The sequence below is a fragment of the Harpia harpyja genome, chromosome Z, assembly GCF_026419915.1.
Source record: "Harpia harpyja isolate bHarHar1 chromosome Z, bHarHar1 primary haplotype, whole genome shotgun sequence".
Lineage (NCBI taxonomy): Eukaryota > Metazoa > Chordata > Aves > Accipitriformes > Accipitridae > Harpia > Harpia harpyja.
Genome location: NC_068969.1, coordinates 22,644,731 through 22,788,909, shown reverse-complemented (window position 1 = coordinate 22,788,909; position 144,179 = coordinate 22,644,731). Strand labels below are relative to the sequence as shown.

At 43.4% G+C, this 144,179-nt stretch overlaps 5 long non-coding RNA genes across 6 annotated transcripts; all 5 read left to right on the top strand.

Moving 5' to 3' along the window:
* Nucleotides 1–70,010: 70,010 nt before the first annotated feature.
* LOC128137557 (uncharacterized) lies at nt 70,011–84,749 on the top strand. The gene is made up of 8 exons (XR_008233728.1): nt 70,011–73,135; nt 73,784–73,899; nt 74,518–74,598; nt 75,012–75,096; nt 77,697–77,858; nt 79,548–79,859; nt 80,129–80,405; nt 82,539–84,749. It is a non-coding gene; the product is annotated as an uncharacterized LOC128137557 (long non-coding RNA).
* A 4,733-nt stretch (nt 84,750–89,482) lies between these two features.
* Nucleotides 89,483–91,821, top strand: LOC128137850 (uncharacterized). Its single transcript, XR_008233882.1, has 2 exons — nt 89,483–90,070; nt 90,848–91,821. It is a non-coding gene; the product is annotated as an uncharacterized LOC128137850 (long non-coding RNA).
* A 1,150-nt stretch (nt 91,822–92,971) lies between these two features.
* Nucleotides 92,972–97,455, top strand: LOC128137839 (uncharacterized). Its single transcript, XR_008233871.1, has 2 exons — nt 92,972–93,198; nt 97,085–97,455. It is a non-coding gene; the product is annotated as an uncharacterized LOC128137839 (long non-coding RNA).
* Nucleotides 97,456–116,861: 19,406 nt separating this feature from the next.
* LOC128137246 (uncharacterized) lies at nt 116,862–126,040 on the top strand. Its single transcript, XR_008233636.1, has 3 exons — nt 116,862–120,014; nt 124,070–124,146; nt 125,468–126,040. It is a non-coding gene; the product is annotated as an uncharacterized LOC128137246 (long non-coding RNA).
* A 1-nt stretch (nt 126,041) lies between these two features.
* Nucleotides 126,042–136,634, top strand: LOC128137245 (uncharacterized). Of its 2 annotated transcripts, XR_008233634.1 has the most exons (5): nt 126,042–126,097; nt 128,496–128,640; nt 129,171–129,542; nt 131,306–131,750; nt 132,236–136,634. It is a non-coding gene; the product is annotated as an uncharacterized LOC128137245 (long non-coding RNA). The 2 variants fall into 2 exon arrangements; XR_008233635.1 differs by lacking the exon at nt 129,171–129,542 and having other exon boundaries at nt 131,566–131,750; nt 132,290–136,634.
* The last annotated feature ends 7,545 nt before the right edge of the window (nt 136,635–144,179 follow it).

Genomic DNA, 144,179 nt, shown 5'->3' with positions numbered 1-144,179 from the left:
GGCAGAGACCGTACTGGAAACTGGATGAATTAATTGCTAACGTTAAAAAAGGGAATTATACAACCACACTAATGAAACTCATGGTTCAGGCCCCAAGCTGATTGCTTGAGAAGGTCAACAAGAAATGCCTTACCCAGATACTTCATTGCTCAACTGGCTGGCTGGCCCTACGCTAAGGTGTGTGAATGTGTTTGAGTCATTCAGCTATGGAGATTAGACCAGAACAATTGCGTCTGGAGTTGTTAAGTGAGTGGTAGATACAATATATTGTTTGGTGGGTCTCTGCCATCCCTCTTGCTTTTGCTTTCGGCATGGTTTAAAAGCCCTGCGTCCCAGTGTGCCGGTTACCCACTGGCTGATGCACAGCAGCTGCCTCGAACCACGCAGAACTGAGGCTCCTGGGCTGGACACTGTCAAAACTTCATCAAGGCACACTGCAATGGCCATAATTATTGCTGGTAGTTGGGCAGGTTCTGTCCAGATACCCAGCAATGGGCGTAAAACAAAGCCACTTTTGTCATTGGTGTGCTAAGTTGATGGGTTATGAAGGCAGAAAGCAAGCCTAGCAATGTACTGTCACCTTCTTGGAGATTTAGAGTTTATCTGAGTGTTTCCCATCTGCCTTGGGAGTGATCTGCTTTTCTTAAATTTTCATATGTTAGAAGAATTTGGGGACTTTTTTTAAAAGGAAAAAATGAACAGCTAAGCATTTAGACATTGAGAGAAAGCGTGAATCTTTTAAGGAGCTCTAGTAAGTTGCATATAGTAAGTAGTCCCACATAGTTTTATATGTATTTTAGTGCTTCAAAATGGTTAATTTCCCAAAGATGAGGAAAATTGCAAGCAAAATTGACCAAGACAAAAAAAGTAGAGGTAAACATGTGAATGAAATTTGGAAGTCTCTTACAGAGTTTTATTAGATGATTAAAAGGATTGTGATTCCACAGTCTGGAAACATGACAGCTTTTGCTAAAAGTCTTCTCTAGCTCAGAGCATGAAAAAGGCAATTATTAGATTTAAAAATAATAAGGCAAAAAAAGGGTACATAGGAATTTATGTACATTCAACATTTCCATGTATGGAAAAGAAGGGAAGCAAAATAAACCAGTTTTGGCTCCTCTGTTAAGGAACTCTCCAGGAGCTGTTGAGTTTTTTGGCTGGGTATGATGATTTTGAACAAGTTTACTAAAGCTAACAAACTTTCCGAAAACTCTAACGCCTGTAAATATTGTCGAGCGTTCAGAAGGGCAGGCGGGTGGCCCAGCCTGTGACTGCCACTTGCCCTTCTGTGAATCCTTTCAAAGTTGATATGAATTTGGCTAATGAAGAAGAATAACTGAATAAATTTCACTGTGATACATGATTTCTATTGCGTTTAGCTGTGCTGTGCATAGAGCTTTTTTTATTATTATCTAAGCCTTTCACTCAGCGTGATGTTTTGGTAATATGGGTATTGTTATATTCAAGTAGTTCCACCACGTGGTCTGCCCTTCGGCTGTTTGAATTCCCAATATCTTGATCATGTTTTCTACATCTTTTTCCTACTTTCTGGCTGCCTCGTAAATGCTCAAATACAGCGAGCTGCTCCCAACGCTTCCAGAGCAGATCTGATGCCCTTTGATACCAGGTCTCTAAACAGGAGCTAACGTCAATACTCATGGAGATCTACATCTCAGGTGCCATGAATTCAGCTGAAATATTTAGAAGTGAGGAAAGAGAAGGAAAAAACCCTCTTCCCTGTCCTTAGCCTGGCTGTTTATCTTTGGATGCCCAGCGTGCCTCTGTGCACTGTTTTAGTTTTGGGGGGGGGGGGGGGTTGCGGGATATTTGGAGGCAGAAGTTCTGCCATTTTGCAGAGAGAGGTCTTTGAATGTCTTTGTACTTAACTAACTGCTCCTGCATGCTAAATTGGTTATCAGCTGTCCAAACCATTGCTCAGGGAGGAGAGTGCTTCAATACGCATCTCTGCACAGGCTCTGCCTGCAGAGATGGGTGGCAAAGGCAGGCAGACCTGTGGGCTTTCATGTGTGAGCTGATGCACGGACAGCCGTCGTTTGGAGTGGGCTAATGGAGCCACCTCTAATTATAGCCTTACCATAGCTGCTTTTCAGTGCATCCTCTGTTTCAACCTTGAAACAAACTGGATCAGGCCATTGGGAAAGCAGCGATCTCGTGCTGCGCAGACGGTGTTTCCAGGGATGCTCACAGGTTTGGAGGAGGGAACCCGATGGTACCAGGAGTCTTCTCTGCAGCAGCTTCCCGGTTTCTTTTTCTTCTCAGCAAGGAAGAAAACCAAGATATGTAACATCCGTGTTAGGCTGCCAGGAAACAGAGCAGATCTGTCATCTCCCAACTCATCTGTGTTTCTCAGCATGGCATGTGTGTTCCTCTGTAGGTCAAACAACAAATTACTTTATCACTAAGGTGTTTGATGGGAGCAATGCCCCCCTGCAAACCTTGCCTACCAAGAAAAATTATTTCAATATATCTCCCTCTCTGTGAGAGAAGGCCTCTCAAATATTTTTCATTTAAAATTCTTAAAATATGTCTTTGCAGCAGAGAAAGTCCAGTTATTGATTCCGATATCCTTGTTCCCTGCTGACAGTGAGCGGCAGAGACACTGGAAGACGCTGAGCTGAAGCAGTGGTTAAGGACAGACTGCAAATACTGATCCTCTCCCAAGAAAAAGTAATGTGAGTCTGTGCAGCTTTGGAAAATGGTACAGGCTTTTCTCTGTTGCAGAGGCATGTGGCAGGAGCCGGGCTGTGCTGTTGGGAGTGAGAGGGATTCTGCTTCCTTGTGGCTGAGGATGAATATATTGAAGTTTCTGAATGTGCACGTCAAGTTTTTAGCTGTGTGTGAAGAACTGGGAATGCTTCTGACTGTGCAAGCAGACGGGTGTGGGATCAGCGTGTCTCAGTGGCGTGCATCCCTTTGAGATGCGGGTGCCGATGCTCCTGGTCCCTCAGCGTTTCCAGTTCCACAAAAGCACTGAGTCTTGCCGCGAATATACAGCACCGCTCAGGCCGCCTGCTCCTTGCTATTGACCGTAATTCGGTGTGTTGCGTGCAACATGTGCCCGGTAGGGAGAGGAGCGGGTAAAGCAGAGGCTGTTTGAAAATGGTTCTTTGGGGTGTGGGGTCAGCCTGGGCATCCCAGCTGGCTGGTAATGGTGGGGCAGGTCATTTACCAGCTTGGAGCTTAATTAGAGCAGTGGTGTGATGGGGGCTGGCATGCTGTGTGGTTGCTTTACTGTTTAGGCTTTCTGTCTCTTAGGTCTTATCCCAGTCTTTAGGAAATACATGCTTTCTTAGGCTGTTGGCAGCCTGTGTTCGAGGGTCTTTGAGAGCTAGAGCGTCAGCTTACTACAGCTGATGATAAGAATATTTTTATTAATAATTATAACATCATTTCTGTAGGTTACCTTCCAGTATTCCTTTCAGCAGTATTCCAGAGTAATAAGATGCACCAGTGTTATTCCTGCCCCAGGACAGTCTGTTCTGCTCCGGACCAAAATGCACGTGCCCTGACATGACGCAGCAGCATTGCAGAATTTGCCTGCAGCGGGGAAATGGTTGTTGTTGGCTACCACTGGCCACCTGGCTGGTAGGATGGGTGAATTGGTGAGCAGATGAGTTTGAGTCTTGGAAATTTCTTGGGGAATAGGGAAGATTGATAGGGAGGGCCTCAGACTTTATTTCTGTGTACCCCTAAAACGGATTGTGGGGTGCTGCAGCGAGGCTGGCCGGGACGTGGTGGTTGCCCGGCCAGTGTGTGCCCACCTGTAAAACAACCTGTGTGTTTTTTCCCATGGGGAGTGAAAGTTGTTCCCCTCCAGCTTGCTCTGGTCAAAGTCTCTACTGGTTTCATTTGTTTTGTTGTTATCTAAATAATGTTGCCTCTGCATGTTTAAAAAACCAAGCAAAGCAAAAGTCCTGGGCAACCCTCCCCCCTGAAAGCAGGGCAGGCTGCAATGGCAACCAGAGCTGAAAGACAGCTTGCCCCAGGCACTGCCGTCCCTGCAGGGAGGGGAGGGTGGTCTGGAATGGAAAACATTAAAGTTTAATCTGCTAAAAGGGAACCCAGTCTTGCTTAATTTGCAAACAGCCAGAGAAATGTAAAAGCAAGTAACAGTACCCTAGCAAGCCTATTGCTGCTTAATTTTTTTTTTTTCCCTAGATGCCCGATTATTTTCCCAAGTAGCACAGGGCTGTGGGCTTTTCATGTCCCATTTCAGGTGGTGGGTGCGCACACGAGCACTGGCTGCTTCCAAGTGAACTTCCCATCAGGATCCCATTTTATAGAGATGCTGCCAGTACTTCAGCACTCGAGATACTGCCCGTGTGTGTAACATCCGAGCCATCTGCAGCAGATTAACTTCCTCAGGCTTCTCTAAATCTCTCCTTCCTGTGATCTCCCAGCATCATTTACAAAACCCCAATTTATGCCCTCCAGGTTGACCTTTAAGCCTTTCTTACCTTAGTTGAACTTACAGCATATGAATCTGTTTACAAGGCTTTGCTTTCAACATAGCAGGGTATTATAGACTGAATTTTCACCATATGGCACTTCCTTCACAGCTACATCTTCCAGAAATTGCTTACAGGTGCAGGGATCTCAGTCTGAGGCTTTTTCCGACATCATTGTGACCCCAGTGAATATTTTTATTGACTATTTTTCTTTTTTCTCTGCAGTTATCAGCTGTTGTGCTGACTTCTACTTTTTTCCCTAGCTGTACATCCACAGTCTTGCCTTACTACTACAGAAAAAAAATCAAATGGGTACAAAAACGGCTCGGGTCAGAAATATTCCATTGTATGACCTTTGCAAATCCTCTTTACTCATGGGTTTTATGTGATAATTTAATGCTTTAGCGAGAAATGGTCTCAAAGTAGACATATTAAATAGCACTTGTTTTTGACCTGTGGCATCCTCAAGTCAAGAGTTTCCCAGATTTTCTTGCACAAATAACAATTTCTGGTTATTCATCGGGTTTGCAGCCCATACGTTTCTATTCATTTGAGTCTATTAGGGAAGCAGCCGAAGTATTCTCAAGCATGAGATTTAGCCTTTGCTTTCCTTTTTTGAATACAGATCATCTGTGGTCAACAGGAGCGGGCGTCCAGCCCGTCAGATGAGTGGCTGGTCGGTGCAGCAAGCGGCAGCCTCCGCCGTCATTGAGGCGGTGGGGTGGGATTCTCCCCCCCGTTACTCAATATCTCGGTGTCTGTATCCCCTTTCTTCTCTAGAGATCTGCTTCCACATGAATTGGAACACCAAGTTAGACTGTTTTGCGATACTAAGAGTTGTACCTTGCCCCATATATATCCTTACTCCCCAGCCCAGGGAGTGAGAATATTCTCCCTGGGTCCTTAACGAGGATGAAGATGTGCGTGAGGGCGATGATAGACTGCTCAATGGAAATGAGCACAGGGCAATGGAAATTACGATACCCAAGGCAGGATAAGGGCCTGGAGAGCTTAATATGACATTATCAGGCAGCCCAGGCAGTCCCAGCTGTGGATTATCGAGAGTTGTCCCATGAATTTTAAGTGTAATTCCAGTGATTTTTAATGAATCCACATCTGTGGGAGGTGCTGCCCTGTAACTGGAGAGTTGTCATGGGTAATACTTTCCTTTTAAAAAGGGAGTAGTGGCAGCTTCAGGTCAGCGCTCTGCAAAGTGTTAGAGAGGCAGAAGGAGGGAGTTGTCGTGGTCACAGAGGCAAATGGACAGTGAAAGAACCTATAATTACTACTGCATTGCACTCTAATTTGGTTGGGTTTTTTTTTTTTTTTGCATAAAAGATTTTTTTTTTTGACAATGATAATGCTTGGATGTGATCTGTCTGACGCACAGGAAATTATTATTTGGAGTTGATACAATGGCAATTACTATTAAAACTGTAAAGGAGAGGAGGAGCTGGCTAAAGGGGAGACTCTGCATTATATATGCGAGAGAGTTACTGGCGTGCATGGCAGTGGTGGGGTTAGGGTAAGCTTGCAAAAGTAAAATTGGCAATACTAAGGAGGTCTAGATGTGATAGGGGGAGAACTAGCTGACAATATTGATTAGGGTAGTAGAAGGGAGAGGAAAATGGGTAGCATAAAATGCAGAATAATGCATTTATAGCAACACTTTGCTATCACCTGGGGACTTTTCATCTAGAAATGATGGGGAGGGAAAAAGATCTGACTTACAGTGGATGTTTGTAGTACAAGTGAGGTATGTGGCCCACCTGTGAAAAGACTGTGTGATTTATTTGTTAGGATGAATTAGGTAAGGCATCTTTAGTAAAGACTCAACAAGGTTACGGCTGCTGTGCAAGGCCTTGGTGTGACCTCGTTTGGAATATTTTGTGCAGTTCCAGGAACTGTGTTCCAAAAGATGAAGTTCTTGGGATCAGGTGCAGAAAAGGGATTCTGGGATGGTAAGAAGAGTGTACGATCTTTCTTATAAAAGCGTATTACAGGAGCTTGTCTTGTTCAGCCTGATAATGTGCAGGTTGAGGGGGGATAGGCTGACTCTCTGTAAGTGCATTTGGGAGCAAGAGTCAAGGAGGAAGAATAATGTCTTACATTAAAAGACAGTATGGGTTCACTATGAAATGAGCTATAAATTGAAAATTAATGTTTGGATGGAAAATTAGCCGGTAATAAGGTGATTGCTAGCCATTCAAGGAGTAAAGTTTTTCAAACTAGTAGTAGGGAAGAGGGAGCATAGCACATGTCCTGAACATTTGAGAGCATGAGCTTTGTCAGCATCTCGTCTTCATATTCGTGGGATCTGTGTCTGGTTGTCTCTCTGCCAGTTCCTGATCGTTTTTCATCTTCTGTTCCCACTGGATTTATTCTTGCAGTCCTTTCTCTGCTCCTTTCCTTTCTGCAAAGCATAGTATTAATGCTATCATATTCTTGAGTCAGAGCTTTGGAAACCAAGCATTTCAGTAGATATGGAATTAAAGCAGAATTAATTTATTTTGCCCTAAATGTTATATTAACATTTCATTTATTTGTGTATTATAGCAAATGGACTCAAACTACAGATGTATGTGTCTTCTGGAAGACCATTTTGATACAGTTTATTGAAATAAACTGGAAACATTACAGAGATGCCTCTCTTAACTTGTGGCCTGAAATTAAAATGAAATTATCAGTGTATTGGCTAATTAAGAGAAGACACTTGTAATTTAAGTTTTAGTATTCAATGTAACTGTAAGTCACAGGGTAATGATGATAGTTAAAACAATATTGTGAGAAACTGACGTTTTCATTCTGGTGATGAACTTGTGAAACGAATCAACCAATTTAAAGTTTAACGATGTCGTCAGTGTGGCTGAGCATGCATGCTTTCCACTGGCAGTGTAGCGCTGTCCGAATGTAAAGCTGCTTTAAACAGGAGTTAATGTGGACTTTTATTCAGCAATTCAGTTGAAGGGGGCTATTATTTGATATCACTTCAACCTGAAATGAGTGCCAGTTCAGCTAGCAGGGAGTGAATTAAATTTGATTGCAATAAAGCGCATAAAAAGCCTGTGTAGAACCAAAAGTTAAATGCCCTTTTACTGGGGTGAGAACTGTTAGTTTTGCAGAAAGAATTGTAAAATCCTGCAGAAAGTTGGGAGGGGGGGGAAGCTTTCTTTACAGCCCGCGTTACGCGGCACCGTGCCGCGGCAGCCTGTCCTTGTGCAGACAGGTGCCGATGGGGTGGAGGGTTTTTCTGGACCAGTAGCTGCGGTTTTGCCCCCGCCAGTCCCTGTGGGTGCCCCTCGGGGTGACCAGCCCCATCAGCATCGGACCAAGCTCAGCACCAGCCCCACGGGACCACTGGGCTTTGCCTACCCCGGCACGCGTATGTCTGCCCAGAAAGGGCTGCGCAGGGTGCCCCGCGCGCGAGGACCGGTTGGTTTGCGTGAGAGGCTGCCGTGCTCTCACGGAAGATAAAAATTGAAGTATCGATGGGTGGGGAAGAGAGGTGGCTTTTCGTTCGGTTGGGTTTTTGGTGGGGCAGCAGCATCGCTGTGGAGACAGACCCTTCTGCCCACATGTGCAATACGGATCTGCTGTCTGACTTCGTGCCACGTCTGGTTGGGGACTTTGTTGGGTGACGCTGCCGGAGGATGGGCCGAAAAGTGGGAGCAATGCTCGCCCTTCTCGCAGGGGAGGTGTGCTGGTTCTGACTGCGGTACAGTTAATTTTCTTCACAGTAGCTGGTATGGGGCTATATTTTGGATTTGTGCTGAAACAGGGTTGATAATTCAGAGGTGTTTTAGCTATTGCTGAGCAGTGCTTACCCAGAGCCAAAGTCTTTTCTGCTCCTCACCCCACCCCACCAGCGAGGAGGCTGGGGGGGCACAAGGAGTTGGGAGGGGACACAGCCGGGACAGCTGATCCCAACTGATGCCAGGGATAGTCCAGACCATAGGACATCATGCTCAGCAGATAAAGCTGGGGGAAGAAGAAGGAAGGGGGGACATTCAGAGCGATGGTGTTTGTCTTCCCAAGTCACTGTTACTTAGCATGCTGGAGCCCTGCTGTCCTGGAGATGGCTGAACACCTGCCTGCCCATGGGAAGTGGGGAATGAATTCCTGGGTTTGCTTTCCTTGTGTGCACGGCTTTTGCTTTCCCTATTAAACTGTCTTTATCTCAACCCATGGGTTTTCTACTTTCACCCTTCCAATTCTCTCCCCCATCCTGCCCCTGGGGTGAGTGATTGAGCGGCTGCGTGGTGCTGAGTTGCTGGCTGGTGTTAAACCACGACAGGAGGTTACAGTACAGCTTTGAACATCTGATGTTCTCAGAGCAGCACACCACGAACCACACTTTCCATGGGCAGTGCTGTCGTTGAAGATGCGTCTCCAAGCTGCAGGAGATTTCCTTTCTGGAAGTGGCCCATATGTACTTGCTCCACACCCACTGGACATGTGACTTTAGCACTTACAGACCAGGCAGTGGGTACCCAGGGGTGATCGTGGAGATGCTCCCATCGCCCGCGGCTCCCTCAGCGGGGCGGGTGGCAGCTGAAGCTCTCCTCGGTGCTCTTGTCGGAGACCCTCCCCGTGCGTTCAGCAGTGCTCATGGAGCTGGCTCCATCATGTCCTCTGTCGTCTTCCCTGGTTTAAAGCTTTTAACCCAAGCCCAGCCATTATCAAGCCTTTTACTTAGAGCATAGTCTTCATCACGCTTGAAACAAAGTCAGGGACTAATGACAGGATCGACAACCCACAGGATGGCTTCAGAGCCCTGATGAGCTTTGTCCTCTCCACAATCTGACTCAACATGGAAAATGGCAAAGAGAGGCCAGAAGTATCCCTGTGTCAGGGTAATCCCATGGCCTGTGAGCCTGTGTCCATGCTAAATTCCTTCTGCTTTGGTCTGTCTCATTGGGAGAGGTTTTATTTGAGCAGTAGCACTGTGATTTTTCTGGTCAAAGTAAACCAAGAAACATGGTTTCAATGGAGAACGCTCTCAGTCCATTGCTGGAGCTGTCATTTTTAAAAGAATGAAATTACTGAATTAAGTCAAATAACTAAAAGGAAAACAAGGAAATTACGGTTTGTTTATGACTCGTGAGCATAAGAAGAGGCTACATTTGTTGACCAAATTATTCATGATGAATTATTTGCTGAGCCCTAGTTAGTAAAAGATTTACAATAACTTCTTTCTTTTTCTGTATTACTCTATTCACCCAGATAGCTGTTTCCTCTGTGGATATTATATTAAAATCTTTATGTACAGTAAACACCATTTCTTATTGCAGGCATCTGTCTTGAAAGCAGAAGTTAAAAAAAAAAAATTAAAAAGGAAAGGAAAATGCACCATGAAGATCAATTTCTTTTATATTTATTGAGTTAAAACTTGCAGACTTGAATTGAAACGGGGTCTCATTTATCATCAGACTTGGTTGCATCTTTAAATAACCCCCTCTTTATCAAAATATGTTCACAACATAATTTATGGAAGTAGCAATTTAGCAGATTGAACTATATTTTTCTGAATTGAATCACTGTTCTCTCTGATTTAATATTTAATAACTAAAGCATATCTGCTAGTGAACTAGATAGAAATGACAACTCTTCTATGTGGGCTGATTAGGGGAAGAAAATCCTGCAGGCAAGTAATATCTTAGTTTTCAAAGGATGCTTTTAAGCTATTCAATTCTTTTTCCTCTTTGAAATTCTTATAATAGTTTGAACAACCTTGAATTAACAAATGTAAATTAGTGTTTTAAATCACACTTCTTAAATACTTACCTAGATGACTTCACAGAAGTGAGTTCTGACTTCTTACAAATGGATATTTCTAGAGAAGATCCACAACTTAATGATCTTTTTAGCATTGCAATAAATGCATAAAATATTTTGTTTGAAATAAAATACTTGTGCAGAAGTAAGGCCCAGGTTTGGCTTGTTATTTAAAGATGTGTGTGTCTAAATATATTTGTACCACCATTGGCTTGAATCAGACTTAAGAATTATCTTATTAAAGAAAAAAAAGAGGAAAAGTCTCTCCGATGAAGCTCACAAACTACTTTTTTTTTTTTTTTGAGAGAGAGAGAGAGAAAATACATTCCTTATCTGTTACAGATTTGATGGGTTAAGGGACTTTGATACGATTCCTGGGCTGGATAGCTACATACACAAAAGTTAAAACAAGACATGATTGCTGCCTGAAACAAACCAAAGTGAATCTCGTCAGAGGTTTCATTGAGTTTGAATAAGTTGATATTCAGTATTCATCGTTTTGACGTGTGGCCGTACTGTCGGGCTCCAGCAGGACTGCCGCTGCACGAGAAGCCCTTGGCCTCCGGGGTGATGCTGTACAAATACCGAAGAGACATGGAAGGAACGAACCAGGAGAAGGATTTTCTTGCGCTATTTCTGGCTGGTTGAACATTCATAGCCCCAGCTATAAAAGCACGGCTTGATATTTATGGCTGCCATTACGGCATTGTGCCTTGGAAAGAATATTCTGGTTTTGTGGTAGTGCAAGTCTGATGGGATAAACCTTTGGCTGAGATGTTACCCTGTCTCCTCAGCTACTTGGTGCTCATCGTGCTTCAGCGGGGGGGGATGTGGCTGTGGCCAGGGGCTCCCTGTCCTTTGCAGGCACATCGATCTGCTTTTCACCATCGGTGCCGTAAAAGTAAATAGGAAAGTCTAACGTGGCTTTAATCTTCCTCCAGCTCAGGTTTTCGCAGGGTCACCGCAGGCGTGCTGGTGCCGGCGGTTCCTCCTGCCCTGCTGGTTTCTGCCGCAGGAGATCTGGTCTGGGAGAAGGGAATTGCAGCTGCGCTTAAAGCTTTTGGGATGGTTTGGACATGTGTTACCTGCCTGCTTTCTGCCAGCTTGGGCCCAATTCAAACTGCAAGATTAAATTTGCTTATATATAATTATATAGCCTTTTAAAATGTAGGAAGAGTGACAGCACAGGAAGAGTCATAGCAGTGTTAAAAGCCAAAGGGCTCTTTGCTCTTTCTATTAACCTGACAAAAAAAAACCCCAACAAATTTTGATTTGCTTAACATGCAGTTACCACCTGCCCAACACTCATGCCTTCCCGGCTGGGTGTATTCTGGTAACAATTAAACAGCTTTCATCTTTCCTTTTATTGTTATTGGCAGCTTGGAGGTTTGGCATAAATATTTGGATGCAATCAGAATAAAGCAATATTGAATTGTTGTAGTGGGAAACCAAAATCCTTCACTTAAGGAGAAAGCTCTCCCTTCAAAAGCAGCTCCTCTTGCCCACCTCCGCCAGCCTTGACATGAGGTATCAATTGCAGTCTGCTGGGGAATGAGGAATAGCTTTTAAGTTTTGTTGGGGATTCCCCCCCCCCCCCAATTGTGCTTATTCTGTCTTCCTCCAGCACTTAATTGATTTCTGCATCCTTGCAGCATCTTCTTCCAGGCCTGAAGGGCACCAGGCTGGCATCTTCCTCCTCTTCCATGGCTTAGATCGAGTCCTAATAGAACTTAAGTGGTTCAGCTTAAACAGTGGCAGCGCTGTGTCTTGAAAGATGTGAAGAATAATTAACTGGCAATTTATAACACGTTAATTAAATGTAGTGATCGTTTCACACTGTTGCAATCTGTAATACTGCACGCGTGCCTCGGTAAGCAGAGATTTATGGTCACTGTGGAAAGGGTCCCAGACCCTTTATTGAATGCCAAGGATCGCTGGGATTTGACTCACTTCTGAGAGCGACTGCAAGCTTTGGGCTGGGGAGAAATGGGAGGAATGATGGGTGCGTGCATGGGGGGAGCCTGGCCTGCTCCTGCTGGTTTTAATTTTTAGTCTTTTCAATGGGTTTAGCCCAAGGGGCAGGTGCTGAGCTCGCAGGCCTTGGGACGGGTCTGTGCGGTCCCCGCTCGCTCCCCGGCATCCCACCCCAGTGCTGCTGAGGAGGGGGAACGGGCCAGCCTGGGTCCCGGGGGGGTTCCAGGTGGTGCGGCTGTCCTTCATCGCCGGCTTTCGGGCAGAGGCATCTGGCGTGCCGGTTGGCGTCTGCGAGTCTGGGGGCCCGTGAGTCCTCCGTGCCCAGCACGGCGTGTCCTCCTGCAGTCAGAAAGGAAGAGTTCGTGCTGCTGGCATCCAAGGAGCTGCACCGGTCTAAAATTAGTATAAATAAAGCAAGGACAACTAAGGAGCAGACACATATATGGAAGACGGGACTGCATAAACATGGCGGTCTCCCATGTCTGCAGACCCCTGGTGCGGCTCTGGCAGCTGACGGCATTACGCAGCCTATTTTTGCATCTTCAGGCATGTGCGCTCTCTCTTAAAAAACCTGATAAAATAAAAAATAGCTCTTCCCAAGAATCCTGGGACAGGTGAAAAATATAATCCCCAGACCAAATGGCCAACAAAGATGTCTGTTGAAGGAAAGCTTAAAATAACACTGTTGCTGGGCAGAAATGAAACTGTAGAGTTGGGAAGTGTAACAAGACTTGTAATATGTAATTAAAATCAAATTTATCAAGACTAGCACTCATTACATGGGGTTTGGGTTTTTTTTCCCAACTCCCGGAACTATGAAGTTCTTTGAGAACTTCAGTGATCAATAACCCATTACAATAGTGACACAAACTCTGAACCTAATTACCAGCAACAGTGCAGCAGAGCTTACCTAATGAGTTATAAGAATTATTGGAATGGGCAAAAGTGTGTGGGGTTAATGTCCTCTTTTTTATATATTTTTCTCTATATACCTTGATCTCTTGAGTGCCAACAGAATTCAGGCTAAAAAGAAGGATAATTAAACTTGTCTTTTATCAAATCTCGAACTGCAAGCACAGCGTCTATTTTTCACTGCTTGGATAAAATTCTGATTTTTCTAGAATGTAAGAAGCCACCTTGTTTTACTAGCACAGCTCCTAAACCTTGCTGCATTTCATTCTTAATGAAGCATACAGATGTACAATATTTTTTTTTTCTTCTCCTTAAAATGGTTCCGTGTGTAGGTACTTTTTTTTTTCTTTTTTCCCCTTGTATTAAAGTGAATCTGTGCTGCTGGAATCTGAAAATGCCAGAATTAAAACTTGCTTATATCCTGTTCTGCAGAAATCATGAAACCTGTTGCCTGTTGTGGGCTTTGGATCAGGTTTAACATCCTTCCAAATAAAGTGTTGGAAGTAAGAACAGCCCTGTCCTCCGGACCCTTAGAGTGAATGATCTGCCCTCCTGTGAAGTCTCAGACAGACACATATGTTAGTAGGACAGAAGGATGCTCTAACATTAATGCACCTGGGAGCTCACATTCTGGTAACTTTGTTGTTTCATGAACATTAGATGTTTTTATTTCTTTTTAGAAATATTTTGCTTATGGATGTGTTGTCTGTCTTAGACTTCTTCAGTATCTTTAAGTCATATATTTTTGGGGGGAGGAAAGCGAATGCAAGTTTGGGCTTACTGTGACTTAGTGGTCAAAACCCAGATACAATAAATATCGGGCTATTGGCAGCTTATTTGTAATCTCCTGGCTGACGCATACTGGAGTCTTCTGCCCTAATTAAGGTTTTCCCTGTACTAGTCAGCTCAGTAGCTAGTTGGTTATCTGTGGACAAAGAATGGAAAATCAGTGTTCGGGCTGAAGCAGATTTACTCTTTTTACTAACAATTTTCACCGGGGCTGAATGGCCTGCTGGAAAAGAGGGGAGCATGAGCTCTCCCAGACGAGCATCTCCCATTGCGGCTGTCGGAGCCAGAGCAGGCACTCTGAGGGACCTCGCAGCTTCGTCTGTTCTCGCCTGCCAATGCAGGAAACATCGACCCTTTCTTTCGTCTTTTACCTGTATATTAAATACCCATACATATAAATACATTTCTTCCTGAGGGGCACCCAATCTTGATTCCAAAATGCATAGTGATGGTGGACTTGCTGCTTCTCAGCTTGGTGTTATCTGTTCTCATTAAGTTCATTTGGACGTTCTCTCTGAATTTTTTGGCATCCAGTCATTTATTTCTCTCGCACCTTTCAGTGTGAGATTGAAGAACCCTCCAGTGCTACTTTTTCCTGAACATAATCAAGGTGATATACTGTAATCAAGCCACCTCTCAGTTGTCTTCTTGCTAAACCGCGTTGAACTTTTTCCAGTTTCTCTCTGCCAGCCCTCCAACACTTTTTGGTGTTTTTGGTTGTTCTTCTGGTCTTTCTTAAATGAGGAAGAGGAATGAATGAAGTGGCGTTGGTGTCCCTAACGCTACCTACGTGTCCCCATCCCTGCTGCCGGCGGTGCCTGTCCCCGAGGGACCCGCCAGTGCCCGGCTCCAGCACACAGCTGGTGGCCTCACCACAGAGATGTGCTGCCCTGGGTGATGGCTTGGCTTGGAGACAGGGACACCTCGACAGGTCGTGCACGGGAGTATATTTATATATACGTAATGATGTTTAGAGATGTGTCAGTAAATTGTCTAGGCACCTACTATACGTGACTGAGTCCATTACAATGAACATACAGCTAACTTCCCCAGAATGCTAAACCAGGCAGACTACTTGAATTCAGCCCTTTATACCAGGCAGTTGCGAGCTTTCTATTTGTAAAAAGGCAAAAAATTTCCCCCAATTTTAGCTATCAAAGCTGAATTTGGCTTCTAAGGTTCATTTAATCACTACAATGGCTTAGTTAGAGAGAATGCTGCGGAAGGGTAATTTGTCTTTATTTGTCAGCTCCCCAGGGCTGAGTTCTTTTGAAGGGCAAAAGTGAATAGGAGGTAAGAATAAATTGTAAGCTGTCTAATTTTTGACCTGTGATTTCTTTCAGACTTTATGTTTAGGGAGTTTTCGAACAGTGGCGTCAGGAGACCATCAGCGAAACCTGTAAGGTGTTGCCAGCCTGTGATTTGGCTGAGCCTGTAAAATGCCATAGCAGTTTACACGTTTTAACCACGGAAAATGTGTCCAGGATTTAAAGGGGACAGGAACGAGTGGAGTTCTCTACAGATCTTCATAGTTACGGTGGGGCAAATTAATTTAAGCAGTATAAATTGGTTCGATGAAACTATGTTTTTGCTCTGTTTCAGTGTGGCAGCAGCGGCACGAGCGTCATCCAACACCCACCAAAGTCAATAGAAGGACTCCTATTGATTTCAAAGGGGCTTGAATCTTATTTAATGAAAACTTCACTAAAGACAGCTTGCGCATGTCCTGACTAATGTTGTAAGGGAAACTGCTTCCTGCTGTGCATTGAAAAATGGGTCACTTCTGTGATTAATGCTGATTCCTAGGAAAGCTATCCTTGTGCTAGGTCATCTGTACATGTGGACAGAGTACTTCATCTCAAAGGGTCGCAAAATCCTCTGCCAATTACAGGAGTGAATTGACATGTAAAACCCCAGTAATAAAATTATATGATTGCAAAAATAAAATGACATTTGGGAATGGACTTGTTAGCATTCTAACAATAACTTTGCTCACTTGTATTGTGCTCCAGGTTTGGTTTTGTGGTTGTGTTGTCCTGCTCTTGTGCCTCTTTCCAGGTTCTGGTCTAAGCACTTAACTCAGAACCTTTTTCCTATTTGGCTCTTAAATTGAAACTATCTGAATCTGAAGTTTTAAAAGCGTGTTTTCTAGTCCCACTGTAGACAAAGCTAAAACCTTGATAGGCCAATGGTAGGCATCTTCCAAGAACGGTCATTCTCCATAGGGTTCAGTTTTGGCTGCCAGAGAGAGATAACTAATGAACATTGGCAGTTTAGCTAGAAACTGGTATTGTGGGGATGAAAATCAGGTAGGTTTTACCATTCTTGTTGGCTGATGAAATCATGCTTGTTCACAGGACATAGTGTCAGCATGATTTAGCCACCATCAAAGCTGCTGGACTTAATGTCACACTTGGATTTAGCAATGAGATGGTTAATGCACTTCAGCTATCTCACCCTAAAATTTTCTACCTTTATTCATAGTGAAGCCAGACAATTCTGAATTTCTCATATGAAGTCAAATGCCACTTGTATCCCGTCTCCTGCAGGAAATCAGAAGTCATCTTAGAGAATTAGCTAGACTCACGTATAAAGCATATAAATTGATGTCAGAGCTCTCAGTGTTTTGGGTAGCTTATGTCTGACACTGTTTCATTATAAAACAAGTCCAACAATAAATTTTGGGTTCCCCATGAAGTGTATCTAGATATATGTGTGGGAAAAGTGTATCTTAAATTTTACCTTTATTATGACTTGACAAAATGCAGTGAACTAATGCTTACAAGTGAAATTATTTTAAATACAAACTCCTAAACTTAGGCTTATTTTTTGATAAATATCATTGATGACATATACCATATCTTTGATTGTCCTTAACAGAAATTGTTAAAGATGCATAAGCAAAAATTGTTTTTCCAAAACAGTAGGAGAAACTTGGCTGTAGTAACAATGCTTTGCATTAGACTGTTAGGCTTTGATTAGAGGCAGTGCCTTGCAGTTAGGGTCCACACGTTTTGCTCTATCATATAATGACATTTATTTTACATTACCTCACTGCTCTTTGAACAGTTCAGCTTGGTTAATGGGACTTAAGAGGTAAAAGTCATCTTGAATCTGCTTCCTTGAGAAGAATATTCAGAATGTAAATCTGACTTTTTAGCTATTTATAATTGCTGTGGATTCCTTAGTTCCCTCTTTCATTTTTCTCTTTACGTTTGCTACTCTCCTGCCCATGTTAATTTTTTACCAAAGTATCTTGATTTACCAGGGATATAGCTAAACAAGCTGAGCTTGTGTATATGGTGACAAGAGGATACAAGCAGAAAAGGGCAGGTAGTGTGCAGCAGCATTTGTTTCTAGCACATGATCAACAACAAATTTATGGCGGATGCCTGGTTTTATATCGCCCATTAAAGCGGTATTCATCCATGGTGGTGAGCAGACAGCACACACAAATTTCCAGTTTAACGAGGTTCAACTTCATTCACTTTTATGTGAATTCTCTGTTCTTTCTGCTCCAGCCTGGAGGTGTCGGAGAGCTGCTGCAGCCGCCACCGCGTGCGACAGCAGCAGTGAACTAGTAGGGATGAGACTTGAAAACTGAGATAGGTTGAAAGCCCTTTGGGAAGCTGGGACAGTAATTAAAGCTGGCAGCAATTAAGTGTGTCCTAGCTCAGGCAAGAGGAAGATCTGCTGCAATCAGCAGAGGCTCTTGGCTCTCCCACCTGGTGGGTAATGCAGGATGGGACCCGGAGGGAGCCAGTGTTCATGCCTAGATGCAAGACATGTAACTGTCCTTCTCCCTTCTTCTGGCAGAGAAAGAGGCTGGAGCAGAGCTGGGCACAGCTCGAGGCGCCCAGCAGTCGTACCTTTCAGTTGACTTTGTCTTGGGTATTTTCAGTTTTCATCCCTAAGTTTGGATAACGAATGAAGAAGCCTGACGGAGCAGGAGGCACCAGCAAAACCCCATGGCAGGGCTGCCCGTAGCAGCCTTCACACCGCGCTTCAGGCTTCTCCGCCTGCAAATACTCAGCAGGGTTTTCTGCTCTGTACTTGGGCACTGCCATGAAAATAGAGACCTGAAGAGATGCAGGGATGTTCTGTAAAAGGAAGAACAGCTGGTAGGGTCTACACGTATAGGCATAAAGTGAGCTGTTCTCTGCTTTTACCAGTCTCCTAGCTTTAAGCAGACTATAATAAATTAGCTGAAACACAGTCAAAAAATAATGCCAATCGGCTGTCTTTTTATTAACGTTTTCTTTCTCTCCTTCCTGCTCTTTACCATAAAGTTCAGGAGTTTTAAGTGAGGGTAAAAGGCTGCAGACACCGAGGCAGCCCTGTGAATGGCCCTGGAGAGGATCAGCAGCAGGAGGGGCTGGGGCTCGCGCTGTCCCCAAACACCTCAGCCCTTGTCAGCCACCGCTATTAAACGGTTCCAGAAATAAAGATCTTTGTTCCAAAACCCATTTTAGGTTGCTAAGTGACAGCAGCATGCCTGCCTTTTGCATTACTTACTAAGCCCAGCTTCTAAAAGCAAGGAAATGAATAGTTAAAGGCATGATAAAATTCAGAGTGCCAGGTATTAAATACATTATTCTTCCTTGGGGGAAAGAAATGGACATTTTGGCTCGCATAAAGGCCAGACCTCCATCTCGGGGCAGGGAGCGCGGAGGGCGGCTGGCGAGGAAGGGGTCGTTAAGCCCTTCAAAGCTGCTTGTGTTGACCGTGCCCCTTCCAGCGAGGGGATGCTCTGGAGGAGAGAGCTGGGAGATCAGGCTTTCATCACACTGTGCACTTGTCTTTCCTTCTGAAAACATGCAGCCTGTGGTGGAAGTTGCTCAAAAACATTTCTCAGTGGCCTGCTGCTGTTTTTCACTTTTGCTTCCCTCCCAGAAAACCAGGTATCATTATAAATGATGGTATTTCTGCTTCTACTTCTCCCTCTAAAGTGCCTGTTGAACATCAAAATCTAGGTATGTTTCATTTTCTTTCTCTAATATGATTTTCTTTAGAGATGGAAAGATAGAAATGAACACTTAAAAAAACCCCCAATAATAATAAAAAAAACAAAATCCAAAGGCAGCTTTCAAATTAGGCCTTGTTTAAAACTATGTGCCATCATTCCTGTGGTCCCTAGCAGGGAGAAGAGGAATTCAGGGCTGAATTATTTTGCCTTTGAGAACATCCTGGTGGTAGCATGGTCCTTAGGTCTGGAGAGAGAGTATCAAGTGGGTGATGCCTCAGTTCTTGCCTTGAATTTGGTACAGTGATTTAATTATCTTAGAGTGTAGGGGGAAATAAACTGTGCCAGATAAGCATCTAGAGCCGCACACTGCCTCCCCGGAGGAAGGCACTAGAGTTGAGAGGGACTAAAATAGGATTTCTTAATAAAAGCTCATTAACAGTGCCTGCGTCGCTGGTCCCAGCGTTAACTATGACAAATATGTATATTTCATGATCACAGGAAAGTGCTATTCAAATATAAATAATTCCTTCTGTACAGCATACTTGGAAAAAAAAAATTGTCAGATATTTTCAGTCAACAGCAGTTGGCTTTGCAAAACTCCTCATCAGCTGTGATAAGCTATTAGGGGAATGTTTATGGACGCATCGAAAATAAACTCCAAAAAGCATCCGTCATCTTTATTGCCCCTTTACAAAGTGAAAGGGTTTATTTTGTTGCTGGAAGAGTTTAAAAAGGACTGAAACTGGGGAAGGTGGATAGAATTGACAGGGTTTAGTGTTTTTCAGATATGACATCAGGGTTTGGTACAAGAAATGAGAGAGAATTCATGTTCCTGTAGCACTGAAAATGCTCTGCAAAGTCTCCAAAACACAGAAGTCTCTGAATCACAGGAATAATCAGGTGCTTTATGTTACTTTGGTTTAATATAGGCCTTAACACCCCATCCCTCCCCCAAAAGATAAATTTTAGTACCCCTAAGGTCACTGCGCCTCAAAACCGTTTGCAAAGGGAAGGGGCTTTCTCGTTTCAGTAGCAATTGGGATGTTCTGGGTTGGTTTTCAGCAGTTTACAGAGTTTGTGTCTGAAGGCAGAGCTGCTCAGCGGAGTGGGAGGGCTGCGAGAGACCCCTGCCTGACACCGCAGCGTCACGCCGCCTGAAACGTTCGTAGCTGCTGCCAACGTCAAGGTGTGCCCAGATGGGTTTGAATTTGATCGCTTTGTTTATTATAACTGGTTCTCTTAAAAAACCTGCATTTTATAAAAATACTGGCGGTCTGTTCTCTGCAAGCTCCAGAGCATAGGAACAGAAAAGGTAACGAAAACACCAATATATTCTGCGAAGGTGCTTGGGCTGTGCTGTTATGCGTTGTACTGCTTTAAAAATTCATGCTCCACGGACAGTAGGAAGTTGCTTAAAATCTGTAAAAGCTACAAAAATTGAAATGAAACTTTTAAATAACAGTCATATTGTAGGTATGCGCTGCAATCCATTGTGCCTTACCTGATGTGGTAATTACTGCCGTTACAGAACATTTTAATTACAACAGTGAGTCAAACTTCTGCATCTCATGAAAGCTCCTGACTACAAAAACTATATTATATATGCACAGATACAGTTTTTCTACTAATATTTTCCTTCCTTTGTATTTAGCTGTTAACAGAGACCGATTGCTGCTGTCACATCTCCTACTTGTTTAAAAGTTTCAGGATTTTTCCAGCATTGTGTGGAAAGCAAACATTTTCTTTATAGAGTTATTAGATTGTCAATGGACCATCGTTTTATAAACTTGCTTTTAAAATCTAGCTGGGCAGAGAAACTATTTGATATAGTGATTCTGCAAGCTGAGAGAGAGAAGACTGCAAATTCCAGTTTGAGTCATTTAGCAGATTTACAAACATTTTCTCAGGGTGAGATTAGAAATAATGTAAGTCTTTAAAGGAGAACTTGGAGAACATGGCTGTAAACAGCTTTTCAAAGCTGGTGAGTGTTAGCCTGAAACGGTGGATTTTTAAATGAAATTATACACCCCTCTCTGTTCTTCAGTTGCTTCTAAAAACAACAATGTAGAAGATAAATCAAAATTAATTTTGCACACCGTGGGAAATTCTTAATGGGAAGCTCATGTAAAGCTTTGTGTATTCAAGATTCACTCTTTCAGGTTTTCTTTTTTTTTGCTGCACATTTTGCTGAGAAATTAAGTGCTAATAGCCATTTTCAATAACTGTCCTTTTGGTTTCATCCTGGGCTACTGATAATTTTTGCTGCAAGAATCTTGCTCTTGCTCACAGCCTCAGCTTCCCTCTGCCTCACACACCCAGAGCTACCTTTAAAAACCCATCACCACCCTAAAATCGCATCTAAATGTGATTTCACAGCCCGGTCTTAACTCCGCAGCAAAATCGCAGGTGGACGTGGAAAGAAGCCACTGGATGAGGCACGACCTGAAGCAGTTCACGGAACATCGGCTTCAGCCTGGGGTGTCCCGAAGCCCAAGGTCCGACGGTAGCGAGCGTCTGCGGGACTGCAAGGGGAGAAGAGCAGGGATAAGGTGAACTGTTAGCATAGCCTGCACGGAGATGGTACAATATTTATACTGAATATTTATAAACTGGTATTCATGAGCCCGTGCTTGTTCTAAGAATGCTAGCGTATACCCACAGGTATTTCCCTTTGATGTTTCTCTAGTCTTCAAGATCAAAATCAACCTTGTGGCTAAAAACATTCTTTGCAAAAAGTACTTGGCCATCTGTGAAAAACAGTTGGATTTCTCTAATCTGCGTTGTGAGTGCTCAGCCACCCACAAACCAGGCATCCTGTGTGACCACCTTTCCCTACTAAAAACACTGCCCAAGAAGGATGGGATGGATACCTGGTTTGCATTTTAAAAAGCCTTTTTTTTTTTTTTTTGCACGAAAACCAAGGAGCTGTTGCTCCATGTGCCTCATCGGTGTGCGGATGTTTGGGTAGGTCTGTAGCAAAGATAAGGGAGCTCGTACAAGAGTGTGGTGCCATCAGCTCTGTGTACGACCTGCGTGTGTTTTAGGAGCCCTCGGCGGAAAATGAGGCCATGAATGATGATGATTGTAGTGTGCGTGCCTGGGCAGGGGATCCTGCATGGAAGAGTTCAGAGGACACCACTTTCAGGAAGCAGGTGATGAAAGGAGAGGGAGATGATAGTGTGTATGGGGGAAGGAATAAAGCCTAAATGTTATGCCCTCACATACAGCCAGGACAATAATTCCAGCAGATTGCAGAAAAACAGGGACACTTCTGGCCATTGCACATTATTATTTATTTATGACTTGCTACTTTATTGATGTGAAAAACAGTTTTGGAGAGCAGCTGATACAGGTTTTGCAATTTAATTTTTAGCTGCATGAGGTTGGTGTGTGATGAGAATCTCACCTGATGGGCTGTAAAAGACACCTTTATTATTCTTTTCTTTGTTAGCTCTCTGGAAGGTTCAAATTGTGCTTGGGAAAATGAAGAACAAAAATATGCACAATGACTAGATTAACTACCTGGCAATTACGCTATAGGTCTTTTCAGGGTCACTAAGGCAAAATTAGTTCCTTAAAACATACCTCACACCCAGAAATTTCTTTACTAAGAAATTAATGAAATGGTTGACAAAAAGGAATTGTTAAATCCATCCTCTTATTAAATCCATCACACTACCATGAAATAAAGATTTATAGTCATGGCAGTTTATGTGAACCAGATCCCATGCTTTCATGGCTTTACTAGGGAAAGCGTTGTGTTCAAAACCCGTAGCAGAAGGGGACGTAGAGTGGGCCTTTTTTTTCTGAAACTTGGGTGCAGCACATGAGTGTTTGTTTGAAAACAGACCATTTCCCTTTAAGTGTTTATTGTCTGCTTTAATGGAAAAGCAGCAAATAATTCTTTTGGTTTGGGTTTTACATTTCTGTTCTTTGTACCAGTACAAAGTAAAGATTTGGGGGTCTTTTAAATGAGAACTGACTGTTTATTGCAATCTGTTTCTCATTTGTTCTTTGTATTCTTGCAGTTGTTCTCAGAAGTAGGAAAGATTTGGGGCATGAGAATGAGGCATGGATACTGGATGAGTTCATGATATGTCTAGAGCACTGACTTTTCCTTTCTGCCTCCTCATGTGGAGCAGCGGACCCTGATTCTTCCCTTTCTGAAAGCAAACCTGGTTGTGGTCCTGCCTGCACTGGCACAAACCAGCACAGAGCCGGGGCGTTCCCCTGTCCCGCTGTACAGCACTTGACTCCTGTAGCATCCCTCCAACCCACTCCAGCATTCCCCCTGAGGTCAGGAATTGGGTACCAAAGCGCTGGGCACTGCCGGGTGCACGAGGGGCAATGAAGTCTCACTTGAATTCCTAATTTTGGCTGGAAGTTTCCAAGCTGCGTAAGGAGTTTGTCCAATTCTGAGCATCCGCATAGCCTAGGTGCCTTTGGCAATCACATTTGTAAAAATTAAGGAGGATGTCTCTGGAGCATAGGAAAAAACTGAGAGTAAATGGCTCTATATTTTAGAGGCTGTACTATTTTGTAATCTTTTCCCGGAGTGAAAATCTCACTTAAAGGTTCATGGGAACAACTTTTTCTTAAGCAGAAGTTCTTATTTTAGGTTTTGCTGGTGGTATTAAAAATATGTCTAGGAACGATAAGGCTTTGTAGTTGTATAGTAGCTATTAACCAGAAAAATCTTGATTTGAATGTTTATCGTTTGTAGATACAGAAATTGTACCGCCTGCTGCTGAAAAAAATGAAGCATCAATGAATATTATGGGAACTGCTCTATGTCAGCTTCTAGTAGGGGAAGGCTTTTCAGCAGTTGCTTACTAAGCAATCGGAGTACTGAGAATACCATCAAGTCACTTAAGATCCCTGGGAGACAGGACCTCGGTTTTGCACCTTGATAGAAATATGTCCAAAAATATGTTAAAAAACAGAGAAAACAAATCTTACTGCCAATTTTCTATGAACAGGACACTTGCCAAGCTCACGTACGCACTGCTGCTGTTGTGGTTTTGGGCTTTTTTTTGTAAGCAGTTACTTTTATCTCACTCGTCTTCAACTGTCCCATTTAAATAACTTTTGCACAGATTTCCGCAACTTTGCAGCGTCCACGGAGGATGTGCCTGTTGTGCCAAACAGGAATTGCCAGGATGGTGACTCTGTCTGCGCTCCCTTCGTGTCACCGGTTGCTCTTGGAGCTTCTGGTTTTTTTCTGCATCGGCGCTGGCCCGAAAAACGCTTGGGGGTTGTCAGGTGAACTGGTCCTTAGAGCGCTTTAATGCATTTTCAAAGTAATACACTGCTAATTAACGTGTAAACTTCTTGCCACCATTAATAAGATAAATCGGTGTTTTCTTGATTCTTGTGCACAGTTTATGGTAATTTTAAGCCCTACAGAAAGTGGCTGTTTCCCTGAACAAATGTGGATAATTAGTTGTAGATAGTTATTATGCAAATTTAGTAATCTGCACCTTTGAATGGAAGTGGATGAGCAGGTTGAGCCCAAATTTTGGATGCAAATAGAAAAGCTGTTACGGTGTGACCTGCCCAGGTTGCCCATGCTTAAGATCAGCTGCAGAAATTAATTTAGGAAATCAACCCCAGAAATCAGCCCAACCTTTTCTCCACCTCCAGGTGTGAGTGCGGCTGGGGTTGAGTGGCTCGCGAGTGAGCCCGGCCGTTTCCAACAGGCACTTCCCCACTTGCAGTTATAAATGAGCAAACCACGCTTCGGGGGGGGAGACAATAACTGCGTGGTGCTGACAGTATTAGGGTTAACGTTCTGTGTAATTATGGAGACGAGCTCTCTAACTAGCTGTACGGCACAGCTCTCGCAGCTGCAGGCTTTGCCGCAGAGCTCAACGCCTACCTTTTAATTTAAGAGCACGGATGGGGCAATAAACGGATCAAACCCGCCACGGGGCTGCGACAGCAACTTGCAGGGCGCGCTTGTTCCGGGCGGCTTGGCTAATTAGCAACTTCAGCCGAGGGGCTGAGAGATCATAGGGGCTCTCGTGCTGTGCCGCCCTGATTTTGGGGGTCTGTCTCAGGTTTGTCAGAGTCTCCTTGTGCTCAAAGACCAATTCTTTCAGCAGAGCACCGAGAGTGGCGTGGCCGGCCTGGAATAAAAGTTTGCGGCTCGCACAGAGGCTGTGTCTGAAATAATTGTGTTGTGTTTCCAAGTGTGTCCTTTGGCATCGCTGCTTGCTCTTACTGCCTGGGAAGGGCTGGTGGGAAAGTCCTGTTGTGGCATTTTTTTGACCAAAACCTCACTTCAGTGAAATTGAAAGGTTTGGGCAAGTATTAATGTTTTAAGGCTTTTTTAGAAAAGTCCTGACTATCTAGATAAAATACTCAATTTTGATGCTTTTGCTACCACATCTTGTCATTTAGGTTTGTTTTGAAAAGTTTTTTTTAAAACAGATATGTAAATACTTTCAACAGGATGAAATGGAAAGGAATGTTTTGAGTTATGAGCTGGAAACATTCAAACAACCCCCAAGTTTGTTTATTTTTCTTTCTTTTTTTTTTTTTTTTTTTTTTTCTCCCCAGAGTTCAGCGCAGGACACCTCATGTTTATCTGCTCCATTTTGAAACTAAACTTCCCGTCAAATGTAAAACCCAGTTCCTGAACATCGTTCTGGTGCTATCAGAAATTGCAGCTGCCCCTGTGAAGCGGTTGAGGGGTGGCTCGCGGCGCAGACAGAGACCCTGCCCTGCTTCGGGGAGCCCAGCTGGGCTGGAAGCAAGCGGTGACGTTGGCCAGGCTGGGGGGTCCCTCCAGGAGGAGAGCTCTATGCCAATGCCGTTCCATGTAAGTATGTTCTTATAGACTAATTTCTTTTGTATCAGTCGGAATTTTGTTCATCTGGGCTGTCTCAGCTTCATCATTGCTCTAAGTAATCAAGAGCAGACTATTAATTGAGTAACAGATAGCAACACACTTTAGATATATTTTTCCCTATGAGAGACTTCAGCTCTACTCCTGTTGCCACACAGTTTGTGATTTACAGCGACTCACGTTTTCTCTTCCCACGTCTCGGCTTCTGCCGCTCAGAACTCCTCTCCGAGCGCGCCGGGCAATTGCCAATCGGCACCAAAACCCACGTTGCTCGTGCGGTCGTGGCCGTCGAGTGTGTAATGGCACACTCACTCCGCTGCCAGGCCCGCTCGAAGGAGGGCTCATGCGCGCAGGGAAATCCTGGATAGCCCCCAAAAACCGGAGGTCTGGCTACCGCGTCCCGAGGAGGGACGAAGCGCTGGGTCCAGCTCAGTCTGTGGTTGACCGAAGTCACCCCGTGTCCCTCGTCGCTCCCCGCCGGGCTGCGCGGAGATGCCAGCAGCCCTGCCGCTTGGCCGGGGACCTGGTGCCGGGCTCCAAGACGAGCCGGGGTTAGGATCCGCACACGCGTGCTCTTCGGTCGGGGAAACTCGTACACAGGGAAGGTTTGTCGCGTTGTCCACGAAGAATAAATACAGCAAGTGGAAATGTTTTGATGTTAAGGGAAAACAGGCTTTGTCCTTGACAGCCTGGTTCAGGCTTGGCTTCCCTGCGGCGCAGCACAGGGAGATGGAGAGCGCGGATAAAGGCAGCCCGGGATCCGCTCAGTTTTCCTGGCAAACCCCAGGGACATCCCGGGGCGCGGGCCAGCCCCTGGATCGCTCCCACCTCCGCCTGGGGCTTGGGGGAGAGCGGCTCCTCCGCTCGTGCCCTGCTCCCCCCCGATGCGGATCGGGGTCCCCGCCGGCACCGACTTCATGAATACTGAATAAAAATGCCTTATGATTTTTTCCCTTTCGTTTTGAGAGAAATCAGATGGGCGTGGGGTACAAATGAGGGCATAGGCTCTTGTTTCTCTGAAGGAGGACAGAGCAAGTTATATTTACATTATGCGACGCGTGCCCCGACTGTCAATATTTTGAAGCTACTACACAGACGTGCTGAAATTCTCCACCTGAACTTTGTAAAACTATATTATCACTCAATCTTTTGATTATCGTTGGGGAAAAAAAAAACACATTTCCATAACAATAGCACTTAATGACCAGAGATGGTGAAAATTCAAGGTCTAATTTTATACATGGAAATAAAGATACGACTTCTCTGCTGAAATATTTGAAACTTGTTTTAAGAAAAGATGTTGGTGGAGAACAGATGGCTGCCTCCTGACATACATATTCATGACTGCATTTATTTCATTATGTCTTCCCCTAGGAAACTCAGCGCTTCAGCTTCTATAAGTTTGCCTGGCCATCAAATTGAGCAGTCAGAAGCCCTCTGTCAAAGCTCTGTTGCTGTAGAAATTGGAGAAAGTATGTGAAAGGCTTTAGCACTTTTGTCTTGACTTTTATCGCCAAAACACCTGTTGTTTCGGGATCAAAAGCAGAGGTTTTTATCAGGTGTAATGTAGGTTGTCTTTGGGTGGATAAAGTGACATGTTCACTTTAACTAAATTACTTTAACCTTAATTTTGTGACATCCTTGGGCAATGCTGCTTAATAACTTCTAGAGGGCTGAGACCTACGGGCTCAGCGTGTGACAGGAGCTCCCACTGCAACCCAGAGCTGCCAAAACCTCTCTTGGGGAAATAAGTTGTGTGATTCTCTGCTTGATATATTAATTGCCCAGGATAAATTTTACAAAGCAGCAATCGCTTAAATCACAAAGGGAAATAAAATGTACAGATAGAACTACAAATACAATTTGAAGTGTCTTTTCACATAGGAGAATGTTGTTAAGCACTAATGAAACCTCAAAATGTTTCGAGGACTGTTTTTAATCTACTTTTAAGGCTTCCATGTGAAATTTTGGATTTTTAAAAGTTTTACCCAAAGAGAAGGTTCCCCCCCCCCCATTTTTTCCCTTTCCCAGTAACATCTGATTTCATATGAGGATACACACTGCTTTCCCTAAACACCGGCTGCGTTTGGCTTTTTCGCCACAACACAAGACGTGCAGCCCTCAACGTGTCTCTAACGGACATCAGTAGCGCTCCGTGGTAGCTCTGTGGTGTTGCAAGCTGCCGCGAGCTTCTTCCGCCCCAACGGGCAGAGCATCCTCTGGAAAGGCTGATCCACCTTCTTGAGGGTGAAGAGGACGAGGTCTGGCAGGCAGCAATGCCTCCTCGGGAGGTTTAGGCTCCGGTCGTTGATCCGCTGATGGGAGACGGTCTGCGGGTGTCAGAGCTCCGGGTTGGTCCAGGGATGGGGAGACTCTTGGTCTGAGCGAGAGGACGTGAGCGACTGATTGATAGCAGGGCTGGTGTCCCTTGGACTTTCTTAGCCTTGCATTCAAGACCTACCTCTTTTTTTTTTAAGGCAAGTTTAGCAGCTGGTCCTTTGATTTGCAAAATGAGGCTTAGTTCTAAAGAATAGGCCAAGACAGAGGGGATTCTGTATGTTTGGGACTTGAAATTGCTTTTATCTTCCTCTTTTTGTAACTTCATTCCTTTCTTTCAGGCCAGAAGTATTTTTGTGCGCTCTTCAAAAGCGGGGCTGCTGCTGTTACTTGGGCTCCGAAGAGACAGAAAGCTGCGTGCCTTAAATGTGCCATTTAAATTCAGGTCTTTTGCAAAGCTTAGAGGGAGAAAAGTGTTTAAAAAGTTTCCTACTTGGACATAATCGATCATGAACAGGGTAAAATACGGAATGTTCTTTTGGGGACCTTTGAAGCTGAATGAAATTACAGCGGGTATAATGCAACAGTTTAAGCTGTCAACTGAATATGGACAAAGTTTGACCGTGACAATAAAGAGTCTCCAACATCCTATTTTACTAGTTTTCTAGAAGTAAAAAAAATATGGTTAATATTCTCCCATTTGGTTTGTGTGATAAAGAGTACAGTTTAATTAAATAAAATGAGCACAACTGCAATTTTTTTGTATTATGGAAATGTCAGTCTAGTGTACACTTCCCGAAGGGTACTGAAAGGATCATTTAATATTAAAATGATTGTGGCCTTGTAACTTAAAAGGCACTAATATATTTAATCAAAGGAGGTAACTGGTAATAGAGAAATAAATCATTCATGCGTATAAATAGCAGGGCTCCAGTGAGTGTGTAAAGCCAACAGGGAAAATATTTAGGACTAAGTTGTTTCCTCTGGCCCATTTTTGTCCATGTCAGTGGAGCTAAAAGACCTGATCTGTTTTGTCAGAGGCCAAATTTGGCCTTTATATATATACAGTATATCAGGATGTACTGTCAAATATCTATATGCCTAGCCTCATGCATAATTTGTGCATGTATTATCCACACAGATTACGTATTAAGTGTTTCCTGATCTGAGAAGTTCACCGCCTCTCTAAATGTCAGAATTCAGGTTGCCTGAACAGCCTTAATTTTACCCTTTCATCTTACTCATGGAATGAGAAATAATGAAGAAGAAAAAGTCATATATGGTTGTGCAATTACAACGTCTTTGCTGAGACTGAGTGGAAGAAGTTATTTTATTTTTGGTATTTCTTAATTTATGACGTTACCTGACTGCTGTAAAAATAATGTGCTTTTAGCAGTGCCTTTTGTGTTTGGGGCTTATTTGTTGGGGTTGGCTTTGTTTTTGTTTTGTTTTTTTAAAGGTGCGGAAAAACCCAGTTTAGCATATGCAATAGCAGGAATATGCTTGCTTTCTACCCTGGGTGTTTTGTACTGTGAGCAGGGGCAGGTACTGCTGCCATGGTGCTGCTGCTGCTGCATCCCAGCGAGCCCTAACGATGGCACCGCTCTGGATTCCTGCAAGCGCCAGGGTGGGACTCGGCAAAACCAATCTCCTTTGAACTAACTTCTAATCATTTCAGAAATACGTATTTCTGTTGGTTCTTTTTAACTGTTGTTTTATGGTTTTAATATAACTATACAACAAGATTTCTCCCAGCAGTCTGTCGCGAACAACTGGGGCTTGTGCTGTGCTTCCAGTTATTCCCAGGCAACTGAAGTTCACATGGAGTGTGCTTTATATGCACTTAAATACCTGAAACGCTCCAACCCTATAAACCTCTCGACAAAGCACCCACCACAAACTTGTTTTTTCATCTGTAATTTGCACAATCTCTTGGGGCACAGAATCACCGGTGCATCTCAGCTGGGTTATGGCTGGAAAAAAACCCTCTCCTGGGGTCAGGAGTTTCCCCAGGCTCCGTGGCCAGGAGAAGGGCTCGCTTCCTCCGGCCGAGGGAGGGAAGAACCAATTTCTTGGCAATATGCCTCAGGGGGCCACAGTCCCTGGGACCTTCCCTTTCTGCTGACATGCCTTCTCTGTGACAGCAAGTACCTGTTTTTTCTTAATACTTGTATTTATAAACTATCTGTAGCAATTCATCACATAAAATGAGGCAGTGGGGCGATGCTCCCCATAGAAGGAAGCAGAGACAAGGAAAACTAATTTGACAAAAAGTGGTGATGCCACATCTGCCTTGGATTTTTTTGTTGATTATCCAGAGGGTCAGTTTGCTAATTGGTTGAGCACAGATAGTCAACCCTCTTGTAGGTTTCTTAGAAACTGCCTGTTCTAGGTTATCTTTCCTCCTTGAATGAAGTTATTAAGTTAATTCAAAGATTTTCAAAGTGATTTAATGAAAAATTAATTTCTGAAAAAAAAAAAATGGCAGGTCATAAATATAAGATACTTTCCATCTGTTCGTGGTGCATGACTCAGTGCTACTTGCATACACCTGGATAAAAGATGAATAACCTGAAAATCATGCCAGAAGAGCTTTTTGCTGGTTGAGATCAAGCAGGCAGGCCAAGGTCGTTTAGGATTCCCATATAATATCAACTTGTTAGAAATGACATTTTAGTAGTATAACTATACCCCTGGGAGTGTTAATATGAAGGAGTAAGACTGAGGAAAAAGCTCCAGTGGCCTGAAATACGTACTCATCAAATGCATTGGAAATTAAAGACTGATGTTCTGTTGGCGCTGCCTCGGGGAATCTGGATTTAATGTGCTCAGGGTGCACGTCGGGGCTCCCCTGGCCGTGCACCCACCGGGACCATTGCCGTAGCCCCGATGTGCCGGCATCAGCATTTATCTGCTAGAAAAGGCACTTTCATCGTTCAGTGTATTTCTTTTTTTGCCCAATAATTAATTGAGTTTGGTTCCACACAGGGATGTTTCTGGGGTTCTAGTGTTTATTCTGAGGACAGGTTTGATGAGGACGGTCGGGTGGTATGAGAAACCCGGCGTCCTCCAGCTGCTCGAAGAGATGCTGAAGTGCTGTAGAAAAGCAAAAAAACTGGCTCGCAGAGAAGCAGCACTTTCTGCTGGTACTTAGCAAGGTGTAGTTCTGCATTTCATTTCTTTAGAAAGCAGAAGGCAAATATATGAGGGTATTATTAGAAAAAGATTTTGGAAAAATGCCACTAAGGCATTTTAGGAAAAAAGTGAAGAATCAAGTAACTACCGATGCTGTGGAGTGCAGCTTTATTTTACTGCCTTGTGTGACACACAAGTAATATCCAGTAAGAGGCTATAAAAACCTTGCCTTTGGCTGAAAAGAGGTTTTTAAGTAATAATTTTGCAAGGAGTTTACCACCAATTTCAGTGGGTGTCAAAAAAAAACCCCAAAAAGCCATCAGCTTTAAAATTCATTACTTCATATATTTTAGTTTTCCTTTATTTCCTCAGGTTGTTAGGGAATCAGTGCTGGTTTGTATCTTGCATTATATTTTGCAATCTCTGTATATCATTTCAGGTTACAATTACAACTATCATCATGTCAACTTTCAGCCACATTTAGTTTTGCATCCTCCGACTTAGCAGTGTCCGGGATGATTGCAGGGCAAGCATCATCCTTGTCTGCCCAGCTTTCAGAGCAAGAGGCCACTAACCTGGAAAACGTCCTTAAAAAAAAACAATCCCAACCCCATATGAATTGAGGCAGGTAAGTGCTTCTGAGAGGCAGTAAGTTCCATGTAAGTGTTGTGTTGAAAAGCTTTCCTGGCACTCTCTTACGGGGAGGAAAATCTTTTTGTTTGTCCCTCAGCTGGGAAGGGAAATTACCTTGAGAAATGTGGATTTTAGCGGTTGTACGTAACAATAATAATAACAACAGTGATGGTGATGGGAATAATAATAATGATGGTGATGGGAATTGTGGGGAAAATAATTAGAAAGGCATGCAGTGCATTGGTACACAATACAGGGGTACGTGGCAGGCTGTGGGTGCCATGGAAAGAGCTGGGTTTCAGCTTCCTCTTCTCTGCTAAAGTTCTGCAATATCTCTGTGGGGTTTTTAATCCACCATGCCACTCCTTTGGAGGGAAGGTACAATTCTGTATTCTCTTATTTTTAAATGAATGGTAGTTGGTTGAATGAGAAAGCAACTTCATAGGTAGAAATTAAGGAATTCCCTAAAAGAGCCACAGGAAGTTGTTTCCTGCATATCCATCCCATTTCTTACAGTAGCATTCCCAAATTTGGGGATGGTGTTAAAATCTCAAGGCTGTGGACGGCACTACAACCTGGTCTCAGCGATCAGCCCATTTTCTGGGCTCTCCTGTACGTGAAGCATGTATACTTGCTGCGCAGCAAACAAAACCAATGCAAACCTGTCTCACAAACCCTTTGCTAGACATTATCTCTGTATTTGAAGATGAGTGTGTAGCAGGTCCTGTGCTCTAAAGTGTGGGAAAATGTTATTCTTGCTGGCATACTGTGTGTGGGAGAGTGGGGGGAAAAAAACAGCAGAAAAGCTGAAATGATATTTCAAGCTAACAAATCTTTAAAACGGCATCTATGATTAAACAGATGTGTTTTAAATAATTTAAATTCAGTGCATCCCTTAACATAGAAATGGTAAAAATCTGAAAGTACCATAAGTTTTCCAAAAGTCTGGAAGAAAGATGCTTTAAGGTGACTTTGGTTTGGTATAACAAGAGAAGTGGTGCTGGCTGCTTCCATCGAGGGTTGGTCTGAAAAGCAATTATTGGTGTGTGTTGGCAGTCACCAGGAAAAAGTTATGCTATGTAAATTTTTAAGAGTTTTTAATTTAGTTCATTGGTTTGCCACTCCCGTTCCTCTCTCTAGAGACATAAAGGAAAACTGCGTGGAGGGAAGTAACCTTTTCAGTGTGGTGGAATTTAATTGAAAGAGGTTTTGTACATCTCTGTTAATTTTCTAGACGCCATAGTGTTATGTTAACATTTCTTTTAAGGGAAAAGATGATCAAAATCCTGTTAGCCCTGGAATGCAACACCCTGGGCACGTCTGCAGTGATCTTCATGTCTTTGTGGGCTCAGGAGGAGATTTAGATGTCACATGGATGCTTTGTCTCTGGTCCTCATGACCGCAACAAAAAATAAGTGTGCACTGTCACGGTTGAAAACTAAGTGAAAGTACATTTAATGTCATGTTTTGAAGAGCTCAATGAGCAAAAGCGTTCATTGCTAAATGTTGTTTCTGCTTTCTCTGCAAGAAATACAGCCATTTATCGGGGTCACCTGGTTTAACCCCTAAGTGTTAACAGTGTAACATGTAATTGCTTAAACTATCCCTTCTTATAGCATCAGCCTTTGAAGTCGGTGTCGAGTGCAGGGAGTTTAAATGCCTGATGTAAGCTGTACGACCAAGGTCAAGAAATAAGTACTGATCTCTTGCAGCACACAGACTCTTTCTGATTTTCCTGTTTAGCACCTCCAAATATGCAATTCCCACGGCTCTTTAGGCAGTAGGCCTGGTTTACTGGGATTTCACCAGTTTCTTGGTCCTTGGACTGGGACGGCTCTGCCCAGCACAGGCAGTGCCATCGGTTACAGCACGCAGCGTTGCAGGCTGTGATTTTTCCGTCGTGTGAGGGAACGGCCTTTACAGACTTCCCATGTCTCATCCCAGGAAATTAGTAAATGAAATCATCTGATCAGTAAAGGGTCGGTAAGGAAAGCTTTTAAAGAGACACTATTATAGTAAGTGTTTCTCTATGGAAAATGAGAAAGGGCAAGTGCTTTGCTATCTGCTTTATTACCAGTGTCGTTTCAGCTCTGTCACAGTAAAAATAAAAGTAGGCTTTCGGCATTGCATCCTCATTTACAGGGCAATAAAATTTCAGGGAAAAGTAGCAATGCTTCACGAAAGTACAAACAAAGCAAATACCTTTGTTAGGATATGCCCAGCAATGGGAGATTATTTGAAAGGTGGTAAGGAGAAGTGCAGGATGGTTACTTTCCAACTGGTGAAACAAAAATCAATAGACATGAAATGAGTTAATATAGGTGGAAGGTTTTAAATCAAGGCACTGCAGAGGTTTTCAGTGCAGAATTTTCTGAAGAAACTTTTCATCTAACGCTGATGATGTTTTCTCTCTTTATGTTAATTTAGCTTTTCTTAACATCAGTGTTTAACTGTACCTGTGTTTTTTCATTAGGCAGCTAGTGGAGACTTTTTATGGAGCACTCTCAAACACTTTTTAGATCAGGTTGTGGTCGTCATTGCTGCTGTAGCTTCACACAGGGTGGAAACGCAGAGGGTGTGCGCTTTGTGGATAGGGTCACCTGGGAAGGACCGTGCAGGCAAGAGCGGCCGCTCGGCCAAGGCATTGTTCAGGCAGGGATAAAACACGCAAACTCTGCTTAGAAGGAGGTGAACTGCATGTTTCCCATGTGCTGGGGCTTGCAAACTGCAAGTCCTGTTTGATAACCCGGACGCAGCAGGGCTAGATTTCGCAGCAGAAGAATTCAGGCCCTAGAAATGGTGTCTTACCCCACGGAGCGATGCATGGCTGAGCTGAGGGGGCTCTTTGGAGCAGGTGGCACGTGGGGACCATGGTATGGATGTTCCCCACCGGGTATAGTTTACTATTTCTGTCTGGGGATCTTACTGGCTGCAGCAGGTGGGATTTTGCAAGTCCTTTGGGATCCCAGGTAATTTCCCTTTTTTTTTTTTTTTTTTTAATCAATACAATAGAAAAAAATGGAGTAAATAAAAAAAATCTGTAATGTTACATAACAATGTAGTATGGATTTGCTTTGCAGTAGCATAGATGAGGTCAAAAACCTGCATAAAATCATGGAAATATACACAAATATAGATTTTAGTATGTCAACAATGCAGTATTCATAAGACACATGATCCTAAATTGTAAGCGCTCGCAGAACCCATCAGCCAGCTTCCCACAAAGCCTCAGCATTTTATCATGCGTTTTCATGATGCTTCTGCCATTGAACAGAAGGAGTTTGGTTAAAGCAGTATTAGCCGTTTCTTTCTGTGTCAGTCAGGCAAGGGTTTTCCACAGGTTTAATGCAAACTTCTTATCAATAATAAAATCAAGCAAGTAATGTTTACATATCATAGGCTGTATTTTGCTCAGTATTACTTTGATCCTTAGATTAAAACCTCTTCTCAAAAATCACAACAAAGGTGTTTAAAGGAGAAACAGAAAGAGGGTCTCATGCCCTAATTCTTTGGGGCTTGACCCTCTTCCTGTTTCTCCCACGGGTTATTTCTGTAACGCTTAGAGATGTGGGAGCGAGTCGGGGTGTTTTGGTGAGAGACTGAGCGTTTCCTTGCTGAAAATTGCCTGGGCTATCACAGGTCGGTGACACAATTTTGCATACCTAGCTTTGAAATCAGTTTTCTATTCGTTAAAGCTGCACAAGAGGATAAATGTCATGCAAGATGCCACCACGCTAACAAAATGTGCTCTCTTGACAGATTATGTATTTTTTGGAAGGCAAAAAATATCTGATGGCAGAATTGCCTCTCCATCACCATCCACCATAACCAGATCTTGCCGGGTGACTGCAGGTCATCAGACGTGTGTGGCATCTCTGGTGTCCTGTGGCTTCGCGAAGTCCTGCATGTCCCATGGTGTCATCAGGCGGTCGTTGATGACAGCCTAAGTCAGTTTTAGCTGTAATTTGGCTGTTGAGGTAGGCTGTACCTCCAAGCCCTGTCGGACCATGCCGAGTGCCATGCGTGGCACTGGGGCACCTCTGATGCTGCGGGTACCGCCGGGCCAGGCTGGAGCTGACGGAGGCTGGGACAGGAGCCCGCACGGGCTGGCTATGGGAATGCGCTTCCTTAGCCAGATAAACCCCCAGATGCAGTCATCCACGTAATTCATTTTGTGTTCCCAGCAAGATTAGACCACGGTGGGGTGTTTTGTATTAGAGCTGTTCTTCCAACGCATACTCATATTCATCTGGGGAGCGTTTGCAAATGATTGAACATTTTAATCTTTTTCTTGCATTTTCTCACGTGTATTCCAGTAATGTGCATATGGTAACAGCAAGTGGACTATGACCCAAAAGGGATTTATGGGTTGTGGAACAATACATCCCCGCTGTAATTTCTTTCTCGTCTTCATCTTCTCCTGCTGTATCCTCATCTAACTTCATACTGGGTATTCTGAAACATCATTTATAGCAGAACCGTTCCTAGACACTCCCTCCCCTGGCCTGAGCCCAGCCACATGCTTCAGCAGGAGCATCACAAGAGGCACTGCTATTAATACAAACGTAAATCCTTCTCCGTGGGTAGTCAGCATATATCTGTGCAGTTTGTGGGCATACTATGTGTAATGCTATTTTCTCTGTGTGTGTGTAAATGCAAAGGAAATGGTGCCTTAGCACGGAATGGACCAATACAATGTTCCCTTCCCAGCCACACTTTAAATTGTGTTTTCCCAGTTGGGTAGCGTTATACTAAGCAATGAAGCAGTTGTGGCATAGCTGCTCGGGAGAAATCCCTACCGGTAACAGGTGACTCTCTTTGGGAGGTTGGTAGAACATTTGAATTTAATTTGAGTTTCTCTTACAGTGTCCACAGAGCCGAGTGGCCAAACGGCCCCGACCATCGCGATAAACCTTGTGTTCCTCGAAGCTGCTCTCTGCGGTCTCATCCCAGGGCGCGGGCTGCGGTGCCGCCAGAAACGCTCATCCGGAGGGGTGCTGCTTCAGACAAAAGGCTCATTCTTGTAAAGGCTGAGTTTGTGTTGTGGTATGGAATCTTCCCTGGATTGTTCCTCGTTGGGCAGGGAATCACCAGCTGCACAGACCTGAGCGTAGCTGTGACGGCACGGCTCAGCGTTCCTTCTGGCACCGCAGGGCTCGGCTTCGCTTGTGGCAGGGTTGGACCACGCTGGCCATTGCGTGAGAGGCAGTCATCTGCCATGTTTTGTGAGTCATTCGCTTTCCACTCTAAATCAATTTTCTCAACAGTTTTTCTTTCCCGGTGGTAATAATTTTACTTCCGTATCGTTTTCTGCTGCAGATATCAGTCCTAAGCCACTTCATGCAGGTGTGTGTCTCTAGAAACTGCATTTAACCATTGCAGTCTGGCTATGTCTCCCTCCAGCCGGTGTCAGAACCCACCTTTGGATTCCTCTGCTGAACACAGCACAGCTTCAGGACAAGAGCCTGCCTAGATCTAATTTTGTACAGTTCCTAGTTTCTTGTTCTCCTTCTAGTGTCTTGTTCCCCAAAGACTGCAAAGGCAAATTGCCTGTTCGCAAAGGCTGAGACTGCTGCCTCTCAAGTGGCTTTGTTTTATTTTGGTTTTTTGAGGCAGTCAGCAAGAACAGCTGGTTCTGCACTTAATTCAGTGGATAAAAGGATCTACTTCATAAACCTGTGAATATTACCCACTTGCTTAGTCTTTACAGCATCAGCGTGCACACTGTAAGCTGTGAATGCAATCGGTACGTGTGGTCCATCCTTGGGGCCTTTCCTTGAAGATTGGGCTGATGACCTGCTAACACTTGCTGTAGGAATATGGTTGGATTTGTGCTTGTTTTTAACTTCGTTTGCGGAGGCAATGATAATAACTTGTGGCTCCCTTCCTACAAAATGACACATTGCAAAAAGGATAGACAGTAACTTGCTTTAAAATTCAAAACAGCAGTCTTTCCCCAGTCCAACAAAATGATTAACTATCTCGGCTTACATTGAATAATTGCAGGCTTTCCTTCACGCTCCCATCTTTGTATTGTTCTACTGAACATCAGCTGATACATCTTTACTATCATGACACTTTTTCTTGATGCACAATTAGAATTATAACACCTTTTACGTTATCCTCTGAAAAGCGTTCAATATAATTAAAAAGCCAGACTTCCTTTGAAATAACAAAATTCTAGCTCTTCATCGTGGCAAGTAATAGTGTTACAGAATGAATTGTTTTTCAGGAAAATTATGCTGGCAGGTTGGGCTGTACATCAGGCTGTAGAAATAGGACACATTCCTTATTTGTTGTCAGTTTTCCTTTTGTGCCTCATGCAGATTTGTCTTGCGTTTCCAGCACTGGAGAGGGAAACCTTGATTTAGGAAACTGTGTTTCAATAAAATGACAACACTTCATGATCTGTTGCTGTAAGGCTGTCACCTTTCTCCTTGAGTTGCTCTGCTGCCTTTGATATGATTTCAGGCAGAGAAATGGATTAATTATTGGTAAGGGTGACAAACGCAGCCCATGGGATCCTGCACCGTCCCCATGGAGGCAGCTGGCTCCTGCTGGGATGCAGGGCTGAGCTGGCAGTAAGTGAAATGAGCCGGGTCCCAAAGCCCAGCGTTACTCCTAACCAGTCAGAGTTGAAAGATTTTGTCGTAGTCCTGTAAAATGTGATGTTATACAGGTGTTTCAGCTTCTGCTTAAAGGTTAAATCAAGTTTCTGTTCCTTGCAGTAGTTGAAGGGGGGAAAGAAGGTGGCTCAGAATCCCAAAGACAGATAAAGACAATATAACTAATTCAAAAAGAATAAAAACGTCTTGTGGTGATTAAAGCAATCTTAGAATTTGTGAGGGCTGGGAGGAAAGCAACCTTGTGCCTGGTTTTTGGCTGCCTAGGGTTGGCAGTTGGTGCTGGAGCATGCCTTGAGTACCTTTTTACAGCTTCTGTCTCTATGTCCAAGTCTTAGTGAAATGAGTTTGGGGTTCAGTTTTAAGTCCTGAAAGTTCATCATTAATAAGGCAGCATTTATTAGGTGGTTCCCCACTAATTGGGATTTTCGTGTTTCTACCCTATTTTTATAGCACTTAAAAATCTTTCTTTATTCTTCAACCTGGAATGCGTTATCACCATTAATGTAAAATACCAATGAGAATGTGTAGCATGCTTCTCCTGGTGACGCGTATGACATTTCTTACAAGGTACAGACTCAGAAAATGTGAAAACCTCCGTACAAGGAAACACACGAAACTTTCCTCGAGGTCGCGGTGAAGAGCACGCTCCTCGTGCAGAGCTGCCGCACGCCCTGAACAGCGCAGGGGGGGTTACCTCTGCTCGCCGTGGGCTTTGGATGCAGACAGATAGCTTGTACAATGAGCTTAAAGCTGTTGACCTTCAGGGCACGGCGGAAGGCTGGTATAGACACTTTGCTGTTGTTCTGTGAGAGAGCATTATAAGCGTTGGGAGAAGTGGGAGGATAGATGTTAATATTTTTTGTTCTTCCCTGGAGCGCTGCTGTTCGGGTTTCGAGGGGCGGCGTGCGCCGTGCTGAAGGTGGGTATCGCTATATTTAGAGTTTGTCCCTGGTATCCATTGAGGATGATCAGGTGTCCTTGTATCCATCTTATCTGGGAATCAAAAGAAATTAAAAGAGAATTGAGGCACCATTCAGCCACTGGAACTTTTTTTTTTTTTTTTTCCTTTTCATACAAGGAACCAAATCCTATCTTACTGTTCTGGCATAATGCATATAAATACATTGCAGTGTATCTCTGCTCAGAAATCTGGCCTGGTATCTTTTGTCTGATACAGATATTTACGTTTTCTCTTTATTTTCAGTTATGTGATAAAGGAGAAGCCAACCTTCGTGTATGCCTTCCAACATGCTTTTCATTCATGCTATTTGTTAGAGTTGAAAGGGGAAACTTTTGGGTGGAGTTGATGAAATATATTTTGCTGCAGTATTAGCTGGCTGATAATTTAACTTTTCTTATTACGTTATGCTGCTAAGCAACATTTTAACGGATTGTAAGTTTCCTTTTTTGTATGGGTGCCTGGAGAGCATGTACAGTCTTTATAATATGCTTTAAATCTAAATAAAAAGTTAAGTATATAGCACTCTAAGTCTTCATAGCACTTTAATAGATTTATTTAATCATCCTTTATGAGCTAGGCTAGCAGTTACTGCCTCCCTGTTACCAAAGGGGGAAATGATATATCAGGAGACGGAGTGACTTGCTTTGGTCAGGAGAAATGTCACCGAAGCAGGAGAGCTCCCACTCAATGGTGTTCTCGGGTGGGAGAATCTCCGGAGCTTTAATCGCTCCGGTTTTGCGTTAGTCCTCACCACTGGTTCCGTGCAAGCGTTGGTCCCTGCTGCCGACCCGGGGGTCAGGCTGTAAGTGCTTAACGTACCGTCATGCAGGGGCTGGCTTTGCGGTAGGTAAAAACTGCAGTCGCAGATCTGCACTGATTTTCTTCATCGCGGGGTCTGACTCATGCTTTGCAAGTTCTGTCAGAATAAATTAACTGCTAATTTATCATCTAGTCAAGTGAGTCCCGAATAGGTTTGGAAATCCAGTTCACGTCATGCGTATTTCCTATCTGATTCATACTAAATACTTAGGGGTCCTGCGTACCAGTGACCGCGGTCACCTGGGCAGGATTGTTTAATAACCTCATGCAAAACAAAATGGAAACAGATACTTAATGAATCAAAGTGCACTCAGATTAAATGATCAGAAATTCCTAGTTAATCACCAGAAAGGAAACTAATTAAATTACCATTCAGCTTTTATGGGGGCTTTGGGATGGTAAGCTAAAATAAGTCCCTTCAATCACTTTTTTCATTAGATTGCACAGGCATATTCAAGGTTAGTGAAGATAAATGCAATGTTTTTTGCTTGCTCTTGAAATTATAGTATTTAAATAGCATTTTATGCTTTATCACCTAATACTAAACCTGAGGTATACTGGTAAGAAGCAGCCATGGCAGAGAAAGCTTAACAGACAGGCACACAGAAGAAAGGTGAAAATTGTGGAATATATGAATCAAGAATTAAAAAACTTTCATTTAATTATTATTTAAATTTCTAATTGGATTTTGCCTTAAGGAATAAGGTAGATAAGTGATACTGGAAAGTGAGATGCTAATTCCCTTGTTGGCTTCAGTCCTTTGGAAGCACAGCGAATGGCTGTGCTTTGGGCACCACGTGCGATTAAATGTGGTGTGTGGATGTCCCACTGCTCCGAAGGCCATCGAACACTTTCGATAGCCAAAGGGGAAAAAAATTGTGATTGCGTATTTTGTCTAAAGTATAGGACATTAGTAGCAAAAGAGCAAATTCTTTTTTTGGCAGCTCTGTGTCCTTAGGAGATGCCAGCGTGGCTTTGTGGTGACAGAGCTTCAGCAGGTAGGTCAGGTCCTCATGCGCGGGAATTGCCTCCGCTCCCCGCCGAGGCTGTCAGCATTCAGGTTCTCATCCAGCAGGTACTGCCTGTCTTTGACTTTTTTCTTTTTTTTGCTTTTTTTTTTTTTTATCCCTGTCAGTTATTTTAGTATTGAAGGAAATGTTTTGTCAGGGGTTCTAAATTTAATATATTGGGTGTCAGTGGCAGCAGCTCCTGCTGAGCCATGGGAAGGCAGAGGAGATGCTCCATCTTTCCTACCTCCTGTCCCCGGGGTGGGGAGCGGTGCTGGCCACCTGCTCAGCACCCCTCGGCCCCGATGGGCCTCTCGGCTGGTTCGATGCTGTAGTTCTGTTGCCAGTGCAGAGGCATTTTCCCTTACTTCGAGCAGTAGCTACTCATCAGTGTGACATTTTTGAGAGGTAGCACTGCTATTTCAGGGATGGGAAACAAAGAGGCTGTAACCCCAGGAGGTGCTCGCAAAATGGAAGGGAAATCTCGCAGTGCTTCACAGCCAGAAGTAAATACAATTCTGAAATACATAACAACGCCTACAGAGAAGAAAGAGTAATAAATCTTAGTTTAAGCATGGGTCTAAATATTTAGGTGTTCCTTTTTTTTTTTTTTTTTTTTAATTTAAAGAAAAAGGCAAACCTTTACAGGCTCACAAAGGTAACAGAAGATCCCAGTGATATCCTTTCAGTTCACTGAAAGGGAGGATTTTCAGAAGAAAGTGAAATCAGTGAAATCCTTTCACTTTCTTAGCTTTTTAACATCCATACCCAAGGTTTCTGACACCCAGAACTTTCTCGAAAAGCTAAGAAAAGAAAACACAGCTGCAGGATTTCAAAGCAGGTCACTATCAAGTCAAAGTAATCCAGCTATAAAATCTGGGGTCTTTTCATTCACTCTGAGGTTTTCCCACAAATGAAGATACTGGAGAGACATAAGGTCATATAGATAGCTCGTTAAACTGATGCAGCTTTACTTACAAGAATAGTAAGTAGCCTTTTGTGCTGAATGATCAACTGTAACAATATTTGCTAGCTAAAGTCCACAGAGCCTTGAAGTGTTGCTGATTTTGTTTTCTAGTGATATTGGTAATTATGTTTACTTTGTCAATTGGGATCATATCATCATTGAAATAATTAGTACATTTCCAGATACTTTGATGTATCTAAAAATTTTCTCTATAAGCCTGAGAATACAAACATAGAAGACAAGAAAGGAGCATAATTACATTATTTTTCAATTTAAATATTTTTAGATCAGTGTCAACATTGGGAGAGGGGTGGCACATGGTTTTGAAGTAGAGCCGAATATGCCTCGCTGAGTTACAGAGGAAAATACTGTCTCATTTTCTTCAAATAGTGGGAAAAGCCCTGGAGGGAAACTCTGGAGTTGGGACTGTCAACTGGAGCCTTCCTCACCTCCAAGAACTCTTTTCCAGCTTTCACCTTCTCAGAAGTACAGGTGCATAAGAATTGCCCCAGATGTTCAGCCAGGTGCTGGTTCTGCCTTCTTGAACACCCGCTATTCCTGGGGAGGTTCTTGTCGTGCAGGGAGGATGCCCAGGAGCTACATCTTGGCTCCCCGTTGCCTCTGGAGGTGATTTCTCTTTTTGTCTGCCTGGGAGGGATTTTGGAGGGTTTTTTCTAGATGGTTCTTTGCTTTGTTACCAGAGCAAAGTAATTACCAAACTCTGCCCGTGGAGTTTGGGTGAGCCCATTGTTTTGGTGACCAAGAACTGAAGATAGTCTGGGGGGATGAGGGATTATCCGTGATAATCCATTAAACAAACTTCCCACCCACTTCTTGCAGTGGGGAGAAACTCTTTTTGGATGCACTTTCAAATATCTGATTATAAAATAGGATTTGTGTAGCATGGTTTCCACAATCGCTTGCTTTAATGATGTGGTTTACATTTCCATAGTTTTCAATCATCTTCAACGGTAAGGAGCAGGGAGCAATTAGCAATTAGTTAGCTCAGCAGTTTCCGAGAGAAGGGCATTCTGCCCCCCCGGGGGGATGCTGTACTCTTTCTTCAAGGAAACAGGCAGATTCTGCTTTGAAACTTCCCAAGGACCGCGTGGCGCTTGGGATTTACGGAGCGGACGCCATCCTGGTAGCTGCAGACCATATGGTCCCGCAGCCGCTCCAGATGCTCACCCCCCCGGTCCCTCCGGGGAGCTTTGTGGCCAACAACTGTCCCCGCTGACCGGCAGCGCTGATGGAGATGGTCGAAACCTCACCTGGGGCAGGAGACACAGCCGTGAAGTTGTGTTAACCCCTTCATAGGCTGCTTGGGGCACGGGGGTCCGCAGCGGCTCTGCTGATCCCGAGCTGTCTTCCATCTCCGGCTGCAGGCTGGGTGCCTGTCCGGTTGACAGCTCTATAAATCTGCCTTGCTGAAGGGCACCGACATGTAGGGTTTCCTTCATGAGCTAAATAAGTGGATTCCTGCATCCCTTTGGATACTGAGATTATACCAAGGGGCCAATGTGCGTGAGCAGAATAAAACCTCATCAGAACGTAGGAAATGAGGAGAGGTATTCCAGCTGATGATCCCTCCGTGGTTGTGCCGGCAGTGGGCTTGTCTGAGGACCCGGAATCTCATTAGTTACTTGTGGCTCATTGAAGCAAAATTTTGCTTCATGATCTAATTTCTCACATGGTTGGTGTTTGCCCTGTATTGCTGATATCTGGCTTCGCTTAAGTTTAGTGGAAAACCATAGCAATAGACATTAAAGCATCCATGATGAGTAGAAGGGCTTTTTCCTAGTTTGATATGTTCTTCATTTCGTAGTAGCAGTAGTTCATTATGGCAGTTCACAGAGGCCTAAAAATGATGATTTCTGTATTACTGGTATTGTGGTGGTGCCAAAACCATAATCACGGTCCAAGAATACGCTGTTAAAATTGTGAAACAAAAATGTGTTGATACGGGTTTAAAAAAATAACTTGGATCTTAGTCTGATGGAGTTTCTGTAGTGGAAAAGAAGAAACAACTAATACCCAGGAACAAATCCAAAGGGGTGAAAGTAACAGATCTACATCCCAGCAGGCCCTAAAACAGACTTCTTCAAATTAACCTTCTAATCTGCATTGCAGCTTTCATATTTAATATTAGCCGGGGCCAAGGGGGCATAGCAGCCTCAACTTCTAATCCAAAATAATCTCTTTCATGTTCAGTGTGATCTTACTCCCAGTTACTGACTTCAGAGCCAGGTCTGCGATGAATTAATTGCAGGATGGCTAAATGTCTGGTGATTTTTGTAGTTGCCTTCCACCATAACTCGAGGCTATGGCTTGTGTTTTAGGCTTTTGATCATGTACTGATTATTTTGTCATTATTTTGTGAATCTTCCAGTATCCTACTGGAAGGCCCAATTAGACTAATTAAGATATGCAGAAGGAAAAGCATGCAGGTACCAGAAGCATCCAAAGAACTGATACTGTCAACTAGTGATGATCACAGTGCCGCTGTTAAGAATCACAGTTCATTATTTTCCTTTCAAGGCACCAAATCAGGTTTTGGGAGAAAAATAATACTGCAAAACTGCAGTATTAGAAGGTCTGTAGATGCATTTTGCGAAGTCATAGTGCCATATTAAGTTATGTTATTGTTAATTATACAGATGTAGGTGAGAACATTTGTACACTCCATGCAAATATTTCTGAAGGCAACTTAGCCTCATTGTGGTTTTGTAACATAAATATTACCGTGTATGCTGCTCTACAGGATGAAAGAAAACTCAGTCCAGTGAAGCTCTCAGGCTGGTATAAAGGTTAAACTAAAGCTTGACGTTGCATGTTCAAGAGAAGTGGTATGGTGAGGAGCCAAGAGGAGACGTGTCTGCCCCTGGAACACGAGGAAATATCATCCCGAACCTTCTCTGGGTGAGGTGGAAATGTGTGTACTGGGAGGGGAATCTCACCTACCTGTATGTAACCTGTGTTGCGTTGGCACTGTGGAAACAAACCTAGAGGTGGTCAGTGCCCAAAAAGCTGCAGCCTGAATAGGCAAGGAAGACCTTTTAGAGAGGGAAAAGAGAGATTAAGACTTTGATCCTCCAGCAGTTTTCAGAGGTGCTTTATGCAGTGCTGAATCCATTAGGTCTGTTCCCAGACTGCAAGGGGAAGTACAAGGGAAAGACTTTGCTGGGCCAGGCTAATCTGTGAGTTGTACCAAGATCACAGAGACCCCAAATATGGATGTAAATGTTCAGAGATCTCGTGCAGTGCCTTAATGAAGCCTTCAAACCTGGCTGGCACTTGACGTGGCAATCGGCCTGAAGGTAACTGATAGAGGTGATTGTGTGGGAACTTCGTCTGTAAAGGACGTGGCAGAAAAGAGAATAGCTTGGCTAAATATTGTGAGATGGATTTCAATCTATGTGAATGACTTTATATTAATGCGATACAGGTATTAGGAAATTATATTCAGAATTATAGGAGCAGTCCTCACCAGTACATTCATATCTTTATGTCTTTAGTGACTTCAGAGTAATTCCCAGACAGGTGTTACACAGAGAGTCTTCTGAAGTTTTTGGCAAGCTAACAATTACAAAAATAAAGGAAATGTAGGTTTGGGGAGCTGTCAAAAGAATGATGATTTTCCCTGATGGCACTTGTCAGTTTACTTCATGTTATTGCAAGGAGGCAAAATTGAGGCAGACCGTCACTGGCGACTTCTTATGTCGACCAAGGACTTTGTCGTTTTTTGTCCTTTGCGACTGTGAAAGCAAGGGTTGAGCTCTGAACACAAAGGCCCTATTGCTTCTTCCTCCTGCTGCTCAGCAAGTGAAGTTTTGAGCAAAAGCAAAACAACAGATAAAAGACTGGGAGAAGGTGTGTAAGGTGTGTAAAAATGATTCCTGGGGAACTCTCCTACTTGCTGCCCTCAGAAAGATCAGTGAGATCATTGATAAAGGGGAGCAAAGCAGGGCTTTTGTGTTAAGTGACTCTAAAAGAAATTTTGGGTGGGCAATGGGAAGAGAAGCTGAACAAGGGGCATCCAAATAGGAGCATTCTGAGAAATATTTCACATGGCTGGTCAATAGTGGGTGAGCAAGGCGGGCTGGGGAGAGGGGCTGACCGTGGGCAAGCAGTGGTGGCTGGCAGAGCCCTGCCAAGAGGTTTTGAAGAAAGGCTGAGGACAACTTTAGGTGATGTACTGGAAAGCTGTGGCAGAGTGAATGTGTGTGTTGTGCTGTTACCTGCTCTCCTGAGCCCGGTCAGCTCTTCTGCCTGCATATCTGATTGTGCCAAGTGCTGCCCGTGCGATAGAAAAATTACAGGGCTGCTGTGCTGAATTATTTTTCTGTAATGTGACCACGGTTTTAACAACAGGAACTCCTAATGGCATTTGTGCTGTAACAGCCACTGAAATTTCATCCCCTGTGCTCCGTAGATCTCCAAAGAAATCCACAGATACCAGCAGTGGACACATGGGTGGGCTGATCATATAGACCTTGTCACTTTGGGTTTTGGTAATCAAAAAAAAAATGGCTTTCAAGGATTTTTCTGTCCAAAATATTTCCTCCACCCCTGCCCCCAAGTAAAATTTTCTTCCAGGTCTGTTATTTCCTTCCATCTTTGCAAGGATACCAAAAGGAGAATTAAAACAAAACAAAGTCAGAAATTCAAACATTCCCTAAATAAATTGCAATAGCAAGACATTTTGAAGAAATAAAAACGTTCGTCTTTAAAACCTGGAGACTGGAAGTTATCTAGGAACACACATTTTGAACAGAAATGCCTTGGGTTTTTTTCCCCCCACCTGCTCTCAGAGGAGCTGGGGAGAGAGAGGATGCTCTGGGCAGTTAAGGGTTGCAGGATGCTGTTTGGAAACGCAGGGTTTTCCCTTGGGTTGCTGCTGCCAGTGCCTTCAGTGCTGGCACAATAAGGACAGTAGAGAATCCTAAATGGTTGTGTGCTTGAAGTGCCTCGTTTTATTTTATTTCCCATTCAGAAAAGATATTTGCAGGGGAGTAAAACTGTTTAGGAGTCAAATTCTCCTTGACAGAAGCCAGCTGAAATCTTTCTGTTTGTTTAACTCGGAGGAATGGAAGCAACGAGGCTCCCTTACATCCCATGCGTACTACTACTGTCGCTTCTACAATGGGGAAAAAAAAAAAAAATTGGCACACACTGAAATTTCAGTTGAATTGCCAAAATACTCTTTCAGCAGATCACTTCTATGTGAAGGATACCTGGAAATTATTCTTCTGGCAATTGATCTGCCATCAGACCCGATTGAGATGAAGAAGGAGATGCCCAAGAAGGAGTTTGAATGGTTGTTATATATTACAGAAACACATAAGTATGAAGTGTGCTGTATGACCCTTTCAGAGGGTCTTTTATAAGGAGATCCTGGTTTGAGTGACCTGTTGAATAGTTCACTAATAGGCGCAGTCCTGAGGTGGCTTAAAGTAGAGTTGCCGCAGTGATGTCAATATATATCACTGGAGAGTTCGTTCGCCCATGCGAGCCAGCATCGTCTGCGCTGGAATTGGTGTGTGACAGGGTCTGTAAATCACGAGCGAGCCCAAGGACACGAGTAAATGCCGTTAGACCAAGTTCATGGTAATTCTAATTTCCATTCAAAAGGCTCGCCTAGAAGAAAGCTTTATATTTCAAATAATTGGGCACTTGAATCCAGTTCCTAAAACACATACGCTTCTTACTTTATTATCTGAGGCATAGTTTAAAGCAAATTTTTACCTTTTCTAACATTAAGGCAAGTTTGAAAAAAGGCTTTCCTTTGCATATACAATGTTAAATTGTCCACAGACCTGGTGCAATGTGACTGATTTGTGTTTGGCTTTTTTTTAAAAAAAGACATTTTACTTAGGTTTGGGTTCTGACTGACGGCACTTTTAGCAGGAAATTTTTTTTGTTTCACTGTAAATTTTCCTATAACACCGAAAACTTCTTTTTAAGAAAGGTTTTGAATGTGCCATCAGTGTCTAAAATGCACTTAAAATACAACTTCCTTGTCTGACTCGTGGTGCTCAGAAGTGTCACCTCCCAGCTGCTCTGGCTGCTCTGTGGTTGTGTCTGCACGGCTTCCCTCGCTTCGTCTCTGCTCCTTTGCCAAAATCCTGGTGGACTCTCTGGACTACGTCCCTGTGCCGTGGGTAACAGCACACAGCTTTAGGGAGGAAGGGGGGAACTCCCTGCCACGACTGAGGGTAAGACGGCTTCGCCGCGGTACCCCTGTCTCTGCAGGGGGAGAACTAATTCCTTCATGGTTTAATGGTATTTAAGTGACTCAAATGGTTTCAGTAAACGAAAACATTAGAGATGATGTTGGAGAAAATGCAATAAAGCATAATGGAGTTAACAGTTTTGTAAATGTCACCTTGTTATTAACAACACAGGTAAAGGTAGTTTTACAAGGGATTACATTATCATCTGGCCTGTGCAATGCTGCATGGGCTGCGCACTGTGTTTAGAAACACTAATTTTAATTTCATGTACTCTTACATTACTGTGCAGTACTGCACGTGAGCCGGTGTAGTGCAAGCCACAGTTTCCTGGCTGTGGTCTGTAGAGAGCTTACTGGTGTGCCTGGCAAGACTGGTGCCTGCTCCAGCTGCTGCATTGCATCGAGGGGCAGTTAAAAGCACATTGCACGTCCTTGTATCCTGCCGTGTGCTGTGAAGCATTGCCGTAGTTAACGCGGGGAGGTGATGTGATCGCTCCCTGGAGAGGAGGCTGGGCAGCATTTAAACAGGCGCGGGGAAGGACGGCTGTGGGTTCCCGTGCCATTAACTGTTCTGTCTGCGGCGTTTGACCGTGAATCTATTGGTATGTCGGAGTCTCGAGCACAACTATCGTAAGGACAAGTAAATCTCAAACTGTTTAATCGCTTATTGAGAAACTTGTGCGCAACACAGCGCTGGCTTGCGAGGAAGCGGTGTCGGGAGCTGGCTGGGTCCGTGTGGTTCGAACCGCCTGGTCTCTGCTGGCACTGAGCTGAGCCTTTAAGGAGGTGTAGCCCTCGGTGGAGAACAGCTCTCTGATAACTTTGCTGGGCTTTTTAATCTCGGAGCCCTGCCAAAGCATATTCCTAAAGTGGGAGGTGTCGCAGTAGCTGTGTCTTGAGGAGGTGAAGGTTGCAAGTGGTCGCACCGTACCCTGAGCAAAGCGTTTACTTCACTCTGCTGCACCAGAAGGACATTCAAGGGCTGAAAAGACCCGGCCCTGGTTTCACCCTCGCTCCTCTGAAGATGCTAGCGGTGCTGGGGAGGTATTGACCTGCCTTTGAGAGACCATGGTTGTGCAAAAAACATCTGTAAATGCTCTTTTCCTTGCTCTGAGTGAAGCCCTCTTTTCAGCTTTGCCTAGCAGAAGAGGCACACTTGAAATATCACAAGTCGTTAAATTAATTAGCTAACGTCTAAAAAGTGCTTTGAAGAGGAAAAGCATTAAATAAATAGGAAGTAGTGTTAACATTATTTTTAATAAATGTAAGAGCACATTCCATAATGAAAGCTCGTGTGATGAAGTACGTTTCACTGTGTATTATTTTCCCATGCCCCTTAACAACAGAAGAATTAAGAGTCTTTCTCATTATTTCAAAATTAGTCTTTAGGCACTGTAGAGAGCTCAGACTTTTATTTCCGTCAAAAATAGGTTAAAAATTGTATTCAAGCATTTTTATATTTTATACTTCGGGAAGATGAAGGAGGGCAACATGACAATAATCTCTACCATATACCCTCCCCTCAAATACATAATGGGGCTGGAGAAGCATTTCTAAAGAACCACTCTGGTTCTGTATTGAAATTCTGTCAAACTCCCTTGGAATAAGGTACAAAGATGGATAAAGAAATCTGGATCACAGTGATAAGCTCCTGAAGTGAAGGCCAGGCACAATAGAGTAAAAAGCAGAAATGTTATGTAAGTACATTATTTTAATTGAGAAGCAAAATGTCCTTACATTTCTTGGGAGCAGATTGTGTCACGGACTGTAAGGGAATACAAAAAGTGAGGGCTCGCCATCATCTCCTTGTATAGACTGTCTTGCCTCATTGAAGTCAATAGGATTTTTTTGGTTATTTAAATTAGACTTTGGATTTCACTCCTCAATTTTCAGCATTTTGATCTAAGTGAGGGCTGCCGTTTCTTCATTGGCCATCTTTGACTCAAGAGATGGTTGCGAGATGCACTTGTTAGCTTCTGCTTGGCACATTTTTGGAAGAGAAGTTGCAGACAGTAGATAGCTCAGTCTTTGGAGAGATCCGCTTGAATTGGAGATCTTCCAAAAAGCTGTTTTGCCGGTGCTAAGTGGCCTCTGTCAGCCCTGGCTTGGCTTCTCCTCCTCGGTGCAAGTTGGTCGCAGCAGTGTCCGCATCGGTGCAGCGCTGGAGCGGAGCATCTCCCTTCCAGCGCTCCCAGTGTCACCGTGTCCTGTGCCTCGCAGCACAGAGAAAAGTCCCTTGCTGGGTTAAAGAAGTTTTTCAGAGCAGCATCTTTCCTGAAGCCCGACAGGCCCAGGAAGGCCACTGGGGCTTTCTCAGCGTGCTCGTGTCCCTCGCTGGAAGGAGGAGCCGCTCTTCTTGCCCAAAGCACGGAAGAAATCACAGCCTGGGCTGAGTCATTCTAAAAATCTCTCATGTATTTAGCGTTTTTGTGGCAAGAAACCACTTTATATAGCACTTGCAAGTGATTTTTTTTTGTTCAGTGAAATACGTTACAAGAAGATCCACAGTGTATGTATGTGTGTAAATAAGGCAACAAGTGAGAAGAGGGTTTCTGTTTAATTTTTGATTGCTGGAATAATTTTCCCACAGCAGCTATCAAGAAAACCTGTGCTTTCTTGCTTAATATTTTCTGAAAAATATTAGTTTTAATTTTTTTCTGGTTGTTTTTTTCCCTCTCATGTCTTATTTTCCTCTTTATTCCATTTACTATAAAATGTCAAAAAAATTATCTACTTTTCAAATAATGACTTAATTTTGAAGAAATATTTTTCCCTCCAAAATTTTATCTTTTAGGAGAGATATGTCGACAACTTTGTGGGAGAATGAGGAGGACAGGGGAGTTCTCGTAACCTCTTCTGTAAGCGTAGGCATGGTTTGGTGTCAGTCTCTTTGTGGACCCAACTGGCACATCATGTATTTCATCATGCCGATCGTTCTTCTTGTAGCCGTCTTTATTCTTGCCCTCTAGGATTGTTTCTGAATGTCTCTCTTTACAGAAAGAGCGATCGCATACCAAACCGCTGTGAGGATAAAGACGACTGCTTGGGGAGGTGGAGGGCTGGGGTCCTCCATCCCCCCTGCCCCGGCAAGCCCCTGCTCTGCCGACACGCAGCGGCCACTCAACTCCGTTATTGCCAAATATACTTCTGCGAGATGAGACATACCAGCAGCTTCATGATTCATTTGCCATCCTTTGTGAGCACTCGCTCGAATAACCTTGCATGGGACTTCCCAGAGAGCCGGAGGTCAGTCGGAGGTCATCCTTCCAAAAGCCAGGCACCTCAAGAATCAGCGTATATATATGTATATATGGCCTGAAGAGTTAAATCAGTGTCTTAAACTATTGCACGCAGCACCAAAGATTACAGTTGTTTCAAATAACGCTGTATTATGCCCCATAAATTCAGTAAGGTGACCCAAGAGTGTTCATTAGAATTTATTTTAGCTGCACTTATTGTCACTTAACAGACTAAACAAGAACTGATGGCTCTTCAAGCAGTAATAGTGAATTATAGTTATGGCGAACACAAATGCCTCATTACATCTAGTCAAGGTCTATTTCCCTTTTACAGCGATAACTGTAGGAAAGCATTGTTTTTAATTTATGAATAAGGATGCACAGGAATCTTTGCTTTCCTATTTACATAAACACGGTAGACAATTAATCTTCTGTAAAGTAACCAGAGTGGTGTTTAAAACGTACAGACTCCTTCCAAAATGCATTCCAAAATGCCTACGGGGTATCCTTATCGTAGGGTGTTTTAATGATAATCTGTTACATAGATGAGTACAAACAGCAGGAAAATAGACAATTTATTTCTTTTTTCTTAAGTCTAATTTTATGCTATATGATCCTTTCAGTGAAAACTGATGCGTGGATTTTTATTTGCTAAAGTATTGGGGTGAAAGTTATGTCAGAGTAATAGGAATAGCTAAGGTAGCAAAATATGATGAATTTTTATTGCAGTATTACTTGTCTGATTTCCTCTATGTGAAATGTTCTTATGATTTTCAAAAAAATCTTTTATACTAATGTTGCGGTATAAATAATGGAGTGATGGAGAAAAACTGAACTTGTGTAAGTGTCAAGATTAGTCCTGCTTGATAAGCATCTTTTGGGTTTAATAGTTTACTGTGTTCTTGATATATTACCTACCTATATTCTGCTTGACAGCTGTATAACCTACACAGATTTATTTTTTTTTTTTTATGCATTATAGACAAAACAGAGGGAGGTGCAGCCTGTATGGGGAGAGAGGGCAAATGCAGGTAGCCCAGCGAAGGCTGAATATGCAAGGCCCTTTTTTTGTTTCATTCTTCTCAAAAAGGCTAATTGTGTTCACAGATATTTAATTAATTTTAACAAGTGGACAAGCATGCAGGTCACCATAGAAAAGGAACAAATTAGCAAATATTCTGAGATCAGTAATTGTTCTATAGATTTTTGCAGAAATGGGCAACTTTGGCCAAAAATCTTATTTCTGAAGCTGTTGCATGAGCCAGGAAGAAAATGAATGTGGTTTTCAGGGCTCATAGCAAGGTTTCTGTGTTCCTAAGGAGGCAGGGAGAAGATATTTGCCTGTATGTTGAATGCGTTTCACCTTGATATCCTTGACCAATAACAGGGACAAACTCTTAAGATGTTAAAACAAAAGTGTTTGCACATACTGACTGTGTTTCAAGAAGAAACTAATTTTTGAAATAATTTCTTTTTTTTTTTTTTCTGCTTTCCCCTAAAGGTTTGTATTTTTCAGATCAGACCTTTAGCTTGATCCTGTCCCCATTTCAACCAATTTTATTGTTGCTGCAAGAGATAAATTTTAGATACTGCCCACATGAAATATCTGATACTATTTTTTGATTCCTTGGACATGGCACAGTTGTTCTTTGCCCTCTCTAGGACTTTTAAGATCAGTAACTCAATGTATCTTTCAGGGCATAGCTATTTTTTGAGATGAATTGACTTCCAGACATTACACTGAACTGATCTTTTCACATGGAGACTCTTGCCTGTATGTCATCTGGCAGAAAGTAATAAAATGTGGAGTTCATAATAAATAAAATGCAAAAAGTGTAGGCAAAACGTAAAAGTAAATTATATATACACTATATTCAGCGGGGCTTGGTGACTTGCTGCCAGTTGGTGGATTTGGTCCTTTTCTCGTAAAAGATTTTGATGCTAAAAAGTTAGGAGTTCTTGTCACCTCTTTGGGTAATCAGAGAAAAATTGACTTTTGGAGTTTTGTGGTTCCAATTTTAAAATGTAGTTTTACAACTTGACGTTTTGTTTGCGTAAAGCAATGAAATCAGTGAAAAGTAGCCTGTGGATTGCATTTGGAAATCCAAATGAAAGGAGTCATTCATAATCTTTTATCTCAAGAGTTCTTCAAATTATTGTTATTTTAGAACCCAGTTCTTTTTCAGAATTTTACAAATTTGCTGTCTTTATTCTGGACAGTGATCTCATCATTTAGGTTGGTGCCATTGACGTTCTTCTTATTTCTTTTGGTAACTGAAAAGTTTAAAAAAGTTCCTGTTTCCAGAGGAGTAGTGTCCTAAAAAGGCATTTACAACTTGTCCAACCGCTTTCTGGTGATATTCCCGACGTTCACCTGCGTACTTGGGAAAAACCTTCATCGCTGCCCTGGCCCTGTTCTAGCTCAGTCGGTGCCAAATTATCTGTGCACGCCACGGCTGAGCAGTTTTTAAAGTTTTAGTATGGTTTGTGAAAAAAACCAGTGAAACTGAGTTACCAAAATGTGCTATCAATTAAGGAAAGCAATCAATAGTGGGGAAAAAAAAAAGAAGAGAGAAAATACATGGAAATGCTTTAATTTACTTGTTCTTCGTGCCAGTTACATTAGTGTTATGTGCAGTCACGCAAGGTATGAAATTAACGTGCAAATGTCACTTTGTCCTGAAAATAATGCCCTGGAAGCGAAATGTTTCCTGACAAGAAAATATTCAGTGCATCAGCATTTAAGTTTTTCAGGGAAGATTCACAAAATACTTTTTTGAATACCAAAAAAACCCCCAAACTTTTGGTACTTTTTTTTTAAGTCAGACTGAGTTGCTATCTTTGTATCCTGGAATTAAATTAATGCAAATGATTATTTTGCTTTTCTTAATAACTGCAAATAATTCCAATTAATTCAGACTATCATAATTCACCCTGCTTCACGCAGAAGCCTTCTGACGCTGCAGGATGCATTACACGCCAGAGCTTTCAGCCTGGTATTAATTGATTCTTTGCAGTGGACCTTAAAAATCCATTAAGGAAGAAGTTAGAAAATGTGAATTAATTCTAAATCCTTTGTTGGTATGTGCAGCTGAAGAAAGCCTTTTCAAAACCATTAATCATAACTCAAAATAGACTGCTAACTTTAGAATAAACTTTACAGTAAATTGGAGGACAAATCCAAGTAAGGTATTTAAATCCACTGTCCTAATGTGCACTAAGAGTTTTCTCAAGTGTTTTACTGAATGTGTTTTCAATATTTTTCAATTTATTTTGTTCTGATAAGAATAGGTTGACATGCAGCCGTCTGTGCCAAAAATGAAGAAGATGATTATTGAATAGATAAGATGTGTCACCAGTTTGGAGGCATCTGAAAAGCAAAACCAATAAAGCTTGCCGTCTCCTCCCAGGTAACACCATTAATCAGGCAAAACTTCATTTGGAACAGAAATCCCCCCCCCTTCTTCTGAAATCCTCACCCTTTATTAAAATTAATTTGTATTGAATAGTTCATACACCCACTGCTCCCAACAACATCTCAATTTTAGAATTGAAGTTACAAAAACTTTAAATTTAGACTGAAACACAATAGGAATGATGCCTGAAGACCTAGGTGGTATTAAATAGGCACAGAGAAACCTTGACTGAAAGAATAGCTGCAGATTTATTCAAATTGAGCTCTACTTACATACTTTGTGTTTACTAAACTATGTAAAGCAATCTGTCGCTGGTTTCTGTGTGTGCGCAGGAGGAGCCCGCAGCCCGATCTGCCTTTTCTGGTGCGTCCCCGAGAAGCGTCTCCGAAGGGTCGGTGGCTTCGGGGGCAATCCCGAGTCCGTGGCAAGGCTCGCTGGCTCCAGTGGCCCCAGGTTTTCATGCAGGGTGTTGGGTTCCTCCTGGCCTGCTGCCGCAGTCTTCCAAAACCCCCGTCTGCTGTCAGTTTGTCCTTAAACCACGTGTGTTATTACAGTCTCGTGCGAGCAAGGCGTAAGGGAGCTGTGCCGAAATGTCACAGTTCCCGTGTGGTGACACTCTTGTGTTTGAGCTTCGTTGCGTCCCCACTGTTCGTTGCTGTGTCATTTAACGGCTGATGGTTTGACACTGCTTGAAACATAGAGCTTTGGTAAAAAAAAAAAAAAAAAAAAAGAAAAATTTGGCAATTTTTCCTTCCTCTCCTAATGGAGTACCCTGCTTAGGCTGGGCTTGGCTTTGTTGTTGCAGTTATTATTCAAGGTTTACGTCAAGGACGTTTTGGTAAAAGGGAGATCCAGCACTGGTGGCAGAGTTTGCATCATTTCTGAAATGGAGTGGTTCAATTTGGTTAATTGGTTAAATTTTTCTTTCCCCTACTTCGATAGTTTGATCAGCCCTGGAGAACAGGACTGTTGGCATAACAACTAGGAAGAACTGTGGATCACCATGGTACACAGGAATATTTTTCCTGAAATTGTAAATTCTTTTCCAGTGAGGAAAATCAGGAACTGCATTTTCTAAAACTTGAAGGTGAACTTGAAAAAACACTGAAAATATTTTCATTGTTCCCCAAAGGTCCCATATACAGTAGTAAATTGCTAACGTAATTGAAATGAAACTGGTGAGCTGTGTAATAAAGATTAATCCTTCCCCACTCCGAGAACACGCAGTACCTGAGACAACTGCTCTCATTTGAGATGTGTAACATTGAAGCACCACAGTTAATTTCCAGGTGGTTACTAAATTCATTAGTGCTTTATGTCAGTTTGAGAATAAATTTGCATGTTGATTATATATATTTAAGTGTGGAGCAGTCATACAGCATGGGCTAGGCTGGGTGGGGAGCCGCTGAGCCTGTCACTTATTGTGATATGTTCTTATATAAATTTATAGAAAGTTTGAATAACATCTTAATGCATGTTTTGAAGGAGTTATTAAGCTACGCAATTTGTGAGTTAAGAAAAGTTACTTTGAAGAATTTTTCAGGAAACGTGGTTTTGGAAAGAGGAGAATCGATTTCCCATCTCGTCACGCTGACACTCGTTCCCGTCTCATTATCCTGGTGCAGCGCCCTGCGTCTGATGGACTGTCCTGGCCGCGCTGGTGGGCAAGGCAGTGGAGAACGGGACCAAAGGCACTGCGACGCTGGGGCAGTTGGTCCCATACACTGATGCAAATAGGGCAGCTCAGAAATGCAAGGGGCAAAAATGCAGCGTTCGTCTCGTACTGGCACACCTCTGTAGCTTCTGACCCTGCAGGCATCCCCAAATATGTGTCTTTACTCAACTAATCACAGGAAGGCGTCAGATGAACGCACGTGCACACCCATTTACCGAGGTGTATCTTGTATTGCCAGTCAAAACTTGTGTGTGTTTGGCCAGAAGGACTGGTACTGATCAGACTGAGGTAAGGGACTTGTTTTAATACTTTGGGTCAAGCTTGCTTAGACTGTAATAGGTGTTGTGGACCTTATCCAAGAGCTGCTATTGATTGCAGTGGTTGTTAGATCAGGACATACACTGAATGCAGATTATCGTGACCAGCAGAGCCCCTGAAGTTTTATGTACTACGATAGATAGGAGTCCACAGTTTTAATCCCCTAACAGAGTGTTCCATGGTGATCATTAATTAAAATTTTTTAGATATGTTTTATATATGTGTAATTTGAAACGTCATTCTGTGAACTGTCTCAAAAACTAGATTTTCTATCAGTGATTTTTTTTCTTTTTTAAAAGTTCTTGCTTTGGAAAACATGCAACAAGTTTTAAAGGACACCATATAGCACCAGTTATAACATAGCATCCATAGTAGCTATATAGTAAAAATGATAGGACTGTTAAGCCAGACTTTATTATTTCTGCAGAGATTTGCTTTCCTTAATTTGCATAGAACTGTCTTTGGTTAAAAATTGCCAGTCACAAAAGTACCTCGGTGATATTTTTTTGTAGCAGTCATCGTTTCTTCTAATGAGAATATATCTTATGCAAAGGTATCTTTTTATTTATTCTAAGTGTAGTCTTTATTTTATTGATTGCTTGTATCTTAGTGTATTCAATTAGAAAACTGTATATCCTGCTGTGTTATAACTGTTGGTAATTTAGCTGCTATACTACATTTCTGTTAGTGCAGGTCTAGCTGGGGAATGAAGATGTGTGGATTCTTCCATCTGGAACAATTTTTGTGCAGCTGGAATAAGTTCTGCACTAGAGAAACTTAAGTTTCAAATCTTAGATGTCTTGTAACCAAAGGACAACATTGCTATGCATTGGGCAGAGCTGAGTAGAGAAATTTTTTACAGTGTTTGGGTGTGCTTTAACCTCTTCCTAGCAACTGTTGTCAACTGCATTCATTTATAACAACAATTAAATGAACAAAAATGAATAAATATAAGGGATACTCTATGACAAGTCAATCAGAACTAAGCAGAACACCCTGAAATTCAGGTCTTACCCTGCTCGTTTCACAGACCACTGTTCTTCTCTAACTTTTCTAATTCTAGTAAATAGATGAGAAATTAAATAGTTATATCAAAGGTCACCTTTTATTCACAGTTATCTTTTAGCCTCTAAACTAACTGCCTGAAGTCAAAAGTCATCTGCACTGCTTGTCTTTGGCTATGACAGTATGCACATCAAATAGTGAGAAATTACACTGGCTTTTTTTAGCCACATCAAAAAAAAAAATCTTAGGCACTTTCCATGTGACTGATGTTGCATTACCGCTGACGTATGCCAAGGTAAAGTCCAAATATATTGCTGAGTGACAAGAATAGACCCAAAAAAGCCTCCATCTGTCCTTCCTGTAGATCTGTGAGCGCGGTGGAAGCTTGCAGCCACTTCTAGGCAGGGCAATCCTTGATGCAGCGGGGCCAGGAAAGCAATGGCTGCAACGCCATTGAAATTCTTGAGGGAAGTGAGCGAGGAGATGATTTGTAGAGCATAATTAATTTGACAAATGCCACCTTTCTCTCTTTTTTTTGTGCATTGTCTTTGAATAAATGGGCGGTTTCTCCTAGGTGTTTGACATTTGCAACTTCTGCTTTGCAGAAGGTTCTCCGGGAGCGGGAGCTGTAGATGCACGCACTGTACCAGCCACACAGGCCAGCTGCAGGGACCAGCCCTGAGTCCGTGTCACTCTTTAGAGCATTTATTTTGCTGGTAATATTAGTGGTTTTTATTTAGCATTTGACCGGGCAAAGGCCAAATGGCAGTAACTGTTTCGGTTGGGTCAGGTCCCTGTGTCCTACTGTGCGGTGGCATTTGGTCCCGTTCATCTCAAGGAAGGGCGGAATATCTCCGTTTAAGAGGATTGCTCATTTTACCGAGGCAGGGGAGCGTGTGCTGGGGGCATTCCCTTCCCACCCACGGGTCTACCTCCCTGTGCACTGTTTCGTGTCCTGCCAGCGAGGAGAGCTGCTGCACAAATCCAGCGCAGAGGGTGGTTATACAAGAGCTGCATTGCAGCACGCTGCACCAGCTCAGCCGGGAGCATCTGCCAGCAGCACCTCGTGTAACAGCACTCCAGGCTCTCACCAGTTTGTTTCCATCACCTGGAACAGGAGCTCTCAGAAAAGGTGCTGCCCCGTATAACCATTTGCAACAGGTTGTTAACACCAGTGGGGGGTTTTGGGTTGGTTTTTTTTTTTTGTTGTTTTTTTTTTAAACTTGGCTATAAATACTCTGATGAATTTTTAATGCAAATGCAGAATTCTGATTTAAAGCAGCAGCGACTGGATTTGTTCTCAAAGTTTTGTGAATTCTCTGATGGGTTTCTTAGCACATCCACCACTAATGATTTTTTAAATTCTTTTTACAGTGCATGTGGTCTGTTTTTCTGGTCGGTAATGGGTATTGACTACTTCCTTCACTTTTTTGTTTATTAGCTTCCAGTCATAAAATTTGTACAGACAGTTGCTTATGGTGTGACCTTTACAAGTGCATCCCAGTAGTCTGCCCATTGTCCTAGAAAACCGTCTCCTGTGAAGCTCTATAGTTGTTATTTAAACTGAGCTTTTTATAGACTTGCAATGTAATCTGCATTTCCCAATACTGAATGCATTTAGAAAATGCCCTGTGCTGAGAGCAAATTGCCTTTGTTTTTGAAGCTCAGGGACCTGCTTTCTCATGCCTTGCAAAGCCAAGCAAGTTGCTGTGGTCCATATTCTCAGCAGAGCTCAGCAGATCAGGCTTTTGCTTGGATTCCTGGTCGGGAGCTGGATGTAACCAGCTGGTGAGTCTGTTTACAAGTTTGAATATATTTCTCCCATAAGCCTTCTAACCCCGATCGATCTTCGCTAAAGGAACTGGCAAACGGCATGAGCAGCATCTCCCCGAGCACTGCGGAGCTCCAGCAGGCAGGTAAGCCCCCAGCACACAGCTGGGGGACTTACAGCTGGCCAGATGTTCACAGAGGGAGGAGAGGTGTCACCGGCTGGTGTTGAAAACACACACAGGGTGAGCCTTACCAACAAGCTCGGTGCCAGTAACAACCTCCGCAGTAACTGGCTTACGAGATTCTCTCCTGACTCATAAAACCAGTGAGCATCTTGTTCAGGGAACCCAGAGCTCTGGCATTTGATAGTTTTTTCCTTAAAAGGTATTTTTTTAAAGGCTAAAACTGAAGTTTATGGGGTTATCATGCTTGACGATTAAAAAAAAAAAAGCTGTACTTTTTTTAGTGCAATTGTTCCCACTAAAATCTAAAATTTGTTATAGAAGAGGAAAAAAAATGTGGAATTGAGCAAAGCAGCTTGATTATTGATATTCTGAGACATGCCAGTTTAAAGCCTTTTCAAACTGATTTTTTTTGGTAATTCTCCAAGTGCAGTCATACCAGCGTTTCTTAAATGTCCAAAAATACAGAACAGGGGCACGAAGTACAAAATAAATCTATGGCAGGTTTTAATCTCTCAATTCCACCTTCCTTTTGAGAAGTATGGGAAATGCAAATGAAAATGTTTAGAATGATATTGGCAAAGTATAAATAATCACAAGATACACAGAGATCTAAAAGAAATAATTTGCATGATTTTCTGTCAACTTTTGAAGGTTATTGTGACAAATTGGAAGTGTTCTTTGGACACTTGCATTGATTGGTAGGAGATTTTGTTCTGTAATGCAGATGGCACTATGAATATACGATCTTATTTCATATTGCTGCTCTGACAGCTGAAGTAAAGTGGTGAAGTCAGAAAAAATGCAATGAATACTTTCAGGGCCAAATTTGCACTTAGTTGAGTTTGGATCATTGCTTTGATGGTTTCATTATCCCGCGCACTGGGTGAGAGGTTCATCGTTTCTCTGCTTTTCCACCAATCATTAAACAATTAAGAGATGAAAATAGAATTCAGTGTTAAATGATGGTAAACTGGGGACACCAGCAAAGGAAGATTGCTGGTTTTTAGGCATAGCATGGATTGTTGATACTACATTTGTTGAGCTGCATTTTTACTGACTTGGATATCTCTCTCCAAGTTAGACACGTGAACCAGAATACCCCATATTTGAATATGTGGTTAGCAGCAAATGTGCCCCCTGCCCATACACCTCCCGGTTTTAGAATGAGAAACTTCTACAGTTTGGTCTGCTAAGTATTTCTGAACCTAAATTACTTCCCCCGACCCCCCATGGCCCCTCAGCAGAAGTGCCTTTTGTTTTTCCTCAGTGCTCTTTCTGTGCCTTAAGAGAAGATAATGGGTTCCTCTGCCCACGGTGAAGATATTCTGCTGGAGGCATATTACAGACCTTCTGAGCAGAGCTTTCTTCTCCCGTTACTGCTTCCACGGTTACAAAGCTTTGCTCTGAATTAGTTAAACCTCTGAGTCAGAGGAATAATGAGTGGTTCTCAAAAGCATTAAAAGCCAGAGAGTACCCAGGGCGACTTGCGTGAAGCAATATGCTTTGCACTAAAGCGCTGGATTTGTCTTTTTCCAAGATGGTCTATCACTTCAGACGCTGTTGTCTTCAAAATGGAAGGGGTTTTGCTCAGAAGTGCTCACACCTCATAAGTCTGTAATTGCTTCCTGCATTAAAGCAGTGCTTCAGCAGTCCGACTGTTTTAGTCCAACCACTTTTCACACGTGGTTGTCTTGAAAATGCAATAGAGCTTCAGCTATTTGACTCCATCTGACTTGCAATCCTTGTCTTATCATCTAAGGGGACGCCAGCTGAGATTATTGCGTTCGCGTTCTCTGGCTAACACTGGACTCGTTTCAAAATCCCTCTGTGATATTTTATAGCTCATAGGCAAAAGGCAGTGCTTGCTGGAAGGGTGACATCTTTTCATTTGCTCTTAGAAGGAAGTCAAGTGAGTAATTTGCACAAAATCCCCCAAACGACAGTGTGAGTATTTATGCCACTCTTCATCAACTGGAAATTAAGGATGGCTTAACTTTTATGTTTAATGTATAACAAGGTATTGATCTAGTGGCAAGAGTTGCTTCCTGTGCACTGTCCCCCAAACTTTTTATTTCTTTAGAGACAACAGTCAGGTACAAAATATTTCACATATGGTAAAAAAGCAAAATTGTCTCCAGGAAGATAATGGGCCTCTCTCTTCCTTCAGGTTAAGGACATAGAGATATAACAAAAAAGAGTGCAGTAAAATTGACTTGGATTTTTTTGTGTGGTTTCTGAAAAAGTTAGCACAGATCTTTCTTATATGATCTTAAAAATAGGATTATTTATATATATATTTTTTTTTAAAAACAGAAAAAGATGAGCTGCCTTGCCTCTGAAGGCTCTGTCAGTATAGATCCCTAAAGCTGCTAGCCAATGATTGCTGAAGACTTACAGTTAACTTCAGCTATTTATAACTGAGAAATTGTAACCAGACCCTTGCTAAATAAACCCTGGACTTTAGGATTGGGATATTTTGTGGGCTGGCAGAAGGTTTTTCTTTGGGGTGTACAAAGCCCGTCACGGCAGCTCTCCTTAGGGCAGGATGAGCTGGAGATGGTCTGGAGGGGATAACACCATGTCCCTCCTCTCCTTTGCTTCTGCAAAGTGGGTCTGACGTGACGCTGGAGTTGGCTGGGCACCACCAAAATAGCACAATAACTCCAGAAGCCATTCTTGCTTTTCTGAGGCTGAATTTCAGGTTTTCCTTGAATGCAGCGTGTGTCTGCATTGCCTACTGCCATGGGCTGTGTCTTAATAATACTGAAAAAATTTGGAAATATGTGAGTGGTTCTTTATTTCTTTGCTTTTAATAAAAAGTCTGCAGCGCTGCTTGGGAAGGTCAAGTCTGTTTGACACTACCAGGGTGCTGGTATTCTTGGAACAACCATCTGTTCAGAACACAGTGAAAAATTGGTTTGTGACTGCCCAAAGTCATTTCAGCTCATGAACAAAATTTAAGGGGGAAAAAAAAAAAAAGTAGTAATACAGCAGCATTGTACCACTAACAACAAAGAAACTACCATTTGGAAAAATTAGCGTTTATATCCATGACTTGATGAGTGATGGTTTGTTAGTGATCTGATTTAGGTATTGTTGACCAAAAGGAGGACGTGGAAGTTGAACCCCTGGGACTGTCACTGTGTGACCAAAAAGATCTTGGTCAACAGATCAGCTGTAATGAGTTGCAGAAGGGCACAGGGGACGGAGGTCAGGGACTCGCCGTGATGAACCACACAGACTGACAGAGCTTGAAATAAGAAAATAAATAACCTGTGTACTCCACTCCTATCTGAGGCAGAAACTGGTTTGTAGATTATTTTCCCTTTCTCTCTGCTACATTAATACATTTTATGAAATTGTGAACTTTGCCAGACTGAGAGTCTTTTTCATTTCTTTGTTCCTTTCTTTTTTCTCCGGGCAACTTCGGTATTTCCTCTTCTCTCCACTTCTCTATCTTATTCTTCTTTATGGTTTTTACCAGCTGCTGCATTTTCTTCTGTTTCTGCTCTTCTTCCCTTAAGGCATGATCCAAAAATATGATCCAGTGACTTCTGTGGTTTTTTGTATTTTGCTGGTTGGCCCCAAAATGTGCCATGTTTTGATCAAGTTTTACAAGCCAAATACTCGCAAAGCAGCTTTCTTCTGTTTCTTCTTTGCTAATCTGAGATTGTGTTGCTGCTTAAATTAGTGAAAATACTTTTCCCTTGAATATGGTGTTGGATTAATGCGTGTGTTTTCCAGGAATGCTGTGGCTTATCTGGTGCTGCATTGCTCGTCGTTGAGATACTCAACGCTCCTTTTTGGGACCGTACCTCATGACACAGTGAGTAGAAAACCCCAGATAAAATATCAGAGCCTTTGTATAATGATCTGGCTCAGAAGGGCTAAATATTGCTCCTGCTGCTGTATATAGGGCGGCTGGGCTGGACTCAGCGGTACCGGTGCTTGGTGCCGAAGGCTCCGGGGCTGTGTGCGACAGCCTCCTGCTCACTGCACCCATGGGATGTCTGAGCTGGGTGATGTGCGGTAGCAAATCCCTGATATTTCCATACGGAGGGCTGGACTGTGGCTGAGCGAAGCGCTTGCAGACTGGGAAATTCTTACTGGCTCACATGAAATGGGAGTCCGTTGCAATAACGTGAAAATAAGCAGCTTTGGTAAGATACTGTACATGGCAGGCTGCTGAAAATGATTAAAATTACAAAAAAGCTTTCTGGTGTGGAAAGTTTCATTAAAAGTTACATCTCTGAGTTCAGTCTCAATTTAATAAGAGATAATGTCTCCAGCTTCTTAAAATTTAATTTGATAGTTTATGAAGGAAATAATTAAAACATATTGTGGCATCAGTCACTTTTTTTTTTATAGAAAGCCTGTATAAAAAAGTATCATTCATACCACAGCGAGAGTTTATATTGGCCTGCAAATTGCATTTGTCCTTATTGACACAACATCCACTAATTCAAAGTAAATGGGAAGGAAATGATTGAAAATTTTTTTTTAATAAAGCGTAATCTTGACCTTGAGGCTATGTAAAGTGAAAGTTGGTGGAAAGTTTGGAAAAGTTGCAGCTTTGTGGAGAAAAACGATATTTCTAATACTTAATAGTAAACTGGTGCTACCTGTCTCTGGGAGATAAAGGGATAAACCAAGGGTTTCTGGGTCCTTTACTCATACCAAATAGTGTATTAGTGCACTGACAGTTCCACTGTGCGATGTGGAGAATAATACCAAATAATACCACTCTGCCCATGGTTTCTGTGCCATGGTCGCTAATTAATGTCTTCTCTTAGTCACTGCTCACTTGAAGGCAGGTGAGCAAAATATAACCCGCTAGCTGTTCTTCAGTGATCTCAGCCCTGAATCCTGGAGGATGAAGAGCTTAACACTGGGGACCTCTTGGCAGACTCCCATTACCTCCATTCACTGACTTTCCTAGCACAGTTTTGCTTTGGGGATAAGCAGGAGAGGAAATGCATCCTCTTGTCACTTACTTTCCTGGGAATCCAAAGCTGGAGCACCTTTTATTTGACATAAAACTTAGTGTGGCTTTTCCCAGGTCTCTTTTCTCCTATTGTGACCAGAAAATGTTCAAGAGGGCTTCATCTTCAGGCCATAACAATAGGTTTCAGAGAGTGTTTTGAAGATTGGATTTGCCTCTGGAATCGTTTTAATCAAACTATTTTTTTTTTTCTATCACTTTTTGGACACTCTACACTTTTCAGTAACTGCCTTGAATCAAGTCCATTAGTATGTCCAACATGCCAAAAATAGATTAATCTCAAGCTTCTATTACAATTACCACTTTGGATTTGTGTATCACCTACCACTTAAGTGATTTACAAGCAATTACAAAGTCTTCCAGAGCCTCTTGGAAGGAGCATTTCCCACCCCACTTTGCAGAGAGAAACAGAATGTCAGAGAGGTTCAGATCGGGGTCCGCAACATGCTGAACTCCAGCACCCACCTCCTTGAAGTGCAGAAGGGAGGTTGCTCCACTGGTCACCCGGCTTCAGCAGACTTGCCCAAGGTAACGTAGCAGCAGAGGCAGAAAAGGAGAATCCAGATTTCTTGCATTTGGTTCTGTCCTCAACCGCAAGTTAGATTTAGTCAGGTTGATGCGCTGCTGCTGACAATCTTGCTTCTGCTCTCAAATGATGCTGGTAAGGGTTAGAAGCCCTTAAGCCAGGTAGATGGAAAGGCGGATAGATGCTCAAGTCATTGCTCATGTAAAACCAGCACCTGATGAGAAAGATTAACTGTGTGTTTGGGAAGCTGCTTGCATAAGTCACAGTTAATCCCTTCCTCATGGCTTCTTAGTACTGAGCAGATTCGCTGTGAATAACAGAACCTGCTGCCATTTTATCTGTGGTCTTTCCTTTGTTATTACCTTGAGGAACAGATGATACGAACAGGAAATTAAGAATTACCTGAGGATTGTATTCAGTAAAGTAGCTGGCAGTCTCCCAGCAATCAGAAATACATACGAGGGTCTTTATGTACATTTTTTCAGAACCATTTCTTTGGACTTAAGTAGTTACTTGGTTTAGATGTGTGGAAATTAATTTGGTGAATAGTTGAAGCCTCCCGTTGCACTAGGATTCCTTTAGACCGTGTACTTTGGAGGCTTGATGTGAGTGTCAGGGCTGCTCTGGTTATTTTGGCTGGCTGCTGGGAGGGCAGCAGCGTGACCATGCCCCGTCCCTTGGTGCCGTGCATGCCGTGGCACCGGGAACTGAGCGGGACGGCCAGATTTTTGTGTTCCCTAAGCTGTGTGACAAAGCGAGAGCCAGCTGCAGCCTGGTGGAGTAAAATCGCTGAACAACTCAGTTGCTCAGCTCAGCACAGGGAGGACTACGCCTCTGGCTTTTGCTGGAAAGACCACACATTAATTCACTGTGCCACTTCTGATGATGATGTTACTGGCTTAATTAAATAAGAGCTTGGGATAAGAAGCGTGCTGGCCGTGTAGCTAAGTTAGTGAGGTTGGTATAGTTGGAGAAGCAAAAACAGGCAGAGGAGCCTGTAGAAGTACACAGAGTGGAAATGGGAGTGTATGCAATAAAGTATATAGTGTGCGGTTAATCCTCATTAGGGGTGGAGAGGCGGAAACAGGCTCTGCAGTGCATACGTGTGGCTGTTGTACAAAAATTGGATGATATTAATATAAATGCTATTGAACAACAGTGATTTTTTAAAAAACAAAATTTTGTTAATCTGATAAGATTAAATTGAAACGTGACGTTACCATCTCCGCTCTCAACCCTTAATGCCAAAAGGCAGGAAGAATATCAGGAGGACCTGATAGTTCAGTGTCTCCCAGAGGAGAGCTGCCACGCTGAAGGAATTTCAGTGGACGTTTGCTGGGCTGGCCACGTGGGTGTCCGGCTGCAAGGACCGAGGGCAGGAGTGATGCCAGCGATTGAGGTACTGCGTGATATTCAGAGCAGATCGTCAATGGGGCAGTTTCAGTTACTTCTGTTTCAGAAGTTACTTTACCAACAGTGATGTTGAAAATGTGATGTTTCATAGTTGTGCAGAGGTACAGCGTTATTCTGCCTTTTCTGCTCAGAAAATTACAATATGCAGCACTATAAGACTGAATAACCCAAGTACTGTTGAAAAGACATCTTATTTTTCCTCCTAGCTTGCTTAATTAATTTCTTTCAACTTTTTTATACTGTTTGATGAATGTTATTTCAAACTACTGTCAAAGGGAATGTGAGGAGGGAAAAATGAGCCACCTACATACTGCTTCTAATACAACTGTATCTTGCTTGAAAAACAGAGAATTAATAAAAATAGGCGTTAGCCCATATGCTTGACAGAGAGCATTTAGAATCGTCAGGCGTGTTTCTAGTCTAATTATCCTTGTTGGGCCATTTTGTAAACTAAAAAATTCTGTAAGGTAAATAAAATTCAGAGACAGGCCAGGATATTTGAAGCTCTGCTTTCAAACCAGCAAAACAGTACTTGTTCTTGTTTGTGTTGTTACTTCCTACCCATAGACCTTTCATGCCATATTCCCATGAAAAGGAAAATGAACACATCTGGTAATGTTATGAATTTGGTTTGTTTGAAGGTTATTGGACATCTACGTGAGGAAATCTAACAAAACTGGATGACTGTGCAGTGTTTTGTGTGTAGAAGAAAGCCTCCAGGTGGAGTTACACGGACAAGATTTCATGTCCCTTTATCATCATGATTAAGCTGAAAGGCTAAATATTTGTTGTTTCTAATGCTTTAGATTCTGTTAGTGTTTGGAGGCATCTTATCATAGACACTAGACTGACATAAATACAATATCCTCTGAAGTGATCACAGTGCAAACAGTTATGAAAGGAAAAAGGATGATTCTGTCTATTTTAAAGATCAAAAATATAGCTACCTTAGTTAAAGGTAAGGGATGGAGGCGGCTGGAGTTGGTGGCTGTAGGGTTTTGTGCACAGAAACCCACTACCCTGACGTGCTGCTGTGCATCAAGGTGCAAGATTAGGTTATTAGAAATTACTCTAATTAGGAAGATTCTTGGGCTGGGGGCCCCAGTTCAGACCCTTCAGGAAAGTCAGTATACACTAGCTGTTCAGCTGCTGGTTGCACACAGTTAATATACTTGACTTACGTGTAGCTGCTGCTTCCAGCTTGGCTTGCTGTGGCATTTCTTCCCCTCACAGTGCTGAGTGAATGATTTACGGGTGAAGTTTGTCTTTTTCTCACATTTGTATTTCCCATTTCAAAAATCTTTGCTGAAAAATTTATCAAAATCAGCCTTTTGCTTTAGTTCTTTTCTGAGGAGGCTGTAGGAAGAGTTTCTGCTGCCTAATTGGAGGTTCCCAGAATCAGCTATCTCCTGCGAATACACACCAATTTGAAGTATCTGGTTTGTGAATATTTGCAGTAACTTGAGTGGGTGGCTTCTTAAAACCTTCCTGTGCTGGTGAATGTTTCTCCCAGGGAAGACCCCTTTTCAGTATTTGTGGAAAACACACAAAGGACAAGGACGCAGTTGAAGTCTCTTAAATTGCAAATACATTTGAATATTCATGATGCCTATTTTAATATTCACCAATTTTCTACTCCTGTGAATGCAGCATGTTTGTTTTAAGGTAGAATACATCTGTGGCAATTTGTTTTGTTATCAGAAACATTACCGTTGGGAAAAACTAGTGCAAGATTTGGCCAGCAGAAATCCTACTGCCTGACTGAGGCCTTAAATATACTCATAAATGATGGAGGTTGGCTTCCTCCTCCAGCTGGAGGGCACAAATAATGAATATTATGGTCAAATATACACAGCGTGTGAATGTTGGAAGGGCCACGCAGGTGCCATAGGAGCCAAGCTGGGGCTGTCTGGGATGCATTTGGAAATGTCCATCCTTTGGTGAATCAATTCTCATCACACGCTGCACTCCGCAGACTCGTACCCTGAGGTGTTTAAAGGCAGGTGAGGTTGAAAAGCACTTTGGACCCGGTCACAAAGAAATTAGTTTTCCATTTGAAACCAGTGCTGCTGAAAACCATTCCCTCTCTTCTCTGCTTGTCGCACAGCATCCAGCGCTTCTCTCCATTCATCTGGTGCCTGTCGACAACTCTTCAAATTGTCTTATGGGGAAATTTCCTCCTACATGTTATTCGAACATTTTTTATCCTATCCTGATAAATGATGTTGCCAGCAAAGATTACTTCTTTTCAGGGCTGGCAAACACTATTTCTTACCTGATGGCTTATTGGGAATACAGTTGGAAAAAAACATGATAACATTTTTAAAAAAGCATGATGGAATAAAGGGAGAAGAGGGATTTTTGTCTCCCACCTAGTAGTTGCAGACAGAGGAAGTTGCTACTCTGATTATCTCCGGAGCGTGCGATTTTTCTTAGTGGACCTGGTGATTAAGTACTTAGCTGAAAAGCATGAGTGTCACGGGCCGCTGGCTTCCCAAGGTCGCTGTGCTGGCACGTGGAGGAAGGTTCCCACCGTCACCTTGTGAGTGGTGTGGGCAGTCCCCTCTGATGGAGCGGCGGAGGAGACGACTTCTGCCCACCTGATGGTGGTGGCACAGCGGGGAGCCCGAAACCTCAGACTTTGTTATTTTTACATGGCATGTGCTTGGTTCCTGCAGAAGAAAAGTCTTCCTATTTGTCTTCTCTTTGAAGGCACAGACGTTCTTACCTCCAAAGTGTCCTCACTGCTCCTCGGTGCGCTTTCAGATTGTGTGAACCAGCGTGATGCTAACTAACACCTGATGGTTTTGGTGCAGTAGCTGTAAGAGCTGCTAAAGAAGAGCTACTTTGGTAGGTACAGGAGTGGCATTTTGCATACCTGAGATCCTTTCAGATCCTCTCTAGATCTAAGCTTATTTGTAGTTTAGTTTGTTTGAAAATAATGAGAATTGCATTGGTCGAACCATCTGCATGTTTGTAATCTCTACTAAATACCTACTTTCTTGTAAGTGCTGTTGGTCTTCAAGATGTAGAACAAAGTCAACAGAAGTAAGGTACCCCATTGGACAGAAGTTCAAACCCAAGTGGGAATACCCACACCAAAAGTGATTTTGCTCAAACCAATAGAAACTTTTTAATTAGCTTAGTTTATTCCAGCTCTTCTGTGTTTGGGGGTGTACAGAGTGGTGGTGGTATGGCACTTGTTTTAACTGATACAAAATCAGCAGTATTGAAAGTTAAGCAATTTTTCTACATGCTTTGTCTTCTAAGCAGAATTTTTTAATTATTTATATGGCCCTGATTTGCTATCAGTGGGGGAAGTATTCAGAGATACCTCCTGTGATCTTTTTCTGGAGATGTCATATACACCTTCCAAAAATAACCTATTTTCAGCAACAGATAATTCATCTACTGTTTCAAAGTATAATCTCAAGATCTCAATACTTTGTTTCATTTCTTACTCAGTTATGTCCATAATCCCTTAATCTACTGCTATACTTGCTTATTCATGTATTCATTGAACTGTACTGGGAAATAACTTGTTGAAAAGAGAAGTTATCACCAGTTATTTTATGATGCAGTATAATTGCAGGGTAGTACCTGTATAATTGGGGAGGGAGAGGGAAAAGTAACTTGTCAATTTTATTGAAACTCATCAGGAACTCAGCATAAAACAGCCTAAAAGATTTGATTTCGAAGACCAGCCGAGTGCCTCTCCCCCAGAGTCTGCCCAGTTGAAGAAGTAACGAGCCACACTGACAACTGAAAGTCTTGGCCAGAGGATCACTGTGCGGTGACAGGATATTCTGGCTGCAAACATGGACTGGAGAATATTTTTCTTACTGTGTCAGACAGTACGGGAGAGGAGATGCACAGTACTGTAGCTCTTCACTTAGTCCCGTGTGAGTAATATAAATGTTTTCTGGTTTTCATGTTGGATCCTTAAGGAGGGGGAGCCTGGAGGAGGAGGAGAACAGCTGTGCATCTGAACTGACTTCTGACGAATCAGCACATTTACCTTGGATACCATCCTGACCTTCAAAATTCAGGGGAGAGCGATCAGTCCTGACAAGAGGTCTCTTTAGGACTTTTAGATTGTGTTTATTCTCCCTCTCTTGTATTTCAATTACCTAAACGTTTATATAATTCAAAAACTGATTTCAGCACAGCAAAGAAAGCTATAGACCAGATGCTGTATTTCCTTTGCTATGTAGCCCATAACTAACAGAACAACAATTTCTTTATTATAGGGTGAAAGCATATCTAAGAAATACGCTGTCAGTGGTGTCAAGAGGAATGTGGCATGCTGCACCGTTTCTGAGCATTAATACTTTCATTTATTTTCAAATAGTTTGCAGAGCAGCCGACACCAGGCATATAGACTGTGCACAATTAATTCAAATTGAATAAATGTCTGAAGGAGTTTTTGGAATTACTGTACCATTCAAACCCTGTACTGTCACTGTAAGGCAAAAGAAGAAACATACGCTATTAAAATTTTTCTTAGAAGAGGCAGCTCACTCGCCTGTGCCCTGTTTGCACAGAACTTACTCTGGTAAATTTAGGGTACGTGCTATTCTGCATAGCAGTGAAGCATACCCTTAAGTCTCACTGAAATATACAAGATGACAGGGATTACAAGTCCTTCCTGAGGAGCCGGAACAGAACCCATTAAGGTATTGCAAGTCATGCAATTCAATGGCCCTGAAAGTATAATTTGATTGTAATTCAGGAGGTTACTAAAAGGAAATCCATACTAGGCTGTAAGATAAGCAAAAGCGAGAAGTGTATTTACTATGAGTGGTTAAATGTGAGGTGTGTGAGTCCCTTATCTCTTTTGTCTGCAGTTTATCACCACTGAAGGCAAGTAAAAGGGGAATAATATCTAGTTCACAAGAGAAGATTAGATTAAGCTTTCCCAAAGGTCTTATGGGAGTTACTTCCATTTCACTCTCGTCTGGATTAGCTTAACTCCTTCAGGCTATTTCTGAATCTGTAAAGGAGAAGGTCTTGGTGCATGGGAGGGAGAGGAGGATGGCCAGGACATTGTTTCTTCACGGAGGAATTTGCCTTTGACTTCCGTAAAGGAATTAGGAGACCTACAAAGTCCTACCTGAGTGCAGGAATTCTTTTACTGTGGAGCTTTCTTTTTCAGATTCCTTTTTGCTATGCAAGCTTATTGCTTTGTAATGGGTGTCTCTTATAGGTGTTTATTAGAATCATTATTTATTGGAAAAAAACTGGGTGCTCTCATATCTTGCTGTGGTTGTACTCACTGCCCTTGTCTACAGCTCTAGGTACTTCAGCTCAGTTTACGCATGTGAAATAGCTAATGAAATATTGGAGTGGACTTGAGGTGGTTGAGTTTATGTACTATGATACTGAATTTTTTTAATGTTATCTCTTTGTTATTGTGTACAACCTTGGGACAAGCTCTTTCTAAAATACACTTACGTGAAAGGTAGATGCAAGAAGTGTAACACAGAGCAAGGTTCCCTTGGCTGCAGACAGGCATGTGAGGGTGCCTAATGTGCTGAAAGGGCAGTCTGTCCAAGGTGAAAGTAGAGGCAGCGACATCGAGAGAGACCACGCAGACACCTACCATGTACATGCAAGAGACTGACACCACCAAATAAAAATTACTCAGAGAGATAATACAGAGCACCACGTGTTGGTGTTTCCAATTACCTTAACTTTCATTGTATGAATCCATAACTTTCCCCTTCACTTTCATTGTAGGAATTGGGAAGAAAAGGCAGCCAGTCTTTCTCTGCAGAATCCTACCTGGCTCACTGTGTGACTTGGAAATAGCCCCAGGTTTTCTGTATTTTGTTTCTGTGTGAGAAGGAATTCTGCAGCAGCAGAGCACAGGGCATGCTTGGTCCTGCTCTGGCCCAGGGAAAGGATGTCACTGCTTCTGATATGGTGAAATCCAGTCTCTGTCAGTGCCTCTGTTCCACCTGCATTATATTAGTTTTAGTAGAAATGATGCAGTCTGGCTGCAAGATGCTTCTCAATCATAAGTATTAGTTTAGGCAGGGAGGGTTATCCAAGCAAAGACTGATTATGCAGAGGACGTGATTTTGTGCTTCATGTGTGTTTGCAGCCCAGAAAGCCAACTGTATCCTGGGCTGCATCAAAAGAAGCGTGACAGCAGGTCGAGGGGGGTGATTCTCCCCCTCTGCTCCGCTCTGGTGAGACCCCACCTGCAGTACTGCGTCCAGATCTGGGTCCCCCAATATTAGGAGGACATGGACCTGTTGGAGCGAGTCTGGAGGAGGGTCACGAAGATGATCAGAGGGCTGGAGCACCTCTCCTATGAGGACAGGCTGAGAGTTGGGGTTGTTCAGCCTGGAGAGGAGAAGGCTCCGGGGAGACCTTAGAGCAGCCTGCCAGTACCCAAAGGGGGGCTACAAGAAAGCTGCAGGGGGACTTTTTACAGGAGCATGTAGTGATAGGACAAGGGGTAATGGCTTTAAACTGAAAGAAGGTGTATTTAGATTAGATATAAGGAGTAAATTCTTCCCTGTGAGGGTGGTGAGGCACTGGAACAGGTTGCCCAGACAAACCATGGATGCCCCATCCCTGGCAGTGTTCAAGGCCAGGATGGATGGGGCTTTGAGCAACCTGGTCTAGTGGAAGGTGTCCCTGACCATGGCAGGGGGGTTGGAGCTAGATGATCTTTAAGGTCCCTTCCAACCCAACCCGTTCTATGATAAGTATTTACTGTACAGATATTCCAATTTTTTCTTAGCCTTTTTCATATATATCGTAATTTGCTTTACATGCATGTGTATGAAGAAGAGAATGCACTTACAGAATATTGTGTTTTACTATTACAGTGATAGCTTAAGCTAGAAGAAGTGATCACAAATAGACATTCATCACTTTCCAGCTAATAGCATGCTGTTTGCAAATAGAACAGGAGAAAAACTCTGCATCTCGGACACTCTGACAGGTAACTGCGAGGAAGTTTATAACAGCCCTTGGAGCTGAAATGAAGGGCAGCTTTGCCTGCTTTTTCATTTTGAGGACGCAGGCAGTGAGTTTTTCTTGCTCACTAATGGACAGTGCTGATCAGCACAGCATCTTCCCGTTTGTGTCCAACCTTTGATTTTCAAGGACCATGCGTTTCTTTTTTCCAACACTTTCCTTATTTCTCTCTGGTTACTGTTGTAACTGCTGTATTTTCTTTGAGCTCCTGGGCACTATGAGACAACTCCTAGATGTTGATCTTCTCATTTTTGATAAATCTCTGTGAACCACAGAGCTCAGCTGAAACTGCAGCTCAGCATCCTGAAGTGCCGGTTTAATCTATTTCTAGCATTGGAGAAAAGGAGGGGGGGGTGGGGTTGCAAAAAACCTCATAGCTTTATACCAGTAGTGACGATGGGAACGAATTGGCTTTCAGAAAATAATTTAATCCCTGGAGTATTGGAGATGGCTTTTTGAGAGTCACGTTTAACAGAGCCTCAGGTAGGGGAAGTGTCCTGTTGTTCTGGCTTGTATTAAAAAAAAGGAAACCTTTTTTCTCTAGAAGTTCATTAAAGTGCATTTTTATTTTACTATCTTCCAGAGTGAAACTGCAAGTGGAACAGCCTTCTCTTGGAAATCCTGGGTATTGTTTTTGCCTTAGCATCATCGGATCGCTTCTTGTGTACGTGCCCTTCATATTGTTTTAGCTGAGCTTGTGGTCTGGAGGGATTGAGTATTAATCATGATGGTGGAGAGGCCAATGGCAGTTCTTTTTAAGAGATGATTGATTACTCACCAGGAGAGCTAGAGGAAGCTTTTAAAGACAGAAATGGGTGCTGGCTACCTATTTGCCATTGGAAAGCCAGCAAAATTAGGTCTCTATGTCTTAGTCTTTGAAATTTCCCTCTGGACTCACCAGAGTAAGAGGACAAATTTCACTACTGTTTTCATAATTCCATCTGGGTTAAGACAGTCCTTAACGCAGCAGTTGCCGTCAAATTAAATGTCAGACGAATGCCACAGAAGATGAGAATTAAAATTCGGACGCTATGTCTGCCTGGTTCTCAGGATCAGACAGAATTTATTTCCTCGCAGATGCTAATCAGCAGCTTCGCTGGCTCTGGACAGGCACCAGCTCTCCAAGAGGCCGTGGACAGAGTTACTTGCCTGCAGTAAAATGGTAAGACCCATCCTCCTGGTTCAGCCTACTCTCTTTCTCAAGCCAGCAAATTTCATACTTATTACAGGCTGCTTGAGGACAAGCCCCTTCTTTTCACATACTTTTACTAGCGGATTCCCTCTGTGCCCGGACATCTCTTTTTGTGTGTGTGTTTGGGAATCACTTGTTCACATTAAAACTATTCAGTATGATGTCAAGATTCACGCCCTTTCAAAACAGCATTCCTGTTTTAATGTTTGGGTTGCTTTAGGTTTCTCTCCAAATACCATTAATTATCTAGAAAATCTGCAAGCGTTATCTATAAGTATATAGAGTACACAGAGGTACAAGTAAGCATATCTAGAAGTGCATTTAGGCCAGGTATTAGGAATAAACAGGATGACTACCTGTTTAGCATTCAAGTTCATCTATCTAAACTACCATTTTCATTTGTACTGTGGTTGTGATGTATAAATCAATGCCCACAAAATAAAATTGCTTTGTCTAATAATCCTTTGTGCCAGTGTTATCAATAGTTCATTAGTCTTGCTTTGCATCTGTCAATAAAAAGTGCAATTGAGAAAGAGAGAGCTCAAGAAAAGGAGTGAGTATATTCTATAAGGGAAGATGTCTTCCACTTTGGCCACCCTTTCTCTCCTTTCTATTGTAGGCTGCGTGGTTTGGCTGCAACGTAAGCACAGCTTTTTTTCTCTTGAAACACCTTAGGGGACGGTATAAGGTTTCATTTATTCCTGAAGAGCCCAAAAGGGCTCTTGAGTCTCTGGGCTATATTCACACCATGAAAACGCATGTGTGAGAAAATTCCACAACAGGATCAATAATTATTTTAGCTGTCCTTTTGGTTTTGCCACTCATCCAAAAGGCACTCGTGAGAAGGTAAGTTGTGCCTTCCTGGCTAGAAATCAGTGTGCCTCTGACCAAGATGACAGCATGCTACATGCTGACTAATGAGTGCCCCTTCCTGGGCCATCTAGGTGCTCCTCACTCATTACCCTGGTTTATGTAGCTTGACATAAGAGATTGGATGTTATCCCAGCAAGGTGGCATGGCTTCAGGCGATGATATTTTACTCACATAATCTTGCCAAGTTCATCTTAGCAGCATTTTGTGTTCTGGTTCCTCTCGATCTGTGTCACTGAACTCTACACAACGTGCCGGAGACAATGGGTGTACCACTCCTGTCTCAAAGTTGACCAAACTAAACTTCAGCACACCCTTGGTAGTTTCAGCTTTTATCAATTAATTAGAACTCTGCATAGTTTGACAAGGAGGTCAAAAAATAAATTGTGTCATTAATTAGATACCAAATAATTAGTGGATGGCTCCTGGGGCGTCACTTGATTTCTTTCACCACAATCATTACATAGTTACAGCAAGTTTTACTAATTATCAGCATGCAATAGTTTCACAGTTCATCAAACGAGTAGATGTGGAGTGGTGGAGCAAAACATCTGCCTCCCCAAGGTGTTTGGAAGTCCCGGTCTCTGCAGCAGTGGTGTACGGGGCAGGAGCCTTGGCTGGGTGCACTTGGGTGGGTTCAAATGGGATTTCTGGTCACGGGGGGACTTCTCGTGGTTACTTGGAGGTTGAGCTAGGAGGTGCAGTAGCACAGTTGTGCCCATCGTCCTTCAGCCGAGAAACCTCTGGAAGCTGGGTAGGTAGCTGCAGGCTGGAGCGCCACCGTGGCCCTACGGTTAGGGTATGGGTTGTTTCAGCACATCTAAGAGAGCATTTACGTAGCCCCATAAAGCGATTGCAAAGACCTCAAGGGTATTGTAGGGTTTATTCTGAAAAAAGCAGTTAAGTGAGACAAAACCCTCTGGCCTTCTGGTACTCTAGAAACAAATTTTTCAACGTATATGTACAATGTTAAGTAAACCCAGTGAAAAGTTTTGACTGAAAAACTATTTTGTCAGCATATTGTTTCAATGAATGTTTCATGAAAACATTTTGATTTCTTCAGATTTTCCTGTTACAAAAACATCAATCGTGGTTTTGGGTAATTCTAGTGCAAGAAAATTCTTCTTCCAATTTATTTTATTTCCTTTTCCTTTTTGCCACAGGAAAAAGAACAGAAGATTGAAAAGTTGTAATGTCTTCAGAATATAAAAACATTTTCTCATACCCTTTGTTTCATAATGTACTGCTGAAAATGACTAATGGAAAAAAACCTAAAAAATTTGCAAACAGAAAAAAAATGTATTTTGAAATTTCTCACAAGATATGTTTGCCTTTTCTGAAAAGTACGTTTTATTCATATGTAAGTTAAAAAAGCGATCTGGTCCCACTAGGCTACAGTTGAACAGAAAAGATTTGTATATAAAGGACTGAGTGATTTTAAACTTCTTGTGTTATAGTATTTTCTATCAATATTTCATCATAAGAAGTCAGTGCAGTGACTTACTTTGAGTCTCGCTTTGCTGGCGCAGGTAAGTTGTCGCTCTGTTCAGGTGTCATTCTTCGATGGTCTTCTCTGCTGATAAAAGTTAGCAAGGGGAATGAAAAGGGACAAATGCTCATAGCTATCAAGAAAAAAACAAGGAGAGAATGAAAGAACTGTAGCTCTTCTTGAAACGACGTCTTTTCCCTTCTGGCTGCAGGAGTCCCCGCAAGCCCTAAGCGTGTGTCCCACGATTCACGCGCCTACCGACTCCCAGATGCCGAGATGCACCGCCGTGGGCAAATAAATACTGCCTGCGACCGCCGTCTCCTGTGATTGCCTACTTGGAACGTGGCAGAGTGAAAAGCAGTCGCATTAGCAGGTGATGCTCTGGGTTTATGAGGAATGCTTGAAAATCTGTATTCGTGAGACTTAATGATCGGAAATTTCTAATCTTCCCTCTGCTGCAGGCCAAATGCAGATGTTATTCAGAAAGATTATCCAGTAGGGTCAGATTAAGCTGAGCTTTCCTCAACTATCCTAGATTTTTTTGAATAAAAACTCCCCAGTGTCCTCACCCCACCAAAATAACCAATGTTGTCTCCGGAGCTGCAGTGTAGTGCCATGTGGTCAGTTGACAGCAACTGCAGCAACAGGCAAGACTAAGCATTGGGGAAATGGGACAGTTAGAAGGTAAGAGGATATTTGGCATGTTTATCCACTGTCTGCTCCTTGTGCGGCTCTTCCAAAACCTGACTATAGCTCTGACTGTCACACTGTGTCTGAAGACCAGATCCAAGAAATGACTCAGGGCCCATCTCTGTTGCCAAATAACTTCACTCCCTTGTTTGCTCCTGGTCTTCGCCGTCTGACTGTCCACGCTAGATGCTGTTTTGAAGCGAGCCAGCTAGTTCCCTCCAAGAGGAAACTCTCCAGGGCTGCTGTCACAGATGCAATGCATATTCTCATCATCATGCTGTCTCGCAGCTCTGATGAGCTGTGAAACATCTCTGGTATCATCTCCGCTCTCTTGGACCGACGTCGCCATTCTGGCGTAGGATTGCCTTGCGGGTCCCAGCGGGTGTGCAGTGCGGATGAGGCCATCTCATCCAAGAGGGATCTAGTCCGGAGCCGTGCCCTCAAATCCCGTAGGCCAGAGAGGGAAGAAATTGTTCAGGGTTGGACTGATGAGCGTACAGCAGGGGCTGTTTGCTCTGACCGTGCGGCGTTGCTGTGCCCGTTGCGGGGAGTTGCCTTAGTTGTGAGTAACACACGGGTTTAGTAACAATTTAAAATTTACAGCATAGTGCGAAGGTAACTTTGTATGGGGATCCACAGCTGTATTACTTTTTTTCTAGTTTTATCAACAAATATAGCCTTTCGTAACAGCCTTTCTGCCTTTTTGCCTCGCGATTTATTTTTGAATGTGTTGTAAATAGCCGATGCTCTAGATCAGGTCACTTCCCTAGGGAAATAAATGCATGACACATATATTAGAGGTTAAACTCTTCCCTGCCTTATACTCACTGCGTACAGCATTCGGGGAAGTGTAAGGCAGGAAAGAACTTGTTACTGTATACGGAAAGTAATTTAAAGAATTACACCAATTACATTTTTAGAAACCTTATTATAAGGTCAATTTATTTCATTAAATGACCAGTAATTAATTTTATGGATGACATTAAAGAGAGTAAACTCTAAGCTCTCTGCTCTGACTTGGACCTTGGCGTTAAAAGTAGAAGACTTGAGTGTACTGGGCTTTCAAAGATGTGCTCAGCGTTGGCCGAGTGATGTGTCGTGGTGGAAGAGGTGGCAGGGCAGGGGAGAGAGGTCTGGCCTTCCTTCAGAGCACCAGCGAAGGAGCCAGGAGCGGTCCGGCCGCGCCACTGCCCAGCACAGCACAAGCTGATTTCTCTCAGCAAAAGCCGGCCAGCACGCCTTGCTGCTGCGGCACCTTTCTTTTTGTGCCTCTAGTCCCCCAAAGGTTACGAAGAGGGATTCTCTGTGCAGGGAGAAAGACAAAGTGTGAGGGATGCATGTAATTATATGGCAATTCTGTTGTTTTTTCCAGAAATGCTAACTGAGAGCGAGTCATCCAGCACAAGCCACTGTGTGTTTCTTCTCTGCCATCTGCCGTGGTTGCCCTCTTCCCTGCCTACTCGTGGTAGAAGAATTGTCTTTTTCTCCATCCTGCTAAGCTTCCCAGACAACTGATCCCCCTTGTGCCGCTGCCGGACCAGTGCCACGAGGCTGCTGAGAAGACGTGACCTGGAGGAGATGGGTGTAAATGCTGACCTCCCTGCAAGTTACCCACCCACTGACGCTTCGGTTTAGCTCCTCACTCAGAAATCTCTCTTGATTCTAATAAAGAAACCAAAACAAAGTGAGGTTTGAAGAAACTGTAGTCTATCTTATGGGCTGGTGAGACAAAATCACTCTCCTCGCTGGCTGTGGGAATTGTACTCCAAAATTCACAGCAGTAGACCCTTTCATACTGCTGATGTATGTAATGTAATTTACTCCTTTCCCATAACAAAAAATGTTTAAATACAGGTGAAAAAGCCTTCAACCTATTTTGACCCTATGGAAGGTCAAAAGAATAGCCTAACTGATTTAACAGTGCCTTTTTTTTTTTTTTTTTTTTTTTGGAAGGGATGCTATTCATACTTTGGTTTAACAATCCAGCATAGAAGAAAACAGCATGACTCGAGCCAAGGAGAAGAGTAGAGAGAGTGAATAGACAGCACAAATCAGCAGTAAAGAAGCAGTCTGCTGCAGCACCTGTACAGAAAGCCCAAGGCCAGCGAGGGAAGTGGCAGAAAGATTGCAGTGGGAAATGGCATGGGGAGCACCATATGCACCAAGCACCGAAAGGCTGAGAACAGCATTTTAAGCTATCCTAAAGATGGGGAGATGTCTCTGTCCTTGGGTAAGGGCAAAGAGAGAGGGGAATTTTTGAAGACGGACAGTTCAAGACCATACTTTTATCGTTAGGCAAGTGCAGGTTTGCTTTTATTTAAACCAGAGTGTGTTGATGCTAATGAGGCACTGTAGATGTTCACAGGGATGCAGTGTGCAGACAGGAATCTAGCATGGCTGTTGGGTATTTCTTTAGATGAGAAATGCGTATTGATACGGTTGCATGAAGTTTACAATAAAAAGCGGTGCATTAGTCAATCCAGAAAATTAACCACTTTGAGTGTAAATTAGGGAGAGCTGCTGTTTTGCTTTGTTCACTGTGTTCTTGTTTTAGGTAGGGTTTGATGCAGAAATTGTTTAAAGCAGGAATATAGTTGAATAACGTTCTCAAAATAGCCTCTGCTATTACTATTAGGATATTTACAATCTATGTAATGCTAGATTTTTCTACTAAATGCATTTTCTTCCTCATTTTGCATTTCGCTAATCTGCTGAGTCTCTTCCACTTGGGATAAATTAGAAGAAAATGTTTTGTGTGAAATCAAAACGGGTCGTTAAAGCCATCCCACAGGATGCAGGGTTAAGGTTCCTTCACCAAATCAGGCAGACAAGTACGTTACTGTTTTTTCTGTGGGTTTTTTCCGTGGGTTTTTTCCCTAGTCTTTGTTTCAAATGAATACTACTGGAAGATGAAGGATGGGCCACTCTACGTGACTTGTTTGGTACCCAAGTCAGGGAGAAAATTCGTGGCAGAAGGTCTTGGAGATGTTGGACAGATAACCTCCTGGTCAGAGATGGCAGCTTCCCAGGATTTTGGTCTGAGTGAACTTCCTTTCTACTTCAGGTCTCTTCCTCTAATAAGAACATAAAATGAGGTATTTTGAATGACCTACGTGTTTGGCTTCTATTTTTGCTTGGTCAATATATTACGTTGTGAGCTTAGAGTTGAAAATCAGTGCGAGTTTGCTGTTGACATCAGTGGGGGTGGAAAGCAGCCAGGCACCCCGATGTTAAGGGAATCAGCATCCCAGAGCCAGGCAGGACACGAGGGCTCGGCTGGAAAAGCTCTGCCAGAGTCCCATGGCTTTACAATCCATTTACTGGTGGCTGCAAGATGTTTTGCATAGATGCCTTTTCTTCTTACCTAAATGTGAACACATACAGATCAATCAACAGAGCTTGAAAATCTTCCTCATTCTTTTATGAACATTCTGCTTTGTTATTCCTTTCATGTGTTTTGCACAGAACAAGCCAACACCAAGAAAGTAACTTCTTGTGGACGATCAGAAACACCTTTTTTTCCCCTCATTTTCAAAAGGCAATACACATAAATTGAATGTTGTCTGTACGCAGAGTTGCAATTTTCCATATATAACCAAGGTGTCACAGAGCTCATTATTTCATCATGTTTAGGAGAAAAAAATCAGTGTCAACAACCAAGGCTTGTGACTGTCATTGGTTTTATTAAAAGCAAAAATGTTTGATCATTTGAAGAATGAAAAAAAATCAGCTCCTGTGTGTGTTAAAATATTTTGCACTTGGTCTTACCTAAAAGCATCAAGAAGTGAAAAATCTAATGTGACATTATACATTCCAGTGGCCCCTAATAACCAGTCACTCCACCAATTTTTCTAAGTTTATCTTTAATCTACTACTCCCAAACTAATTAAGGACTGAATGCCTTCGGACTGATTTTCATTTTGTCTTGAGTTATTGTGACATCTTTACTACAAATTCTTTTTCAGTCTGATTAAACTCCTGCAGCATAAATGTCATTATTAATATCATCACCTTTGGTAGACTAACTTTGCCTTGGTGTCCTGATAACTGTGCATTGTAGACTAACTCCCTTTCTTCCTGGTTAATATTTGAAAAGTTTGGCTTGAAGTAAGAACACGTCAAGGCTTAGCATAGACAGAGAATCCATTAATATAAATATTAATTCAAATTGGTGGGGTTTTATTAAAAAAATCCAGTAGTTATGCTATTATATTAGTTTTCAGAAGAATATTTCAAAACTTGTTTAAAACTTTTCTTTTTATCTGCAAAAATAATTCCTGGATGCTAAGAATTCTAATAATTTGAGGATTAGAAGTAATTCCCACTTACATGGCAAAAATTTCCAATCAAATCATTAATGCAGGTGGAAGGGAGACTCACTAAAAGAATATATGTGGGACAGCAGAAGACTGCCAGAAATGAGTATTCGTTTCCTCAACCCAAAAGAAGCTCTTCTGTGGGCTCTCTGCAGAGGACAGGACGCCATCCCAGGAATGGTGGGAGCTCGACACAGGACAAGTAGGTGAGTCCCTTTGTCCTTAGCAGGTAAATATAAAAAAGAACTACCATGAAGAAAAGAATTTATATGAAAATTTCATAATCTATCCATTAGTTGGGCTAACATTATTTTGATAACTTTTTGCTAATCGTGAATTTAATAATGATCTCTTTCGCTCTAAATCCATCAATCATTAATGCAGAGATTTTCTGAAGGGCACAGGTAGCAGTGAATTACCTTTTGTGGGAGGTATCTTAGGAGTAAATCAACAAATTGATTCCTAGTCTAAAAAAATTGATTAATTTATTAAGATGAAGTTTTGATCTTTGCTCCCTCAAAGTTTTGATGAGCATTAGTAGTATTAGAATTGCAGTTCCAGACATCCAGAACAATCTATTAAGTTAATAGGCAGTGAGAGTTTGAGATTGATTGCTATAATCACAGCATGAAAGCTGAAATTTGTTTTGTAGATATAGATAACTGGGCCAGATTCTGGCACAACTGCAGAGATGTGTGTTACTACAAAACCTGTGTGCTTAAATTCTGATGAACTAAAAAGGAGAATAAAATGCTCTTCAAAAAGAGTGAGACTCTTATAATTTGACTCTAATAAAATAGTCCTAAATTCTTCTTCACAAGCCCGTATGAGTTTAGGCAAGCCTAAATAAGTATAGGAAGGCTATTAACCTTGTATTGGTTCTACAGCACAACCTACATCAGCCCCTTGAGAAGCCACGATGCACAGTAGCATCATGGTCTGTATTGGAATGATATAACTAATGAAGACTCTGGAATCTTCAAATTGAAGCAGAGAGAAGTAGAAAGCTTTCTACTGCTGTGAAATCCTCCTTCCCACCCCGTACCCACTGTACCAAATCTCTTAGCGACCCGAGGGATGCTCAGGGGGGTTCGGCGGGTGTTGCCCCAACCCTGCAGGCAGAGGCTGTGCCTGCTGAAGCAGCCCTGTAGCGGATGGCCAAAAGCTCTCCAAAGACTGATTAAATTGCCAAGGTAATGTATTGAAGAAAGTGCACTTCAATAATTAAATTGCTCTGATGCTATTGCTACATTCTACAATTTTTTTTCTTGCGCTCTTGCTTGTATTTTGACTATCCTTGAAGAAGTCCACGCTTCCAGAGCTTCCTTGCTCCCCGGATTTTATAGGTAAGCCCTCGACACTGTTCCTTTCTCTGTCTGTCATCATGAGACTCAAAGGGAGAGGGCTGTCTCCCATGCATTCGAAAGCCTGATCCTGAGCCATCGAGTGAGGCAGACGGTCCCAACGCACCCCCTCAGCTCAGAAATCCTCTGGTCTGGTTTTAAACATGGTGCAGTGGCTTATCTGCTAAATAAAATCTAAATGAGAAATGTTGATACTTAATGAAATATAAGTTTGGGGATTTCACATAAGAAAGCTGCTGTCAGTGCTTTAATTTATTAGGGGAGAGTTATGTGCAGATGGTATATACAGAGTTATTTCCTGACTGTACTCCAAAGTAAGTTGATTTGTGGTTTAATGACTTTTATCAAAATGAAATAAGCATTTGATCTTTGGATTTGATCTGGCTATATCTGCAGCTGCTACACCACTACAGCAATTACTTCCAAACTGGGCTTTTTGCCCAGGCAAATGGAGTTCGTCCTTGTTTCATGTCTCATTGACTGTCCTGATAATACACACAGTGGTACTGTAGGTTTTTTCTTCCTCTAAATTTGATAGGTGTGAAAGTAAGAGAGTAATTCGCTTTTTTTTAGTATCAGTGTTGTTTCATTATAATACATTTGCTACCACTGGTTAATTTTATCTCGAAGCTGCTCCTAACTAAAATTTAGTGTCAGAATGTGTAATTTTCTCTACATAATCCTGCTATGCGCTTTTTATAGAGAACCGAGAAATTCATTTATGAATTCTAAATCTGGGAACCCTCGTGGTAATCTTCACATCTGTCTGTGTGGTTTAAGGATGAAGTTGTAGTGATACGTTGTACACCCACACTGGACTAAATCCACTCCTAATGTATTTCCATGGAAGGCAATAGAGTTATACTAGAAATAAATTTACCCCCTTGTATCCATCTCTGAAAGAGCGCTCTTTTTCACCACTGGCTAATGAATTACTTACAGAATGAATCATAGAATCATTTAGGTTGGAAAAGACCTTTAAGATCATCAAGTCCAGTGTGTTAAGATTAGCAATTCTTTTTCCAGGACAATACTTGTTTCTTTATTCCCTGTTCAGGACAAGATTCCCCCAAGTTCAGCCCCGAAACCTCCTAGTGAGAGATCATCGTTAAGATTAACAGTTCTTGGGGCTTGGTGCTGCCAGCCGTGACTTTCCCGAGCAGCTTCAGCTCATGCCAGCTGCGTTTTTGACCAGAGTGTAGGAGACAGCAGCTAATTTGATGGCTTGCAGACAGCTCACCTGGGTGAGGACTAACCGAAGCAAGCTGCTGGTTTGCGGTATGCAGTGTGTTCTCTGATTAAGGCGATGCTGGATGAGGATGCTCTGGAAACAACCTAGGTTTGCAGCTAGCGGATCTGAAGGCTGCAGATTCACAGTGGCAAGGAGGTGCAGTCACCAAGAATTAAAAAAAAAAATTAAAGGGTTTTGTTCTCCCCTTGTCTACAGTCACCTTGGGCGAAAGCGTACCGCACTTTGTATGGTTGGAAGCTAGATTTTAAATTGTCTTTTTTGGCAGGATATTCCTGAGATATGTGATAAAAATGGCAATAACTGGAAAACGACTGGTGAATGAGTTGCCTGTAGATTTGCAGTCCTACCAGAAACTGTGTGAGAAGGCAGTTCATCATGAGAGCTCTGGAAGGTTCTCCTGTGCGGGGGTTGCTGCTGCATCTTTAGCAAATCAAACGACTTGCATAGTACTTGCTTCTTAATCCAGGAAAATTAAAACCACCAGTGATAGCTACATTGTCTAGCCATCTGCTCTCCCAGGTGCTCCCACGCCTGATCAGAGATGAAGTGATGTGACCTAGAATCCTACTGCATATCTGGGATCATTCCCAGCACAGTCCCAAGCTTCAATCTTCTGCATGACATCAGATAAAGTAAACATCAAGATTTGATGCGAGAGCATATGTCCATTGCATAATTCATTAGAGTTCTTCTCTGTAACTATTTTTAGGTATTTTTCAATCAGAATTAGAGGGTGAGGATTATTCAGGAAAAAAGATAAGAAAATTAGGGGGGGGTTCAGAAACATGTCCAGGTACTTCTAGGACTGATGCCAAATTTAGCCATTCAGCTGTGTGTGTTTGGTTTTTAAATAATTATTTCTGTCTTGGACAGTTCCACAGCTCTTCACGGCAGCTCGGTTGTAAGATGGTGTAAATCCAAGAGCGGCATGGGAAACCTGCTCCTTTTTTACTTACCACTGCTGCTAAAACCCCTCGCAGGTCAGACAACATAATTCTTCCCTCACACCAATTTAAGAGCAGTACCACTCCACTGCCTTGAGTGCGGTTGTTCCGGACTTCCATACACGAGACACATTCAAAACTATTTACCTTCTGTTTTGCAACGTATCCACTAAGTGTTGGTACGACGTAGCAGGCAGAGTAGATGGTTAGCTTGCCCAGGCTGTGCAAAACGCCTCGTAACTGCAAATCATTGCAGCGCTTACAGCTTGTTCTCTTGTGTCAGCAAGAAAATGTAAAATGTATTCAGCTCGTGTGGGACACCTGGGATGTTCCTGTGTTCTTAGATGAAGGCGGTGCATGCACCCTTTTCCTTGCCTCATTTCACCTGACACACGCGGTGTGAGTGGTTTTGCTGTGAGAAAGCGAAAGAAAAAAAACCCAACAAAAAACCCAACCCCCAAAACCATATTGTACAGGATGAGTCACTGAAAAGAAATGGAAGGAGGAGCTATTTTGAGGGCTTTTACATCTTCCTTATTGCTAGGAGACTGCTTCCCATGCGTGCGGTGCTCTTCAGGCTCTCAGCAGCTGCCTCATTTGTACAGCAGCGTTGAGGGCAATTTACGGAGCAGCTTTGTACGAGAGAAGGAGAAGCAAACTTCGATGGGAGCTTATTTTCATTTTTTCAGTCTTTCTGAGACAAATGCAAGAGCATTTGGAGACAACTGCAGGTGCCAAGGAGAGCATCATGCCTGAAATGTCAGGGATCTTGGGCTGACCTTGGAACGTTACTCAGGTTTTGGGACAGCCGTGGCTTTCAAAGAGCAGTGCGATTATGTAATTATACCACATTTGGGTTAAATCTGTAGTGCTAGGGAAGCCACTAGTGCAAAAATGTAGTATTGCCAACCACAAAGCCAAGTTTTGGCTTGTCCCTGATGGTCAGTCCATGAGAAGTGTGGGGAGCTTACACCATCAGCTACCAGTGCTTTGAGTCCCACCAAGGGCAGATGCTCAAGGCAGCCTTCAGGAGAAAGCGTGAACAGTGGCCAAACCCACCGCCCGTGACTCCAGTGTATAAAATTCTCAATTCTGAGTCAAAATTATTCTCTGGGAACCACAGTTTTAATAAGGCACCTGAAGTAAGCTGATTGAGGTTGGGATTGTAAAGGGACAGATCTCCTAGGGTTGTAGTCTGGGTGAGTAAAGACTAAAAAAAAAAAAAAAAAAAAAATCAAAGAGCATGAGAACGTGTGAATTTATCATCTAGAAGGGAGTTACTGAGACAACTGTACAATATCTCTTACCGTATTTTTCACACTAATGCCAGATGGCCAGGAACGGGATCCCCCACGTTCTCCTTCTAGTGTGAGAAGACAAGAAAATAAACAAGGAAAATGTCTGTGATGGTATTAGTTGGCTGCCTGATAAGGTGAGTCATTGCTTTTGATTGCTGAAACAATTAGGACTGCTTTCTAATTTGATTACCGTGTTATCCCTTCCTGCTCTGTTCAGTCCTGCCCCACGGATCTCAATCATCCTTTTAGTTCATGCTCCTCCCTCGTGCTCCCTGCTTGTGACTAATGCCAAGTTTGGGGACGGTAGCCAAATGTCAGGTGCCTTCAGCACTGCGCTGTATCAGTTGACTAACAGACTCCAGCAGATGTAAACAGTATGTCAGAAAAGCTTTATTCAACAAAAATTAATACTTAGAGGAGCCATCTCCAGCAGGTCCCAAAGGCAGGCCAGATGGTCACCATTGGCACAGGCCGCCAGCTTGCAACCGGCCAGCAGCTTCGCCCCAGGGATTCCCACATGGTGTCTTCACACCAGCGTGGTGACGTGGTCTGTGATTCTGGAGGGTTCCCTTTTTAATTGTAATTGTGAGAAGCCAGGAGCTACTTGCAAGCACTGACCCCCGTGAGTAGCTGTGGAGCACGTGGCTGTCCCTTCTCCTCCTCCACCACCACGTCCAGGAGCGAGTAGTCCCTTGTCAGGCTTTCGCCTCTTGCCATGACAACAAAGCTGTCGCACGATGAAGCTCTGATAAGAGGTTACCGGCAAGCCACATGCGTTTGCCCGCGTGCTTTTGATCAGGGACTCGTCACTGTCGCTGCCTTCTGGCTGGCTGGACTTTGAAAGCAGCTTTGATCCATCTGTGCCAATGAAACGGAGTTGTTTGAAGTCTTTGATCCTTTCTGTGGGCACACTGTGCCCAGGGAACTTGATGGGCCCAGGGTATTTCTGAGGATTTCTTCCATTTCAGGAGTCATGAAAAATGACATGTGGCAGCTCTTCCCGTTCGCTTGTTTGTGTTGTCTGAGTAGACCCAGGCAAGGGCATTTTACACCAGTGGGTGTGCTGGTGGTGATACTCATCCCTCTGTTGCTCCCATCATCTACAGGACCATCCTGTGAGTTATCAAGACTCAGTTGCCCTCCAGCTACAGGACAAGGTTGCAAGGAATTACAGGAAAAGAAACACAGGGCAGAAATTTTCAGGTGTGGTCTTGGGAAAGATGGAAATTTTGGCAGAATAAGGTAGACGTGTTAAAAAATATTGCTGTGGGTTCATTGACAGGCACAGACTCCTCGGATGAGACGAGAGCCCATGCAGGTGTGGGGTGCCCTGTGCTCAGGTTTTATTTCGGAGGTGCTTGGCACACTGTTTGATCCCATGCTCCCCCAAATCCCTGGGTTCATGCCATATGCATGTTCTGTGCACACACATTTATTTTTAAGCTATAATATGCTATGTTTCCTACCTAGCTAGTGTACTTAAAGCAATTTTGTTCCTTAGCAAATAAAGGAAATAAATGAGTAAGTATAAATGTGTTTCTTAACAGCCTTGTTTGTGACAAAATTGCGAACCAAATCTTCACATGACATAGGGCTGCAAGTATTCAAGTCACATTTGGACAGTAAAGCCCACTGCACGCAGCTTTAATTACAGTATTTCTCTCAGACACAGTCTTTCTCTCATGTTTTTCAGAACATTGTTTAAAGAACTGATGAAAGGGCTGAAAACTTTTCAAACTTTCCTTTTCTTAGGGTCTCTTCAGCTCAGTCTTTCATCACAGAGTCAATAAACAGTTGAAAAAGACTCTTCTGAACTGCAGCAGGAGGGAGGAGGAAGAGGGGAAATTAATGATATCACCAAATTGAAACTCTTTCAAGTTCCCTTTAATTGCAGAGGGCACAGGGAGCTCATTCAGTTTTTGATTCTCTGATCTCTTGCTCTCCCCAAAGGGACCAGTCTTCCTCTCCTCCCACGTTGCACGCAATTTTCCCGGGGCGTTGAGCCCGGCAGAGCGAAACGGGGCGGACGCCCGGCTCCTTCCTCGGGGCTCCTCCGTGGCGCAGAGCCCTTCCCAGTGGGATTTCGGCAGTGGAGCAGCAGCCCCGGGCTGCCCGCGGTCCGGGGAAGGCAGGGCCAGGTCAGTAGAGGAGCACTCCTGCAAGCCGCGAGGTTTTTCTCTGGGTAAGGAAAGGAGAAGGGGGTCTTTAGAGAGGGCAGATTAAGGAAACCTCGGCCACAAGCTACGAGGAGCCCTTGCGCCCACCTCTGAGCCCCCTCTGCCTTTCTAAAGCGTGGCCCTAAGACCATCTCCTCCGCTATCCTCCTCACTCTCCAACTGCACTCCTGCTCGTAACTGGGACCTCGCCAATGTGTCCCCCAGGACCCCCGCTTTCCCACGCTGCACCCTAATTTTAGGTAGGGCTCTGTGTGCTCTTCGCCCTCCCGTGGTGCCACACCAGGGCTGGTCCACCTTCGTCGCCTGACCTTCGCCTTTGACCTCTTCTTCGCAATAACATAGGAATAAAGTCCGACGTCCTCTAAACAAAGCCCTTATCACCTGATTTGAAGTGGTGTGACCTTTCGCGCAGCCCTGGGGTGCCCGAGCTGTGACCAGACCCCGCTCGGCTCCTGGGGTGCCCCGTCCTCGCGCTGGTGGTCACGCTGCCATTGGTGTGCAGCACCCACCACGCAGGGATGCTTCCTACTTATTTAGGCACCTGGTAAGCCGTTATCTCTATTTTTTGTCTTTCAGACAGTAAGATAAAGGCTTTAGAGCAGAACGGAGAGGACGTGAGAGGGTACGTCACATTTAGGTTTATTGTATTTCAGCTAGATAATGAAGACCAGTGTGCACGCAGAAGCATTTTGGCATTATTTTAGGAGTCTCTTCTAAATAGCTGGCTTTCTTAGGAAGAAATTATGACACTTTCTGAAACCTTATGAAATATTGTATTTGTTAGAAATGTCCTTATGTGGTATCTTTCCATCTCGTCAGTCCTGGTTAAACCCAGGCTGTGGCTGGCAGGCACTGCCAGTTTGGTGCCTCGCCTGCCCAGCTGTGAGATGGTAAGCGAGAGTTACATATCCAAGTAGTCCGAAGTTAAAAGAGAAAACAATAAAACCCCCAAGACTGTCCAAATATTGCCACTGCCCACTGAGGAGCTGCTCAACTAAATGCACCAAGAGCGCCCTGGTTGTCTTTGTGTTGTGGGAAGTATCAGTGTACCAGGCTGAACACTGCTCAAAGAGCCATTCCCACCATTGAAAAGGCTGAGGATTATAATTGCAACAGGTCCATGGGCAGAAATATGAAGTATAAAGCTTTAAATTCAAGTCATGCTGATAAGTATAACAAATAAAGAGACCAAATTCCCTTAAAAAATGGGATTACGGAGGCTGTGGGGAAGAAATATTTTGAAGGAAGTTAAAAAGAAGTTAATCTGCTTTTATGTAATTTGTTTCCCTACTCTTCCTGAACTGGCTTGCTTTGGAGACAGCTGCTTTCAAGGTTTACAGCCGTGCATATGGTTAGGAGGGCTGGAATTGGCAGCCGATCGCCTGACAGAATAATGGCTAACTGGAAAAATAGCTGGGTATGTAATTCACAGATGATACGACCACATCAAAATCAGTGGAACACAAACTATTCATTTTTACAGTCTCCAGATTGCTGTCTGTTGTGACCTGTTCCTCCTGATTGCTCCTCTGTCGCGCTGCCGATCACCTCTCCTCCCACCGGCACCCGTGGTGGGGAGGACAACGACGAGCCTCAGCGCCGCGGGGCAGGACACGATGGACATCTCAATTTCTGGAGAATTGTGTGGTTTAGATATGGACAGGAGCCAAAGCATCGGTACCACCAGGTCCGTGTCTATGCAGAAAGTGGGTCTGCACATCAGCGGCGTGGAGGGTGCCCTGAGGTTTGTAACCCATATCTTGTTCCTCTCCCAACCACCACCAGGGCTTCCAGCCCTGTGGGATCTCCTGGGGCTCTGACAGCCCAGCAGGTCTTGGACCTCCAGCTCTCAAAGCTGTCCTTGCTCTGAAAGGAGCCAAACAGCCCTCGGTTGGTACGTTTCCAAACTTTGAAATTGTCGGGGTTTGAACCCAAACTGGCTACGGTGAAGCAATCGCAAAACCAGCAATAAAACTGGTGAAGAAACAGAGTTTGGTTACACCAACAGTATTTAACCTTCTGCAGATATCTCTGTCTTTCCTGTTGGAAAATTGTCTGAAAAAAGTTGCCCTTCAAAAAATGAGTGCTTTTCTGAATGTACTGTTATTTTAAATCTGGGCAGAACTTCTTCTTCATGCTGTTTTTCTCCCTCAGTGTTTCTCGGTGGGGGAAATGACAGTAAAAAGGGTGAGAGAGTGGGAACCATGAAATGCAGACGTGGAATCTGGAAAAAAGGTCTTTTTCTAAGAACTGGAAATATTTCATCTCCAAATAAATGGCTTTCTATACAAATATCCATTTATCGTGAAGGTACCAGTTCTTATTTTCTCATTGGAAAAAACCCAAAAGTGTTTTGTTAAGCCTTCTGTCCCTCTCCCCCAAAAATAGAGGTGTGGCAAAACCCAAGGACACTGGGAGGTGATTCATGTTGTGGTACACAGTGACTGTATCTGTTCGTTCCTGCAATTACAAACGGAGGAGGCTTCTTTCCTCACAAATGCCCACGTTACCCTTGAGGTGATCTGTATAATCCGTCCTACACTGTGTGTTGAAAAGTGTCCATGTTTGAGAAACAAATGGCAGTCTTATTGAGGCATTAGTCTCAGTTGTATTCTGAAGATTTTATTGGGCTCAACTCTTCTCAACTCCTCCAGACACTACCGCTCTGTTTGTTATCCCTCGCTTAGGGAATTCAGCTGGCCAGCATGAACTGCCGTGAAGTTTTCTTGTCGCAAATTCATGGCTTCACCAGGTAAGCAGTATGTTACATTTGAAATATATTCTGCATGGGCTGGAGAGGGTAACGCTGCTGTTGAACCTCCCAAAAGAGCCCAAGCATCACACAGGCTGGTGTGGAGCACTGATAATATTGATTTCTTCAGCAGCATTGTGTTACAGAGTGTGGCCTTGCAAAGAAGGAAATTACTCCGGTGGTCGCAGTAAGTGTAAAAACTGCCATGTCATTTAACAGACACGGTGCCAGGGCTTTTATAGAGTGTAATCCAACTCCTCTGAAATTCTGCTGAAGGATGCTTGAGCTAACAAGGCTCTGCGCTCTCTGATGAAGCAAGCCATGTACATTAGCTTTATTGTCAAGACATGGCGCAGAGCATTTATTGCTTTTGGCTCGTGTACAGCGTAGGATTATTCTGTGAGTTTACACAAGACTGTCTATTTGTAGTTGAAAGTGAATTATTTGCTCATTAGTGGTTCAGAAAGGTCTGCTTGCTCCCACAACGTGAGACAGCTTGGGCTTCTCTGATGAAACGTGCTTGCTTTAGCCCAGGCTCGTCAGACTCAGCACCTTCAAGGTGGCCCAGAAGACATGGGATTAGGAAAATCTGCAACTATTGTAAGAAGAATATTAATCTCTTTTTCTTTTTTTGTTGCTCTTGCTTGGAGCACCGCCATCCCACTCCGAGGTCTGTGCATGCCGGAGGAGGGCGGTGGGGGCAGAGAACAGCGATGCTCTGGCTGGCCTCAGCCTCTCGTGTCACTTGGTCTTCCTCAGCGTATCGGTTCTGGGGAGCTCAGCCCAGCTTCCAGTAGCCTGCTGTGGCCTCAGATTTTATACTCGCTTTGCCCCTCTCAGAAAGCGTTCTCTGAGTCAGAAAATATGGCAGATGGCAGTTTGTGAGAAGAAAACAGCTCTTCAGTGCCAGATTTAAGTGAGTATGTAAGTTTTCATTATATATTTAAAAAAAAAAAAACAAAAAACCAAAAAAACAATAACAGTGGTATTTTAAAGGGAAATAGGAATAGGCTTAATACTTCCCTGAGCTGGTGCCAGGTGTTTGAGCCCCAGTCGACAAAAATTCCTTAGGTTTGATCGGGGCAGCGCACTGCACCATGGCCCACCCAGCCGCTCACATACTTCAGCTGCAGCGTAAGCAGCTGCACCCAGGAGTGGGATTCGCAGCACTGCCGCGGGCATGGGCACAGACACGGACACGGGGGCACGGACAACCTCCAAGCCAGGCCAAGAGCCGGTGAGCCTGGGGGGGGGGGGGGGGCTGTCAGCTGAAAACCACATCCCACCTTTTCTGCTGGTCCCCCGGGACACCACGCAAACTCCGTGAAATTGCAAAGCTGCTTTTCTGAGTGTTTAGCAGGAACTTAGGCAAGCTTTTGGAAAAGAGCGTGAATTTTCCACTGACCCATATTTATTTGTTTCATGAAACTGCAGCACTGCAACACTGTAGTCTTTTGTCCTACTTTTTTTCTGAAAGAAAATATTTATTAGGCTTTGAAGAGGAATATCACAGAAGCCAGTGCTGTACAGTAGGCTTAGCATATTTTGCCTCTCCTGGCTGCAGCACTTGCTGCTCACCTTTTCTCTAAAAAGTCATTTCTTACCACTGGCAACCTCCACATGTTCATAGAGAAACAGGGCCAGACTGCTCTGCCTCAACATGGGCAAATTTCAGGTCTTCAGTTAGCTTTTTCTGGTATGATTTCTGTCGTACAAGGGTGGAATATCTAGAAATATGAAAACAATATTGTTATAATGAGCTGCAGCAATCCTCTACTGCCAGTCCCATCAGCTGAGTGGTGAATGCAGGAAACCACTGCCCAGATGTGGGCAGCTGTATGGACATGGAAATCGATGGATATTCGAGGCATGGATTACTGCAGGGGCGGCTTATTTGTGCGTAGGCAGGTGCAATGCTGGGGATAGACTTGAGACAAGTTTTGCACTGCTCTGAATTCAGTGGAAGGAAACTATTTTATAGCAGAGACCGAAAACTCTGGTGGGAAAAGCTGTAGACAATGACCTCAGAGCCTGGTGTCTGTTCACTGCATCGTTGATCTGTAGGACCATGGTTTTGTGTTCTACTTTCTCTCTATTTTATCTGTTTAAACCCCTGGGAACAAGGATTAGTCTTTACTTTGAGATTTTAATATTCAAGGATAGATTAAGAAAACAGCGTCCTGATGTTAGATGACCATTAAATACTAAATTCTATTGAATCCTCCAGCAGCATTAGTCAAATCAAGCCCTAAGTCCTAAAAGCTTTATAGTTTCTCTAAAATAATTACACCACAGTATCACCTTTGAAGCCGTGTTGTTCTTTGTTAATCAATAAATGAGCAATTCCTGGGTACGTCAACTGGAGAAGCTCTAGCCGGGTTAGTCGTGGCCCACCCTTGGCCAAGCTGTAAGTGAAAAGCAGATTCTCATGGCTGAGTTACGAAACCACTAAACAAAATGGAAATGTTGATGTTCATTATTGATTTTATTCTTTGCTGCCAAGGAATGGTGCTAGTGGGAGCTGTTGTAATCAGAATACTTTAAAACTTACTTACAGAAGGAAGTGCTTAATTTATCCCCCCTTTTTCCTTTCCGAAAGTGGTACGATATCAAGGTATCAGCTGTGTTTCTTGTAGAACAGCCCTTCTCTTTTTGGTTTTCTCACTGTGTTTGTGTAATACATTTCTTACCACTCCCTATGATCTTTTTTAAAAAAAGAAATTGCATGTGTTTTATCTCCTAAAGTAATCACTCATATTCGTTATGGAAAAGAATAGACGACAATTGTTGAAGATGTAACCCCCAAATGCTTCCAATTTCTGGAAATATCTATCGAAAACTAAATTTACTAAACATTCATCTAGAACTCCCGATGCTGTCAAGTCCCAGATATGTGCCTGGACAGCCTGTATGTCTTTGGGATTCAAGTCAGACAGGCTGATACCAGTTTAAGTGAGAATGTGGGAAATGCTGCATTTTGAGTGATATAACCTCTCATGATCTGTGAGGTTAACTGGTTTTTCTGATTTGATTCTTTACTGCCTTCCCTGTTTTGCATCAGATCAAATCGGGTGTGAAATGATAGGAAACCCAAACGGCACGTTCGCCTGCCCACCCTTCGCTCGTTCGTAGCGCTGTGAGCGATTGCAGCGAGCACAACAGAGAAAGAGTAATTAGGCCTTAATTGCCCCCGATTAGTCATATGTAATGTACCAATATTACTGGGCTAAGGATCTGGGGAAGCCGTCCCCCATCGTTAACGAAAGGTGTTTGTGGGGCTGGAAGCCGAAGAGCAAACCCAGCTCAGCAGCAGCAGCTCGGAGCTGTCCCCAGCGGTAATCGCACCGCGTTTCGTGGGCAGCGCTGGGAACGCGCGATTCCTGCGTTTCCCTCGCCGTCTCCTTGTGTTCTGCTCAGACACCTGTGTTCGTGTTCACGTCGAACCTGGCTCTCCGTCCTCTTGAGCCCGTGGCGGATCCCTGAGCCCGAGGGAAGGAAAGCGTTTGGAGTGGGACAAGCTACGGCCGCGCTCAGCCCTGCCACCACGCCAGCTCCTCGCAAAAACACGTCCTGCCGTGGTCCGCGCACGGGGAACACATGCCTTTCGAATGAACGAGTCTTTTAATCTCTGGAGCCAAAGTTAACCCTCTCCTTGCTCCGTCCTGGCCGCATTCCCTGCTGTTGCTTGGCAGCGAGCGGCTCCGAACCCAGCAATTCCCGTCAGTCTCCCCCCGACCACCGCTAACCGCCTTTGAAAGGAGTAACGAAGTTTTGCTGACTGAGCTGGATGGCAGCAAATCTTGATACCTGCCTCTCATCGCCTGGCTCGTGGGTTTATAACGATGTATTTGCTCTAGCACCTAGAGCAAATGAATTATATTAAGCCTCCGCAAATGGTCGTAAATATGATAGTCTGTGTGAACTGAGGTAATTGCCTGCTTTATATATGTGTTTATCTTCACTACATTGCATACACAATGTGCATTATGTCAAAAAGATGATAAAGGGCAGCCATAATGCTCCTGAACTGCATAACTCTCTTTAGTTTATGACTGAGGCTCAGTGTTATCTTATGCAAAGTTAGCTGCAGTAGGTTTAATATAAATTAACATACTTATAAAATGTCAAGGAGCATTAATTGACAATTTCTGAGGCCTACCTCGCTAAATACCAATTCAGTTCTGAAACCTGTCTCTGCAAGTTTAATGTATGAAAAATAATGCTTATTCATGAGTGGCTTATGTAACTTGGAATTAATTACATGGCAGCTAGAGCTAGCTGTTACAGATGGTCTTTCCATAAAATGAGATGCCGAAAATAAAGTTTCAAGCCCCACAAGGGAAGTTCTGGGCTGGGTATTCAGCACTTTGGAAAACCAGGGCACATCATCTTGTGTGTAAATATCGACTTACTAACCTAATTCTGGACCCACTTTTGAAAGAGAACTGGCATATATAAAAGCATTTAACTTCAGCAGCTTCTCCTTCATTCTGAATGAGTATGGCAGGAGGGGTCTGCGGCCGAAACCCAGCATGCTCCCCTGCCATTCTCCTCATCTGGAAAATGAAGATGACCCTGAATATCTCCAGCTGAAAAAGGTGAAAAAAGCTAAGGTCTGTTTATTTGAACAATTAGGAAAGTGTTGGTGGGTTCCTTTGCCTGCCCTACAGCCTGAGCAGCATTACAGCTGGTAGTAGTCAGTGTAATGGGCCAGTTTGGAGGTGCTCAGATGAATGCTAATTATTGATTAATATAGGCCTGGGTTATAAAAAAACCCCAGGTCCTCTCTTTAATGCTTTTTGCTAGGCACCAGGAAAGTGCTGACATCTCTATGAGAAGGTTATCTGCTCCCCTCTCCAGCTTGTGCCGCTTCCAGCAGTGAGTGCGGTCAGCTCAGCACCGCAGCGTGCCCGCTTTCAGAGCTTGTGGGAACTTTATTACCTGCCTAAACAAAGTTAAGTACGGCTGAAGGATGAGATTTTAAAGCATTTATTGATTTTCCTTTAATATTTTGTTATTTCTTTTCCATCAGTACAATATTTACTTTATCTAGTGCACTGCGGTATAAGTCTGTTCCCAGAAAATTATGCCCATAATGTTATTTTCATATATGGGCATACAGAGATAAAATGAAAGATTGCCTGTAACTCACTTAAAATAAATAACACAAAACACCATCTAGGAAACTGTGCTATCCGAGCTCAGCACTCTGCAGCTATCCACACTCCGGTTACCCGAGTCGGAGTGGGGAAGGGGAGACCTTCCCACAGCACGGCGTGGAGGGATGGGTTTCCTTGGCATCAGAGGAGGTTTGCAGCGTTTGGGGCCCCAGAGCTGTGCACTAACAGGTTTCTATGGCAACTGGCTGGTAAAGCTGGGGATGGGGGGGGACCTGCCCCGCTGTACCTGCAGCTTTTACCTTTTTTTTTTTTTTTTTTTTTTTTTTTACCAAATAGAACCTTCTTTCATGTTTTTCCTCTTTTCTTTTTTGTATTGCTGCTGTTGGAACACGGGGTTTATCTTCCCATCCTCTGCTGCTCACGAATGTCCCGGGAAACTCCGTGAAGTCCATAGGGCACCGGGTTCATTTGCCCGTGGGCGCTTAGTGTTATCGGTGTGGATCACCTTCAGTGTGTTCGAGATTTGTTTGTGTTTCTCCCTCATGCCCACATGGGACACCAAACCCTTCCCGTTTCAGACCTTCCCTGCTTCTTCAAAGTACAGAACTTAACGTTTCCTTATGTCCGCCTCCTTCATGCTGTCTTTGCCGGAGATTAGAAGCCGAGGGCAAAGACGCAGATTATCAGACCCATAGGAAGAAGCAGCTGTCGGTTTAATCTGAGTTACCAGCAAGAGGTGACAAGCTGCCTTTAGGGATGAATTACAGGCTGGATCAGTGGCCAGTGGACTGCAAGGATTTCCCTGGGCAACCTGCTGTAGCTGCCCCTGCTTGAGCAGAGGTGGGACAGGAGCATCTCCAGAGGTCCCTGCCAGCCCCGGCTGTCCTGTGACATGGTCAGCGATATAATTTTGGAGTAGAGTCTTACCCCACCATGCTAGTGGTAGTCCAAGTGCACAGCAGGAGGTAGTCCACGTCCCGAAGATCTCCCCAGAACAGGGAGGACAGGCGGTGAGGAAGGATGGGGCGAGAGCGGAGCAGTTCCTCTTTCCCCTAAGTTAAGCCTTCCCCGGAGGCCAGTGGCAAAAATGAGAGTAGAAACAATCTTCCCAGCTGACAGCAAGCACTTCTTCCCCTTTACCACCCTGCCCTTGTCTTTCTGCTTGCTTTCTCATCCCCTGCTTCTCCCATCCAGCCATCCCGGTGACCCACGGGGAGACGAGCCTCTCTCCCTTCAAACCTCCTCGTGTCCTTCGTAACTGTAACTCGTTCGCTTGGGCTTTGGGGGGTTTTGTTGGTTTGGGTTTTTACTTTCAACAGCAACACTGTGAAATTTCAGGAGGTGCCACAGATGCCGGCTGTCCTCCCCTCGCAGCGGGAGGCAAGCCGGCAGGGCTGGTGGTGGTGGTAGAGCGAGGACCACCAGCTGGAGCCCCTCGAGGGTTTTTTGGGAGCAAGCCAGGCAGGTACGTGGCCCTAGCTGGGCAGAAATACCGTTCAGCTGTGGCACACGCAGACGTGCAAAGCGCTCCTTCCCACATGCCTGCAATGTTCCCACCACGATCGTCTCCCGTACTACGCCATAACAGGGTCTAGTTTTATATACAATACCAGTAATCATTTTGTCTTCTCTTGCTTGAAACGTAAAAAAAAAAAAAAAAAATGCTTTAACCTGTCTGCGAAGCAACTGCTTCAAATTAAATTTTGTGATAAAAACGAACGAAGCGTAATTGAGAAGAGACAAGAGAAACTTGCCCTGAGAACAGAGCGATAAGAAATTCACTGTGACAATGATGCAATGTATATTGTTCTTCTACAGCGCACCAAATGTCCCTGCTGTCGGGCTGCACTGTCATTAGGGCAGTTTGCTGCTGTGATTGTGAATCTTAAAACATGTCTTTCCCTTTCCGTGCGAGACCACTCCTCTAAGATCTTACGCGTGCTAATGAAAGAATTAGGCTCAGCTATCGGGAATTAAGCAAAAATGTACTGGCACGTGTTCCTAGAAATACTGCTGAAAGAAAACGTCTTTTACAGAGCTGCTGCAATGCTTGCTGCAGGTATGAATATTGCAGAGCGTGCAGCCTGTCTCTAGTGGGCTGCTTGACCATGAAATTGCCCATGAAATGGGACTCTATTGTTTATCATGCTAATTAGTAACCCAAGGAGTTTATTTAAAGGTCACTAGAAAGCAGTGAGAAATATCATAGTGTGTTACTGGGAGAAAATTCAAGAAGCCATAGGGGGTTTGGATTATTTAGTAGAATATTATTCCTAATATTTAAGATAATTTGCGAGATGTGCATTAAATTAATAAGGGAGATGAAGGAATGTTTTAATATAACTTAGTGTGAAAATAGCCTTCAGAATTTATTTTATTCATAGATTTTTGCATCAAAGGTCCTATAATGATTACTTTTCAAACTTACAGGTTTTAATAGCAAAATAAGAAATAATAACTCCAAAGTTCCTTTGAAATACTTAATGAAATACTGTTCTTTAAAGCATTAGATGGCTTTCAAATGCCACTAGCACTTCAAAGAACAGTATTCTTTACAGTATGTCCATACAGTATTTCTATTCAGTTTTCTACACTGTGTACAGCTGGCTCGCTTTATGTAGCGCAGAAATATTTTCAGATAGGCAAAATCAAAGTGTTGTTATATTCCAACAAAACACTGGACTGAAAAACTGTACCGAGTACTCGATAGGGTTGAAGTTTAAATGCAAGTTAATTTGATGTTACAGAAAGGTTCCTTGGCCTTCCAGATTCCCAGACAAACTTAAAAAAAAAAAAAAATCGGTAGCTAACAGATGTAATTATTGTAGCTGTTCATTGCTTTATATGCCAGACCTCTGGAGGAGGAGCAGCACAGCAGGTTACTGGGTCACAAGCAAGTGAGAAAGAAAAATCCTTCATCAGAGTCAGGTCCAGTAGGGAGCAAGTAAGTCAAAGCTGGTTTTGTCTGTTGAGCAGAAGAATTGGAAATTAAGGTAGGATAACTTAAGCAGTCACCACCCCAGGTGGAGAAGGAAAGGAGAGGCTTTTCCTGCAAGCGCAGTCCAACAGGCTGACGGGCACGTGCCTGATGCACATGCATGAGAAGACTGACAGAGCCCCCTGATCCAAATGGGGTTTGTAGGAAAATACACAACTTTCCCCACAGACAAGAGATATATTCATGTCAAACCAAAGGTGCGTAAAAACAGGGGTTCCAACCTGGTGCGTGCCAAAGTGCCCCCCCTTAACAGATGTTGGAGAGAGAAAGAAGTTCCTCCTTGGATGCTGTAAAATAAAAGAGCAGGATTTGGCCCCTTCCAGCGGCCCCAGGGAGGCAGAGGGCAGCGCTGAACGGCGGCTGGGTTCACATGCTTGAATCCCATTACAGGAGGGCTACTAATTGTCAGTTCAAGCATGCAAAGGATTAACTGCCAGCAGGTGTCAAAGATAAGAAATTTCTCTCTGATCCGGGCAGGGGGTAACTATGTGTATTCTCCTGTATTGTTCTCTTCTTGCCATTGTTCGTTAGAACATAAAGTGAACCTCTATGTGAGGAAGTGGGATAAATAATTTTGCTGCTGTTAGAAAAGAAAAAAAAAGTGCAAGTCTTCAAAGGGGAAAAATTGTTAATTAGGAAATGACTACATGAAAAAATACAATTGTGGAGGCCAGACAGTTCTTAAAGCTAGCCTGTAGTTTTACAACCTGCCTGCAGCAAAGGGTTATACGTAACCCGCCCCAGCAATTTACTCGGGTTCCTCGCCTTGCATCGTCGGAAAATGAGTGGATTTAGGCAATTAGTAGAGCTGGTGATTGCCAGGGCCCTCCCGGTCGCCACCAGCTCCTCATCCGCTCGTGGCTGCCCTGTTCTCTCCGTCCTGGGGCGCAGGTCTCAGCCCGGGAGGTCGACGTGCGTTAGCCGGAGCCGGAGGTCCTGCCACCGGCACCGCTCCTCGCCGGGCTGCGGGAGGAGCAGGAGGCAACGCAGATCCTAACTCGGTGCTTTAGCGAAGGGGCTTGTCCCCGTGGAGAGCAAATGGAGCAGGATACTCTTTAGAAGGTGATTCCCCCACTGCCCCTGAGATCTAGATTGCCTTTTCTCTGTTGTCTTTGCAGAGACTGCGGGGAGAGCGGTTTCTGGAAGGGATTGAGGCAGGCAGGGCATTTTCTCCGCTCGCAAAGGGAACGAGCTTGCTTTCAGTGGGAGCATCCACGAAGGGAATTACTGCTGAGAAATAGCGCTCTGCAAATTCATGCTTTAGTTTGCTCTCCATCTGCGCAGACAAATCCTGATAAGGTCACTAATGAGCTAGCCGAAGGCATGAAGAAACTAATCAGAACAGTCTGGTACTAATTTGCAGTATTAAACCCAGCACCACAACAGGAACAGCCAAGTTAAAGAGGAACAGTTTAAAATCCAGCGACCCTTACGGATTCTTAGGACACATACAAAATACATCATTTCCATCATCATTTCAATATGTGAAAGAAAAGTCATGGCACCACTGTAATAATGGCAAAGCAAATGGAGCAGTCAGAAATAATTACCCACACGGTAAGTGCCAAAGTTGGCTGATGGGGCTGTTCCAGTACATGTGGCTTCTTTAAGGGAGTTTCTAATGCAATAGATGATGCCGCTAGATGTGGTTTCTTGATGTGGGGGAAAAAATGTTGGTACTTGGAGTCATAAACCAATGTGGCTTTAGGAGTTTTGCCATCACCCTCAAGAGGAGCTGAGGCACAATCATTAATTGGGAACCTCTATACAGCATTTAGATTGATGAAAATGGACAATGGACCTTTTGGGCTATATTTAAAAGAAAAAAAAAAAAAAAGCCCATTGCCTGTAGCCTCGCATGCCTTTGCAAGCATAAGGCTGCCAGCCCACACACCCCATAAAAAAAGCCAATGCTTTGTTTCACATTAGCACCCAACTTCTTGCCAAAGGAAACAGAAGCAGCAAGCCAGTCGTCTGAGTTTCTCTGTCTCTGATCTCCCAACAGGCCACTTCGGCTGAGTATCAAAAGCAAATGCCTGTAAGGAAGGACATTTATTCAGTGCAGAAGAAACACACTTCTTATGTGCATCTGCTGAACAGTAAGTCTTGACTAACCATCCAAGAAATGAGAGATCCCTGTGCTTTTTGCATGCCTTCTGTTAAAGAAAGGCTGTACATCTTTGATAGATTTAGAAAATAGAAACAATGCTCAAATAGTGTTTCATGTCATTCTCCAGTTTTCCTTCTTTTCTGTAAATGTCATTGTTAGTGCTTGTGAAAAGTCATTAGCAAGGAGTCCATTGTGTCCCAAGACAGGTTTTAATTATTTTCCCTGCACTAAACCAGTTTCTTAACAGTATTATGGAAACCTTTACGTTTTGATTTCAATCCTAAAGTAATTAAGGACAAATTATAGATCAATGCAACAACATTTCTCTTTACTTCTTTGTTCATTCTCTAAAAGAATGGTGCTTAGAGGAGGCACTCCCTTGAACAACTATGCTGAGCAAGATCTCAATCTCCTGAAATAGCAGAAACTTGCTGTTGGTCTTTGCTCAGTCTCTACATCTGTTTTGGACCATGTCAGTGATATCAGTAAAGTGAAGTAAAAGCAAACGTGATTAAGTGTAGAGGAAGCCATAAATGAGCATTTCTGATTTTGACAGCTGTCCTTGACATCATGCTTGTCAGTCCTCTGCAAGCCTAACTGAGTGATACCTCTAGTGGAAAGCTTGTGGAGTCCATTTTCCTGAGCAGTGGAAGAGGTAGCTTTCCATCTGTATAGGTTTATTTTCCTTTTTTGCAGTAAAGGGAACATACACTCAAGCAGAATTTGAAGTCTCCGGCAGAAAATTAGGCAGCAAGATCACATGAATGCAACTGGAGGAACTGTAAAGGCATAAGCAATGGATGGAATAGTAATGAGGGAGTTAGATAAAAGACAGGGAATATGTAGCACTTTGAAGAGTAAAAGATGAGCAAAGCAAAAAGTCCAGTGAATGTCCTGGTGACAGTATCCCAGCAACAATAAATTCTTCTTGTGATAGGGCAGGCTGAGAAAAAGCTGGGGACTGACAGTTTCCTAATCTCCTGCCAAAAAAACCTGGTCACTGGTACCACTGCATAATGTTCAGTGTAATGTGTAAAACTCATATAGGTATGTATGACTTTTATGCAGCAGCTACTGCCAAGAAAATTATTCAGAGAGATAGAAGTTGACAGACAGTACTGATGATCTGTGTTAGAGCTCTTTGAAGAGGTATCTCTCAGCTGCGAGAATTAATTTGACTTCCAGTTCAGGTGGAAGATGCTGACAAAGAAGTCGTATTGCTGCATGGGCAATTTTGGGGTTATGTTTTCTGCATAGAAGTGATGTTGGCCTCTTAGCTTATCTGCTACCAAGAAAAAGGAATGGGATGGCTGGTTGCCACATGGATCAGTTTATCAACGTAACAGGGTCTTATAGACTAAAATAAATGGGAATTTCCTGTGGATGAGCATCTGTGTGGCACTAAAAAGTATCAGATAGAAGAAGTTTTGCACATTTTTTGAGGAAAAGAAGAAATGAGGGTCACGCAGGTATACTTGGGTATTCTGACAGTGTAAGAAAAGAAAGTGATAAATAGTCAGATGTCTTAGAAAAGCCTGAGTGGAGGAATAATAGCCATCAGTAGTGAAAGACATTGAATTAGATGGATTCCCACTTCTAGAAAGTTCCTATGTTTATTACTGATGGCACTGAAATTTTATTTCTTTCCTTTTTGTACTCCTCCAGTGATCTGGTTAGTATTTCAACATGCAAAGGCAGGTGATGGAAGGATTCGGGAAGGAAAGTGAAAAACAACATAAAGGAGCTCAAACAGCATCTGTGCACTGGCAAGGAGTACAAAGAAATGTAGGAAGAACTGGAGATAATCCTAAATGACACAGAGTTTGTTTTCCTAGTTATCACTAAAACATGGTGGAAAGAGTCTCAGGAAATGGCAAGTCACTATTTCCACAGGCTTTCTGAATCCCTGAGCCTTTTTTCCCTTATCTAATATCTTAGACCTGATTTGAAAAGTACCTGAACACCAAGAGGTTCTGATTAGCATATAGAAAATGCACTGCTCCCCTATTCAAACTCTTGCACGTCTGTCGAATTGGAAAATTCTGCCTTGTATCCTCCGGTGAGAGATGCTGAAATGGGTGCAGTGGGTTCTCACAGGGAGAGGGAGGCAATGTGCAAGTGAGTAAGTATTTCAGAGATTGCTCCATGGTGAAATCGTCTCAGGCAATGAATCATTTTTGGACTTTCTAAAGGTCATTTTAAGTTCCCTTGAACTTTTAAAGTTGGCTATTTAATAAAATAAAAAGAAAGAAATATTAGTATAGATAACTGTCAGCCAGGTGAGATACCCTGAGAAATGCTCTGGCGGGTCATGCCACTTCAGCGACAGCTTTTGGGGAAGAGAGCAGTCAGCAGTGCTGCCTTCCCTGATGATCGTCTGAAACTGAAATACCGTCTGTCCCTCTTGCAGCATATTTAAGTGGAAGTTCATTGCCCCGCTGGGTGCCCGGATTTTATAACTGACCTCTGAGAAGTAACTAAGCCAATCTTCTGTCTCCACTTCTACAAATTAAAGCCCAAAGACTGGTAGTCTGGACTGGCCAAAGGCACCAACTTTTAGAGTGGATGAGACCAGGCTGGGACCTGCCCCTTCTTTTCTAGGACCCCCTTAGGGCAGCTCTGGGTGCTTTTAAAGTGATTCGTGGGGCTGATGAGGTGCTGTTGTGCTGATCATGGCTATTCTTGGATGTTTGGTCTTGGATGTTTGGTGCTCTGCAGGTACCAGGTCTTAAGCCCCCCGTGGTAGTGAAGGAGGAGCGGATGGAGGCTGTGCTTGGTGGCCTGGGAAATGGGAGACTCCCGTGATGGAGAAGGCTTCGGGCACCAGGAGGAAAGCTTCTGCTCCACCTGCAGATTTGCAGCTTGGGAATAGAGTCAGCGCCCTGGCAGCGGTGAGCACCCGAGCTGGCAGAGCCCAAGCCCCACACCAGGAGGGTCAGGGTCAGCAGCCAGACCGACACGGGTACCGCTGGAGGGAGCAAGGCAAAAAGCAGTACGCAGAAAGGTACCTACAAGTATGGGTTTACATGCATAAAAACCCCTGCGATTTAAAACAGCAGAATGATGTTGTCCTTTGTTGTTAGAATAATTTCAGTTCCAGGTATGTAGATTTTTTTTATTTTTTTCCTTCTTTTCAATCTGCAATCAGTGTTTGCCAGAAATGAGAAATGGATTGGTTTTTCAACGGTGCTGTGCTCCAGGTCAGCTTGATAACATGGGAAACGGCAGGCTAATGACAGTTTAACACCAATTAACAGACCACTTTATAATAGATTAGCATTCTGAGTCTGTTCAATTGATAATTACAATAATTAACTCTCTGAGCTTGCATGCACTTTTGAACAGAAATTTGGTACCTTTGTTTATGCTGAAGAAGGAAACGCGCAGAGCAGGCATGGATCATTTGAAGTGTTATAGTCAGTCAGGATCATAAGTGTACTAAATTTGGGCTTGCTGTTGAAATGTGTTTGCAGGTGACATCCTCCTAGGTGGAGGTGACTATATAAGTGACTGTTTCAGCCTTAGCTGAGCACAGCTGCAAGCAGAGACTGAGATTTAACAGGTTGCTGTGGTTCAGATAAGCTGTGAAAGGCATTTGTGCTGCAGAACAGCTCTCTTCATCCTTGCTTCAGGATCCCTGGTCTCAAACTGATGGATTTCCCACCTACTTAGGCCAGTTATTTTCAACATTTTGCATTCATAGCTGAAGCTGCTGATGCTTATAGTGAGACGCTCAAAAGAGCTCAACATCCAGAGTGACTGTGTCCTGAATTCTTTGGGAAAGCTCCGTTTGGTCTTGAGTTCTTCGGGAAACGCGAGTGCTGCTGCCGTACTGATTCCTGTAAATGGTTTATGGAAAGGTGCTGGCACCCACGCATGATGGTGGTTATCTATGGGACCGGAGGCAGGGCACGGAGAAGTCAGTAGGACAGACTTGCTGGCTCTGGGGACATGTCTCAGGTCTCTGGTCACATCGTCTCGGTGGGTTAATGGTTGCAAGATCTCCTTTGTAATTCTTGGGTTCCTGTTGACTTTATGCATCTCATTTAATTTCATTGACCTCTCTTAAATCCTGTGAAATCTCCTTATGAGAAATGCACAAGGTGAGTTCTATTTATAGTGGGGTTTTTTTTAATATTCAGGCAGTGGTCAGAGCTAACACAGCAGGGGGACCTTTGCAAATGTAGCCTGTTTGGGTATTTCTTCAGTCCTGCACAGATTAATAAAATAAACCATTTGGAGCAGGCAGCACCAACCCTGGAGAGCAGTGATCCAATTCCCACTTCCTCCAGAGGATGGATTTCGGTACCATTAAGGAGCCAGGATCTGTCCTGGCAATGGGGAAAAAGAGGTTTAAAAGAAAAACTGGATTTTTAGACTAAAGCGTACTGTTTGGATTGTGTGGCTGGATTGTTTTTGTCATGCCATGCTGTACCAGAATAATTGGACGTATGCACGATGCAGCAACAAGGCTGGGTGACGGTGGGTTTGTCAAGGAGCTGAACAAGACTCCTGAAAGCAGAGACTGCAGTTAAAAATTGTCATCATCTTCCTTTAACCCAGCAGAGCTCATGTCCCCCGTTCTTGACATTTCATAAAATCACACACGCAGTGAACATCGCTGTTCTCGCCTTGTTTGAAAACAATCTACGGAACAATAAGGAGGTGAAATCATAAAGATAAATGGCATTAACGATGCTACACTTGTAAATAAAAAAGCCTTGACTTTTCCCAGGAATGGCTCATGGGGTTTAAGTATTAGGAGGGACAACGCTGTGATCTGCACTGCCCCAGTGGCGTGTCCCTGCCTGTAGAAATCACAGCAGAGAAGATCACGCAGAAGAACATCCCTGTGGGATAAAGTCCTCAGGTGTGTCTGGGTACCGCATTGCCCAAGTGCTGCGAGTCCTTCGAGAGGAGGCTGGGGCAAGGCAGAGATGCTAAACCAGCTTTAGCTTGTTTAGCTCTCTTGCTTAAGCCTGACAGACTTGGGGGTGCAACTGGGGCCCCATAATAATGTTACAGCTCCCTGGAGGGTGGCAGGGCTGGCTACGGAGGAGGAAAAGCTGCCTTATCACAGGGGACTTTGAATAGATGGCTTGTACTTCTAGTACTAAAAGGTGCTCCGACTTTCTAACGTCTATAGATGAGATTCTTAAATTCATGAATCGTTCTGGAAGAATAGCACATTTGACAATCTCGACAGAAAAAGAGGGAGTTAGCATACAACACAACTTGGTCGCTAAGGGATTAAAGTAAAAAATCGATGACGTGTATATAGGGTGCCTTAAAACAGCCCATTTCATAAGGCTGAAAGCAATTTTGGCCTAAATCAGCTGGGAAAAAGAATTTGGCAGGAAAATGGGAGTAATTAGGAAAGTTGACTAGGAGTTCAAAATTCCTCAGTTGAGGAGGATAGCTGCTGCTTTGAGAAACCTCTGCCTTGTTCAGAAAATTAGAAATTTATTTCCCTTCCATGTTACCAAAGAAGAACTTTTTTTCTTCTCCCGCTTGTTACAGGGCATTCAGTTTTATCGCTTGCTGCTCAACAGAAGGTAAACGCTCTGCTGATCCACTTAAAATATAAATAAGTCGTGCAATGCACTCTGTGGGGCGTGGAACAGATGTTTGAGAGCACAGCTGCTAGCTGTCCTTATTGTTAGTCACTCACAGCTTTTTAGAGTCTAATATCTCTCTATGGTTATATTAAAGAACATTTTCTATCCCCAATGTGCCTTGGATGAGCTCTTCGGCTCGGGGTGTCTCTGCATTCCCTGGCCAGGGACATTCTGCCCTTGGCATTGCTGCCTGTCCTGGGGAGAAACCTGCTCCCCTTTGACTTTGATGTGTCTCACTGATTGAGGAGTCGGGTTGATGGGCTGTAAAAGGCACCACTTTTAGTTGTTGTCAGCAAAGAGGCTGATTGCTGACACAGGTGATAAAATGGTTAATGAAACGATGGGATCTTCAGAGAAGCATCAACTCTTCCCTCCCCAAAAGGAGATGGTGGGCCAGGTCCTCGGGTGAGCAAAGGCAGCAGAACTGCTGTGGATCAGGCTTGCAAGACACTAACTCTTGCGAATAATACCTTATTTGCTGCTTTCTGTGCCATATATCAAATATTACAATCGTTCTGGGTTTGTGTCCCGGTGAGTGTAAAAGGAGGACAGATTTCAGACCTCTCGAAGAGTCCTTGTCTGTGATTGAAAGCCTGCAGACAAGACTGTGTTTCTAACAAACGTCTTCATAATACTTAACATTCAATAGAGTAAAAGGAGAATAATGAGCACTGCAGCTATCCCAGGTTAGTAATTACCACCGTCATTATTAATTTTCCAGAGCAATCTGGTCAAATGAGTCATTATTATCTCAATTCCTTAGCCAGGGCTGATTGATTCTTTCTCCCTGTTGTGACTAATTTCATATAATGTCTGAGTACAATATAGAACTATAGAGCCAGTGTAATTCTAATGCAGAATAATTCTAAATAACCAAATCCCTTGCCTACAGCTCTGTTTAGATCTGATGCTTTATACTACTTAATTGAAATAAATACCCCAATCCTGTCACTCCCCACTCTCCATCACAGTCACCAGAGTTCCACTGGAGACAGGGATTTACATCAGCCTGGGATCTGGCCTGCGTGTTTCAATGTTATATCTGTGTTGGCACCGACCAGGAGCTTCACAGCACCTTGCAGAAGCAGCATGGCATAGTCTGAAAAAGGTGCTTGTAACCTTCAGCATTTCCTAATGTTCATTTCAACCATTTTCAAGGAAGGAATACGTTGGTTAGTCTGGTTGTGTGGCTTTTTTTTTTGGAGGAGAGGCTAAACGTGATGGTTTTCCAGCTCTGTTTCGTTAGCTCTCTGTCTGCAGTCGTCTGTCAGCAGACCTAAGTATGAAGAAGTTCACTGCAAGATAAGGAAAAGGATCTCCATGGGGATGGTAGTATGTTTCTTGCTTCTAAGGAAATGATAAGCTAGATGAGGTAGAACGATTACCTTTCCTTTAAAAAAATTGGAAACCCACTTCCTGCATTTTTCTTGAGCTGGAGGGAAGGAAGGGAGAAGGAGACAGCAGTTATTTTACAACTTTGACCTTTTTGTCTCCCAGACTTCAAACATGATCAGACTGGAGAGGGAAAAGAATAGACTATAAACTAGGAACAGCGAGCGGCAGGTCTGTAGGTGGTACACTTAGCATTGGACCTTTTTTTTTTTTTTTTTTTAGACTAGGAAGATATGATGGTTTAATCCTGAACCGACAGCCTAGAAATCTTTTTCTGCATTGGTAGGGAAGACTCACGTGCTGCTTTGGCAGTGCAAACAGCATGAGCAATGTGCCTCTCGCCCTGCCAGAACAGCCGGGCTCTGCAGGCACGGCTCAAACTCTGCAAGCAGCTCCCGAGCTAAATTTTACACGTATTCAGCAAGCGGGAATGGGGCCAGCAGGCCGGGTTTTCGTGCCTGAGCTCTGCTATGTGCAAAGCAGCGGAGAGGCTGTTGGCTTCATCCTGCGTGCCGAGTGACCTTTATTCCTGGCCCTGCTTGGAGAGGAGGGATGAGAAGCTCCGTGTCGCTGCTCTCGGCGTGTCTCGGCTTTGCGTTCCTAAAACCAGCCCCTTCTCCAGCCGCAGGTGCGTCCCGGTGCCAGGCTGGCTCGTGTCTGCACTGACATTTAAGGATACCCGTGTAGGTTGCTCTGGACTGGATTGGGGGAATTAAAAATATTGAAGTGGACAGGAAATAAATGAGGAGAGGTCTTGCGACATTTCAGTATCTTGGCCATGCAGCACTCATTTATTTCTGCTGGTTATTTACTGAGACAGTTCCACTTCAGTCCGTTACTGCTGAATTAAAAAAATATGCTTTCACAGCCTGTGAAAGCCGTGCCGTCCTCGGGGCTCGCGTGGTCTCTGGAGACGTTGTGTTTCACTCCTCATCCCAGCCCCGTCCTTGTTTTTGCCCCAGGTACAGACAGCCCTGCGCCATCTTCTTCCCTAACGGGGTGTATCCTGTCCTATTCCTCAAGGTGCATTGCATAAAAGCTGTAAAATGTATATTAAAATTTTATGATTTCCAGATTTTAATAGGAATACTTCATAATATTAGTGCTGCCTTCTTGGAAACATGTCTCTATGGTAAATTTCTGCTTTTTCTGATGTTCCTCCCAGCCATACAGATTCAGTTGGCAAGAAGAAACTAAGGTGATAGTTTTACATACTATTTTTTCTTATTTGCAGTAACTAATAATAACCTGTTTATAGTAATTATCACCCAAGATGTTTACTAGTTTTGAGATGCTGAAATTAAAGCAAAGCAAACCTTGAACTAATTAGAGGGACCTTTTGGGCACGCAGAGTCCACTGCTGAAGTCAGCAGTGGTACCTTCTCTGTTTGCAAAAGACGAGCACAAAGCTGGTGTAGCAGTCGTTGTCCCAGAGCAGGAGCTGACTTATGTCTAAACCTCTCCTGCCTCCAAGCATATGAACAGTTCAGCTGAAATCAATGAAAAGAAAGTATGCTTAAAGGTTATGTTTATAGGGACAACAGGCTGAGGCTTGTAGTAACCTGGCTCAGTAAAAAAAAACCACCCCAAAACCAGTTGTTGTATTTCAACAATCTGAATATAAGTTAAAGTAAATGCAACTTCTTGCATACAACCAAGCTTAGAGATAAATTTCCATGTTTTTATAATAAATGTTACTTTATGGCAATCACCATATGCTACCTCTAGTCCTGTTTTGAGTATAAATCATAACAAGTGTGTATCCTAAAATGCTTTATTGTCTTTTTATGGCCACATGAGGCTGCTGTTCCTTCTATTTGTGATTAATTTTTTTAATGGTTCCCCCTAGAACCTAAAAAATAATTAAAACTAATGAATACTCCGCAGTGACAGTAAAGGAATGAGCATATTGCATCTATTCTCACTTCCCAGATCTGATCAAAAGCAAGTGTCGAGCTGTGAAGTTGTGACACTGACATTTTGTACTGAGCTTCCGACCACCTCCTGAGACCAAACGATGACTTTGGGGAAGATCATGAATTAGAGTTTTCATTGTTTCACAGGAATAGTGCTGAGAGGGTAGAATTAAAATTAGTTGAAGTCACAATGTTAATTTCTTGCTGGAGTCATCTTAAGAAATTAACCTAAAGTGTAAAAGACTTTAAGACAAACAGCTTTTTTTTTTTTTTTTTTTTTCCTTTGTCCTCGCCCCTGGCTTCAAGGTGTTATATATTCTATGTACTAGGGCTGGCCAGACAATTTGTTTCAACCAAATCTTGTTGAGAGTGCAGCCCCTTTTTATTTAAAAACCTGCCAGACATACGCACGTTTGTATATCCAGGTTGGTGTAACGTGCCCAGGGAGCTGCGGCTCACCCCCACCCTCTGACAGCCCTGCCCTGTCAGAGCATCTCCGGTGCTACAATTAATGGGAACCTGGACTCAAAATCCAGAGCTGTGACTCAAAGCAAGAATGCTGCCTCATAAACATGGTTCTTATCTGCCCTCCAGAAACATGTGGGTTTTTTGGTTTTGTTTTTGGGTTTTTTTCCTCCAGTGCACTTGGCCTTTGAGCTTATGCATGTGTTTTGCATGGGAGCACAGCCAGCTTTTAGCATTTCTTAAAAACCTCCAAAAATTCACTTCTCAAAACTAATATTTATCTGTAAAGGATGTAATTAAAGTGTGTGGAGGGGGTGTTGCTGTGCATATATCTGCCACTCTCTGGACTTCCTGCAGCTCACAGTGCCTTTGAAATGAAACTTAAGGGGAATAATTGACAACAAAGTGCTAGACGGGGGTTAAAGTGTCATTACTGCAGGAGGAAACCTTCAAAGTTCCTATTCAGTGGGGGACTGGCCAGGGCTGCAGCCCACGGGGACTGATGAAAAGCAAGCTCCCCAGCCAGCAATTTGCATGCTGTCACCTACCTTCTTTCATTCATATATATGCATGCACGTGAGCACACAGGGGTTTGAATTTATTGTGAATTTTGCATGTCTGTTTTGCAGGCCAGGAGCGACATTGGCTTCCCCAAACTATCTCCTCCTTCTTCGTGCTGGAGCAGACCTGCAGCCACGCAGTGGAGCAGGATCTGGGCTCTGCAGCACCAACCTTTCTGGCCACTAGACTTCTTGGCCAGTTACCAGGTACATCAATAAATACTGTTCTTCTACTAGAACAGGTTTAATTACAAAAATGAGCCAATAATGGATAATAAGAAAGTATCATCATCTGCATAACTGCTGGGCAAATAAGTTACCCTACATTTAAGAAGTCAGTGGTAGAGCCATCGAATTGAATCCCAGCCTTCTGAATTCCAGTTTGACATCTTAAGCTTGACACCATTGCTTACTCTTTTATGCCTTATGTTGGTTCATTTCTGGTTATAAGAATTTTAACTATTTAAGTCAACTTGCTTTACAAGCCAGACAAAAAGAGGGCTTTAGGAAAGCACTCTTTATTTCCAAAGGTATTTGTTAATTGATTCCGAAGGGAGAACCAGTTGTAGTCAAAAACCAGAAAGGTATAAGAAAAAAGGGTCATTGAAGTCAATGTCAAGATACTGCCAGGTGGTCAAATGTTACTGTCCTGACTCCTTTTTAAAAAAAAACTTTGATGACCATAAAGTTGCCATTTTCTGTACTAGGTTCTCTGTGAGCTTCCCTCCGTACAGTTATACAGTATCATGAGTTAAAGTGAACCAAATCTAAACTGTTGTGGCATATAAAAACAGCAAACAAAGGAAGGCAGCTTTTTTCCCTAACCCCCTGAGATTTATTCTGACAGTTTGCAACTAGATGAAATGGATAGTGGAAGTCCCTTGTCACAATAACTCAGTTTAAATGTATTGTCAGATTAATAGACTCAGTTATCCACTCTTCCAAGGAGAAAAATGACTTGTGGTTTCAAATCATGCCCTTGCTCATGGCATCCCATCAAATTAACCAAACAGGCCAAATTTAGACTCCCAGCAGAGGCCAGCCATTTTATGCGTTGTGTCATAAAAATGAGTTTATTCCTTTATTTTTAATGCCGGCCAAACGACTTCCAATTGCCACAACAACATCTGTTGGTGACTGCGCGGCCGATCGTGGGGACAAAGCCCCGGTACGGCGGCGGTCCCGCGCAACCCCGCTGGCTTGGCCTCGGCTTGTGGCGGGCATCGGGAGGTGGGGATGCCGGCGGGACCATCCACGTCCTTCTCCCCGTGCCCGGGGAGGTCAGTCCCGCGTGTTCTTGCCCCATCCCTCCGCGGCAGCGCGTGGGCCCTCAGCGCAGCCGAGCGCCCAAATGAAGGCACGGGAGCCAGCTGATGGAACTACGGCTTAAAACGCGTAAAAGGGCTGCGAGGCTGCATTTTCTGCTGCCTTAGGCTGATACGGAGGAGCGGGAGTTTACAGCGGGTGGAAACACGGCTTGCTGACTTTCTGTGGAGTTTGTAAAGCATTCTGGACGATTTACCGCAGCCAGCTCATAAAAATACCTGCGGGAAGGCTCTCCTCGTCCTGCCGGCTCCAGGGAGAGAGCGCGTTAGACCATGTCTATTTGTACCTCTCTTGTCCTTTCACTAAACCATCTCACGAGATAATTTCACTCTCTTTGCAAGGTCACGAGTTGGCTCAGCATCAGACACAAAAGCCCTCACTGGGATGTGTCCAGGTTGGGCATTCACAGGCTGTAGGAGCTACAGCACACCATTCAGGGAAAGGACAATTCCAGTATAAACGAAGGAGCCCCTTTTCCAAAGTGGGAGCCCTTTGTGGCAGTGGGACTGGGACCAGCAGTGCCATTGGTGGCTGGGGCTGCCCCGGCTCCAGCAGTCTCTTATTGCACAGCACAGGGGCTACGTGCCTGCACGGCTGCTGTTGCAGCTTTATTTGGGGTCAGTCAGGGGTTTTGGGGGGAGTTTTGAGATTCTGGTTTGCGTGTTGTCAAAAAACAAATCTGAATTTGCAGCCCATCCGTCTGCCGCATGTGGTGCTGCGTTTAAGAAGCAGGGTCGTTTATTAACGCATGTGGAGTGAATTATCCCGGTTTACATCTGGAGAGTGGCAAATGTTGGATTTAATAGCTGTAAGCTCCTCTGATCTGCAATCACTGTCTGCTGGATTTTTTGATCTGACAAAGCATTGTGTGCAGTACTGCAAGGATCCTTCCCCAGCCTCTCCAGGGGAATCCTGCTGTCAGGCTGCAAATGTACGGTGCATGAAATGTGTAATTTTGAAGTCTAAACCTCTGAGAGCTCACGACACTCTGAGGCAGCAGTTTACCTTCAAAGTGGCCTCTCTGCCTGTACTTACCACCTCTTGTGATTTACCACTACTGCTCACATTTCCTCCACAGAAAGTCATAAGGTTTGCTTTCTAAAAAATCTCATCTTCTTCTCTTAATTAGGCATTTTCACACAATGAACCATATGGGAGTCAATGAAAAAGGTGTCAATGTGCAGCGCAGCCTGGCCCTGTGGATGCTGATTGATAAAGCTGGTGGATGGGTAAATCATCAGCTTTGAAGACTGGATTTTCTTCCAAAACCATCGAATAAATAAGACAAGCAGAACTAAACGGCAGGGAGGATGTGTGGCGCGGCTCCTTCCCCACGTTACCAGAGGTTGCTCAGGTCAGTGGGGTTTCCATCTCAGCATTTTCCTTCTTTCTGATTTTTTTAAGCCTATTTTTACTAATTGCCCCCTAAATATGGCTGCATGTAAGTGGTTGCCCCTGAGAGGGTGAAATAATGCCCAGCTCGGTGCCTGAGCATGAAGTCAGTCAGTCCGCTTATCTCTTTTGCACTAGTTGTGTATAAACCACTTCATACAGAAAGGTGATGAGACACAATTTCATAAATAAAAGTTCATAAGGGGTGACAGTTTTAAACTAAAAGAGAGTAGATTCAGACTAGATATAAAGAAGAAATTTTGTACAATGAGGGTGGGGAAACGCTGGCACAGGTGGCAGATGCCCCATCCCTGGAAACATTCAAGGGCAGGTTGGATGGGGCTCTGAGCAACCTGGTCTAGTTGAAGATGTCCCTGCTCATTGCTGGGGGGTTGGATGTGAGAGACTGAAAGAGTTAATGTCTCAAACATTGTGGTGGGGCAAGTTCTGCTTAAAGACAAACCCTGCACAGCAAGGAGCCAAGGTGAAAAGCCCATCAGCTCAGACATCAGCAACAGGAGGGGGAGGGCGTGCTGGAGGGTGCTCAGCTCCCCGTTCTGATAAGCTGTTCTGATACAAAGATCAAACAATGGCAGTGTCTGGAGGGAAGGAGAACTTACTCCACAAAGGACCCCCAAGCCCAAAGGCTCACAAACTGCTCATTAACCTGACGAGTTCGGGTGCCCGCCCGAAGGAGGGGCAAGGATGATAAAAGGACACAAACTGAAGGCCTGGGCGCGCAAGCCCACCGGGACTGGACCAACGCTGGACCCAGGACCGGTGAAATCTTTATCTCTTCCTTTTTCTCTCTCTGTCATCTTCTCTCTTTCCTTTTCCTTTTCCACAATCCCTACACCTCATCCATTTCAAGACATAAACCGTTGACCAAGTCTGAGACTAAGAGTGGATCCAGCCGCCCCTGGACCTTCTCTGGGGAGGAGTCTGGAAAGCAAGGGGGTCTGCTCTGAACCTCCTGACTCAACGGGAGGGATCTCCTTATTCCCTGAAGCAATGTATATGGTTACCCTGGGTTACACGGTTTACAGAAGTAGTCTTATGCCAATTCCTGTTGTGAGAAACCCTGCCACCTACTACCACGCCTCCCCAGTTCAGTTTGCTTTTGTCATGAATAAAATCTTTAACTGATTGTTTGGTGTTGTTTCACCTTAATTTAGCCTGAGGGGATTTTGAATTAAACACGACTCCCTGGTCTGTCCAGCCTGGGTCGTGACATTGGACTAGATGACCTTTAAAGGTCCCTTCCAACCCAAACTGTTCTGATTCCATGATAAATCATGGGAATTTTTAACTAGCTTAGCCTTTGCTCTTGCAGTCTTACCTTTCCTTTCCTGTTTCCCATCATAGCTGATGTGCTGGCCCTCCTCTTTCTTCTGCTTCCCTCGAAGCCTTCATCTTCCATTTTGTCTTGTCTTTGCACATCTCCATCTTCTATTTTCTTCAAGAACGTAGATACTGTGCCACTATTTTGTATTTTTCCCTGCAAAGTAACCAAGAATTGTTACAGAGATTTGGTCCGTGATCTGAATTCCTATGTGAAATTATACACGCATTGATTTAGAAAAACACTTGAAGAGCACATGGTCAACAGCAGGTTTGTGTTCAGTGATGTCCCACACCAGACTGCTGCAAAAATGTCTTCTCCTCTGAAATGTGTAGGTTGCTGTGTCATTTGTAAAACCTCCCCTAGAACAGTTAATTCCCAGGAACACCTGGAAGGGTTCTCCACATGGCTGAAATTGAAACCCATGGCATAAACAGTGATGGAAACATTCGTGTGACCCTCCCTTGAGTAGCAAAATTGCTGAGCATAGCATATCCCTGAAGCACATGGGGCCTCTCTTATTTTAAACTGTAACCATGAAATAGGAAAAAAGCCCAGTGAACCAAAAGCTTCTGCCTTTTTATTTTTGTTCTTAACATGTAGAAATAGAAGCACCTGCTGCCTGCTGGGCTCATTAAATGTCTTTTTATTTTCATAAATCACCAGGTAGAATTTGAATTATTTACTCGGTAAACTCGAGGCTACATTAATTTCCATTCTCCAATTTTTTGTAACCAATTTTTTGCACATTAGCTTTGGAGCTGTTTCCCACCCACCTTTTGTTCAGTGCCCACCTTGGCTTCCCAAGCAGGGTCCCTCCCCTTGGTGACTGCAGGGGTTTCGTGAACTTCAAAAGCAGCCTGAAATGTCAGCCACACGCAGCCTTTCTGCAGCCGCTAAATTATGGATCAGAATACAGCAGATCAAACAGTTCAGAATTATTCACTTGTGGGTCTTTGCTTGGTAAAGCAATAAAAATCTCTGCATTTCTTCTTTGGTAATATGTGGGGTGGTTGTTTTACATGCTCGAGAGTAATGTTATCAGGGGTATGGGGGTGTGTATGTAATTTTTTTTTTTTTAAGCGAGGCACTTCAATCAAAGCTTCATTCTACTGTAAACCCAATTAGCTTCAGTCTGCCAAGTCAGCTTGACTGTCTGCAAGAATGTATGTAAGGCTATGAATAATTGCTAAAGTCAAGTTTTCTTTCTATCTAAGAAATGCCATGAGGCTTTTGTTACCACTAGATAAACCCTCTGCACTTGTCTCTGAGGTTCCAGCTGACGACACCCGTTCAAAAATCATAAATGTGTTTGAATAGTATTCTGTGTGTCAAGAGGCTCAGTAAAAAGCAAGTGCTTGCTTTGCTTTGGAGCAGAAGGTTGCTGAACCCAGATCCAGGGCTCCTCCAAACACTCGGATTTTGCCATTAGCTTTAGTGGGAGGAGGACTGAGAATTTACATAGCTTTATTGCATGTGGCTGCAGAATAAGCCCATTACTGTAGGAAAACAGTAGCAGGGCTGTCCCCTGTGTTATACAAGAGGAAAGGTTGGAAAATTAAACGCTCCAACAATACGTGTGGAAAATGGGTCACCTACTTTGTGCGAGGAAGCGCACAGGATGCTCTCGCTGTATTTTAATATGCCGCATGCTGGTTTCTAGCAGTTTGGACGTGGTTGCACAGCCGGGTCGGTATCATGTGAGACTATCGGGCTGTGCTGGTGTATGGGGTGCTGGTTAATCGACACCCCTGGCTGGGGGGGACAGCCAGCGGGCTGGGTGGTTAGGGATGATATCGGAGGTGTCTATGGGACTCGGCTGCTCAACCCACCCAAACCCACGTGGAGAGGGAGCTGTTGGCATCACCTGCTGTGAATTGCTTCCAGGGTTCCTCCCCATCGCTAAGGTATGTGCTGTGGATCCTCTTGCTTTTGGCCAGCTGGTGAATAGAGGATGTATTTCCTAAGATAAGAAGGGTTGGCCATGTTGATATATTCAGTTCGTTTAAAGAGAACATGGCTTCCCCATCTGCAATGGGTTCCCCCTTAAATATTTACTTGCCTTTCCACTGTGCATGCATAATATCCCTATTTTTCCCTCTCCATCTATAGGCCACCTAAAAAGTTGTCAGATGGTGGCAAGTCATCCATCTAACTTGAGTTGAGGGTCCCCTTCTCATTTTTGAAATTGGACCGTGATTTCTGTTCACGTCCCTCAAGGATGGTCATATTCCAATGACATCTTGAAGACTCTCCAACTGTTTTCTTTCCAAAAAAATTATCGTTTAATTTATTTTCCTTCAAGTCTAAGGTTCAGAAAGTGATATAATACTCCATGTGATGGCCATTGGTGGTGAGCTGTGTGACAAGATGTCGATGCTTCAGGGAAAAGGTTGCAAGATTTGAAGATGTTCAGATTTGTATTACTTAAGTGTTAACTGATGTGTATTTACACTGACACACACATACAGGCAGCATTTTTTTCCAGATATGGCATTATATAAAGCATCACAACATTATTCCATTTGTCTTTTGTGATGTCTGCCAAAAGTGATATGCTTGCACTAAGACTGAAAAACTTAGATATGAAAATATTTCCAATTTTACAGGGGAAGATACGATTTTGACTAATTTTGTTACAGCAGGTACGTAAGTGGATGCCTGTCTTGACAACTATGAACTAAGTTGCACAAAGTAGGAGTGACAGTGTGATTCCCAGCAGCAGAAGTCAGTGCCACACTGGTTTGTCACAGCTCCAGCTTCCCTTTTCCTACATGAATAACGGTGGTGTCTGTTATCCCCCGTACACAGTGATCTGTCAACAACTACTTTCTCAATTACTTCTAGTGTGTATGTGGGGGTGGCACGCAGGAGCAGGTGATACCTGATAATAGTACATTATCAAGAGGTGAAGGTTTCATTTTCTTCAAATAGAAACCATGTCTGAATAGCTGCAAGACTCCCAGACACTGTGAAATCTAGAGGGAAATTTTAGTCTTAGCTCTTTCTGTGCGATTATCTAAAAAACACACACACGTCCCTTTTCTTTTGAAAAATGTATTGACAGACCGATGACTACTGCTCCTATATCTGGGTGTGAACAACAATATAGAGCCCAAGAAGGCTGGGTGGTCCTCTAGTGGCTCTTCCAAGCAGCGTAAAGCACCATGTAATATATAGGAATAGGGGGGCAGCCCTCAAAAATAGCCGTGAGAGGAGTTTCAGTCGATGGAGGACTGGTCCCAGGCAGCTCTTGCTCAGTAGTTGTTTGTTGCTGCTAGGGAATTAAAACCACAGGTTAATGTGATGAGCAGTAATTCAACATCATGATTCAGTTGGATCCTGCCAGTACTTGAGGACATGACCACAGCAATGTTTGCGCTGTCAGTCCTTGGATCCTCACTTCTTGCCAGGCAGACCTCATCACTTCGTTTTTGCCTGGAGGCTCTTCAGAGCACCCGCTGTTCATCTTGGTCCTTGGTTCTGGTGGCATCCAAGTAAGTGTGATTTATCTGGAAAGAAATAGTAGATGTATTAAACTTGGTAGTTACTACGTATTGAGAAAAGCCATTGTTACGTGAGGGGTTTCTTTGGTTTGGTGTGGATGCAAGTTATTTTAACTAAAAGAGGAGGAACGTCAGCCTCCCCTCACGAGCTACCAAGAGCAGCAAAAATTGTCAAAGGGCTATGTTGGGGGGTACAGAAAAATGGTCATGCTGCTTCTTCCCTATTTTATTAGTAACCATTTTGGTAAGTTCATTACCCAAGGACGTTATCACAAACTGTGTTTTGTCCTGTCTGATTATGCTGTTGACTAAAATGTCAATGATAGTGCATAAAACACAGCTGAGAAATCAGGGATAATTTCAGTAGCTATTAATGAACTACAGCCTTGCTTAGCTGATATAGAGTCTTCAGAGAAAGGAAAGCTAAAGAGATTTTGTCTTTTTCAGTCTTTATACTCCCAGTAATGCTACTGTTATTGATTAGGCGCAAGAGAAGTTTTACTCCCATTTATTTTAATTTCTGGCTGATTACAGAGTCTGTGTGCAAACTCCGTGCATCTCAGCTGAGATGCTCAGGGCATGCATCCAGGGAAGCTGACGGGAGCCCGGCCAGGGCTGGCTCTTCAGAGCTGCGGGAAGAGCTGCACAGAGGCAGCCTGTAGCAGCGCACAGCCGTGGGTCGTACTGCGCTGCGAAACCCAGGAGCGCAGCTCCAGCTCCTTTGGCATTTTCTTGGGGCCTTTTACTTATTTCCTGTTTACATGTTGCTGCTTAGGTTGAGGTTTTATAACTTTTTGCTATTAAAAAGATACCAGGAGCCTAACTCAAGTTGGATGTTGTGGCGGGAATGGGTGGGATGCACATCTCGGCAGAATTCAGCATGCGTATCTCAGCGTTTTGTAACTAAAGGGAGCTGTGGAATGGAAGAACATGTGGAAGCTATTTCAGAAGATTTATATATACATATATATCTATATGGTGCTTTAAATGCAATTAGGGAGATTCAGCTAAAGGTTTTACATTAGCTCATTAAAGCATAGCAGCTGTAACTGATCCTCCCGGCAATGAACTGCAGTTTGCTAAATGAGGAGAGGCCGCATAGTTGCCCTGCTCCTGGCCATGTCTCGGGGCTGGAGTATTCTGGGAGGGGGTAGCAGACAGGCTCCTGCAAGGAATCCCAGAAATTTTCTCAGATGGATTTAGCAACACGATATTAGATATAATCAATATATAGAATATTGTTGTTGTTTCTAGTCCAACAAACGACTCAAGCAGAGGGAGCACAGCACATGCGGCCATAGATTTGTGCACAGGAATTCTGGCAACTGGACTGACAATTGTAGCCAAAGAATAAAGTGTGGTTTTTTCACTTCCTTTGAATGTCCAAGCATGTGCTGTAACTTTTGGATTCGTTAGAAGTGATATGGAGGTACTCTGCGGTATGCCAAACCTCCATGTGCCGCTCCAGGCTTTGTCTGCAGCATCCATGGTCCTCTTGGGAAGCAGAACTTACGTGGCCCAGAGGCTCCGTGCATCCTTGGCATAGACTGTCTCAGGAGAGGGTATTTCAAGGACCCAAAAGGGTACGCTGTGGTTTTACCTGCGGGACCATCTCACTTTTGCTCTTCTGATTTTTCTCCCCATCTCACCGGGGCGGGGAGTGAGCGACCGGCTGTGTGGGGCTGAGTTGCCGGCTGGGGTTAAACCGCGACACACCACATGAATGGAAACAACGGGACAGCTTGGAGCTCCTGGAGAGTCCTTGGGACTGTGGCAGTGGTACCAGGGCAGTTAGACAGGGCAGCTGGTTCTGCAGGAGCCCTGAGCCATGGGAAGCCAAATTCACCAGATCTGCGGCAAAAGCCCGCGGGAGTGCTTCAGCTCGGGCAGTGACCTGGCCCTGCCAGTCCTCAGGACTGTCCAAGTGGAACAGACACGCTTTGGCCGCTCGTCACTTTTGATGGCTCAGCTCTGCTCGGCTGCAGTGTAGAGCCAATTAATTTTATGAATCCTATTTGTAGCTCATGTTCCTCCTTACATAATCCTCATTTGTTTCAAATGAGCAGAGAGTGTGCCCCTGAGATTCTAAACATACCTCTTTATTAAAGTTTAAACAGAAATTGTTACCTACAGAAGCTAAACTTAGCACTAATATATGAAATGAGATGAAGAGAATCCTTTTAAATCTCCTACCGGGTGTTAGATAACACAACACTGTAAAGAGAGGGGGAGAAGGCAACTGCATAGTGTTACGAACATCAGCATTAATGATCTATTGTATTTATTTCTCTAGTAAGCAGAAGTAGATTAAAAACAAAAATGCAGAAGTTAATTGGGTGATTGCACAGCAATCGGTCTTTGCTTTTGTTCTCCGCTCCCTGTGAAGCCATGTGCTGCCGGAGCGACAGCTGTGAATAACAGCACGCAGCTGGGGCAGCGTCTTTCTTTACCGGCGGCATCAAACGCAGGGAACAAAAACAATTTTAATGAAGCCTTGTCCCATTAAAATCTCGGGGAGCGAGCAGCCCGCAGTGGCCAGGCTGGAGCGGTCCTGCCAATTCCCTCCCACCACCCCGCCGGGGATGCGATCCCAGCCCAACGGGCCTGTCGTCTCCTCACTGGCCTCCCTCGGTCCTCAGGAGGGGTTTGGAGAGTGTTTCCAGAGCAGTTTTATAGCTGGTAAAAGGCAATGGGAAATCACGTGTTATCGCCGCTCTGCCGCGCGATGCGAGGCGTCTCAATGCTGCTGAGGTTGCTGGATGCCCGAGCGGGGACATCGGTCCCACCTGCCAGCTCCGAGATTCCTTTCACAGGCTTGTGGTTCATCTTCCAAGGACATTCCCGTACAAGCCAGCACGTGAGAGAAACCAGGTTGTTTAAGGTATTGAAGATTTTAACGAGCCAAACTGAAAAAGGTTCAGCTTTTCTAATAAGCATGTAGTTAAAGAGCACAAAGAGGAGAGAAAGGCAGCAGCCGCTTCACAGTTCAGGAAACACCAGCTTCCATTGCCGTCGTGACCATGGCACACCTCTCCGAAATCAATGAAAGTCAATTCTGCCTCAGAGTGATAGATTGCTTTGAGATCTCAGTAGAAATTTTCTCCAAATTGCGAATTGGATGAGGGTCTTACAAATTATGAAAGCCCTAGATTCAATGCACGTTAATTTTCTAGCGTATTTTCTATGCCATTGTGGGATCAATAAACAGAAATGAAGAAGATCAGAGGTTGTCTGTGGGCTCTGCAGTGGAGCTTCTGCGCTGGGAGAAGCAGAGCTGGGAAGAACCGGTGGCGGGGGGGAGCTGGGACTGCCCCCAGGCACAGATCTGGGGGAAGGGAATTTCTTTTAGGAGTTTTTTAATATCTACTTTAGCAAGGTATTTTCTACCCTTTCTCTAGTCCAATTTAAAGCTGGCTGTATGTGTGTAGAAGGCAAATTCCCTACTACCACAAGCAGCTCTCCCTGCAAAAATTGTTAAGGCGAATTAAGTTGCAGGAGTATATACGAGAGAAGATTTGCTTTTCCTCTAAGGAGTACTAGGATATTTGTCAATTCCTCTCCATTAGAAACCTAACACATACAGAGGTAGAGATGAAAAGTGAAAAACCCATGAAGATCAGATGAAAGGATGGAAATTATCATTCAGGTAACCCAGCTACCTTACCACTGTCACCATGGAGATCCCCGATTATCTTCTGCTCTTTGCATGCAAAGTGCTGAGAAACACTGGTTTCATAATTGGCATCATATTTCTCTGGGTATATTAAGCTCGCCTGTGGAATAATGCTCATCAGGTCCTGAATGGTTTCAGATGACTAGCAGTAATATATTGAATCAGATGATTCGATATTATGATTTTCAATCCAGGGATTATTCGATGTGTTTCCATGCACAGTGTGCAAGCGTGGAGATGACTGTAAGTGTGCTGGGGGTGAGGTTCAGGCATTCTGGGGTTTGTGGCTACCAAGAAGAAAACTGGTTTTGATCGATGAATAAAGTAGCATAACATTCTGCTGCGGCTTGCTCTACATTCCTTGTATTTTCAGATTTCTGTACTCCAACTCTGATCTTCCTGGATTTCTGACTTGGAAAATACCTTTGCAGTGCAGTACCTGCTCAGAAGGTGTGTGGACCCAGCCTCAACTTCTTTTCTTTCTTTTTTTTTTTTTTTTTTCTGGTAGGTCAATACATGTGGGCCTAAACAATTTTTTTTTTTACACAATACAATTAGACTTAGCTTTTTAGTTTCTCTTTATAATCTGCCTTCAATGCACTAAGCTGTGTTCAATGGGTTCAGCTGATGCATTTCCTCCTTTTCCCATCGAGCATGTTCCAGGGTTGACAGCAGAGAGGTGTTACATTTGTGACTGTAGCTTTAAATGAAATAAAAATTTGTCTTTCATCCTCTTGTCTCCCTAAAACAATTTGGTCCTACTGTAATTATTAGCATTCTCATTAAGAACAGTTTAGCTGAAAATAAAGACACAAAGACGCAGTGACTTCATCAAAGCAACGCAAATCCAGATAAAGCTAGGTTTCTAATTCGACTTCTATGCTTTGAAATAAATCCTCAGAGCATCAATTACTGTATCTGTTGTAAAGCAATTACTATCAGCCTCCATTGCTCTCCTTTACACATTTTAATTTAATTATTATTTTTGCTTCAGAAAATAGGGTAAGGAATTTTACAGTTCCTCAAGAAGAAATAAAGCAGACAACAACAAAAAATTTCTGTAAAAGCAGAAATTGCTTTCTTTCGTAATCAGGTTGATTAGACTCATGTATAATCATACACAGCAGGTGGGAAGATTAACATTTCACTAATTCCTAGTGGTCATTACTGCAAGGAAATTTAATCGGCAGAGTTCACAAGGATTGGAGCTGCATGCTGGTAAAGCTCATTTAAAAGGCAGGGCAAGAACAACACAACTTTATATTCTGACATCCAGTTCTACTCAAAACTATTTTGGCCTGCAGGCAATGCGCATACACCCAGCATCTTCTACTTAATTGAAAAATAGATTTGTATTGATCATGACCACTTAACAAGCACATTCAGAACCCGTTCCTGTTCTCAGTTACTTTGGTGGGGAATACGGGCAGACCCTCAGTGGGTTAAGCTGGTTGATAAGATAGATATTTTTACAGTAAATGTATTTTTTTCTGTGTGGGGGCTGTATTAGTACACAGCACTAATAGATTCAGTTCTCATATTTGGATCAATTCAGAATAATTCTGCTGAAGTTGAACAAGTTTTTCATCTTTTATATAAAACCAAAGTGTGACATAATTATCATGGTCAGATTCCACTTCACTAACCAGGATGTGGGCTTTTTTTAATTCCAAACTCCAAAATAAAATGCCCAGCAACTTGGGATGTGAAAGTTATGGTCATCCGTTACTCCTGCGCCTACATCTCTAATCTCTGGACTCCTTACCTCTAGTTTCTACCAGCAGGAGACTTTCAATCGGCATTCAGTGGTACAGCTCAGGGTGGTCTGTGACTAAGCTGGAAATGCTTGAAGGAATATTGGGTGGGTAAGTAGGGATGACTACTCTGCATTTTTACTTGCATGGGGTCTAGCTGAGATTTAGCTATGTTTTCTGTCTCCCGTGAGCAAGAGCAAAGGGAGATGAAAGAGCAAGAAAGGAAGACAGTGATAAGTCTAAAGTTAACAGCATTACTGACCGGGAGATGGAAGCAGACCCCGAGTTTAGCAGGGTAAGCAGCACGCTCTTCCTCCTTCACCTGGGACCGATTCCCTTGTGCTGCATCACCTGGGAGATCCCAACGGTATAAACACATCAGGACTTCAGAGTAGAAAGACGGGGAAGAAAAGTTTAAACTGGGCATGTTGTGCTCCCTATACTTGGACAAATCATAATGAGACATGGCCCTACCATCACAGAACAAGCAGTCCATGGCCAAGTGCCTCGCTTTTTAACGTTGTCACTAGTTGAAGTTGCTTTGAAGACATCTCCTTAAAAAAGCATCTCATCCCATTCATACCCACTGAAAAGCCGTCTCGCCATTCCTGTGCTGCTGTGGACCAAGGAGGTCTTGGGGACAAGAGGTAAGGTGTCACCGCGGGGCAGAGCTGGCTCGGCTCGATGGTTGTCCCTCCGGCGGGAGCCCGTCCTGCTGGTCTGCACGGAAGGGTTTCCTCTGGTCCCCCTCTAAATAGCAGACTGCAGCCACTCTCCTGTTCACTTAGCTGCGATCATTAGGCTCATTTTCTTACCTAATGGGTTAAGGGCAAAAATACACTCCTTTGAGCTATGCAGTTAAAAGTGTAGTTGAGCTATATTGTTAAAAAAACTATAAAAAACGACCAGATGGCAGAGTCGCTGGATTTGGCTGGGTTAGAACAGGATATTATTCCAACACAGGTAACAACATATGCCTCCGAATAAAACAAGTGACCACTGAGCATATGTTTTATTGAACATCAGAGATCTTCACTGTGATAATTATGATGATATTACAATGATATAACACTGGTATCCTTTATCCACAGAAAGCTTCGGTGAGTCTGAGCCCCGGGGGGACTGGTGATATTTTCTTGTCCCTTGCAGGCCTGTGAACTCGCATGAAAATGTGGCTGAGGCTCAAACCTCTGGCCCAGCATTGCTGATCTGCCAGTGTTATGCTAAGCTCAGGATTACTGAAGTTGTAATGGTGGGTAAACATAATCAGAATAAACTCCTGCTATTGCAAGAGTTACTTCCACTTGAGTTTCAAACTCTGGGTGCAGAATAACCACCACAAAATATGTAGCATGAATCAAAGCAAGTTAAGTGCAGCTAAACTGGCTTAATAGTGGTGTAGATGATGGTTTAAAAATCAGGAACAGCTAAAAATATGACTGCACTGATGTTAATGCTATATTAGCCTGATAAAGAGACTGATTTTTGTAAGTCAGTCTTCAATCAGTGTCTATCTCAACCCTTGAATGCAGCCTACTCTGCGAAAAGATACCATATGAACTTAGCATTCTGGTTTAATCATGGCTGAAATATGAAGTAATACATTCAAATAATTGGGTGTATGCACAGTACTTAGTCCTCACTGCCACTCATAGTTTGAAAATGTTGTTGGGATTTAAGTAATGGAGTCGCTGAGCAGAGCTGGAGGGTTTGCCCCTGCGAGGTACCAGGTAAGCCCCTGAGGGAGAATTTACATCCCACGTAAAATTAGGTAGCTTGCACCCGTGATGGTGGCTCGGGGGTGAAACGGTGGGGTGACCCGCCTGGACTAACGGGTCCCCTGACCTACCGCAGGGGGATGGTTCCCTCGGTCCTGCCCGCCACAGTGTGGCATCCAGGCTCGGTGCCCAAAGTTAGGCATGTCCCATCTTTGGGTTAAAAAAGATGGACAGGAGCCTTGCAGAGCTCCAGGAGAATGCAAGGGAAGAGCAAACAGGAAGACGTCAAGGGACTGTTACTAGCAAAGATAACAAAATTAACGAGTAAACTAGGAGGCAAGTTAGAACATCAATATGCACAGTAATAAGTGACAATGAATCACCAGGGATCTGTTGCTTTAATGATGCTGTTGTAAAAATGATGGCCCTGAGCTATTTCAGAACATATACTGAATTTTGGCTGATGCTTATCAGTTTATATGCAAGAAAATTTATAGCATGCAACCTAAATGAAACAGTCCTTTGGACAAGAAGAAATGGATTGCAGGTGCAAACAAGCATGAAATGAAAATCTACTAATGAGTTTCCATTAGCAGCTAAATACCTAATCGAATAATTTTTAGCCAACATAGAACAATGAGAAAATCAATTTATTCCTTATAAGTACTACTATATGGATTGATGCTCTAGTACATCTAAAGCTGGTTTTGTTAAATGAAAGCCAAGCTTCAGATTCAGTTAAAGCTCAGCTAATAGCAGCAGAACGTGGGTTTGCTTTTACTGAATATGAATGGAATATATTTCTTTGGAAACCCTAAATACCATAAGGTAAAAGGAGGTATTAGTTAATATGCAGTATTCCCATCTGAAAGCTAGAGACTAAAATATTTCAGAAAGATGGACTAGCACTGGCACATCTGAATTTACTTACAAATATCCATTAATGAAGTAAGCATTGTTCTTCATCTGCTCTTGAAGCAATGGTATCCTCAGTTTCCCTTCTTTTTGCCTTAAACAGCCTCTAACCTGAGTTTTGGTTGCATGGTGTTTTCACAACTTATTCAACTACAGTAAATATTTCTCCTTCACCTACGGAGACCTTGATTTCAAGGCTCTCACAGCCCTATACATAAACAAAATAGGTTTGAAGAGCTGGTTTGAAAGTGTTAGTGAGGAGTCTGCAGCAGAAGACACACATTGGTGTTAAAGAGGCACCACGCGTGAGAACGGCAAAACTGTGTCTTTTTGCAGTTACTGCATGTGAATGAAATTTATACTGACAAACTGGCTAATATGTACGGCACAAATCATCTGATGTTTCTTCCAGGCCAGATTCTTCACCTTTACTTCCAGCAAGGTATGTTCCCCATGGACTTCACGGGGTTACTCGTGGAGGAAACGCCGTTCCACAAAGCGGAGCTCAGCTGGGCATGGTTTGGCCTCCACCATCCGGTGGTTTTAATTATGGAGAGGTAGGTGGGTTTCTGCTGCATCCCCTTGGAAGGACAACTCCATGAGCTAAAAGCACTCCGTACTTTTCAGGGCAAAATGCTGAAATCAAGAGGAAATTGAAACGGGATAGGCTTGGAGACTGACATTAATTGCAACATTTTAAGGCTCAATAGCTTATGAGTCAATGTATGCGTAATATTTACCAAACCAGAAGTCAAAGGAAATAATAACAATAGAGAAAGAGAAAACCAAACACTTTTTAGCACCTTTTTTCAAGGAAGAATTTGTTGTGATAGCTCAGCCTTACTGAGTTTTTAAACACTGATTGATATGATGGGGATCCTAGATCAGAAGCAGTTACTTGATTGGGACAGATTTCAGTGGGCAGTATTTCTCAGTGGATCTTATATGTGGAAGTTGAAGCTTATAGTAAGCTGAAAAACAAATGGACTTGCTTGGACACATAATGCTTCTGGACAAGCTTTCAATAAATGCATGCCTGCATATAAATCTCCTATTTTAGTGTGACAAATACATCCCCTCGTAACAGAAACTTCCGCAGACTTTGACTGGAAATGTTCCGGCTGGGGGCAGTCCAAATGAGGAAGAGGCTGGAGCACAATCAAGCTAATCATCACATTAAACATCTCGTGTTCGGTGACCAGCTCTTGCACCCTGACAGCACCTTGCTCTGCAAACGGCTGTGTTGAATTCGGTGGAGTGACAGCTCGTATTCACATAGCACTTTGCATTTGACGGGATCCCTAAAGGATTTGCAAATTTGTCAAACTGAAATATAGTCCATTCACTACTGAAGTCAGCTTCCTCCAGCGTGGAAAGCACATAACTCTGCAAGACAACTGTGTAGAGCAGGGAGTGATGAACAACGCGCTATGGAACCTCTGAAGGGGAATTAGGGCAGGTGCAGTGCAATGATCTAACTTGACATTTGGTAGGAATGTGGGAGTTTTTACAAGCCAATTTCTGAAAAATACTATGTGGCATCTCTTGTGTATTCAGAATTTCAGGTGGGGGTTTCTTCTGAAAGCAGAGCCTCTATCTAGCTTTAGGCACCTGTCAGATCCGCGGGCTGTAAGGCAGCGGGAAAAAAAATCTCCTTTGACCCCAAAAAAGATGTATGAGAAGTGAATAAATGCTATGTTTCCAATATTAGAAGAAGTTACTGCCTTTAATCTTGATCATACCGCTGCCGCAGAGTATGGCTTCATCAGAAAACGGTGACGGTAGTGAGAACGTGGGGTCTCCCAGCGGGCTGCTGCCTGCGGCCGCGTGTCTTCCACATTATCCTTATCTTCGGGTTGCCACTGCAGCCCCCTTTGCCCACGTACAGGTGGACATAGAGGTAATTCTCAAATCCATGGAGACTGCCGTTCTCAGGCTCACACGCAGGATATTTCCTACTGAATTACTCTAACTTACGGCAGAGCAAATGCCTGATAGAAAAGCGTCAGGAAAGACATCTTTTTTTATGTTCTTTACCAGATATTATTGTAGCAATGATGGCTTTCAGGGAACTGGAGATGGCTCTGTCGGAGGCGGTAATGGCCCTTCCGAGCTGTTGATTACCTCCACCTTGTGCCGTTTCACCATATTTGATAAAGACATCTCTGTTCTCTGAAAGCCATCGGTGATTCGGTGATAATACAAAAATCACACTGGATTCCAAGTGCTTTCTCTGGCATCCTGTGTTTAAAACGGGATGTCCCTGTGGCATAGAGTGAGATGATTTCTTTACAAAGTTGCAATATAAACCACACTTTAAATACCGTGTTTTCATGAGAACCTGTTTATATCTGTGAACTTTAAACCAAAGTGCCACGTATATTATTGGACGCTATCTGTATATGGCTGAAATTTCTGAGGCTTGTTTGACTCCATTTGTCTGAGAAAATGTCTGCATTTTGGACCCAGTCTCAAGGCAGTTTCCCCTTGACTCCAGCTGGCATTGTATCAAACCTTAGTGTGCTCTACAGCAGGCAAACGAAAAAACAAAGTATTTCTTTGACTTTTTCCTCAAAACTCTGAATGCTGGGGTAATTTGGAGATGCTCACAAGGTCTCCCCAAATGCACCTGCATGGATGCTATGTGCAGATAAGTGATGTCAGGCAAGAAACCAGGAACATAAGAAAGCAAAAATATTAGTTAGTTCCCAAGTAAGTTTTGTCAAAGCATTAGAAATGTCTACACAGCCTATCTAGCTCTACCTTGGAGACCCTGCTAAAGCATATCTTCCTTCCCATCTTCCTCTAAAACTCTAAATGAGAAACAAATAAATTTTTCGTAACCTTATATAGCCACTGCCATAACCCTATGTATCAGCCAGCATCCTTTATCTCTCACCGGCTGGAAATCTCTCATTTTCATTGCCCTGAATCACCAGATGCATTCATCAAACATGACAAATGCCTCCAAAACACTAAATCACACCACTCGATTTCAATGGGCTACATAATCATTGTCATACCAACAATAAATTTGAAAATATCTGTGTTCCAGACTCAAATACCTACAGCTCCTACCACAGCTGAGAAACTGCAGGGGAAAAACTGAATCCTAAATTAAGTTTAAGAGTTTTTCAGTCCCTCAAAAATTTGATAAACTCATGAATTTTTGTGAGGCTTTCTGATTTATTTTTAGAAAAAAGTATTTTTTTCTACCCACAGGAATGATTCATGGAGTAAGAGATGTTTTCCAAGGTTATATCTTAGCAAGTACAAAAATGTAGAAGGTAAAAACTATTTACTGCTCTCCTGGGGAGTTGCCAGTTCTGTGGCCCTGCCCATGCATTGCTCCCTGATGCTCCCGTATCCCAGAGGACCCGCACCTGCCCGAGGATGGCATTGTAAGGGGTTGGCAATGCCTTTACAGCTTCCAGGGGGAGAGAAATGCAGCTGAGCATCCTCCTCCTTGCTCTGTGTGACAGGACCCTGCACCCGAAAGGCAATGGCAGGAAAACGCTGAAGTCATCGCAGGTCAAACTTTTGGTATCGCTTAAAAAAAAGGAGAAGTTGGGCTATGGACGCATGAGCAAGTTGCCCTAAGGATCCCATATATCAACTGACCTGTGAGAACGATATCCTTTCTGCAGTGAAAGCCCGGCAATGCAAGGTAACTTGATAACCTTAATTAAAGAGATTCTCATTCTCTTTCTTTGGAGTTGGTTGAGGCTAGCAAAGCAGTACTACCTCAGATAACCTTATTTTATCCAGGAGCACACACAGGCAGATTATAGCCCACTATACAGTGAATTCTTTTTACTTCCACGGAGCCAGTACTCCATGGTCAGAGTTTAAACAGATGTTTTAAAATTAGTTCAGTAGAAGATGCATGAATGTAAACATTTCATTTTCAGTGTTTATAACCCAAATTCAAAAGCCTTGTGTTTGTATGTAGGATTGCAACATGGATATGTAGGAAGTCTTTGTTTTCAGTCCATACATGAACCTTGATTTTTTAAAAGTATATTTGTATACATGTACATGCTTACACAAAGACATTGTCTCAAAAGCAAGTATACCATTTGCTGCTATGCAGTCATACAGCATTTTCTTAGATCTCTGCTGAGTGCTATTTACTGCATTTTTCATTTTAAGTCAGGTCAAAAAGGAGACTTGCCTGGGATTTTTCACTGTGTTTTTCCCACCCAGATCCCACTAAAGCTGAGTGCGTGATTTTGCTGTAAAAAAGATGCTGATTTGCAAGAATGCAAAACCTGTGCTGACATCAGTGGGAGTTGTGTATCTGGAATGATTAAAGACCAAAGCCAATGATATGACTGCATGGTATTAGCCTGGGATCTGGGAAATGAGCACTCTCTGCTCTGCAACTGTGTCTTCTTAATAAGGGGCAACTTAAGGTGACCGAAAACCCAGTCCCGCTGATCATCTGCACTGTGAACTTCTAAAGTCATCTCCCAGCAGCTGCCCAGTTTGACCTTGAAAGCTGTGATGCACGTCTAGGTAAGGGCAGGTCTGCAGTCTGTCCTCACCTCCAATCCTACGTACCCGGCGTGATGGGCTGGACTGTCCACCGGCAGCAACACCCTCGTCCTCTCCTCCGGGCTCCCAGGTCCTCGCTGCGTTGCTTCTCCTTCCACAGCTCCTCGGGTGAGCTGAGCTCCCAGGGAGACCCCCTGCAAGAAGGGCTTTCTCAGGTACTGTGGTAAGAGGGATGTATTCAATTGCTATGGCTGTAGATATCTTCCACTACTATTTTTTCCCAAACATCATCTGATTTACTCCAGTGATAAATCCAATGTTCTGTATAAACATTTATTTCCTTGACAACCTAGTTTTCCGTTAGAAAAATGCCCAAACCTGGGACCTATTATGGCAGTTGACAGGCAAAAATTCAGCTTGTGTGGACTCATGCTGTTTAGCATATATACCCCAAGAGTGAGAAAATGGCATGTGTCACAAACCCACAACCACCTTATTGTACTGCGAGAGCCACAGGGGATGCACACGGTGACAGGGAAGCCAGGTTCTTTTCAGCCCTTTTTCATATTTGGAGTGTTAACGGGGCCAAGATTAAAACATCTGAAATGTCTTTCAGTGGTAAGGACCCTCAAATTAATGATTTTTGCAGACTAATTGCCCCCCAAACAATTTTTTAACCCACTGTTTGATACAGTTTTACCTGTCAGGCTAAAGAGAGGTGTCAGAAAGCTTTTCGTTTCCACGAAAAGCAAAATGATGCAAAAAGCCAGGAGCCTGGCAGGAGAGGATTTTCCCAGCTGAGAATTACAAAAGAACACCTTCGTTTTAGAGACGAGTTCAGAGGTGAGCATGTAAACCAGCCAGGCATGGTACCATGATCAGCACAAAGCCTCGGCGCAGGCTTAGCAAGGATGTCTGCTGGCACCCTGAACATCACGGAGAAGGCTGCTTCAGGTTTCTGTTTTTAGGGCTGAGCTTTGCCTCATTTCATTATGATCGGACGTTGGGTGCTGAGGGTGTGCGGTCTCCGGTTGTGCCCAGAGAGCCAAAGAACATCCCCATAAGCCACGACCTGCAGCTGGAGCTTCAGGCGCTCTGGTAGCACAGGCGGGTTATAATTCACAAACATCCTCAGAGGCTCCTGTGCCATCAGAAAACAGGGAGGACAGGTCCAGCAGGCTCTCCCCGCTTTCTTGTTTGCTGGCCGTGGCTCAGGAGTAGAAGACGTGGACCGTATGTTGGGGGGGGACTGCTCCAGACCTGCTGGAATGCAATTACCTCCGTGGTGCTTCATCAGCAGTTTCCATATAAAGAGTATTTTGGAAGGAGCAGAAAAATGCTTTGTGCAATTAAAAATATCAAAAAGGACTTGGGATGGTAGAATGTAAATAACTAAATGACCAAATCAGCTTTCTCTTCTTGGAAGAGATCCATAACACAGATGCTGGTGGGTATATTATCTTTTGAATGGCTCTGTCCTATTCCTTCCTCAGCTGCCTGTACCTCCTGCTCTGCCGTGACACTGCTAGGCACCCTGCATTGCCACACTCGATTTCTCCAAATAATGGTCTTTCGAAGAATAATGCCCCTTTCCACAAGGTTGAGAAATGGCTGAATCAGTGAAAGCAGTGCTTGGAAGATTTCCTGGGAGGTTACTGTCTCAGGTAAGTACTGGTCAGGACCTCATCCTGTTCAGCCCATTAGAAATGCTGACACTGCAAAACCCGCTGGTGAGATTTCAGGCTGTAGTCTTTCCCGTTAAAAACACCACAAATAACCTCCCTTGCTCCAGAATGAAATATGAACCTGGAGTTTTTTTCTGATTTCCGCAAGTAAACCCATTAATGTCCGGATCCAAAGCTGCTTTCCACATCGGCAGGCATCCAACCCAGTTGCAATTTTCAAGTGAAATTGTCATTAATGTGATAGTGCATGTGAAAGACAGGGTTGTGTAGCTGTGGTTAATGAGACTGCTTTCACTTAGATGGGCCCAGAGCATTAAATCTGTATTCTGGGTATGTTTGGTCCAGAGTAGATGTGCTGTAGTCCATGTCAGGAGCTGCAAATGCAAACCTATACTATTTTCATTAAAATCAAATCGAGATCTTAACAAAGCAGCTATATTTTTGGCACCTAACTTGTTCTGTTAAAAAAAAATACTTATTTTAAAAATTAATAATGCTAATAGTCATCTAATTATGTGAAATGCTCACACTTATTGCTTTGACTTTTTCCATGGGGACGTGTCACTAAAAATAAAAGATGTTACTTTAATACTGGCCAAAGCACAATTCAAACCCAGCCACTGTTGACATGATACAGCTTTTCACCTGAGCAAAAGAGTCTATGTTGCAGGAGCTCCAAGAGCAGTTTTGTTCCTTTAAAGTAAATGATTTTTGAATCAAACCCATTGATCAGCTACTGTCATTTGTCTATTCTTTCTGTTGGTGCCAAAAGGACTCTGCTCTTTCTGCCTCTACAAAGATGCATGATCTGAGCATTCACTGAACATCCAGTTTTGCTTGAAGCTTTGTGCTTAGCGATACATAAGAGGTTGAGAAATGCTGAGAAATAGGGTATTAAGTGTAGGACACTGCATCCATCCAGTTAGGGGCACAGGAGAAACTAAGTCCGCTTGGTCTTTAACCTTGTTGAATCCTTCGGGCTGGCGTAGACCTTGCAGCTGCTGCAAGGGAGAGCTGTACCTGGGTGGGCTTTTCAACTAAACCACCCGCGTGCGAGCAGCAGCGATTGATTTGGTACCCAGTGTGTGGTACCGATGGATAAACCCTGCTTTTTCAGACATCAGTACCGGCGCCTGGCATTTGCAAAGCAGATCTCTCTAGAATCGCCTTCACGTGGTATTGGGGGGCTTTTGATCTCTTTGGGTATTGCGAGGCGTGGAACTGTGTGAGAACAAAATGTAACACAAATAAAATGATGACATGAGAGAGATGAAGGTGGTATGGGTTAAGGAGGCAGGATTTGGAGGGGGAGAAAAAAAATTTCAATTTTTCCAATGTGGCTCACCAGTCCCCTGTGTGCAGACTAATTTTAGAGATAATTGTTACATGATTTCCTGAATATAATCTATTGTTATATGTGCCCTGCAAAATAAAGCCGTGTCTAATTCTGGATAACCACAGGGGTGATTTCACAGTTACACTGAAATGAGACTAAGGACTTGTTAATGATCTTTAAAGATCACATCATTTAATTCTGTGCTGTTGGTAGTTAAACCAAACTAGTCACAAAGGGGTACGCGCTCCTTCCAGTGCAGGCAGCAGCCCCTGTAAATTCCGGCGGCAGGGAGAAAGGAAGAAGCCGCCGGTCACACATCCCACCTCGGTGCGCCAGTGTCAGCCGAGTGTTTGAGACAAGGCATGGGATAATTTGCTATTTCACTTGCATAACTAGTCCGCAACCTGGAGCAAAGGGTTTAAAGGCCAGGTCCTGCTGCTGCTGAGAGTGTTTCTGAAGTGCTAAGAGCCTCTGCCTCCCCAAACAGCGAATGTGTGACATGTTCCGAAGCAGGCGGGAATTACCAGCCAGAAAATGCTCACTCTCCAACAGGGCAATTAGGAACACTGGGAGCTGCTGGGCACTTGATGGGCTGGAGGTAAAAAAAAAACCCACTGTGGAAAAGTACCAACAGCTCAGGAGGTGATGCTGCTATTTTTCCTGCTTTCCAGTGTTTTCCTGGCTTCAGGTGTGATTCTCCACTTTAATGAAACCTTCAGGTTAGCTTATGGAGGGAGAGACAACTCACCTTAAGGAGCGAACGATAGAATCACATTTATCTGTGGTTTCCAGTAGAAAAGAAGAAGGGAGCAATCGGTTCTCCTCTCCTCTCCAAAAACAGGTCCCAGGAGCAGATTAGATGGAAATAATGTGATGAGGAGCTAAAGTTCACCCAACAAAATAAGGTAAACTATTGTCAGCTTACTGGAAATGATTAATGGATTTTGATACATTTTGTCAAATAGTTGTGAACAAAAAGGAAAGAAGATGATCAGAAAAAACAACAACTTTGAGATATGTTTCTGACTTTTTTTTTTTCAAAATGGTGCTTTCATTTCACAGTTAGCTAAAAAATGCCATCTTAGAGGCTTTAAAGGACTGTAAAACCTAACCAGGCTGGACAAAAGCTACTAAGTCACCTTGAAATAAGTTTTTCAAATGTTTAATCAATGAAACTTTTGGGGGGGGGTGGGTCAACCCCCAAATATGTTTTAATACCTTTTTCCTTTACTTGCTTTGGCTACAAAGTGAAAAAAAAAATAAATCTTATGATTTCGCAGAGACCATCAAACTGGTCCCACCTGCACCAGCAGTTCAGAATTTACCACCACCTTAACTAGCTGTATGGTGTTTAGATACAGTAAAAAGGTAAAACTCTCTTATGAGCTTTTTTTTAAATCCTGGTCCTTTTTTTTTGAAGCCTAGGAGGCACATAAAATGCAATTCTCAGCAGAAGGAGGGTAATTGGGAGAAAATGTAATAGATGGTCCACGTTTCTCTTTGAAGTTCCCATTGATCAGTGTTGCTGAGACTATTTTTCTAATCCTTGAGTCAGAAACATGAAGGAATTGTCACTTTATTCTTTGGTTGTATGTGGTTCACCTCCTAAGAAAATAGACTTTGGACTCCTGAGTAGCCTTTATTCAGGTTTTTCTTGCAAGATGGTGTAAAATGGGAAAGAATCAGGACCCCAGTTGTAGTATTTTCTTGAATACAAATTTTCCTGATGTTAACCAAGAGAGTAGTGGTTTTATGATTTCTTTTTTATGTCTGAATTTTGTGTGAGAAAACTAATTCTAATACCTTCTACTCAAAAAATGTGCTTTCAGCCAGTCAAGCATTAATTAGGAGATGATTACCCCACCTCCTTTCCACTGGAGAGGCAGCTTGTGTTGAAAACCCAAACTTTTCACAAAGGAGGAAAAACCATCTGTCCAAACGATGCTTAAGAAAGAGATTTCTTTTTTTTTATGCTCACATTAGTTGAATCGACATGTAATAACTTGTTTTCATAATGAAGCCAGTTAGTAGGACACATTTTCATGCCCCTAATTGACACAGCTATGATGGCAAACCTGCTGAAGTAGCTCTGGCCACAGCTGTTAGGAAGATCAGGGAGTTCCAGCCAGATGCTTAACCAGCACTGGGACCACGGACACAGAAAACTCTCTGGAATCGTACGTGTGCAGAAAAAACATCCTGGTGTTTAAGGTGCCACTTGTACTGAGAAAACAGTTTCTTTGCATGGTCAAGCACTGCCAGGTCTTGATCTCTTTGCGTTTTGGTATCTCAACTGAAAAACAACCTTCCTTGGCAGGAGTTTCCAAAGAGAAAATATTTAAGACTTTGAGGATCTCGTGTACACCACTGCTGGGGCCATGGAAGTACCTGATATGGGGGAAACCTGGTCACAGAGAGGGCTGCTGGCTTGGAAAAAACTTCTGATGGCCAGAAACAAAACTGGATCTATGACACAGAAGTTTTCATATTCTACTGCTCTTCCCTTGTCTCAAACAGAGCGAAATGGGCTCCCCATGCCTACTGCCCAAAGGTGAAAACACTCAAAACCAGGAGGCGTGTACTCAGGTTCCTGACTACATTTTAATAAGAAAGAGAGGGAAAAATTATGAATGAGGAAATTATGGTGATCCAGAATTCAGAATAAGAGTAATTAATAAATAGTGAGTAGAGTTGTGAAGAAAATGAATTTTTCAAGGACTCTGAAAAACATGTTTAGAGCTGCAGTCTGGAACCTGCAGGCAGAGTAACAGCAAACATCATGTATCCGCTCACATTAGATTTATCAGAAGTTTGTTAATTAGCTACTTCTAAAATACCCTTTGCAGCTGATGTCATACTAATGAAGTGGTTTGCATCTCCCACCCCTAGAAGTTCTAGGTCGCGTATAACAACCCTCCACACGCAGGGGAGAGCAGCGAAGGGCAGGGGCGAGCCCGCCTGCGCGGAGCTGCTGGGATGCTGCTCTCTGGAAGGAGTGATATTTCCACAGTTTTGTCCTGGTTTGAAGAAAAAGAAGGAAAATGGTGATTTCCTATGTGATGAGTTCTACCAAACTGTCTTCAAGTAGCAGGGGTTTTTAAGACACATATTTGTAATGCGTTGCCCTGTTGCTGCCCTGCTACATACCCCTGCTTTTGTACTTTCTTTGTGCCAAGCACACTGGTTCCCACTCAGGGACTGACTAATAATTCTTCATAACAGACTTTTGGGTGTTTTCGGTATCTATTTTTGCCCAGAAATCTCCTCCTCTTCTCCTTTTAGGAATACTATAAGATCTTTCTCCATGGTCAGACACTTCAGGACAAGCTGTGGTCATTGTGTAAGCACAGAGCACAATCCAAATGGAAATGGAAATGAAAACAATTAAATATACATGACAAGCAGGTATTTAGATGAGCCTAGATTTCTTAATGGTTCATTTCAACCTTTGAACTAAATTAAATGTTGCTTTCATCTATTTTTAAAGAAATGTCTATTTTTGGTCTGTAGATGCCCTGCTCCATCTGTTATTTAGATGTTTTTTACTTAAACTTAAATATAGCACCCATTGGCTGTGTTTGTACAAAGCACGTGTGCTTTTTATGCCACCATAGATGAGGATTCACACAAACCTATCAGCAAATGCATGGCCTAAAAGGTAGATTGACAAGCAATTACCTCCAGGTTTCTTTTGAATGTCGAGTCCTCTGTATTTGGTGGTGATTGATATTAATTACGCGGTGCTGGCACATTTTGCACCGTTGTACTTACAGGGTGGATTTTCGGACCTGCTTCTTCCAGTGCCCCTCTGCAGCTTCGCACACGGAGGCTGTAAGTCCTGCTTGGACCAAAACCAGCAGAGCTTCTCAGAGCAATCAAAGGACCCAGCATATATATGGTATATACATGGTTGAGCAGCCACGATGGGAGCCGGTCGCGGGGCTCTTGGCAGTCGCTCCCCTTGGAGCAGTCTCATTCTCACTCGGACGGTCTGAAAATCAGGGACTGGGAAACCAAAAACCTGACTTTGTTTCTGGCCCTGTGCTAATGACAGGCAATCTAAATACTCAGACATGGCACAGAAAAATCAGGGGAAAGTTGATCAAGGTTGAATGTAGAGAAAGCACATTTGGATCTTGCAGCCAGGAAAGAGAGGGAGAGGGATATTATATTTCTCTGAGCTTTCAGGTTGCCTTGCCGTCTCCGAGCAAGATGACAGCGGATGTCTTGTAAATATTTAAAGACGGAGTCTGACCCACCCCATGCGGTGCTATGCTGCGTAAAGGTAAAGACTGGCAGCAATCTTCCTATATTTAAATATGTCGATTCTGAAAATGTAGCTAAAACGGCTACTCCTGCCATGGAGGCATTGGGGTTTTTTAATCAATATGTGACAGTCTAATGCCATATAACATCTGTGTGTTATTTCTGGGATGCTGGTTAACTTCATTAGTGGAAACTGTTCAGACAAAAACGTGGCAGGGTTTTCCCAGGGATGACAAGGTGCTGTCAGCAGAGGCCAGTGTATCGCTAACATCTATTTGTTTGTCTCCTCTAACATCTATTTGTCTTTATTTTTTTCATTCTTGTGAAGCTTGCTGCATAGCAGCAAAGGTGTAACTGCTATTCTGTCCATGGTGGATAGTGACATTAAGTATTACTTTCTGGCTGGAATAGTCCCTCTGAACTGAAGAATCTGTAAGGTGTTTTTCACACATTACTTTGCAGAAATAGGAAGGCAGCTTCCTGTATGTTTTCACAGAGGATGGCATCACTTCCACCGTGCTGGGCAGCAAGGCTCAAGATGCTGGGAGAAAATGCTACAGGCATTTCTTTCTCATCTCCCTGGGCCTGTGCTGCACTACCGATGTGCAGGGCTGACAGTGAGCTTGCCTTTTCTTTCGCTCCCATCAGTGGGAAATCAGTGCTTTTTGATGCAATCCCAGTACATCGCTCTGTATTTCCTGTGCAGGGACACAAATACGCCTTTGAACTTGCATTCCTCCTTTTCCACCACCTCTCCTCATGCTGGCCATGGACCCAGACCTGCAGGAGAAGAAAGCCCTTTGCTCCTGTTGCAGGAGTGGGATTTCCACAGCTGCAAAGTTGTGTTTCCAAGGTGGCTCTGTATGTATTTTATTTTACCTGATCTGATTCTTATTACGGATTTTTTTGGTTTCTGAGAGTTCTTCACCCAAACCAGTCACCAGTAGGGGTTTAAATGATAGGAAACAAACTGAGCGGCTGGCTGGAGGAATGGGATCTCCTGGCCAACCTTGCTTTGCACGTACTGTCATGGAGCTGTGCAAGAGTAATGGAAATTGCAGCACTGCTTCCATTTCTGTTGCAGGGCAATCATGGAGGCAGGTTTCCTCAACAATCACTGCTGGCAGAAAGACCACGGGCTTGTCGTACGCTTGCAAGGACACGGGCTGCGTGACGAGGGCTGGGTTTGGTCCTTCTTGGCATTCCCAGCCCTCCTCTGCGAGCCTCGGGCTGGGGAAGGGCGGAGGTGGGAGGTGGGAGATGGGAAGACAGCGAGAGCCTGCGGATGGTGGGCTAGCGAGGGAGGTGCAACAGGGAGTGTGGGGAAGTACGAAGGGAAATAAAAAGAACAGAAAACGAGAAGAAAAAATGGGAGAAAAAAACCCCTGTAAAATGTAGCACGTGAAGAAGAGAAAGATATTTGCATATTCTTCACTCTTTAGGGTAGCTTGAGTGGATGTATATCATGGTTTTGTCTCCATTTGATATAACAGGTATTGGCGTTTGAATTCTGGTGGAATGGCTTCAGCCCCTTGCAGGTGGGATGGCTCTGCAGCCAGCTCCTGCACTCAGCAACCACGGCACAGGGCAGCCGGAGGAAAAAACTCCCATTGTAAAACCCAGTCTGGGAGACGTACGTACACTTGCAGTTTACCACGAGTACGTATTGATTAGGGCAACAATGTCATTTTGTTTTGTGCTGAACAATCCAGCGTTTGGAATTGAGACCTGTCAGGAGCCAAATGACTTAGGGGAGCAAATTGAAAAGAACAGGGCTATAAATTGCAAGGGAATTCACTTCGTGGTTAACACTCGGGCGTGCTGTGAGAAACAGGACTGTACACAAACTGCCCTGCCATGCAAATCCCAATCAATGTGCTGACAAAGTGTCCTGCTGAACCCTGGTGTCTCACTCAATATTTCTTAAAATAGACATAATTTAGGAGGCATGGGAAGGCATACATTTTCACCTTAAGTGATGCACAGATGGGAGGTACTGTGGAATTAATAAGCAGTGTATAGATGAGCTTCGTAGCAGCCTTACTGCATTTATTTCATATATATATTGCTAAACCGTTTTAAAATGGCTGTAACTGAAAAAGGACCTACTTGATATGTATAACACTATTTCCCTTCTCCAGTATGTATTCTGAAAAGTCAGTACAATATTTTTTCCTAAGTATAAATCCAGGAATTGCCAGAAAACTAGGTCAATACATTCACGCAGGAAACTAGTAACCCCCCCTCCCAGCAAGTTCACCTCACCGTGCCGGTTACAAACCCCGTGCCACAGTCAGTCACTGCGCAGCATCTCTGCTCTGCCACAGGCTCCTGTGGCTTTTCAGGAGCCCCGCATCTCTTGGTGCACTTCAGTGCTGACCAGCAAATTCTGCCCGATGGTCTTACTCAGCTCCTCAGGCATCTCGGGCTGGATTATCATCCCCTCCAACTCTCCATACGGTGTTCTCTGCAGTTGTCACCCAGCTCGGCTTCCAACCACCTCCTGCTCCTTTGTGCTTAAGCAAAAGATGGTGGTTGGAGAGATACTAAGGTTTCAAAAGGCAATGGCCAAAGCATTTTAATGTCTTATATCTTTGCTGTTTAGTCTTGGGCAATCAGAAAAATCGGGAAAAATGGGTGAACGCTCACAGAGATATTTGATGTGCAAAAGGAACTTACAAAGTATTTGGAATGGTACCAATATCGGTTGGGCTGATGGCTGTTAAAAGCAATTCTGAGCAAGGAGGAGGGTATATTGCAAAGATAAAGCAAGGTAGCTTTGGATACTGTTTGTTAGTTCAGCCATTCAGCATGGCAGCCAGTTTTTTTACAAAATTCCTGCTTGACAGCAAGCCAAGCATTGATGAAGCAGCTTCGCAGTATTATTAAATTTACAATACTAATGGGAGTGAGAGCAAAGAAAGGAACACAGTTACCAGCTTTGGGGGGGGGGGGGACTTTCAAATGCAGTAGATAACAATTTCAAGAATTATTTAGATCCCTGTAAAACCTTCTTATCCCAGATTACTCTTCCTTAAATTACAGATTATCTTTCTTACCAGTGCGACCGTGTCACATGTCAATCCAAGGGCAATTTGTCCTTTACGTGGAGGGGACCCATGAGCAGTCTGAAGCCGTAATTCGCCCTTTTGGTCAGCTCCGGGAAGCAGCCGGCTCTGCTGGAGGGCGATTCATGCTCACCGTGCTCATCAGCACTCCCCAGCCCGCTGCCATGTGTACTGGGAATTTGGTGGAGGTTTGGAGGTGGGGGTGAAAAACATGAAATATAAGGAGAAATTTGGACTGACACTTGACAACTTTCTGTTTTGTAAATTCTAGAGGAATTTAAATTGCATGATATGCTTTTACTTGCAAATGTTTCAGATTTGTTATTTTTCCCTTTTCTACATATTTTAAGCTTATAGCATTGTATAATCTTTTTTTTTTCTCTATCCTTGCAGAGGAATGAGCAGATAGCAGTCTGCGAAAGCACTCTATTTCTGACTGAAGATAAAATAATCCACAAGATGTTCATAGTTTTCATTTCCAGTTGTGCAAGAGCTGATGCTTCTGGAAAGGTGTGATCTTTAAACCTGTAGTAAACTCAGGTGTCTCTCAGCAGAGCTCTGTAGGAGCTCTGTGTTTGTTAGAGGAGCAAAATATTGGAGCTGCAAGATTGTTTTGAAATACAGTACTTTGTGGAAGAGCAACTGGAGAAAAATAAGCAGATGTTAAACTGAAAGGACTGCAATGCAATTCAGTCCTGGGCTGGTTTATGCTAAGAAAGGGCAGGAGAAGCCGAACGTTTAAGGAGGGCTGGAAGGGAATATTAGACAACAGTAGGAGATGTTTAGATAAACAATAAACAACCTGCTGAGCACAAGGATTAAGAGATCAGTGGGAGAGAGATGTAAGAAGAAATGAAGGGGAAAAAGAAGATTGTAATAAAATGCTGAGAGGATCTGGTCCTCAACTTGTGCAAACTGGATTAACTTCCTTGCAGTCAGGGATCACCAGCTCATGGGACTGTCCCCAGCTCCCAGGGCAGGTAACATGCTCATGACCAGCAAGGAGTTTCTCCAAACTGGTGGTAGAAAACACAAGTAAAATTGAAACTCGTAAATGTTATGGTGGGGAGGAAAAGAGAAGGAAACGGGCATTTTTTTCTTAATGCCAGCTGGCGCCTCCACTTTCATGGAAGAGGAGGAGGAAGAGGAGGAGGTGAAGGAGGAGGATGTGAAAGAGGAGGAGGAGGAGGCGGTTGGCTCTTCCATGGGAGAGGAGGAGGATGGAAAGTTGTTGAGGAAATGAT